Source organism: Ammodytes marinus, assembly GCF_949987685.1.
Source record: "Ammodytes marinus genome assembly, chromosome: 23".
Lineage (NCBI taxonomy): Eukaryota > Metazoa > Chordata > Actinopteri > Uranoscopiformes > Ammodytidae > Ammodytes > Ammodytes marinus.
In genome coordinates, this window is record NC_137227.1 from 15,786,938 (window position 1) to 15,902,681 (window position 115,744).

At 39.7% G+C, this 115,744-nt stretch overlaps 7 protein-coding genes and 6 long non-coding RNA genes across 14 annotated transcripts in view; 10 read left to right on the forward strand and 3 right to left on the reverse strand.

Moving 5' to 3' along the window:
- Positions 1-10,703: 10,703 nt before the first annotated feature.
- Positions 10,704-28,881, forward strand: btr12 (bloodthirsty-related gene family, member 12). The gene is made up of 16 exons (XM_080052499.1): positions 10,704-10,771; positions 13,090-13,595; positions 14,093-14,284; positions 14,680-14,775; positions 17,104-17,337; positions 19,093-19,240; positions 20,228-20,254; positions 20,903-21,464; positions 23,073-23,201; positions 24,341-25,123; positions 25,541-25,724; positions 26,298-26,393; positions 26,710-26,940; positions 27,339-27,486; positions 27,749-27,775; positions 27,878-28,881. The coding sequence occupies exons 1-16, from the start codon at positions 10,765-10,767 to the stop codon at positions 28,432-28,434; spliced, it is 3,927 nt and encodes a 1,308-aa protein (XP_079908625.1). The 5' UTR covers positions 10,704-10,764; the 3' UTR covers positions 28,435-28,881.
- Positions 28,882-29,363: 482 nt separating this feature from the next.
- LOC307269526 (uncharacterized protein) lies at positions 29,364-46,635 on the forward strand. Its single transcript, XM_080052500.1, has 18 exons — positions 29,364-29,474; positions 29,942-30,533; positions 30,902-30,997; positions 31,089-31,322; positions 31,725-31,872; positions 31,949-31,975; positions 32,063-32,613; positions 33,499-33,503; positions 40,218-40,515; positions 40,776-41,003; positions 41,778-41,852; positions 42,540-42,906; positions 43,156-43,733; positions 43,925-44,020; positions 44,561-44,794; positions 45,002-45,149; positions 45,346-45,372; positions 45,464-46,635. Exons 2-18 carry the CDS (start codon positions 29,952-29,954, stop codon positions 46,006-46,008), a joined length of 4,239 nt encoding a protein of 1,412 aa, XP_079908626.1. The 5' UTR covers positions 29,364-29,474; positions 29,942-29,951; the 3' UTR covers positions 46,009-46,635.
- On the forward strand, positions 33,466-38,300 carry LOC307269113 (E3 ubiquitin-protein ligase TRIM47-like). Its single transcript, XM_080051952.1, has 4 exons — positions 33,466-33,579; positions 35,007-35,660; positions 36,721-36,951; positions 37,064-38,300. The coding sequence occupies exons 2-4, from the start codon at positions 35,103-35,105 to the stop codon at positions 37,103-37,105; spliced, it is 831 nt and encodes a 276-aa protein (XP_079908078.1). The 5' UTR covers positions 33,466-33,579; positions 35,007-35,102; the 3' UTR covers positions 37,106-38,300.
- Positions 46,636-47,144: 509 nt separating the features above from the next.
- On the forward strand, positions 47,145-64,827 carry LOC307269527 (uncharacterized protein). Its single transcript, XM_080052501.1, has 23 exons — positions 47,145-47,254; positions 48,360-48,681; positions 49,305-49,885; positions 50,125-50,220; positions 51,237-51,470; positions 51,598-51,745; positions 52,281-52,307; positions 52,404-52,946; positions 53,809-53,885; positions 57,699-57,933; positions 58,364-58,449; positions 58,563-58,644; positions 58,729-58,814; positions 59,067-59,148; positions 59,248-59,327; positions 59,794-59,883; positions 60,486-60,617; positions 60,847-60,942; positions 61,037-61,140; positions 61,562-61,670; positions 61,786-61,930; positions 62,052-62,078; positions 62,817-64,827. Exons 2-23 carry the CDS (start codon positions 48,360-48,362, stop codon positions 63,368-63,370), a joined length of 3,936 nt encoding a protein of 1,311 aa, XP_079908627.1. The 5' UTR covers positions 47,145-47,254; the 3' UTR covers positions 63,371-64,827.
- Positions 64,828-66,381: 1,554 nt separating this feature from the next.
- Positions 66,382-68,701, forward strand: LOC307269568. Its single transcript, XR_013845504.1, has 3 exons — positions 66,382-66,490; positions 66,927-67,101; positions 67,305-68,701. It is a non-coding gene; the product is annotated as an uncharacterized lncRNA (long non-coding RNA).
- A 351-nt stretch (positions 68,702-69,052) lies between these two features.
- Positions 69,053-70,121, forward strand: LOC307269529. The gene is made up of 3 exons (XR_013845503.1): positions 69,053-69,141; positions 69,798-69,890; positions 70,030-70,121. It is a non-coding gene; the product is annotated as an uncharacterized lncRNA (long non-coding RNA).
- A 2,255-nt stretch (positions 70,122-72,376) lies between these two features.
- On the forward strand, positions 72,377-74,492 carry LOC307269132. The gene is made up of 4 exons (XR_013845484.1): positions 72,377-72,509; positions 72,817-72,909; positions 73,044-73,251; positions 73,530-74,492. It is a non-coding gene; the product is annotated as an uncharacterized lncRNA (long non-coding RNA).
- A 694-nt stretch (positions 74,493-75,186) lies between these two features.
- LOC307269134 lies at positions 75,187-77,284 on the forward strand. The gene is made up of 3 exons (XR_013845486.1): positions 75,187-75,329; positions 75,745-75,928; positions 76,575-77,284. It is a non-coding gene; the product is annotated as an uncharacterized lncRNA (long non-coding RNA).
- A 397-nt stretch (positions 77,285-77,681) lies between these two features.
- LOC307269290 lies at positions 77,682-79,767 on the forward strand. The gene is made up of 4 exons (XR_013845497.1): positions 77,682-77,827; positions 78,376-78,449; positions 78,559-78,742; positions 79,138-79,767. It is a non-coding gene; the product is annotated as an uncharacterized lncRNA (long non-coding RNA).
- A 313-nt stretch (positions 79,768-80,080) lies between these two features.
- Positions 80,081-82,893, forward strand: LOC307269133. The gene is made up of 4 exons (XR_013845485.1): positions 80,081-80,302; positions 80,900-81,002; positions 81,219-81,402; positions 81,991-82,893. It is a non-coding gene; the product is annotated as an uncharacterized lncRNA (long non-coding RNA).
- A 7,369-nt stretch (positions 82,894-90,262) lies between these two features.
- On the reverse strand, positions 90,263-91,495 carry LOC307269570 (complement C1q-like protein 2). Its single transcript, XM_080052551.1, has 3 exons — positions 91,315-91,495; positions 91,083-91,199; positions 90,263-90,673 (listed from the first exon to the last, which is right to left on the reverse strand). Exons 1-3 carry the CDS (start codon positions 91,406-91,408, stop codon positions 90,393-90,395), a joined length of 492 nt encoding a protein of 163 aa, XP_079908677.1. The 5' UTR covers positions 91,409-91,495; the 3' UTR covers positions 90,263-90,392.
- Positions 91,496-94,084: 2,589 nt separating this feature from the next.
- On the reverse strand, positions 94,085-102,379 carry ankrd46b (ankyrin repeat domain 46b). Its single transcript, XM_080051664.1, has 4 exons — positions 102,262-102,379; positions 99,247-99,589; positions 97,692-97,850; positions 94,085-96,769 (listed from the first exon to the last, which is right to left on the reverse strand). Exons 2-4 carry the CDS (start codon positions 99,555-99,557, stop codon positions 96,553-96,555), a joined length of 687 nt encoding a protein of 228 aa, XP_079907790.1. The 5' UTR covers positions 99,558-99,589; positions 102,262-102,379; the 3' UTR covers positions 94,085-96,552.
- Positions 102,380-106,383: 4,004 nt separating this feature from the next.
- Positions 106,384-115,744, reverse strand: part of col4a6 (collagen, type IV, alpha 6) — a 158,604-nt gene continuing 149,243 nt past the window's right edge. For both annotated transcript variants that reach the window (XM_080051972.1, XM_080051973.1), the window contains 12 exons: positions 115,656-115,744; positions 115,235-115,306; positions 114,956-115,075; positions 114,502-114,618; positions 113,817-113,978; positions 113,323-113,421; positions 112,629-112,775; positions 111,322-111,438; positions 110,634-110,825; positions 110,122-110,293; positions 107,664-107,778; positions 106,384-107,234 (listed from right to left, as the gene is read on the reverse strand). The exon at positions 115,656-115,744 is cut by the window's right edge and continues 19 nt beyond it. In XM_080051972.1, coding sequence (XP_079908098.1) covers positions 106,974-107,234; positions 107,664-107,778; positions 110,122-110,293; positions 110,634-110,825; positions 111,322-111,438; positions 112,629-112,775; positions 113,323-113,421; positions 113,817-113,978; positions 114,502-114,618; positions 114,956-115,075; positions 115,235-115,306; positions 115,656-115,744 — 1,663 coding nt within the window. In that variant the 3' untranslated portion in view covers positions 106,384-106,973. The remainder of the gene's footprint in view (positions 107,235-107,663; positions 107,779-110,121; positions 110,294-110,633; positions 110,826-111,321; positions 111,439-112,628; positions 112,776-113,322; positions 113,422-113,816; positions 113,979-114,501; positions 114,619-114,955; positions 115,076-115,234; positions 115,307-115,655) is intronic.

Here is a 115,744-nt window from a genome sequence, read left to right on the forward strand (position 1 = left end):
AATCATGCTCCTTGAGTGTGATTCAAGTAGCCTGCCTCCATCAGTGATTGAGTGTGTGTGTTTGGGTGTGGGGGGCTTCAGAGAAAATAAGCAATATAAATGTAGTCAGTTCTATTAAAGTCAACTCTGATCAAGCACTCATCATGCCGTTTTCTGGTTCGGTTCTCGTCTATCTTTCTTGCGATTGACGCGATAATTCAACATTCATGACTCAGGATCAGGAAATTTTGTATTGGATATAAAAACGGCTGTCAGACAGCTGCAGTGCAGGAAGACAAATGTTCATTGCACTTTAATCAAAGTGCATTGAATCAGTGCATGCATCCTTTTCCACCCTCTTCATTTCAAAGCTGTATTTGATTCAGTTACTAAGAGCCCTAACAACGTTTCCTAAAGTGCCATAGTTAAGTAAGTCTAATGTTATTTAAACCCATGCATGACCTTGGTGTAGGATTTTAACTTAACGAACACATTGTCCGATCAATGCAGTTTTTACTGATTGGGTGCAGTGATCCTAAAACTTACAGTGGTGTGTGCATCCATCAATCAATTCCTTATTGTAATTCCCTCCGCTTAAGAATCAATTTATCCTTTTTAGGATCAATGGCCGTTCTTGAAGATCACTTACACTTTTCTTCGATGTTCCAGCAAAAGATCGATACAGTTTCACTGAACCAAAGTCGATCGGGGGTTTTAAATTCACATTTGAGGGAAAATCCGAGTGAAACTGACAATGCATTATCGGACAATGCACATAGTGTATGGGCTATTTGAAAACATAGGAGGTCAGAGGTCACTCTGCATTGTTCATGGAGCTAAACAGAGTCTGACTGTCAAGGTCAAGGTCACTTTTATTTATATAGCACCTTATAAGAACCTAAATTCACCAAAGTGCTTTACATAAAATACATAAATTAAAATACAACAGCACACATTAAAAAACACTTACAGCAATGACACAAAACAATTCATTAAAACGTAAAAGCCTGTGAAAAAAGGTGAGTTTTAAGAGTGGACTTCAAAGTTTCCAGAGACTCAGATGAGCGAATATGGTGTGGTAAGCTGTTCCAAAGTTTCGGGGCAACCACGGAGAATGCACGTTGTAAGTGCTGTATGTAAGTGTAGATAAGGGTTAGGCGGTATCCAATTTCTTTATACTTTTTAACCTTTCCCAAATGATACCGAGGTACTGTATTACCATCTATAGTAAAACCTATTTCTACTTCACCTGTAGCCTATTTGTTATATTTTCTCGCCTAACTACATTTGACAAGTTTACATTGAACTAATCATGAAGAAGCTAACTTTGCAGAATACAAATTCTTACGGAAAACTACACTTGAACACATCCCAATGTAACTCGATACAAACTAAGTTCCAAACGAAGAAAACAACAGCATCACTGCAGTATACAAGTTGCAGTCTTATTTATAAGATGCGATACACAATGCGCAGGGGGACCAACTCGTACTTTTTAAATCATCTTCAAACTCATTGCAAGCATTAGTGGTGCTGCTGCTGGACACAGACACACACTCTTAAGGAAATTATTATAAACATGTGCACATTACACAGCATACTTTTTCATGATCGTCATTGAAGGACTATGCTATTTTTAAATACCCTGAGATAGGGTTTCACTGTATTACTGGCCAACCCATACGTTTTCTCAGTTTGGGGAGAATCTAAAGAAAACAGTGTTTCCAGTGTATTCCTCTGTGATGTTCTATTTCACCAAAACATCTTAAACAAAAGACCATCCTGCAGCTAAAAATAGTCATTGTTTTCAAACCGGTCCATAATTGAAAGATAGGATTTCTCATGTTTATTGAACCACATCATCCTTGAGCCTCAAAAAAATAAAAAAAATAAATGTCTTTGCGTGATCGCATGCCTATGAGACGTGCTGCCAGCCTGTTGTCTTCGGAGGGGCTTAACGTTTTATGACATCTGCGGAGAAGATTTCAAATTTGCACGGAGGATGACGAGGGATGGGATCAGATCAGACGGTATATCAGATTATGTCAGATCCCATCTAAATGGCAGAAGGAATGAGGTAATGTTGCTGTCAACTGCCGCCCTCTGCTCCTGGCCCTGTAAGCTGTTTAAATCAGAATATGCTTTTAAAAGGAAATTCCAACCAGTCTACCAGTCACATAAGCTTACATGTCTCAATTACATTTTGAAAAAAAAAAAAATCACAAACGAATCACCAAGCAGACAAAAGCCATGTGACACATGAAGGTTTTATATGATACGGGTGTCATACAGATGAAATAATTCACACACACCAACACACGCACACACACACACACACACACATACACACACACACACACACACACACACACACACACACACACACACACACACACACACACACACACACACACACAGAGTAGCAACAGGCAGAGCTGCATGTGAATGAAGCACTGCAGTGTTGCAGCATTTCATCTGCTGCATGTGTCTGTGTGGTGAAGATACACTGGAGGCAGAAGGTCACACATTGTATTTCATTTTTTAATTAAGAAAATAAATTGATTTTCAGTGGTTCTTCAACCCTTTTTCCTCTCCACACACATACAGATACAGATACAGCTGCATACTTTACTACTAGGCAGACAGACACTGCTGATGTGTGAGGATGTCGGTCTTTCCCCGGGAAAATCCTCTCCTGCACAAGTGGAGGTGGATTTCAACATTTAAAGAGGCAGTGAAAAACAAAAGTATAAGGGAGGGGGTAAATGTAAGTGTATCTATGCCTAGATGTGCAAAAAAACATCAAAGTGATGACTAACACCAACATCAACAGAAAGCAGGAGCTTAGCAAACGATTTGCATATTTGCTATGATATTGCCTTGGCTCCTTTTAAGTTGCATTGTCTGTGTTAAAAATAGATTGTTACTTCAAAAACATTAATTTTGGAAGTGTATAATATTTTTTCTACGGTCTGGAGGATGGAGAAGATTAAAATATATAGACTGCATCATGAGTACACGTGCAGTGTCTGACTGAACTGAATTCATTATAATTTCATGACATAGTGAATAAATAATAAGTGACTTTCATTTGGGGCGACCTAATAAGGCGCCTGGTTCTTCGCTCATTTATTCATGGTATTGTTGCTGAACGTAATTAGCATGGTAAGTCTCTGATAAACAAAGGGGCACCTGCACTGCTTCAGTGCCCATGAGCAAGGCAATCTGTATTGGTTCCAGAGCCATTGATCTCACTTCCTCTTAAAGGAATACTTCACCCATACGGATCCAGTGTTCTATCATTATAAAATAACTATTATAATATAATGAATGAGGTTTTTCTTCCCTCAGTCTTCCCTCAGTCTTCCCTTGGCCCAGCTGTCCTGTTAATCCTAACCCTTACTGTGATGTCACAAGAAGGAAACTGTAGGGTTAGACAGTGAGACCATAAAACACTCTTTCTGCCTTTTCTCAGGCTAAGATGATCCGATTACAATTATTTTTGCACATTTATACTAAATAGGATCTCCGAGTTCAATACACCTTCATATTCCTACCGGTGAAGTAGGCCTTTAAAGGTGCACTATGCCGTTTCAGTGGATGGGGATCTTTTTACATTTGCAGAGCCTGCGGTTAATTTAGGATATAAATCTTTACTCTACATGTCATTCTTAGTATTGAATAATTATATCATCATAAATTAGAAAACAATTATTTGGAGGAACCTGGAACCGAACGGGAGACAAGAATATGTTTGTAAACCAAAACTGTGGGCCCTGCTGCTGTAAACAACAACAACAACAGTGAAACAGTAACTTTTCAGGAAGCTTTCTAACTTCAAACAGTGTTCCAGGGATCACATTTCCCTGTGAGAAAAAGTTTTTTTATTCAGTTTATACCCTTAGAAAATGTTCACTTCTCTGACACACCCCAAGTTACATAGTGCACTTTTGAAAAGTCCAAATAGAATACCGTCAACTGGGACTGACATAGAGTCTGACAGTGTAATTAAAGCAATACGATTACTCCATTAAGGAATGCCTCATGTTCAGTTCCAATAGGCATCATTTCAGCTTTGGGCTTCTTTGCCCTCCACTTGCCCGGGGCGAAGCGAGGTTATCAGTAACATAGAGTGTGAGATTCTATCCTCACCGACTATCAATAACGCTCACTAACGCTACTGTATCCCCCTAAGGAGACGCAGATATCCTCTCTGAGAAACAGGAGAGCATCAGAAAGGAAGGTGGAAGATGACACACAAGAATTGTCTGTCTGGGTAGTGGACATTCAAGAATTCATGATTCAAAATACTTTATTTGTGACATGCCCATATAAGCCAATTCTCCAAGACATTCTACGTCGCTGTCTAAATGTTTCAATCCTTTTTGTCTCTTTATCAGCGTGTTGTGTGTTTGATGTATTTGCATTGTATTGTGTATGTGTTGTGGTTTTTGCTTTGCACTTGTTGTCGACTCGATATTGCAAATGAGGGTCCCCCCCTCTCAATTGATCTCTCTGGTATATATAAAGGTTAAATGAAGTGAAATCAATGAAGTATGTGCAGTGAAATCTTGGTGTGGCAGACTCTGATTACTGTGCTCAAAATAGAAAATGTACAATAGAATAAAAAATACAATATAAGTTTTTACAAAATATATATACACAAGCAAGGTGAAGGGTTAAAGTTACTGCAAGTATTTACATATACAAAAGTTGCTGAAATGATGACTAGTATAAATCGGTAAAAATAAATCTATATAAACAGGAATAAGATAGGTGATGACAGTGTTCAAGTTGTGTTGCACCATATGGCCAGGGTTAAAGTGTTAAGTTCGATCCCCCGTCTCCCCACACATGTCCAAGTGTCCCTGGGCAAAGAGACACTGAACCCTAAATTCCGATAGTTACCTTGCACCCTGCGTGGTAGCTGCTGCTATCGGTGTGTGAATGTGTGCTGCAGTTGTAAGTCGCTTTGGATAAAAGCGTCTGCTAAATGACATGTAGTGTACTGTTAAAGTGGGAGCGAGCTTACTGGTTTTTTTTCTTGTGTGTTTGAGAGGGAAAAGGAAGATGCATACTAGTGGAAAAGCAGCAGATCTGGAACCCTAAAGCTAGATTTTTTTTTCTTGAGAAAGAGCTGTGCTTATTGGCCAGGCAGGCTTCTCTCAGAGTTCTTCAAATTAGGAGATGAAAGAGGGGGAGATGGAGGTGCAACACGAGGGAGTTTAGAGTGAGAGAGGGTGTGTGTAGAAGAAACACAGCGCAGTGTAGCTTCAAGCAAAGACTCAGGTTGCAGGGAAGAAGAGGGATAACAGGAAGCAATAGAGAGAATAGAAAAGAGAGAGAGAGAGAGGGAGAGAGAGAGACAGCTAAGGAGAAGGGGTACAGCTTCTATTTATAACCCTGAAAGAGAACCTTTGGACTGGGTTATGGAAAAATGAAAACAGACAGACAAAGAACAAAGCGGGGGTAAAAAGAAAGAAAATATATTTTTTTGAAAAAAAGATGAAAAGATGGATGGATACAGTGAAGAGCTAGAGCAGCCACTAGACAGAAAGAGAGGAAGAGAAAGGGGGGAGGAAAGTGGGGGAGGAGGAAGAGGAGGGGGAGGAATACATTTACCTTGACTGACACTGCGACAGGGAGGGAGAGAGAGAGAGAGAGAGAGAAAAAGCAGAATCCCCCCACTCCAAGAAATTGTAGCTCCTCCATAACATCATGCGACACAGTCTCTGCAGTGGGTTTGCTGTAAGGGCTCTCCACTGAATATTATAGCATAATATACACACACAGATGCATTGCCCCCCTATTCAACTACACACACACACACACAAACACAAATACGCTGTCATTTATTCACAAGCTAATGCGGGTTAGAAAAATATCAGTTTTTACCGTTTGTAAAAATTATTCATTGTTGTTCAAAACACCCTTGAAAGCACAGAGCAAGACCACAATAGTAACAATAATTTGTCTTTTGGGGGCAAGCTTTCAAATATACAACTATACTATAACATGGAGGCACAGATGCATAAACCACGTGCAAACACACACACACACACACACACACACATACACAAATGCAGTAGTCAAATGACAGGCTTATGCAGGTTAAATAAAACATGAAAAAATAATGAATTGCTGTTCACACCTACAAACACACAGAACAAAAATAGTAATGCTTAGTCTTTTGGGACAAGCTTTCAGATATACAACTACACACCATATTCAACTATGTGTTTTCAACTATAGTTATTGCTATAAGACCATAGACGCCACAAGCACTGGCACTTTCTTTCAGTAGAGCCGGAAGGAAAATGAAGACATAAAAGGGTGATCAATAATTTGCAACAGATAAATTGGAGATGCCATATACACGGATAGCAGGAAGTAAAGGGTGGATCAATATCATCTCACAAAGCTTGACATGTGGCTCATTTTTAGAAGCGGACCCCCCTCTGTCTAATGCCTCATCGACATCAATGCTGTCGATACCCTGCGGCGCAAAATAAAATCAATTGTTCCTAGAGCTCGGTGGGTGGGTGGTGGCTATTTTCAGGGTCATAATTCAAAAGTTGTTGGAGCAGAAGTTGAAGAATAATTTGAAAAACAAATGTACATCAACAGCAGTATCTAAGCTTATGTTTATGACAACAGTTCTACAGTATTTCTGTATACAGCTCTGGAAAAAAATTAAGAGAACACTCTACATTACTTAATGGAAATGCTCTTAATGACAAAAAAAAATGTATTGGGATTTGGTAGAAATGTTGTCGGTAGTTTATATTATAAAACCAAAATGTTCATTCTACTCAAACATTTGCCTATAAATAGTAAAACGAGAGACACTGAATATTTGGAGTGGTCTCTTCATTTTTTTCCAGAGCTGTAGGTGCAGCATTGATTAAAAGCCAAGGATGCTTGTTGCTGGAATTACCTGAGAGTCATATCCTGTGCTATTGTTGTGTGCTCTCACAGGTTGCCATGGACGACAGCATGGTGGATACCGTATAGGGTAAAAATGCAGCACGAATGTAAAGTGTCTGTTGGCAGGAGGCTGGCGTTGCCTCGGTGACATGGCAGCACAAGGTCGCCCACTAGTGGTGGAAATAAAGGACTGCAGCTTCCGGCACATTGAATATTGCTGTCTGCATCAAACTGAACACTTTTATAGAAGGAAATATTTACAGGGAAATACCAAAAAGATGTTCATACTATGTAGTATGCCATTTAGTATGCCTTCCAAAGATTCTGGATGTCCCAAATACACTAAAGCCGCAATCGCAGTATGCTAAAGATACCCAATTGCCCTTACACATTGCATTTTGCAGTATAAAAACCAGAATGTATGTAGTATATTAGAAAGAAAAAAGTATATGATTTGTAACACAGGGATGATGTCACCATTTGTTGTTGCGATGCAGGTGCCACTTTAGAAAAAGTTGAATAGAGATTCAATAAATTTCCTCGCAACTTGTTTTCCAAATTAAATTTGTGCAATATTTTAGTTGATTACCACGTATCTTTAAGACTTATAAACAAACATTCTCATCCGCCTATGCTCTACTTTTTCGCTAATAAGCAAATGTCAGCATTGTAACATGCTAAAATAAAATGGTGATCATAGTAAATATCAATCATTTTTTATTGTGCTTTTATTCCGAGTTTAATTTTCGAACTTTTTTTTTATACAGAACAATATTATGATCCAAAATTCTAATGTAAATATAGTGTCTGAAACGGGTTAAAAGTGTAACACTGTCTGTAGCATTTAAACAGCAATAAGTCATTCCATGACCTCAATAGGGACACGTATGATTACCATAAACAAACACAGTGATAGTCGGGAAGGCTGACAGCCTCTGAACTTTACTTTGACATTGTATAAAATTGCCCAGAAGAGTGGAAAATCAATTGAACCGCTTTACAGCACAAAACAGCAGTTTTCTTGCAGAATAAGACGGGTTGAGAAATGACAGATGACAGAGAAATTAGACCTGTACCTTTTATCCTGTTCAGTGCAATGAGAACATGTTAAGCTGAGGATGAAAACATTATTCATTCTCATTTGGTTGTACATGAAATGTGGTCTGTATTAGAGTGGTCTAGTCTAACCTCTGGGTTACCACCAGCATTTAAAAGAAATGGGCCTGGCTAAATTAATTCATTTAAATGTAATGATTTGCTTACTGCTACAGTTAGCAAGCTTGTTACAGTTGGAGAGCTTGTTTCCATAATGAAATGATGACAATACAAAGAACAAAATGCCAAGAAATATAAAGAAGCCTAAACAGCTAGAAAGTAGTCACCATTTCACCACATATTTTTACAAAGACACACATGGATAATATGTCTGAGAGAAGGCCTTTAGGCTTTAAAATGTCGAGTCATGGCTATCTTTCATTATTTATTCATTATATTGGCATTACGTAACCCCACGAAAAAATGACATTGGTATAATTACTAGAACTTACATAAGATGTCCCCCGCTGACCTGACCTTCACATTATTTGGCACCATGTGTCCAGATGGGCAGCCAACCTGCTGAGTTACTTTACAGCTAATTAGAGAAACTGTGTGTGTGTGTGTGTGTGTGTGTGTGTGTGTGTGTGTGTGTGTGTGTGTGTGTGTGTGTGTGTGTGTGTGTGTGTGTGTGTGTGCGCATGTGTGTGTGTGTGTGTGTGTGTGCATTTGTACCACATTAAAAGAGACCAACGTTGTACGCATGCGTGCGCTTCAGGGAGCTGACTGCATTACAACACTATTATATGCAGCAAAAAGACAAAAAAGCAATGTCCCAACAACAATACTGAGCTCCTCATCCACAAATAATCATTCTAAAGATATGTACTCACTGGTCATAGAATAAAAATGTAATATTTCAAAGGTCACCATAATGTCTGTTATTGATAAGACACTGAAGTGTGTTACATGCTTGACTTTCAGGAGAGCACACAGAAAGACACAGGGGACAATTTCAGGTGCTAACGTCTTTGATGGATCTATTTATAAAAATATATTTCAGACTGTGTGTCATTGATAGTCTGAGAGGCGGAAGGTTGTTTGATGATAAACTGTGTTGTCAGTGAGGCTGATTTGAACACTACAGGTGATCTGATAAATGGAGCTATTTTTATTCATTTAACTGCTTTGAAGTTAATCATCAAGAGCATCATCATCAAGTTGGTGATTATGGTTCATTATCCCCCAACACCCCATAGTTTGTTTTGTTTGTCATTTGTAACGTTTCAATTGTTTTAATTTGAATATTATTCAAATCCTTCCTTAAAGCTATCGTGCTTAACTATATATATACACATGTATGTTGGTTACATTCAAGCCGTTGTTAAATGAGTTGATTAAGCCCTATCAGCTCCACACAACTTTCTCTGTATTCTCAGAATGGCCTTCATTACAAACTGGTGTCAACCCCCTGACACTGGCACAGGAACTCAAGAAAAATCCCAAGAAGCGCCCAAGAAATGTTTCAGTTGTTGATTCTAAGAAAAAAACCTTGACGTACAGCAGAAGGAATAAAATCCATGCTCAAGGCTAACCTAGATGCGCCGACAGTGTTGTCATAATTACTCAGAATTCTACATGGGGGGGCAACAGAAGTTACGCACTATTGCCTTTAATTGAAGTAAGTAACTTCCTCTTACGCCCTTATGTTACATGACATCAGGAGAATGACATCATCATTCATTGTCATTGACCTCAACACCACAGGGTCCTGCATGGCTTATTGTCTTTTCAGACGGGGAAAAGGTCAGACAGCTTGCGGAAAATTAAAAAAACTTCCAACCAGCCCAGCGAGGTTGACTTTTGGCAGGGGCTCCTGGGAGGTGGTCGAGGTGAAGGAGAAATCGACATGGCTGCAGCTAAGGGAGTGACTTCTATCACTTTGAAGAGGAGAGAACAGAGCACTCCCAAAGTATAGGGTCACACTGGGATGAAGGGCAGTGTGCTCTGTGTGCGCAGGCAAAAAAAAATCCATTCCCTTTAATGCTGTCTCATCCTCCCCGGAGAGTCTGTGGATTACGACAAGAGCTTTACAGTAATACAGAGGCCAATAGACTCACATCGTCACCTTCACAAAGTGCACAGTTTACAGACAGGCTTTATTGTAGAGATCGCACAATGAAAACCCCTGATCAACAGTCATCACTGTAAGCGAAGGTCAACAGTGCAGAAATCACAGTTATCAATATGGACGTACACAATCAAGTTGTTGCCTACTTTGTGATGGATAGATAGATAGATAGATAGATAGATAGATAGATAGATAGATAGATAGATAGATAGATAGATAGATAGATAGATAGATAGATAGATAGATAGATAGATAGATAGATAGATAGATAGATAGATAGATAGATAGATAGATAGATAGATAGATAGATAGATAGATAGATAGTTTAGCATAAGCTTTTTCAGCATGCACACGCATTCTCACCAGGAAATGCATTATCTAGTCAACATTCTTTTAGTAAAGTGTCCCAAAGTCCTTTTTAAATGGAGGGAAAACAGGGAACTTGATTTGGTTTTAGTTGTTGTTGTTTTTACATGGCTACACCACAGAGAGCCACAGAAATCTGGGTGTGCTAACAATAGAGAGGGGAGGGCCCATGTGTGTGTGTGTGGAGGTTTGGGTGTGTCACACAGGAGAATGGGAGGGGCCACTTTGAGTTTCAGGAAGAGCCCTGCACCTGTGTTCAGTGTGGGATTAACAGCTAACAGTGCATGAAGTGAAGGGCCACAAACTGCTACAAGTCAGAGGAAAACATGCAGAGTAAGTTCATTATCTGATTCAAGTTGTTATTAAATTGTTGTTTTGATGGTGATGTGTCTTATATTGACTGTAGGCCATGTCATGTTTAGTTGATCTTTTTTTTTCCTGTCTAGTTTTCTTGTCCAACTTGTACAATAGTTGAACAGTGACAAACAAAGTGGTGAAAGAGCAGACTTCTAATACAACATTTGAGAAAAACTGTTTTAGTGTCACATTTATGGAGAGCTGATATCTTTTAAAACATATTCTCATGTTATTTTGTCTGATTTAATGTCCTGGAATGATGCTACAACAATGGCTGACATGTTTAAATCCTGTCTCCTCAGTGGCCGTCAGCACATTTAATTGCCAATGAAACCCTCTTAAATAATACATTTCACATCAATACATTCAGATTCTGTAACCTCTGGTATGTTCGCATGAAGCCAGGCAATGTACAAAGTAGTTGTTTGTGCTATCTGTAGCAGTGTAAGTTTCCGATTGGGAGTCTTGTTTTCTTTAAAACCTGGCGCAGGTGGAAAGGCCTGAGTTTCTGCATTCCTCAGATAGTTTGTCACAGAGGCACTGGACTGAATGACGCTCTCAGATACACACTTCCTTGTTTGATAAAGCCCTGTGGTATACTGACTATTAGATAACATTCATGTGGCTGTTGCAAAGTTGTTTTCTCATCTTGTAGCTTTACTGCCTAAGCAATCGTAACTAAAAATTGTGTCACTTGAACTCCTTGTGCACTTCTTTTTCTTTGTTTATATGTCCTAAGAAAAATACTTTGAACACATTAAATCACCCACATATAAACAGCATAGTCCCATTATAAATGAACCAAGTCACATTTTGTAGGATTTTACAGCATGGTGTAAAACAACATCTATACACGTGTTCCCTTTATGACCGAACTTACGTGCCAAAAGAACAATACTTCTCCCTGTGCACACGCTGACCTTTGAGCCTGTAGTCAAGACTGAGGGCAACACAGACGTCACAAATACTCAGCCCATCACTATGTCTATGAGTGAGCAGTGTCATAAGGTTTACTCTGAATATTAGAACATACAGCCAGACTTATTGTCAGACGCAGAAAACAACACACACCCTATTAAGTCATGTTATGAGAATGAAAAGAATGTATAGTTGGTTCTAAGTATGCCAGTTGGTTCTAAGTATGCCAGTGCAACTACTGAACTGCTATCTGAATGGAATCCCTTGAATTCCCTATTGAAGCAGTTTCACAGTAATTCACACTTCAGTACAGTTCCTGTCTCAGGCTCGACTGGCATGTGACTGCATTAACTCATGCATGACATAAAGGTGTGAAAGACACCTTGGGTTGGCGAGACCTCAGAGACCAAACAAATCTGTCAGTCTTGATTTTAGTATTTCTAGAAATGGAGTCCTCTGTCTTTGTAGAAACTGTAATACTTAAAGGAATACTTCACCCACACGGAACCGGCCTTCTATCATTCTAAAATCGCTATTATAATCAAATTAATTAGGTTTTTTCTTCCCTCAGTCTTCCCTTGGCCCAGCTGTCCTGTTAATCCTAGATTTTACCATGTGTGATGTCACACATCTGGAGAAAGCTTGTTTTTAAAATCACTTTTTAGGCTTGGACTTTGTCTTTTATAAGTATTTGACTTCGACAAAATATAAATATTGACCGGCTTAGCGTCACACTTCTACAATACAGTAAAACTAAAAACATGTGCTACCATGTGAATGTGTATGATTGCTGTATGTTTGAGGTGGTGGTCGGAGGGGCCGATGGTGCGGAATGGCAGCCACGCTTCCGTCAGTCTGCCCCAGGGCAGCTGTGGCTACTATGGTAGTTTACCACCACCGGTATGACTGTGTGTGAACGAATTGAACCTGTAACCCTGTAAAGCGCTTTGAGTCAACAACAGCGAAATAAAGCGCTATATAAATCCAATCAATTATTAATTATTAATTATTATAAATTATTATTACCTGTATTTCATAGCTTTGGCCCTATTTATAGCATTGCTGCTAGCTACGGTGGGTCAGTCCTAGCCACTTAGTTTACATACCGGTTTACAGAGCCTAGGCTGTGTACTACTAACACAGGATTTTCTTTTCAACACACACACACACACACACACACACACACACACACACACACACACACACACACACACACAGTACGGACAGGCAGCATATTGTGAGGAGATATTTATCGGTTTTGACAACAAGCGTTCTCCAGAATCCCTATCTCCACCTTTTTAAAAATGTGAGCATCAAAACAACATCCTGCCTGTAATGTAATGTAATATAATATTTCAATCCTCTTGTCTTTCCAGGCATGACGAGCTCTCCGGGCGGCCGGGTCATCTCGGAGGAGCAGTTCTGCTGCTCCATCTGTCTGGAGGTGTTCGTGGAGCCCATCTCCACGCCGTGCGGCCACAGCTTCTGCAAGGCCTGTCTGCAGGGCTACTGGAACCACAGCAAGAAGTTCACCTGCCCCATGTGCAAGAAGAGCTACTCCAAGAGGCCCGAGATGAGCGTCAACAGGGTGCTGGCCGAAATCTCCACCCAGTTCGCGGGGCTGATGCAGGCTGGAGGTGGTGGGGGAGGGGGTGGAGGTGGGGGAGGGGCAGGGGCAGGGGGTTCCTTGCGAGCGTCCACCCTCAACCTGAGCTTAGATACGGCCCACGGGAGCCCACCTCGCGGGTCAGATAACGGGGAGTTTGCGCGGGCCGGAGAGGTGCCCTGTGACGCCTGCATCGGGAGGAAGGTGAAGGCACTCAAGTCCTGCCTCAGCTGTCCGGGGTCCTTCTGCGAGAACCACCTCAAGCATCACAAAAAGGTTTTTTTCTTTTTTTTTCCGTCAAAGATCGGTTTTATTTTTACGTGTCAGTCCCTTGATTAGTTCTTTTTTTTGTGATTGTATTATTTCTTCCTACTTTTTAATCATTATTCTGTCCTGGAACACAAATGTTAATCCCGTTCATTTACATTGGCCAAGCAAAAGAAAATACACTTGTTTTAGCTTGACAAAGTCATACATTTCATGTTCCCACCTCTTTATAAATATTATGTATTTCTGTATCTCTTTTTGTTGTGTCATTTTATTTTATGGTATGGACAACCCATCACTCATCACCACACATGTCATTGTCTCTCAGTTAAAATGGCCTGCTACTACCAGCCCCTTTGCAGATTTACTGAATGTAATCATGGTTAAGATTCTTGTTCACATCTTGTTGATATCTTCCACCATGGGGTGCTATCCAAACCACAGCCCTGAGTTCAATATTTGAACATTTTGCCCTTTCAAAGCTTTAAATGTTCCCCTCCACGCAGGTGAAGACCCTGATGTCCCATCGTCTGGTCGAGCCCACGTTTCACCTGGAGGAGAAGATCTGCAAGAAACACGATCGTCTGCTGGAGGTTTACTGTCGCACCGACCACACCTGCATCTGTACGGCCTGCGCCGAGGCCACGCACAAGTCACATGACATGGTCTCAGCCGACCACGAGTGGAAGAAGAAGATGGTGAGACACGTTTTGATCGATTGAGGCGCTTTTGCAGCAACTTTTAAAGCTATAGTGCGTAACTCTTTCATATCAATGAATGATGGTTACGTTCAAGTTATAGCCCGACGAGTTGACACAAAGTTGATCAAGCCCATCAGCTCTACAAAACTCTGTTACAGAAGTTACGTAATATAGCTTTAAACTGTAACCATCCTTTTTCCCACATATAGCAGGTGTTTTGAAATGTTGTGAGGAACAGGCTTTGATACTATATTTTGCCTTCAAAGCCGATGATGGAGGCCTCACTGAAAGTTGCGAGGACTTTTCGTGCAAGTTTTATGATGTAACGCTACGGCTATGTTGGTTTCAGTGAGCCACAATCGCAATGATGTTTTTCTTCTTCTTCTTTGCAGAGTAATCTGGGTAAGAAGAGGTCTGAGCTCAAACATCTGATCAAGGAGAGAGCAAAGAAACTGGAGGAGATCAAACAATCCATCAAGGTCATCAAGGTGAGTCGGCCGGGTGTATTTTTGATGATGTGTGCAGCTCCTGTTTGATCAAATCCACATAAATAAGTTCAAGGAAAAAAAAATTCAAAGAAGATTTTGGAATTTAAAATGTGTTGACAGGATAAACCCCCTGACATTTTCAAGAGTCAGTGCATAAAAACATACCACACATTGTGCACAAAACAATAACACAACCTGTGTGATGACATTCATTCATACTGTATAAAAGTGAACTTCTGGGCTCAAGATAATTAATTTAAAATAGAGGGGAAAAAGGCCAGGTTTCATTAACCATACAAATATAAAGATTTCTGGAGAGACTGGGGGAACAGAGTAGCAACACTAGAAAGAGCATCTCTATAAACACAATGTGGTATATGACTGTAAAAAATGAATATGAGCCAATGAATTTTTTTTACTGGCATTTAACAAGAGCGTCACACATATTACAATGATAGGTATGAAAGTGACATTTTGAAAATAAATCTACATTGTTACTGTAATAAGATTATATTAAATGGTATATTATTTGAATGATCTCATAACATTTTCGGTTGCCTCCATGTAGTTAACTAGCGTAGTATTGGTCTCTTAGTAGTGTTTGTTATTTTATATTGATGGTAAACCTGTCTTTGTGGATCCAGCCGTCTCTTGTACTGTACTACACGTTAAATATTTGCCCAGTTTGTCAAAAGGCTTTATTTGTTTTCTAAGCACCGCTAGTTTCCAAGCACGCAAACACCCAACCTAAACTCATTGTTTTGCTATGGCACTTGGGCAGGACACCACAGCTGTTGATGGCACGTCATCTCACTAACATATCACTCGCCGTGCCCCAGATTTACCTTTTTGTTTTGTCAGAGAATTGGCAAGGCATTAGGTTAGGACATTGCTGGTGTGATGTCTGTCTCATACCACTACGTGCTCTGTGATAATTTGTTTTTCTCTTGTGTGTGTGTATGTAGACTCAGACCACGGCCTGAGGCTGTCAAACCGGTGTGACCAGCCGAAACATTTGCCTGTAGTTTCCCACATCCTTGTAAAGTACCATGAATGACAACATGATGAATCACCCACACACTGTTGGTTCATGTCAATTGAAGCGTTGTAATCGTGTTGTGTAAAACGACCGAAACATGTAACATTGTTATCTAAAGTTTTTACAACTACTATGAGTGTTCAATTACCAGCGGATATCCATGTCTGTGTGTATTGTACAAACACACAACTGAAACATGTTGCAGTGTGCGGATGAGGGCTACTAATAGACTGATAGAGTAAGAGATAGACAATGATGCATCACTGAATTAGGGATTTTTAAAAAGAATCACAAACTGAATTGAGCCTATTGTACTTCATATTAATAAAAAAATAAAAAAACAATAACCTTTATATCCAGTTGAAATATAGACTTATTTGGCGTATTTGTTGAATAAAAGCATAACTGGAGATTAGAGAGTAACATTGAATCCAACACACAGAAAGTTTGAGTTGATGTTTGGTACTTTTATGGGACTTGGCAGGACGTAGGCGTTACCTGTTAGTCCGGTTTTACAAGCAGCATGACAAACACTTAGAGCCACACAAACAACTAGGGTTAAATAAGAGCTGGGATTACTGACAACTGCAACATTGCACTGGTTACTTTCTTGGACTCTAATTGTTTAATTTTAGGCACAGTGTGTAAAGATAGAAACGATTACAAACAAAACATTAAATATCAATACAGTACTTTACGTTGGACAGACGGTACATTACAATACATGAAAGTACATGACTGTACTATGTACTTAAGAACAGGAAACAAAAAACTAAAAAAGTGTCCACAGTGGTCGAGGGGAGATAGCACAGGCCCTGTGATATAACACATTGCACATAATAAAAGTAATTGGACTTGATAAAATAAATAAAACAAAATGACAGAAGGAAAATGCAGGCTCTTCTGATTTTAATGTGTAGTCTCCATGCCAAAGTTGAGGGGCTGAAATAACCCTTGATGACATCACAGGGATTCAAGGAAGTTTATTTAAAATGTTGTAAATACTGTTCCTCATTGCACATCTCCATTTAGTTTCTTTATTTATACCGTTTTGTTTTGCCTTACCGTTTACACTATTAAGAAATCTTACTTATCTAATTTGACCTAATTGTATCCTTTGTTCTTATTGCACCGTTGGTCAATTTCGTTTCCTCTATATGTCTGGTACATATTTTGAAATTGACAAATAAAGCTGACTTTGACTTTGATGACATCACTGTGACATCATCAGGGGTCATTCTCTCAGACCCATCGCTATATTAACGTTTCCCCCCCTCCCCCCCCCCCAGGCGGCCTCTCAGAAGGAGCTGGAGGACAGCTGGCAGGTGTTTGCGGAGCTGCAGCGGCTGGTGGAGCAGAGCCAGGCGGAGCTGGTGGAGCTGATCGCGGTGCGGCAGCGCGAGGCAGAGCGCCACGCCACGGAGCTGGCCCGCGGGCTGGAGAACGAACTGAGCGCCCTGAGGAGACGCAGCAGCGAACTGGAGGCCTACGCACACACCAGCGATAAAGTGATCTTTCTACAGGTACAGTGGAGTGGAGGGGGGGCGGGGGGCTTCCAGTGACGTTACACATACATACATTCTTCTCAAAGAGCTGTGAAATAATCCATTAAGTTGTTCTCAAAGGTGTTAGGTTTGCGACAAAAGGAAATGGTGCAAGATGTTTTTCAAATTTTCCAAAGAATGTAGGTTAATAGGCTCAACTTTTACCTTCTATTATGAAACTTTGCCAGTTGATTCCCTAAGTTAAAAGTAATAATTTTTTAGAAATATTTAAATAAATATGCAAATTAGGTATTATTGAGCTAATTATTTGTAAAACACATTTGATCAATAAAAAAACCTTAGAAAGTCTTAGAAAACACATCTTCGGCCTGTTTTGAAGGACAAAATGTATCATAAATCCGACAATTAACTATAAACAAACACTTCCTTAATAACTTTCAGAGTAATCTAAGAATGACCATGGAAAGTTTAAGACACGTAATGGAAGCAAAATAGCCAAAAATCCCAAAATAGACCAGTGCTTGAAAGAAAGATGTTTTCGCCTGCTGTGTTTCGCCCCGGACAATCAATAATTAAAATCAAAACCCCACTACAGTTGTAGAGCCAAACATGCATGCTGGCATCTGAAGTATTACTTCATTTTATTTTTTCCAGCGAGTGGCCTACATACACACACACACACACACACACACACACACACACACACACACACACACACACACACACACACACACACACACACACACACACTTAATATGTATTTAGGGCACGGCAAGGGAGCTAATTAGTTAAATGGCTGAGGCCTTAACAGATAGCAATGTAGTCTGCTTTTTTTATAGCAAGATCCACTGTACTGTTTATAATGTTACCAATCAGCCTGCAAACGTATGTCATTTTGTAAAGGTCTTTTTTCTATTGTCCTTTTTAATTCAAAATAATAACCAAACAGCCAATTAAATCCAGCGGTTTCCACAGCTGTAGTTGCTAGGAGGTTTGTGACACAACATCAAACAGATTGGTGAACAAAGCCAGCTGCTATGGAAGCCGCCCCCCCCTCGCCCCCCCTCGCCCCCCACCCCTCTGGTGCATTTACCCTAGAATGTTTATGTGGATAGAAATGTGGATATTATTTTCTCTCATGAAAGACATCTTTGAAGTAAAGATTATTTTCCAGAGATAGCGCAAGAGGAAGCTAAGGCAAATATTAGACACACACACACACACACACACACACACACACACACACACACACACACACACACACACACACACACACAGTGAGAATATGCAGACGAACACATTCACTGTTCTGTATCTGTAACTCATCGGGTAAAGTACTCAGTGCTGAGTCTTTTTTATTTTTTGCATTAGTAGACTAATCTGCACCATTTCAAGATTTTTTTTTCGCAACTTAAAGCTGTATAAATTAGACGGCACTTTTCCCCACAACTTGTTTGTAGCTACCCGTCAGTGTCAAAATTCAGCCTAGGCTCTGTAAACAGACATGTAGCTAGCTACGATAGGCCCTCTTTGTTTGCATACCCTTTTATTTACATACCATTTTAGAGTCTAGGCTATGAATTAATACTGGATATTTCTTCACGGCACACACAGTAAGGACAGGTAGTGGATCATGAGCAGATATTCACTAGATTTTGACAAAAAATGATTTTGACAACAAGCGTTCTCCAGAATAGCTGACTCCACCTTTAACTCCCCCGTGAGGCATCATTACATTCTAACCTTTCTACCTTGCTCTTCCGTTTCCTGTAGAACCTGTCGACTCTGTCCCCGCCCCCCGAGCCCACCGATTGGTCGGCTGTCAGCATCAACACCGACCTCTACCTGGGAACCATCCGCTGCTCCGTCAGCAACCTGGTGGACAAGCTGCAGGAGGAGCTGAAGAGGCTGTATGGGAAAGGTGAGGGCAACTCCATAAGACGCAGTCAACTGTGAAAGATACACTGACTTTTAAAACTGTGTTCAATTAGTGAAAAAAAACAGTACTTTATCTGTAACATATTGACAGGTTTCCATGACGAACTGACACATGCCCAATGATACAAGTTGAAAAAGGGCGTTAGTTATATGCACACCCTACCTACTGTGTTTGATTGACCGGCCTTGTATAATGCAGCCACTCTGAATAGTACCACACAAGTGTGTCTGCAAAAAGGTTGATTGAAACATTACATTTTTTAAGCAACATCACTAAAGTTAGTACACGTCATACCCTACCTATGTATAGTCGTTTTTGAAGGGCTATTGTACTGCATGGCATTGTGAGGTGTTCTTGTTATTTTGTCCATCCCCTGCATAAAAAAAACATTACACCGTTATTATTAATTATTTATTTTCTTGGAAATGAGAGAAAATAGCGTCATCCAAATGCTCATAGCGTTATGTAATACTTTGTGTTTTGTAAAAATAAGATTGAATAAGCTGCAGGAAATCAATGCAGAGTTACAGTACAATATATTCAGCAGCCACATCCGAACATCGAGATATGTAGGCCACTGTACGAGCACTTTTAAATAGAAACGTGACTCATCATTGCACCAAACGCCCCCCCACCACACACACACACACACACACACACACACACACACACACACACACACACACACACACACACACACAGAAACAAGCTGGTGGGACAGATGGAGATGGTGTTGATGCCACAGTTCATCCACTTAGAAAGCGATGGGGAGGCAAAGCAGCACGGAGCTGACTGACAGCAACACATGTTTGGAGCATTTACAGCTCTGGATTAGATCTTCATGTTTACCACCCACACGTGCCATCTGCCTTGACTTTGACACTGCAGCTGAATGACTTGCTGACTTAGCCTCTCTGTCTCTCTCTCTGTCTTTGTCTTTGTCTCTGTCTCTCTCTCTCTCTCTCTCAGAGCTCCGGAAGTTACAGAACTATTCAAGTGAGTATACGACTTTAAACTATCAGCTTTGTGATGAGAAGTTTTCCACATATGCTTTGTTTTCTGTGCGGGGAGTCAGTCATGACACATCGTAGGCCTAATGGAGATCCTAGAAGGGTTTTGACCATCTTCAGCAGTGCAACCAAATGTGCAAATGAGATTCAGTTCTCCAAATTGTCCGCTAGATGGCGCCACGTCTTCACAGCACAGACAAGATCAATCCAGGGCCATATGTAGCCAGTGTAGAATGCACTCTGTCAACCTCTATCTATAAAAAAAACATAATGGCCCCTTTGTTCATGGTGAAAGCCAACTATGAAAATAAATATTTCTTTACTATTGTATCAAGCACATGCTCATGAAATGGTAAGGTTCAGAAAATCCCTCCTTGATTTAGATTTAGAGTTGTATTGTCATTGCATATAAAACACAACAAAATAGTTTACAGCAGCACACCAACTAGCAGCATTTAAAAGTGCATCATAAATAGTCATCATAGAAATCAATCAGTCATAAAAACCTTCGACCAAAAATATATATGTGTATACAGTATATTGTATATATTAAATGAGTTAATTGTGACAGTATAAAAGCTGTCATCAATTGAAGAACTCTTGTCTTACTCTTCCCTGCTCTGCCCCCGTCCAGGCGAGGTGATCCTGGACCCGGCCACGGCCCAGAAGAGCCTGGTGGTGTCTGAGGACGGTCGTCAGGTGCGATACGAAGACCGCGCTAAGACCTCCTCCTCCTCCTCCTCCTCCCACAACAACACCAGCGAGGGTCCCAAGCGCTTCAGCCCGGCCCTGTTCGTGCTGGGCAGAGAGGGCCTGAGCTCCGGCCGACACTACTGGGAGGTGGACATGACCCGCAAGACCGCCTGGACCCTGGGCCTGGCAGCCACATCGGCCCGACGCAAAGGGGAGATCAAGCTGAGTCCGGAGGGAGGATACTGGTGCCTGTGGCTGAAGGCCGGGGAGGTGAAAGCTCTGGCCTCCACCCGTCTGACCCTCCACCTGCCCGCCCAGCCCTACAAGGTGGGCATCTTCCTGGATTACGAAGCGGGGCTGGTGTCCTTCTACGACGTGAAGGCCCGTGTGCATCTGTACACCTTCGCGGACACCTTCAGCGAGAGCCTCTACCCCATCTTCAGCCCCTGTCTGGTCCACGACGGAAAGAACTCTTCTCCTCTGGTGCTGACACCGGTTAAACACACCTGAGGTCGACAGCCAAACAGTCATGAAGGTGAAGATTAAGTCAACTGAGTTAAAATGTAATATATTGTATGTGTATAGATGTATATGTTAAAGGTGCAGTGCGTGATGATATCCAAATATTACCTAGGAAACCCATTAAACGCATATGGCCGTTAAGTTTGTCCATTCTGTGCTACTGTAGAAAAATGGCGGTGCAACATGGCGGCCTCTGTGGAGGGTGCCATGCACCTATGTATCTATGTAGATGGATACATATTTATTTTCAAGCAATTATACACAAATTAAAACATATATATATTATTTTTTATTTCTGCCAAGTCTGTTGTGAAAAATGCCAATAAATTCTACACACTGCACCTTTTTAAAGACAAAATAATGTTGGTGTAGACACTGTTTTTCCTCTTTAAATGGGTCCCTTTGTCCTTTATTTTATCATAAAATATCTAAATCTCTCTTCTCAATTACCTGACTGTATGACAGTTTACAAATTTCACAAAGGACTTTACCTCAAAGAACTCGGTCTAATGAAGTAAAAGCAAAGCAAAGTCATTTGCATATCAAAACTACAAACTACAAGACTTTCCCCGTACTTTGGACAGGTCATAATAAAATGAAGGCAAACATTGTGTCTGTTTGGGTCAGAGGAAATCACATATAATATATTGCAATGAATTCATCTTGTACGATAATTTTAAATTATTTTAGATAAACATATGAACAATATGTGAAGGACTTTAGATGATTATTCCAAGGACAAAGGTGACCTGTGGTTCTTACCTTTTTGCAGCCCTGGAGGCTTTACATAATGCAATGAAGTTAAATCGATGTTAATCTATTGTTTAGAGGTTTAGGTTTACCTGGGGGGAAAAAATATAGAGATTCTTGTTGTACAGTACTCTAAGACTATGTCACTGTTTACGATGAGCATTTATTTGAATTGTAATATGGAACCAGGATTGTGTAAAGGGCCATGAAACTATGATCTGTATTTTTGTATCAAGTTTTTCTTTTGTACCTTCTTTCTCAACCCTTTTCATTAAAGACGATCAGTCACAAAAAAATTAAAATTTGTTTTTAATTCATGAGGAGATATTCAATGATTTTGACAACAAGCGTTCTCCAAACCTGCTAACTCCACCTTTAAAAAAGGACCCTATAAGTGACGCTGATACGTAATGTTTTTGCAGACATTTTTAATGACATAGATTGCAATGTCAACAAAACTAGAATTATAGACAAACAAGTTAAAGAATGTCTTCTCCTCAGATCAAACCAAAGATATTTAGCTTTTGCAAAGTGTAAATTCCCGTAGTGTTACAAGGCTGCAGCACTGTAGCTTATTAGTGTTGTTGTCCCCCTCCTGTATTTGACCCAAACTGGACTGCTGCTGGATAGAGCCATTCCTCTTACAGCTCTGAGGGCCATGGCCAGTGAGTATAAATATGTATCTGGGCTAAAAAGAGCGGTAGAGGGTGAGGGAGGGGGGTATATTTTGGGTCTGAGGTCTATGTGTGTGTATTAGTGGTGGTGTTGGGGGGCCGTCGGAGTTTGGCGATGGTCACAGCCCGTCTCAGGTGTCAGTGTACAGAGGAGCCTTGAGGCAGCTGCTTTCTGGTGAGTGTCCCCATATCTTTACTTTTATTTTCTCCTCAACCGTTACTTGCGATTTTAATGTCCACACTGTCACATCTGCTGATCTGTGCAGCTGTAGGCCTCTCAGGGGAGTGTTGTTTGTGAGTTGTATTTTATTTATTTATTTATTTACATGTTTTATTACTACTTTTGAAGAGCTTTTTCCGGAGCTAATTACCTCATTTCTCCACTGTTGTGTACAGATTAAAATTTAAGTTAAACAAATGATTAAATCATAAACAATCGTGGTTACTTATAATAGTTTAGAGCGGGGACGCACTGCAAAACAAGGCCACCAGCTGCACTAATATTTATAGGCCTCTCGCACACACAGAGAGGTTGTGTTAAAAGGAAACTCACTTACTTGCAGTTTCACAGACACTTTGATTACCTTGCAAGCTGTGAAAGAGGCCTGATATATTTAGAGTAACGTTCAGCTAAGGACGAAAACGTCTCTAGAGTTATATATTCAAGTTTTGGCAACATTAAATCAATAGTAGTAACACACATTAGAAGCAGATATAAGCCTATTACAAATATATTGGTATGGCTGTATATGTACAGTATATGTTAGAAGGAAGAATTTGCAGTAAATGCCAAAAATGTGCTTGTTGTAACTTTAAGATAGTGTTGCCATTGCATAGGTTGTCCACCAGAGAGCAGCGACGTCAGATTTGTTTTTTTAAACTTTAAAGGTGCAGTGTTTAAAAGGATTTGGGATCTTTCAGAACAGACCTCGTAGAAATGGAATATCATTTTCGTATTCTTTTAGTGTTATTAGGGTATAATCGCTTGTAAATAAAAATTGTTAAAGCGTTTTATGAGGCTGTTGTCCACTGAAAATGCAGAATAAAAGCTGCTTCTCACCTCATCACTTGAAATTGTGGGAAGACTTGAGGCAGTGGTGGATGATGCCATCTTTAGTAACTAGCTTCTTGTCCTTGAAGGCCACCGTAGCTTCTATGAATTCTCCTATTTAAAATGTAGATGAGATATCATATGGATCGGCCTTCAAAACAATAAAACAACAACACTCTCCATAGGCTCATTTATTCAAAAAAGAAAATAATTAATTTAATCTTACGGTATGCAACTGAACCTTAGTTCCAAACCTTTGGCTATATTTCGTCACAATAAAGCCCTGGCATGGTTTGCATAATACATTTGCATGAAAAAAACCCTAACCCCATATAAAGTCACTCCATCCATCTAACTATAGCGACCTCACATATCTTATTAGGTTTGATGCCCCGTTCAGAGCGCGTATGATTGCGCTGAAAATGTCCCTGCCTCTCCGCCGTGTAGGAATGGCCTCCGCCGGTAACCTATCAGAGGAGCAGGTCCACTGCTCCATCTGCCTGGATGTCTTCACCAACCCTGTGTCCATCCCCTGTGGACACAACTTCTGCCAAAACTGCATCTTGGGATACTGGAAAACCAGTCCTATGTACCAGTGTCCTATGTGTAAGAAGACTTTCTACAAGAGGCCTGACCTTAGCATCAACACCGTCCTCAGGGAGATCGCAGAGCAGTTCAAGGAGATGAGGGTTAGAAGTGCGGAGCAGGAAGACGCCAAAGACAAAAAGTGGGTGATGGAGAGAAGGAAAAAGGAGGATGAGGAGAAGCTTTTGGAGAAAGATCAGAAGCAGCAACTTCTGGAAGAACTGAAGCAAAAGCAGCAAGCGGAGGAGAAGAGAAAGAAAGAGAAACCGGTGGAGAAGAAGCCACATCAAGAGGAGTTACCACCCCTGATCCCTCCCGTCTTTGCACCCAAAACTTCTCCTGCGCAGTCGCCCCAAGCAACAGCTCAAGAACTGCCACCGCTGCCCCAAACGTCACCCCCACCCTCACCCCACATCTCTACCCCTCCATCCCCTCAAACCTCCTCTATATTCCCCCCTCCGTCCTGGGAGGAGGTCCTCTGTGATGTGTGTCTGGGGGAAGGCCGGCCCAAAGCCGTCAAAGCCTGTCTGGTGTGTCTGACGTCCTACTGCGAGGAGCACCTCAAGTCTCACTCTGCAAGGTTCTTTTTTTTTCTTTTTAAATAAATATTTTAATAAATGTGTCAGTGGCAATATTGACCTAAATATCATAAATCAGACAATAAACACAAACTGGACATATGCTTCTTTGATAACCTTCAGAATTGTGCATAGAATGATTATGGAAAGTTTAGTTGACATACGTGATTTAGAAGTTGGGAGTTTTGGTTCAGGGCATTGAAGATAATGGATGTTGAGATTTAAGATGGTTGTTGAGGAGAAATATACAGACACAAACAGACAAGTAAAATAAACACCTTAATGTATATTTCCAACCGTTTATTCAAACAAGTATGAAAGAAGACATGGCATGGAAGTAAACTAGCCAAAAATCTCCAAATTGTGCAACGCTTGAAATAGAACAATGTTTTCGCCTGCCACCCCCACCTCAAATCCAGGTTCACCAAACACAAGCTGATGGAGCCCGTGGCCAACATGGAGGACCGGATGTGTGCCAAGCACCAGAGGCTCCTGGAGCTTTTCTGTAAGAAGGATCAGACCTGCGTGTGTGTTCTCTGCACCGAGACGGACCACAGGGCACACTACACCGTCCCCGTGGAGAGGGAATGCATGGAGAAAAAGGTGAGACGGAAATAATTTATGCTGTATACTGTATGTAACGCCATGTTGACGATAAAATGTCGAAATTTGAAAAGCGGTCCTCTCTCTCATTTGGCCTTCTGTCCAAATAAGCTGAGTGTCTTTCACACCTCAAAATGATGCTTCTTTAAGATCGATTTTGTCTCTTAAATTTTCCTTCCCAGACGTTGTGTAATGAAATGTTAAGATTCCACAATTGTACGGGGCCTGTGCCATGCAGTGATTCTTTAATCATTGTCGTTGAAGTAGGTTAGCTTACAAGCTGACTCTACAAGAATGAACCATAAATAAATCTAATTGACCTTTGGCTCAGTAGCTCCATGCAGCTTCTTGTAGATTTTTAATCTGGAAAATATTATTTATAGTTGCTGGGAGCAGCTGCACCACTCAGAAATGTTTGTGCATAATACGACTCAAGATCTGTCACCAAGATTTAAAAAAAAATTAAAAATCATGGTCAATGGCATATGTTTTTGTCTATGAAATAAGCATTGTGTTCGCCTGTCTTCAGCTTTGTTTGTGTGAAATGGTGTTGTGTTGTGTTGTGTTTTGCAGGCGCAGCTGAAGAGGACAGAAATAGACGTCCAGCACATGATCAAGGAAAGAGTGAAAAAGGTGGAGGAGATGAAACAAGCTGTGGAGCTGAACAAAGTGAGTTCTCCAGAGATTAGATACAGACTTGCTGGTACATTAAAGCTAGAGTGCGTAACTTCTGTCGCCCCCATCTACATGATGTAAGCCTTCTGTGATCACGCATGGATTTGAAACCTTCTGCTGTACGTCCAGGTTTTTTGATAGCAGTAGAATCAACAACTGATACATTTCTTGGGCTCTTCTTGAGCTCCTGTGCCAGTGCCGGTGGAGCGATACCAGTTTGTCATCATAATACCACCAGTAAAGGCATTTAAGCAAAGTTTATAAGTCGCCCAACAATCAGTAGATTAAGTATTTCGTCTTGTATTTTCAGGCCAGTGCAAAGCGAGAGGTGGAGGAAGGCATGACGGTCTTCTCAGAGCTGGTGCGCTCCATCCAGAAGGCCCAGGCCGAGCTGGTTTTGTCCATAGAGGAGAAGCAGAGGCAGACAGAGAGGTGGGCTGAAGACCTCATCGCTGCCCTGGAGCTGGAAATCACCGAGCTGAAGACCAGGAACACGGACCTGGAAAACGTGGCTCGGGCCGACCACATTCACTTCTTAAAGGCGAGGGAGCATGTTGTTTTTCGGCAACACTATGTAACTTAAAAAACTGTTTCAAATATCAAAAATTTTGGAATTTCAATGCATCCACGATTGATATTTCATGCGAGTGCTTTCCTAAGTAGATGGGTCTTAATTCATGCTTTTGCTTTTCATTGCAAAGACGAGATTTGCTTGTTGTTTTTTTGGCTTCTCTGCCACCATCTGGACAGACCTTTTACATTATGTATGCTGAGACAACAGTGCCCTATATCTGCTCTTAACTGTAATGCAATCCAAACATCATTTAAAATGCACTGTAGACTCCAGTGGAATCACTCAAGAATCAAGAAGACGAATACCCTAAAAATTTAAATCCTTATCTGTTTCTGAGTCATTTCCTGTGCTCTATCCTTCTGCAGAACTTCCCGGCCCTCAGCACTCCCCCCTCTGTTAAAGACTGGTCTGAGATCAATGTTCCCACTGACACGTGTATTGGAATGATAAGGAGATCCGTGTCCCAACTGGAGGCAACGTTAGCCGAGATGATCAGCAAACTGGCTGACAGTGGTAAGTTTTAACAGTCTTCTACATACATACAGTATATATACAGTGCATCTAATTGGTTTTAAATTGAGAGCATCACCAGAATGAGTGAGTACTTAATCAAGGCACTGCAGGCGAATAGGTTAAACATGTTAACTCATAGATATCATCATGAAACTTTGCCAGTTTATTTCTCACATTAAAACTATTATTTGTGTGTATTTAAAAAAATATATGTCTTGCCGCCATGTCTTGAAATGTGTTTCTTGTTGTTTGTTTTTCACAGAGATCAAAAAGATTCAGAAGTATACAGGTAAAAAAAAATCCTGCTTTTGGTTTTTTTATCCTTCCATCATCTCAAAACTCTCCAACAGAGCAATTCCTTCATCATGTCTTATGTATTTTTTTCCTACAGCGGACATCACCCTTGACCCGGACACAGCTAACCCGTGGCTGCAGCTTTCTCAGGACAGACATCAGGTGAGACACCTGGGTGCGTGGCAGGACCTCCCGGACCATGCCCAGCGCTTTGACACAGTGGTCATAGTCCTGGGCCGCGAGGGCTTCACCTCGGGTAGACACTACTGGGAGGTCCAGGTCGGGGACAAAGATGACTGGTACATGGGCGTGGCCAGGTCTACCGTCAACAGAAAGGGCAAGATCTCTGTCAGCACCACACAGGGCTACTGGGCTCTGGCCATGAAGAAAGGCCATGGGTACCGGGCGTCAACATCCCCGCCTGTACTGCTCCCCCTCGACCCCAAGCCCAAACGAGTGGGCGTGTACGTGGACTACGAGGAGGGACATGTGTCCTTTTACGACGTGAAGGCTCGGACTCATATCTACACATTCAAAGACACGTTCAAAGAGAAGATCCTGCCGTTTTTCTACCTGTACTGCTGCGACAAAGCCTCAGACACCATGGTGATTTGTCCAGTGAATGAGAAAAGCCTGATCAGGCAAAGCCAATGACAAGTTTGACAAAAGCACTGAAAGGGGAAGACTGACTACGTTGTTGTAGATGAACTGGTTCTGATTGAATCCGGTATTTGATATTTTATGTATATTTGTTACATATATAGTGTAGGTCAACAAATGTATTAATTGTACTCCTTATGCATTCATAGCCTCTTATGAAAGTTGCACAAAGCCTTAAAGGAATATTTTGACTGTCTGAGAAAATACCTTTATGGACACGGCCTTGCTAGCAAAGATCATAAGGACAGTACGCGCTGGTGTCGTAAAAACACTACAGATTTTGTCCAAAGGGGGCGCTAGAATCAGCAAAAACTGAAAGTTCCTCGAAGTCACTTTATAAAAGAAGATTGTTACCACTCTCAAGTCTGTAGGTGAGAACGATCGGCAATTCATCATTGCATTTGCATTGATTGCATGACTGTGTAGTTTTTAGATCTCTGATTTATTGATCGCATGTTAGTTTACAATGAAGTGTGACTGATGCTGCAAAGGTTGTATGCTGAGAATATAAGTGTGTTCTTGTTCCATTACAATAAATGTTCTCGAAAATGTTAAGACTTTCTGGTTTCATGGACTATCAGATAATACTGTTAAAGGCCTACTTCAGCAGTGGGAACATGAAGGTGTTTTGAACTCTGAGATCCTATGAAGTATAAATGTGCAAAAATTGAGATGTCACAACTGGGCAAACTGTAGGGTTAGACAGTGAGAGTCGTAAAACACTCTTTCTGCCTTTTGTCAGGCTAGGATGAACAGATTTCTAAAATTGTTTTACATTTATACTACATAGGATCTCAGAGTTCAATACACCTTCATATTCCCACTGGTGAAGTAGGCCTTTAAGTTTCATTTCAGTGGAATGGTGTGACTTGTCCACACCCACTGAAGCAAGTTGAGCTGCCTCAGCTTCCAGTACTTGTCTTGAGGTGTTGAGTGTTGAATTGTTTTTGGCGCTGTTATCACTGCGTACGGTCTTTCGTGTTCGAGAGAGAACGTTTAGGCCCCCGAATTCACTGAATAATTACGGAGAGTGAGTGAGTAATTTTTCATACTAATTTTGCTGTTTTTCTCCTGTGTGAGCTTTGAAAATACAGATTTGGAAGTGAAGTTATGCAGAACAAATATGAGCATGTTGACTCACATGACTGTGACTCACCGGGCGGGTCAGGATTCACATTGCATAAAAATAGACTTGATGCTTTTCTCTTTTAAAAAGGACTTGTTTTCCTTTTTAAACGTTAATGCTACTGATGAATACCAAAAGTTTTTATTAAAAAAAACATCCAAATGGATATTGGATTAGTTCATATGATAGATGAAAAGGAGTCACTTATTTAAATAGACTTGATTTAAGGGATCTATCAAACATTTGAGCTTCTTTTTCCTAGTTCTGTGGCTTTCCTAGTTCTATTAAGCACAAGGAAAAATCACGGCCTTCTGTCATCTTAAATACTAGATAAATACAGATATAAAAGCATATAAATCACATTGTCTCCCACAGACATTCCATCATGTCATCATCATGCAGTGTCTTTGCTTCATTGCCGGAGGATCATTTCCAGTGTTCCATCTGTCTGAATGTCTTCAGCGACCCGGTCACCACACCATGCGGACACAACTTCTGCAAAACCTGCCTGTGCGAGCGCTGGGACAAGAGCGACATGTGCCAATGTCCCACATGTAAAAAAAGATTCAACGTGAGGCCTGAGATCTCCACCAACGAGGTCATTGAGGAGATTTCAACCCAGATAAAGAAGAGGAAGGTCCAGGCACTTGAAAGCACCGATGCACCGTGGAGGGTGGCGTGTGACGTGTGCACAGACGTCAACCTCATGGCCTCGAAGTCGTGTCTGGTGTGTGTGACATCGTATTGTGAAGCCCACCTGGAGCCTCACCACAGAGTTCCCTCGCTGATGAGACACAAGCTGATTGACCCTGTGGAGAACCTGGAGGAGAAGATGTGTGAAAGGCACGGGAGGATCCTGGAGCTCTTCTGTAGGAAAGAACAGGTATGTATCTGTCTGCTGTGCAGCGAGGTGGACCACAAGGACCACGAGACAGTGTCAGTTGAAGAAGAAGGGGCTCAACAGAAAGTAAGAATTTAATTTCTTAAAGGAGAAGTTACATTTTTTTATTTTTAGCTTGGTTCATCACTCAGTGTTGAAGTGAAGGCGACAGAAACCATTCCTTTAACTGTGCATTTTTGAAGAAGAAAGCTAACGCTCCCATTGACAACCAGTATTTGAGCTAACGTACTTAGCAATGAGCGACCTTTGCCCATTTATTCTTAAAAAAATCAAACAAAGTTAAAGAAATGGTGTTTGTTGCGTCTTGAGCCTGAGAGTGATGCAGCAAGCTAAAACATATATTTTTTTAACTATTTATTTTAGAGTGAAATCAGTAAAATGAAGGACTGACTGGCTCACTCACTTTTGGGTTTTTGAAATTCTACATCTTCAAGGAAAAAATAGATTCTAAGAAAGCAAGGATAAAAATCATGGTTGAGGACAGAATGGAAAAAATAACGGAATTCACAGACTCTTCTGAAATGAGCAGAGTGAGTACTGGGGATTTATTACACATGGATTTTTAAACACTTTAATACAGATCTTTGCTGATGACATGATTTATTTATTTTTTATCATCAGGAAAAAGCAAATCAAGAGCTTGAAGACAGCGATAAACTCTTTAACACACTGATAAATTGTGTACATGAGACACACACTAAACTAAAGTCGAATATCCAGGAGAAGCTCCGAAAATCACAAGACAAGGACGAGGCGATGATCGCAGAGCTGCGGGGGGAGATCGCCCAACTGCAGAAGAATCACTCTGAGCTAGAGGAGCTATCGCAGAGTGACGACCACCTTCAAATACTGCAGGTTTTTTACAATGTTATGACGATATTTCTCTCAAAGTTTGCCCCCTTCTGCATTTTCCACTTTCTTCTAAGGTGGTTGAAGGATTAAGGACCCAACCGAAGTGAGGATCGTGAGGGCAGAATTTGAGTAAAATATGAGTTTCAATGCTAATGTTATACAAACTTCTTTTGGGCATAAAAACGTGTAATAGAAAAAGTGTTTGTTTTAATGAAAGTAATCAGCTGACAAAGTTGAATGATGATATATAAGTTGATTTTTTTTTTTACAATATTCATCTGCAGTGTCTCACCTTAAGGAAATGATTTGCTGTCTTGCCAAAAGTTTGATGAGAAGGTTGCTGTCTTTATGGTATAACAATATCAAACACAGCCTCATAATCATTATGCCTGTGAATCATTTCAGACTTTGAAGTTCCTGAGCACCATGTCAGGCCCCAAAGACTGGTCCAACATCAGGGTTTACTCAGACCTGTGTGTGCAGACGTTGAGGAGAGCCGTGTCTCATCTCGTCCAAACTTTCCAAGCAGAACTGAAAACTCTGACAGAAAAAGGTAAAAATATATTACCAGCGTAGAAAAATCTTATTTTTTCTTTTTCAACTAACTGGTCTGTTCCCACTTCTTACAGAACTGACCAGGATGAGACAATATAAAGGTAAGATCAGAAATCAATCAATTTATTGACTTTCTTGCGGAGTTACTAAAGAAAGATGAGAGCTTTCACTAATCTTCATTTTCTCAGAGTCAGTCGCCTTTGACCCAAACACTGCTGGTTCCGGCCTGATGGTGTCTGAATTTGGGAAACGTTTGAAGTTCTCCAAGACCGCAAGCAGCCCCTTGTTTGACTTGGACAGGTTCGACTGCCCCATGGTTTTAGGGAACAAGGGCTTCACCTCCGGCCGTCACTACTGGGAAGTCCAAGTGGGCCTGAGAAACGACTGGGACGTCGGCGTCGCCAAAGAAACGGTGACCAGAACGGGCAAGATCACACTGACGAAAGCAAATGGCTTCTTCGCCATAGGAAAGAGGGGTTTTGACTATGAAGTTCATAGGAAAGGCTACTCAGTCCTTCACCTGTGTCCCAGGCCGAGAAATGTCGGAGTGTATGTGGACTGTAGTGAAGGCAGGGTCTCGTTCTTTGATGTGGATAGGAAGATGCACATTCACTCATTTGCAGGAGAATGTTTCACCGAGAAGATGTTCCCGTATTTCTATCTGTACAGCCGGGCCAAGAAATCAGAGCCTTTGGTCATTGGCTCTATGGAATCACTCCGTTCTCTGCTTGCTTCCCTTGTTTCAGCTGAACAAAAGGGGATTTGAATAAAGGCTTTGTGCGGTCAAACATTTTGACCACACTCAGAGGAAGCCCTTTAAAACCAATCACATATCATTAGCATGCTAATGATGCCAGCTCAGAGAGTACAGAAAAACACTGTTTAATCCACTCCTTATACTGTAGTTCTTGTGTTTATTGTCTTGGAAAAACTAAAAGGGGATCATTTTCTTCTTCAAATGTGCACAGGGCCCCGAGTCTAAATGGCGCCCGTGGCCATAATAATAAAAAAAAAATGTGTTAAGTATTTAAAATGTTTTGACATATTGGAATGTACTGTATATTAGAATATGGGCTACTTATAATTCCATTGGGATCACTCAATGTAATGATGTATCAATAGGCTGCGGGGTAAGTCTATTGATAACCTATTGGTAACCTCATTTCCAGCGCGGTGAAAACAAATTCAGAACTTTTCCTACCTACCAACGTCACTTCCACACAGGTCGCGCTCGATAAAATCAATGCAAATGACTCTTTTTCAGGTGAAAGTTCAATCAATACGCTATATTGATTGATACTGATTTTGCAATGCTGTCCTGACGCTGCAAGTTGTTTTCCATTCGATTTAAGGTCAATAATGAAATTCACTATTAGAATAAAAGTGGAACAGAGTGTTAACATGTGTTGTATTATTACTATACTAAAACCTGTAGTCAGTGGTTTTGTTGCCCTAGTTTTTTTGGGAGCTGCTGCTGAAATATCACTTTCTTTATTTTCTTTTTTACATCCACGCCTGCTTATCCGGTGCATGTGGGTTTATAAGCATTCAGGAGGAAATGACCCAAGTCCAACAGGGCCGCCCTCTTTCCCAGCAGTGATAGGTGTGTCAATACCTATTACAGAGGAGGTACCAACAGATAACAGTGTAACACAACACTTTAAGAGCCTCAGGAAAGACAAGCTGGTATAGTTCCTTAAGAAAGGTAGGTGTTCTTAATATTTTCAATATTTAATGTCAGATTGTTTTGCCAAATGGAAGAGACAAGCTGTGTGCTTATCATTACATTTTAATTTTCTCATGTCTAAGTTGTGAATTGAGTGACCCAGTTTCACTTTTAGCCATTCAGGCTATTTGGAACTAACATGTCAAAACAGAAATCCACAACCAAAGATATGTTTTAACTGCAAATGCTTTTACTGTATATTCTAACTACAAATGTAGCTAATCAGGTGGGCAACCATGACTTAATCTTTTAATGGAATTACAGAGAATACTCCCTTCTGATTGGCCAGGGGATGTAAAATGTTTTGAATCATCACATGGTGCTGACGTAACGCCGTCACCACTCTGGCTAATACTCAGTTGTATTTTGTTACATTTGTTGAAGGAGATGTGTATGTACATGTTCAGTGCTAATGGAAAATCTGCAGTGAGTCATTTCCAGTAACTGTGGAAAAAAATATTTAGGTTGTGTAACTAAAAACTAAAGCAACACTAAATAAATTAAAAAGATTACGTTGTTTTCTATAGTTATTGGCTTCTTCAGGTTTTTTTCTTTGTATATAGTCTTCAATTCAGTGGAACATTTTGGCGCCAATATATGACCCTTGTAAAAAGTTACAACCTACTTGTGGTTGTGTCGATGTCAGCTAATTTGCGTTGTCATGTTTTAGACATCAGAAACACATGTTAAAAAAATGGCTGGGTGGGGTTGGTTTAACATTTTCCTCTTGTCTGTATAAATGTACTTTAATAGAGTTATTTGATGGCCTCTGGCGTTTTGGTTATGTTGATTCCCGTGGCTGCTGTGAGAACCTATAATCAAAAAACTCACTCGCACATAAACTTATGATTTACTATCTAACCAGTCATTGTCAATCCTTAAACCGCTTCTCTCTATCAAAGCCACAAACAGTTTATGCAGAGCAATTTCATAGACTTTGAGACAGGAGTCTATGAAGGAGTTATAAAGATTCAAAATTGATTTGAGATTGTCAACTCAGGTCAACTGCGCATCACTTTATTGGTTCCTTCTGGTCCCTTCTGCCACGACTATTAAACACTAGTACAAGTGACTTAGTTATTATAATTATAAATTAAATAAAAACGCATTTGATCTCTTATTATTGTTTACCTTTGCTATTTATTTACTTTATAATTGTAATGTATGTACACTACAATGAGACAATGCTGATCATATATTCACAGTCAATTAAGGTTGAGTGATATTCAATGCTACAATTCAATATATATCACAAAATGTATCAACATGACTTTACTTCTTTTTTTTTTACACTTTTTTTTGGAATTTTCAATACAAGACATACACTCAAAATGTGTACCCTTGTTATGCCCAAGAAGTACTGAAAGTCAAATGTGTGCTAATACAAGCCTTTTTTTCCCTTGCAGATACACTTTAACCAATAAGGAATGGGATACGTTGTCATCTGTGCGTGCTGACACCACACCCAAATCAGACCAGGGTTGTTCTCAGCTCACACACACATGGAAAGACAGATCAATTGTTTCGACCTAATGTCAGAGCCTCCTAAGTGCTGCATTTGTCTGGATGAGTTCACCAGCCCGGCTTCCCTCCCCTGTGGACACTGCTTCTGCCTGGGCTGCATAGGCGAATACTGGAGGATCAATGGAGCATGCCAGTGCCCCCTCTGCAAGGCCTTTTACCCCAGCAGGCCTCAGCTACAAACAAACCAAACTGTACTCGTTAATGCCACGGCTAAGGAATCAACTGTGCCTTTAAAAGCGGGAGAGGTTCCCTGTGATGTCTGCCCCGAAAAATGCAGAGCAGTGAAATCCTGCCTGGAGTGCATGGCCTCATATTGTGCAACTCATCTGGAGCCGCATTACAGGAACCAAGAGCTTGGGCGCCATCTCCTGATCAGTGTGGTGAAGAACCTGGATGAGTCCGTGTGTGGACTGCATGGAAAGGCCTTAAACAGGTTCTGCAGAAGTGACCAAACATTCATCTGTGACATGTGCACCGAGTCAGAGCACTGGGGCCATCACATTATAGCAGTCAACAAAGAAGCCGCAAAGAAGAAGGTAAGGACAAATAGAAGCACCACAACATGTTAAGTGTTGAATAGTGTCAGGCCAGCAACATATTCTGCAGACGTTCAGTTTGCTGACTCTTCTCCACTTTTGCTAAACTAGCTTAGTATTTCAGCTATACTAAACTACTGGCAAGCTACATTTAAAAAATACTGTAAAAAGTTAAAAAGTTAGGAAAACTAAAATTTTCAAAGCAACTGTCTAGATTTTTTTAACGGAAAACTGCCACTTTTGAGCCAATTAATTATCTTTTGTCGAGATCCTTTATATGTAATGAAAATGTATCTTTCATAATCATACAAACTTAAAAATGTTAGTTTAATAACCTAATCATTTCAAACAATAGCAGTTGTTCCAACTAATTATAACAAACAAAACCAAGTCAAAATGTTGATTCCAACTTTAAACAGTGTTAAAACTGTGAAAAATATCTGAACCAAAAATAATAAGTTGGCACAACTTTAACTTTTTGAATTCTTTGTATGGAACTCAAGACTTTAGTTAAACAAAAGTTATATTACATATGAATGATAAGCAGGCATTCTTCCTTAAAGGTTTTTAAAGATTTCACATACTAGCGCATCATATTTGACCATTTCAGTTAAATGAAACAGAAAACAAAACAGTGTGGAGGGAGAAGTTCAAAAGAAATCCTTTGAAAGTAAGCGACAATGTTCAACAAACGGATCATCTGGTCTTAATTCTGATGAAACAAGCAAAACCCACTGGCATGACATAAATCATTTGACAATCGTCCTTATTAAAAGAAAAACAGATGGCATCTTTGAAGAGGAAACATACACATTACATGAGAAACTTTCATGAATGATGAAAAAATAGGTCTGTTTTGCATTAGCAGGAATACAAGACCCGATTGACATTATTGATGGGGAAGCGGTTGAGAAGATTGCAACATTCTCCAGAGTTGAAATGTTGAATGAAATATACAACAATGCCATTGAGCATTGGCAGTATTGATGTCAATTACACTGTAGAGATTGCCCCATGCCACAGACGCCATTTTGCTGACGAAATATGTTTTTTTTCACAGTTCACACTAAAAAGGAGAAGGTCGAAACTTCAGCAAGCGATTCAAGAGAGACTGGTTAAAGTTGAGAAAATCCAGGTCTGTGCAGACGTGAGTGAGGACAATCAGAAAGAGGAGTGGGCGCAGAACAAGGAGCTCGTAGGACAACTGGAGGAAGAAATCTCCGAGCTGCGGAGGAGAAACACGCAGCTGGAGCAGCTGGAGCGGACTGAAGACGACCTCCGCTTCCTACAGGTCTGCATCACATTCAAAAGCTTAGATATTTTATCATTCCATTAAAACGCTTATTTTTCTCTTTGTGACTAAATACTGATCGTTAAATGTCGTCTTTCTCTTGTCTCTACAGAGATTTCTATACACTACCTCATCTCAACGATTGGAAAACTGAACACTTTGGTGATTTATACCTTCAAGAGCGATGGAACAAAGTTTATTTTTATATTTTCTTAAAGGTACAGTGTGTAATATAGAAGTTTTTTGATGTCATGTAACGCTCCCTCTCTACCCCTTCGGTTTGGATAATTTACCGAAGCTACGGTGGCCTCTAAGGACAAGATGCAAATATTTGACCAAAGATGGCATCATCCACCACTGCCTCAAGTCTTTCCACAATGTCAAGTGATGAGGTTGAAGATGTGGTTACGTAATGTACAGCAGCATATCTAGTTGGAAAAGAAAAGTTGGACCTCTTGGGAAATATGTTTATGCACTTCAAGACCTGCCACTCCCATATCAATCTGTCTTTATAGCACAAACCAAGATCAACAGTTAGCATGTTATATTTAGTTTGTTTGGTTTACCTGAAAGAAGTGTAAAATCAACTATTCTCCATTTTAATAGATGGTTATGATTTTTAACATTAATATTTTTTAAAGGATTTTTTGTACAGACTAAATGCACAAGGTGTAAACTGTTAATAAGGGAGTTTTATAGGTAGGCTTATAAAGGTGAAATATGTGACCTTTGAACCAAGTCCATGTGTGCGCTTAGATAAGATAACTGGCAGCTGGCATTACATTAAACAGACACCTACGACAGTGGTATTGATCATGTCATTACAATTCTGCCAGGGAGTTGAGAAACATATTTCCTTTAATGTCGAACCTTTGCTAGCTTTTAATGATTCATTTGAATGTATACCCATTTGAACTGTAAGTATTGTGTCGAACAATTGGATGTAATTAACTACGTGCAGCAAAAATATGAATGTACGGATATACAGATTTAAAGAGACCAGATAAATGTATGAAACTCAACTATATTTAATTGTATGAATGTAACTTATGCCTGTGTGGATCATTTTATTTTGACTTTAAGTAGAATGTGATCTTACATGCATCAGTATTTGTATATAGTAATGTTAACATGTTTGAGGCTTTTTTTTTCCTTTTATATGGACGAGTGAAGAACATATCAAGCCTCTAACACTGTTCTGATGCAAAAGAAATTCCATGTTTGTGTAAAAAATATATCGAGGGCTTGGAGCAAAAGGGGCGTAAGTGACATATTTGTCGAAAATTACTTTTTTATACAATTTTAAAGGTCTCGATAAGTTCTATCAAACACAAAATAAACTTAAATAATATTCCATAAATCAATTGTCTTTTGTTGTATGTTTGCCTTAAAAAAAAAATTATTATGAAAGCTAATGTTGAGCAAACTATGTAAACACAGCGCCTTGATGAGTGTCCCAGCAAAGTTTATTTTCAGACTAGTTCAATATTTGTGTGTGAACATGTTGCACATGCCTGTGTGGATAATGTATTTTTGAAGGATAATGTTAATGTTAGGATTATGAAATTTACACAAAACAACTTGCTCAACAGCAAACTATGTACACACAGCGCCTTGATGAGTGTCCCAGCAAAGTTCAATATTTGATGTGTGTAAACATATTGCACACGCCCTCCAGGAGACAAACAGCTGATTTGGTTGCTCATTTGCCTGCTGATGTGCCTCTCCCGTTGAGCAGAGCTTTTGGAACAGAAATGAAACCTAAGCGAGGGAGGGAGGAAGGCCCAGAGCCAGAGGAAGGACACACACACACACACACACCACCGGAAAGTGGAGTGAGAGAGAGACAGGTACCCGTGAGATAAGGAGCATTTCAGCAGCTGAACGGTAATAATTTATATGCACACATAAATATTTGATCATATTACTACCCTTTAATAGGTAAGTCAAAATTAAGTTTCTGTTTCCACCTGTTTTCCCCTCAGTTCGTCTCATTACTTTACATTGTAGGACATTTAGTTTTCTAATATGGCGAATTAAACTCTTGATGGATTGACTGCGGTGTTTTTACACAGGGTTTTGGTTATGGTGACTAAAGGTTTTGGTAGTGTGCATGGTTGTTTGTTACATCATTGATGTTTTTTTAATGTTTTGCTATTGGGATTTAACACAACACACACACACACACACACACACACACACACACACACACACACACACACATAACCTGAACTGACCCTTGGGCGTGTCACCAGTAAAACCTAAAGGCCAGGACACACCGGCCCGATAATCGCCGTCGTAGAGTCGGGAGGGGGCGGGGACACGAATCTGTTTGGTGTGTGCCGTGAAATCGGTCGTCGTAGATGTCGTCGGGTTTCTTTTGTCGGCGGGCAGTCTTTCAGTTGGAGCAATTTGATTTGTGGAGGGCTAGCGAATCAGTGAAGCCCGGAAGTGAGGCGGGTAGCACAAACAGCTAACAACAGTTAGCCATCGTATTAATGTGTTTGTTTCGTTCAGCGAGTACTCACATGCATCAACCCTTGTTGACTGCTCGACACCATGCTCGACACTCTCTGCTAAAAATGGTGCTCTTTATGGTCCATAAATATAAATCCGTATTTCTATCTATGTTTATGGTCTAGAGAGCCGTCCCATCATTTCCGGCTTCCGTATTTTTTCGGGCCACAATACAGATTAGCGCCACCTGCTGTTATGGAGACATTACGTCCCGTGCAAGCGCAGAGCGTACGGAAAGTCAGCAGTCGGTTTGGTGTGTTCTTTGCACTTTTTCGGCCGCGACGGGAAGACTGGAGCTCCCTGAATCGGCAGTCTCCATTTTCGGGTAGTCGGACTGGTGTGTCCTGGCCTTTAAACAGTGTTGATGTTTCCTTGTTTGTTCAGAAAAGCAATACGCTTTTTTAATCTTGGCTTTTTAAATCTGTCCGGTAAACACCTAAATAAGTAATGAGAAATAAGATAAGATAAGATAAGATAAGATAGTCTTTATTGTCACTGTACAGTCACCCGTACAACGAAATTGGGATTGCCAACTGAAGGTGCATTATTACACACAGAAAAAACAGACAAGCAATTTAAGATAAAAACAGTATAAAAACAACAAGACACATAAATAACACAAGAAACAAGACAAGGACAGGCATGTCATAATAAATAAATCTAAAAGGCAGAAAGCATATTGCACTTGTGTAAGTGAGGTAGCCTATGTGTATGTCTGTTTAATGTGTTTACGTTTTTTGAGTGTTCAGTGTCCTGATTGCCCAAGGGAAGAAGCTGTTTGCCAGTCTGTTGGTTCTGCTCTGCAGGCTCCTGTACCTCCTACCAGAGGGCAGTAGGCTGAGCAGGTGGTGGCTGGGATGGAGGTGGTCACGGATTATTTTCTTTGCTCTCGAGAGGCATCGAGAGCTGGCGATGTCATCTAAGGAGGGCAAAGGAGAGCCAATGGTCTTTTCAGCTGACCTTATCACCCTCTGCAGCCTTTTCCTGTCAGCCACTGTGCAGCCAGCATACCACACAGTGATGGAGAAGGCCAGCACACTCTCGATGGTTGAGCGGTAGAAAGTCACCAGCAGCTTCTCCTCCAGTCTGTTCCTCTTGAGTACCCTCAGAAAGTGGAGTCGTTGTTGGGCCTTCTTCACCACCGCTTTGGTGTTAGCTGACCAGGATATGTCCTCAGAGATGTGAGTTCCCAGGAACTTAAAGGTGGAGACTCTCTCCACGCAGTCACCGTTTATGTGGAGAGGAGCGGGGTCAGCTCTGTGTCTCCTGAAATCCATTATGACCTCCTTTGTTTTTGTGGTGTTAAGGGTCAGGTTGTTTGCAGCACACCACTCCACCAGCCGCTGCACCTCATCCCTGTAGGCCGACTCGTCTCCTCCGGTTATGAGCCCCACCACAGTCGTATCATCCGCAAATTTGACTATTGTGTTGGTGGGGTGGGTGGGAGTACAGTCATGTGTGTAGATGGCATACAGGAGTGGGCTCAGCACACAGCCTTGTGGAGAACCCGTACTGAGCATGAGGGTGGAGGAGCTGTGGGTGCCAATCTTAACAGACTGCGGTCGATTTGTTAGAAAATCTTTTATCCAGGCACAGGTGGCCGGGGGGAAGTCCAGGGCAGACAGCTTGCTCACAAGGATGTCCGGGATGATGGTGTTAAATGCCGCGCTGTAGTCGACAAAGAGCATCCTTACGTAGGTCCTTGGGTGTTCTAGGTGGCTGAGTGCTGTGTGGAGGGCTGTGGAGATGGCATCATCAGTAGATCTGTTTGCTTTATATGCAAATTGGAAGGGGTCAAAGGTTGCAGGGAGGCATTCTTTTATGTGATGAGTCATAAGCCTCTCAAAACATTTTGCAACCACTGGTGTTAGTGCAATGGGTCTATAGTCACTGAGGTTATTGATGGTTGAGTTTTTGGGAACAGGGATTATGGTAGCCGACTTGAGACATGGTGGGACGGTGGCACGTGTCAGGGACAGGTTGAAGATCTTGGTGAAGACCCCTGCCAGCTGATCAGCACATGCTTTGATTACTTCGCCAGGCACTCCATCAGGTCCGGTGGCTTTTCTTGTGTGCACTGACCTGAATACACGACTCACTTGATGTTCCTGGATAGTGAGTGTGTGTTGGCTTGTGGACAGAGGGGTCAGCATGTCTGTGTTGGGCCTTGTTGCCTCAAAGCGGGCAAAGAAATGATTTAATTCCTCTGCCAGCGAGGCGTCGGCACTGATGGTCACTGAGGGGCTGCTGTTGTAGTTTGTGATGTGTTTTAATCCCTGCCACACTTGACGTGGGTTGTTGTTTGTCAGATGGTCCTCAACCTTCCTTTTGTAAGCCTGCTTCGCACCTTTAATGCCTCTCCTCAGATCTGCTCTCGCCACGCTGTACAGGGCATTGTCCTTTGTTTTGAAGGCGGCGTTTCGGGCTCTCAGGAGTGACTGGACTTCACTTGTCATCCAGGGTTTACGGTTTGGATAGACTTTGATGTTTTTATCAACCGTCACATTGTCAGTGCAGTATTTGATGTATGACAATACGGTGTCAGTGAAGCCCTGTAGATCCTGTTGTTCAAGGATACTCCAATCTGTGTGAGCGAAGCAGTCCTGCAGTTGGGAGAGTGCACCCTCTGGCCAGGAGAGTGCACCCTTGAGTAGGAAGTAATCCATAGCTTTTACTCTCTGTCCTTCTGTCTATCCAGTTTAGAGACAAGTTTACTTTAGTGCAGAGATACAAAGGTTGAACAGTAAAAGTGATCACTGTAGCTATTGCCCATTACAGCAGGGTGATAGCCTGTGTGTCTAATCAGTTTGATATCCTCGTCAGCCTGCTAATAACTGCATATTATAAAGTATATACAGTAGCTAACTGAAGATTAAGCAGATCTGATAATGAATCTCTAACTGGCTATGATAAGTTTCATTCAATAAACCGGTTTTATGCTATTCTGAAATTAAATGGTTTTAATCAGATATAATGAAAACCTTTTAACAATCTCCATTTACGCCTCTGTCAGCGCAGCATTGACCCGCACACTTTTATTCACTGTTTTAAAACAAATCTGTCTTCTCTAGATGGACAATAAAAACCTTGACCAGGAACAACATGGTGGACAACGTGACAGAGAAGAAGATGAAGCTGGAGGAGACCAAGATGACTACACAGGAGGAGCAATGGCGTCCTTCCCGGGACATGCACAAGGAGACGACTCTGTAGAAGCACAAGCAGCCTTGAGAAAAAGAAGAGAAAAGGAAAAGGACATAGAAGGAGACCAGGATGTCTTCAGTAGTGGAGCACAGGCGTCCTTCGCGGGAGGAGCAGGACACAAAACAGCAGGAGCAATGTCAGCCCTTAAAGGAGGAGCCCAGGATGAAAACCTACGAGGAGCACAAGGAACCAATATGGGAGGAGCAAGGCCAAAGACCACAGGAGGAACTCGAGGTATTCCTGTGAGGCTGACATTAATCAGTTCCCTGACTCCATTATTCTTCTCTATACCTGTGATATTATTAAACTATGCTTCAGCATTTACCATTATGCTGTACTTCCCTTCACCCATGGCAACAATGGGTTAGGGTTAGGGACAAATATTAGTGAACAAAGCAGTTGAAAAGTTGAAAAGTGAACAACAATAACGTCAGATTTATTGCATTTTTAATTGAGTAACTTTACTGTGCTCTCTTTAAGCAGATATGGCCTCCACACACGCATCACCCAGAGAGACCGGCTCACTGGACAAGCAGCTAATATGTTCCATCTGCTTGGATCAATTTGTGGATCCTGTCACTACACCCTGTGGCCACTCATTTTGTAAGATATGTCTGATGAGCACCTTTCAGTACAATGAAATGGTGTGCCCCCTGTGCAAGAAGGATCTGATGAAAATCCCAGATGTAAACATCGTCATGAGAACCATTGTCGAACAGATGCAAAAAAACTCGGTGAGAGACAAGGATGGATACACTGGGGCGCTTGGCGAAGTGGGCTGTGACGTTTGCACAGAGAAAAAGCTGAAGGCTAAGAAGTCCTGCCTGGTGTGTCTTGCCTCGTATTGTTCAACCCATTTGGAGAATCATTCTTCAACGGAAAGGCTGAAGGGTCACAAGTTGGTGGAACCCGTGGAGAACTTGGACAAGAGAGCCTGTCTGCAACATGGCCGCCCCTTGGAGCTGTACAGCAGGGAGAAGAAGCAATGCATCTGTGTGCGCTGTTTGGAAGAAGGTCAGGGGGAGGTTGTTTCTACTGAAGATGAATGGAACAAGAAGAAGGTGAATCACCTTAAATTAAATATTGATAGTAGTGTGTATTTACGGGAACTGCATTGTGGAATTTTGTATGAATTGATTCCATTGCAAACACACCAAAAAGAGGTGCACAAATGGCAAGATCAGTTTCAATAAGGTTATAGATTTTAAGAATGGAAAGATGGAAGTTTGACTTTTCTTTTTGTTTACTACAGGCTCATCTTGACAACACCAAGGAAGACTTGCAAGAGAAAGTTGAGAAGAGAAAAATAAAGGTGGATGAGATTACTACATCTCTAAAGAGCTGCATGGTAAGCTTCAAGGATGATGATGGATTTCTTTTATATAGCACACTTTAGAATACAACGAAATCTCAATTTGAGTGTAGCTTGGGGTCCACTGGTCTGGGAGGCTCTGGCCTTGTCGTGGGGGGCCATGTGGAAGTAGCTTTTATGTTCCCGTTGGGTATTCTGCTGAAGGGTAGGGTGTGGGGCTGCTGACGTAGTATGAAGCCAGTTGAATGAGAGCGGGTATGCTCCCATGAGCTTGGTAAAAATGAAGCAGGTGTAGGGCTTGGAGAAAGTGGATTCAGGAGAGGGAGACAAACGTTACTGAGCATCAAATTACATGGATTAGAAAAACAATCAGATAAGGCTGTCATAGTCCAAACCAGCTGAGCAAGTTTCCAAACAGTACTGCAGTCAAAATGGAGCAACTGTCAAATGTATTATTCATGGTGTCGCACCCAAGTAATAATGCAATTTATTGGACTGTCCTTTAAAGTCACAGACCCACTGTGGAGTAGCAGTAATGGTAATATCAGAAAATGCCTGTTTTTCTACCATTTTTAGGACCAGTGGGAGAACGATTGGTGGGATATCGACGCAGTGTTTGTTGCTATTATCGCTGTTGTGGAGGCAGCGCAGGAGGCAGCTCTTCAGCCACTAAAGGACTGCAAGCAGATGATGGAGAAAGACGCAAAGGATCTCATCGAGGAGTTGGAATCAGAGATCGAGAGGCTTGAGAAAACCATCTCGGAGCTGGATGAAATATCTGTACTTGAGGATCATATCCTGTTCCTGCAGGTGAAATAAATCTTCTACCTTTACAGGGATTGACAATTTTTCGGCTGATGTATGTTCAATCCAGCTACTTCAAAGCTCTGTATTTCAAATGTGTATCTATTTACCTGTAAATTAATGGGGCATGTATGATTAGGTTTCCTTCCCTGCAGTGCATTTTCCTACCTGTTGGTTAATCTCCACTTCTTATGTCTTTTTCCTTTGCCTCAGAGTTATCCGTCTCTTCAAGATCTGGACAACATCAAAGACTGGTCAGGGGTAGAGCTCGACGCATCACTGTCTTTCGGCACTGTGAGAAAAACCACAACAACCCTGTTGGAACAAATTCAAAAGGAACTGGAGAAGCTAACCCCTACTGGTAAGACTTAAAGGTCACCTTAAAGCAAAATGCCCTTTTAAATTTTTTTCAAACACTATGATTTTTCTTCGCATATGACGTCATAAGGGGAGAAGCCATGCCATGTGCATGATATATCACCTTTAAATTATTTTGTTTAATGATCAAAGCCAAAATGTCGACTCAATTCATCTCAAATAATTTATTGTCTTCACAGAACTTCAGAGATTTCCAAAGTTTACAGGTACGTGATAAAAACTATTTCTTCCTGATGAAATCTTTAAAAAATATATACTTTTATGTTTTTATAATCAAGTACAACTTGTAATTCACAGTGGACGTAACGATGGATCCAAGTACCGCACACCGGCGCCTTGTTCTTTCTGATGACAGAAAGAAAGTGAGAGATGGAGGAAAGGACCAGGAAATAGATGATTCCACAGAGAGGTTTGACCTGTTTGCCAGCATCCTGGGGCTCAACAGCTTGACCTCTGGGAAGTTCTACTGGGAAGTGGAGGTCAGCAACAAGACGGGGTGGGGCCTGGGTGTTGCAAGACGCGACGCAAACCGCAAAGGGAAACTCAAGCTGAACCCAGACAACGGCTACTGGGTCACCGTGCATTATGAGGAAGAAGAGTACGCGGCCATGACGGAGCCACCAGTTCTTCTATCCATGAAACGGAAGCCAGACAAGGTTGGAGTGTTCGTGGATTACGAGGAAGGTCTTGTGTCCTTCTACGATGTGACGGCCAAATCTCACATCTACTCGTTTACCGAGTGTTCGTTCAAAGACGAGATCTTCCCATACTTCAGTCCACATACAAGACGGGATAAGACAAGTTCTTATCCTTTGATCATTTGTGCTGTGAAACAGCAGTGAGCAGGACATGAAGAGTATGAGTTGTTGTTCCCGTTTAGCAAGGAGAGGGTGTCAAATTTTATGAAAATTTAAAAGGTAAAACTAAACCCTTAATGAGAATTTAGTGGTTGGAATCTCTGGCCAGATTGCAGAGAAAATCATCCGGAACGTCAAGATCAGTTGTATGCGCTTGCATCATGTCTCTGTGTATGGTGTGTTTGGAGATAAATAAGGATTATTACATGGCACTGATAAATCCTGTGTTCTAATTGGTCAATCTCTGCATTCTGCGTTATACTGCTGTTGGGATGACTATGGCTGGTTAGCTGCACAATTTCTGACCAGGGCGTTCATTGTGTCTTTTATATCTACATAGGAGTGGCTCTCCCTATATGGAGGCCGCCATTTTGCCCTGCCTTGATTCTACAGTAGCACAGAATGGACAAACTAATGGCCATATGCATTTTTAAAGTCGTAGTAGGAAATGAACCTACTGGAAGACCAAGAGGAATTACAATAGAATAAATAACTAAACACATCTTCACCTCATCACTTGATATTGTGGAAGGACTTAATGCAGTGGTGCATAATGCCATCTTTAGTAACTAGCTTCTTGTCCTTTGAGGACACTGTAGCTTCTGCAACAATTCGAAAATGAGGGGTTACCAAGGGAGTTTGGCATTCTAGAACTTTCACCACTAGATGCCACTACATGTTCAGATATTACACACTGCACCTTTAATCCTGTATTTAAAACTCTGCCAGAAAGTAAATAAATGTATTTCCAAAAATGTAAAAACTTCTATAAAATAAAAGTGATGCTTTGTAAAGATTTAAATAAAATCCTGAAAATGTATTAAACTCAACTTTATTGAATGAACATAATTTATGCCTGTGTGGATAATGTATTTTTGAAGGATAATGTTAATGTTAGGATTATGAAATTTACACAAAACAACTTGCTCAACAGCAAACTATGTACACACAGCGCCTTGATGAGTGTCCCAGAAAAGTTCAATGTTTGATGTGTGTAAACATATTGCACACGCCCTCCAGGAGACAAACAGGTGATTTGGTTGCTCATTTGCCTGTCGATGTGCCTCTCCCGTTGAGGGAAGTGACTGGCAGAGCTTTTGGAACAGAAATGAAACCTAAGCGAGGGAGGGAGGAAGGCCCAGAGGAAGGACACACACACATACGCAGCTGGGGAGTGGAGTGAGAGAGAGACAGGCACCCGTGAGATAAGGAGCATTTCAGCAGCTGAACGGTAATCATTTCTATCCACACATACATATTTGATCATATTACTACCCTTTAATAGGTAAGTCAAAATTAAGTTTCTGTTTCCACCTGTTTTTCCTCAGTTAATCTTTTATTACTTTACAGTGTAGGACATTTAGTTTTGGCGAATTAAACTCTTGATGGATTGACTGCGGTGTTTTTACACAGGGTTTTGGTTATGGTGACTAATGGTTTTGGTTATGTGCATGGTTGTTTGTTACATCATTGATGTTTTTTTTTATCTTTTGCTATTGGGATTTAACACAACACACACACACACACACACACACACACACACACACACACACACACACACACACACACACACACACACACACACACACACACACACACACACACACACACACACACATAACCTGAACTGACCCTTGGGCGTGTCACTAGTAAAACCTAAAACAGTGTTGATGTTTCCTTGTTTGTTCAGAAAAGCAATACGCTTTTTTAATCTTGGCTTTTTAAATCTGTCCGGTAAACACCTAAATAAGTAATTAGACATGAAGTAATCCTTAGCTGTTACTCTCTGTCCTTCTGTCTATTCAGTTTAGAGGCAAGTTTACTTTAGTGCAGAGATACAAAGGTTAAACAGTAAAAGTGATCACTGTAGCTATTGCCCATTACAGCAGGGTGACAGCCTGTGTGTCTAATCAGTTTGATTTACTCGTCAGCCTGCTAATAACTGCACATTATAAAGTATACACAGTAGCTAACTGAAGATTTCAAGCAGAAATGTTAGTTTCCCTCTTCCAGATCTGATAAGGAATCTCTAACTGGCTATGATAAGTTAAAGTGACACATTACATTAACACCTTTCCTTCAATAAACCGGTTTTATGCAATTCTGAAATGAAATGGTTTTAATCAGATATAATGACATAGTATAGTAGATTTTATTTGACATGGACATGACAATGTCATTGGACGAACCAGATGCATTGTTTACAGTGTGTTAGCATAAATGCTAGTTTTCAACACCTGTCCAACCTTTTAACAATCTCCATTTACGCCTCTGGCAGCGCAGCATTGGCCCGCACACTTTTATTCACTGTTTTAAAACAAATCTGTCTTCTCTAGATGGACAATAAAAACCTTGACCAGGAACAACATGGTGGACAACGTGACAGAGAAGAAGATGAAGCTGGTGGAGACCAAGACGACTATACAGGAGGAGCAATGGCGTCCTTCCCGGGACACGCACAAGGAGACGACTCTGCAGTAGCACAAGCAGCAAAGGACATAGAAGGAGACCCTGATGTCTTCAGTGGTGGAGCACAGGCGTCCTTCGCGGGAGGAGCACAAGGACACAAAGCAGCAGGAGCCCAGGATGAAAACCTACGAGGAGCACAAGGAACCAATATGGGAGGAGCAAGGCCAAAGACCACAGGAGGAACTCGAGGTAGGCTTGTAGAATACCTAGTTGCTGCAGACTTGGTAAATTAAAGTGGCAAATCGTGATAGCAGACCACTAGTGATATCCAGATGGCTTTTGTTGATGCTAAAACTCAGAAGAGATACTTTTGAAGAAATACATAAATTAAACAAACATAAGCAGAATCAAATCTGGGAAAACCCCTATACTGAGCGACTTCATGATACCATTGGCAAATTAATGCATTCATTCCAGAACTTGGATGACTTCATCTACTGTATATATGGCTCAGCCCCCTAGGGTTTAGAATGTCAAAAGACGCCATGGTCGATCTTGTCAAACTTAAACTAGATATTCCTGTGGGGCTGACATTGGTCAGTTCCCTGACTCCATTATTCTTCTCTATACCTGTGATATTAAACTATGCTTCAGCATTTACCATTATCCTGTACTTCACTCACCTGTGTCAATAATGGCCGCAGTGTTCAACTAAAGTTCCTCAGTCTCAGAGCTTTATTTATTGATGATCATTCAGACAAATATTAATGAACAAAGCAGACATATCTGCAGTTGAAATGCCAAAAGTGAACAACAATAATGTCAGATATATTGCATTTCTAATAGAGTAACTTCACGGTCCTCTCTTTAAGCAGATATGGCGTCCGCACAAGCATCACCCAGAGAGACCGGCTCACTGGACAAGCAGCTAATATGCTCCATCTGCTTGGATCACTTTGTGGATCCTGTCACTACACCCTGTGGCCACTCGTTTTGTAAAAAATGTCTGCAACGCAACTTTAATCTAAATGACAAGGTGTGCCCCCTGTGCAAGAAGGATCAGGTGAAAACCCCAGATGTCAACATCGTCATGAGAACCATTGTCGAACAGATGCAAAAAAAATTGGTGAGAGACAAGGATGAATACAGTGGGGCGCCTGGCGAAGTGGCCTGCGACATTTGCACAGAGAAAAAGCTGAAGGCTAAGAAGTCCTGCCTGGTGTGTCTTGCCTCGTATTGCTTGACCCACATGGAGAATCATTTGTCAACGGAAAGGCTGAAGGGCCACAAGTTGGTGGAACCTGTAGGTGACTTGGACAAGAGAGCCTGTCTGCAACATGGACGCCCCTTGGAGCTGTACAGCAGGGAGAAGGAGCGATGCATCTGTGCGTGTTGTTTGAAGGAAGTTCAGGGGGAGGTTGTTTCTACTGAAGATGAATGGGAAAAGAAGAAGGTGAATCAACATGTAGAAGGCCCCATCAATTATTGATTTGAGGTTCAACAGTAGTGCATATATTTACTTTGATACAATGTGTAATTTTGGATATTTAACCCAGATTGAATTGCAAACACACCAAAAAGAGGTGCACAAATGGCTAGATCAGTTTGTGTGAAGTTGTCGACTTTGAGAATGGGGAGGACAATGGAATGTTTGAAGTTGGAAAATTGACTTTTTCTTTTTGTTCACTACAGACTCAGCTTAACAACAACAAGGAGAACTTACAAGAGAAAGTTGTCGAGAGAAGAATAAAGGTGGATGATATTACTTCATCTCTAAAGAGCTGCAAGGTAAGCTACAAGAATGATGATATACATTGTGTCATATAGCAAACTTTAGAATACAACAAATTCTCAAGTTGTTTCACACAAAACAGGGCAAATCCAGCAATGTGGTTAAAAATCTACAGCGTAGTTCGATCCAAAAGCAGAGGGGGAGGGGGGCATGAAGAGCTGGCCAGCGACGGACGGACGGACTGACGGACGGACAAACAGACAGACAGACAGACAGACAGACAGATTACTATTGCATATAAAACACCAACCAAATTTAGTTTGCAGCCTCACTCCTGTTGAATGCAGAATGAAGCCAGGTGAATGAGATGGGGTGTGCTGTCATGTATAGGGCTTGGTGAGAGTGGAGCAGTTGTCGGGTTGATTTGGGTGGAGTCAGTAAAGGGAAACAAACTTTACTGAGGCTCAATTTACATGGATTTAAAAAAACAATCTATGACAGAAACCAGTCTGTCATAGTCCAAACCGGCCGAGCGAGTTTCCAAACAGTATTACAGACAGTAGGAGTTAGAGTTATTGGGGGACGAGATCAGCAAATAAACCCAGCCAAATATTAACAGGATGTCCCCTGCTCAGCTCTACAGTATTGAATGCACTTTTTATTCAATTATTACAATCGCGCTTGCAGTTTTTAGCGTGATTAGGCAGGACATTTACGTGATAAGGGCATATACTTGTTTATATTTACTTGGTCAAGACCCACTAGTCCTGCTAAAAAATTATTTCATTTTATTTGATTGAAATCTAGTTGTAGTCTTGCAATATGAGATCCTCTGTCTTTGCAAACTCTCAGTCTATGACTCAAACTCAGATAACTAATGACTAGTTGTCTTCAGGTGTTAGTTGATTGTCTAAATGTCACATCTAAATGTGAGAGGGTGTCAGTCTTTAGTCTTTTCAAAGTCTTTTAAAAGTCCTCTGGTGTCTGGTAGGCATTAATGGACTGTCCCGCAGATGTTCAGACCCAATGGTGAAGCAGTAATGGACATGCCTGTTTTCCTCCCTTTTTCCAGGAACAGTTGGACAGTGAGTGGTGGGAAATCGATGGAGTGTTCTCAGCTTTGAGAGCTATCGTGGAGGCGGCACAGGCAGCAGCTCTTCAGCCACTAGAGGACCGCAGGCAGGTGATGGAGAAAGAGGCAAAAGATCTCATCGAGGATTTGGAATCCGAGATCAAGAGGCTTGAAAAAACCATCTCGGAGCTGGATGAGATATCTGTACTTGAGGATCATATCCTTTTCCTGCAGGTAGGAGGAAACGTAAACCTTTAAAGTAATGGATTATTTATGAGGCTGATGTATGTTCAGATGCGTTCTCCAGGACAGCGGATTCCACCTTTAATCTCCTCTTCCCTTGTCCTTTTCTCTGCCTCAGAGTTATCCGTCTCTTCAAGGCCCGGACAAAATCAAAGACTGGTCAGGGGTAGAGCTTGACACATCACTGTCTTTTGGCACTCTGAGAAAAACCACAACAACCCTGTCAGAACAAATTCAACAGAAATTGGAGGAGCTGACCTCCACTGGTAAGAATCGAAGGTCACCTATATTGCAAAAAGCACATTTTCATGGTTTTTCAATTTAAATATGGGTCCCCCGTGTCTAAAGACTCCCAAAGTATGAGAAAAAACAACCCTCTGACGTCATAAGGGGAGACAAATCATGGCCCTCTTCATTACCAACCTTACTACCTCCACCTGTGAAGAGATCACTCCTGATACCCCTGAAATTAACTGGCAGTTAGATTCACACCCGAAGTTAGATCCAGGGCCAATCAGAGCAGAGTGTACGTTTTAGAAGGCGGGGCTTAAGGAAACAGGCTCTAAAACTGAGCGTTTCAGAAAGAGGCTAAAAACGAGGAGATTCAGCAATGGGACTGTGAGATATACTAACTGTATCAAGGTCTTTTTGGACCCTACACTAGGAAAATAGTTTTAAGTAGAAACCCAAGTTACAATTATGACCCTGAAAGTGAGCATAAAATGTGACCTGTAAATTATGCTGGTAAATGATTAAAGACAAAATGTTGACTCAATCTAAAATAATGTATTTTTTCCACAGAACTTCAGAGAGTTCCAAAGTTTACAGGTGCGTGATAAACACTGTTTCTTCCTGGTAATATCTTTCAAACAAATAGACTTTTGTGTCCAGATCTTATAACCAAGTACAACCTGTAATTCACAGTGGACGTAACGATGGATCCAAGTACAGCACATCGCCGCCTTGTTCTTTCTGACGATGGAAAGAAAGTGAGAGATGGAGGAAAGGACCAGGAAATAGATGATTCCACAGAGAGGTTTGACCTGTTTGCCAGCATCCTGGGGATCAAGAGCTTTTCCTCTGGGAAGTTCTACTGGGAGGTAGAGGTCAGCGACAAGACGGGGTGGGACCTGGGTGTGGCAAGACGCGACGCAAACCGCAAAGGGAAACTCAAGCTGAACCCAGAAAATGGCTACTGGGTCGCCGTGCATTATGAAGAAGAAGAGTATGCGGCCATGACAGCGCCACCAGTTCGTCTAGCCGTGAAAGAGAAACCAGAGAAGGTTGGAGTGTTCGTGGATTATGAGGAAGGTCTTGTGTCCTTCTACGATGTGACGGCCAAATCTCACATCTACTCGTTTACCGGGTGTTGGTTCAAAGACGAGATCTTGCCATACTTAAGTCCACATACAATACGAAAGGATGAGAAAAACTCTGATCCTTTGATCATTTGTGCTGTGAAACATAGTGAGCAGGACATGAAGTGTGTGTGAGCGGTTGGTGAGCATAAGCTAGGAGAGGGTGTCAAATTGTATCAAAATTAAAATGTAAAAGTGAACTGCTAATGACAAGATTAGTGGTTCGAATCCCTGGTCAGATTGCTAAAAAATTTACCAAAATGCCCATCAAGATCAGTTGCATGCTCCTGCCTGTTATGACCCTTATAGATGGAGTGTTAAATGCCAAAGATGAATTACCCCATGCCAATCAATAAAGTAGTGTTCTATATTTTTGTATTTTGCTATATAAAGTACAATTTCTAGCGGGAAATTTGGATGTGGTGAAACAGCATTCATGTTTGCTGCTTCCCTATGATTTGAGTGAGTGTAGGGAGATTAATTTACCTTCCAAATTTAACATAATCGACTCCATAACATTTCTCTATTCCAATGAGTCCTCATACAATAGGGAATAATAATAAAAAAAAAATTACAAGGGTGGTATATTTCAAACTTAAACAGAAAAGTAACAATAAAAAACATCAATTAATCAATCAATCATTCAATGTAACTACATGCATATTTTTTTCTTTTTTTAAATCCTGAAAGTAGGCCTAGATACATCTGCAGCCATGTATGAGCTATTGCTTGCTCTGCCTGTCCCATGCGTTTACTCTATTTAAATGTTCTTATGTAAAAATAATAATAATCAAAATAAAAATACATCTTAATGTTAGTTGAACCAAGTTTGTGTTTTCTTTGTGAAATCATGCTTCAGATGTTATATTGCACAATAATGTGGTTGAGTCAAGGGAGGAGTGTTTTTTCCCTTATTTCTTTCCTTTTTCTCCAAAAATGAAAACTGAAAGCAGAACACGTTTTTCATTCAGCGGCCGTGTGTCAGGGAGAGATAGCATTTTGCGCGGGAGGGAGGCAGCAACAGGAGGACGCAGAGGAAGATAAGAAGGTAGGCAACAGATAAACACATTTACTTTAATATCTTCGTCTGGTTTTAATGATATTGAACTGCGGGTGGTAGAGCGCAAGCCTCGTGACACAATGGCTTCTATTAACTGCTTTTCATGCACATAGCTGTAGGCCTACATAACGGTAGGCTACATAACGTCATCATATAAAAAAGCTGTGAAAAGTTCCATGGATTTTTATTAATTAATTAATTAATTAATTTATTGTAGCTGTGCATTACAAATTACAAATATCGCCGAAGACTGATTGTTATGTTTAGGACTAGGTCATAAAATCCCTTGTCAGATTCACGCATTTACGATGGGACTGTGCACTGCCATCAGGGTTTTGAAGTGGGAAGTGAACCGCGCGACCATTTCAGACATATGTCAACAACTTACTATCAGCTTACAATCAGGGCACTCTGTTGAACATAATAGTGGTTATATACAGATAGTCGCCTTCATTTTGAAGATGACACTAATAATAATAATAATAACAATAATAATAATAATAATAATAATAATAATAATAATAATAATAATTATTATTATTATTATTATTATTATTATTATTATTATTATTATTATTATTATTATTATTATTAAAAGGGGATAAAGAGTCTATTGAATCCGTTATAAAATAGGCTATGTGTACATTAATATCGGCAAAAAGAAAGGCTGTGACATTTTTACAGTATTTTTGCAGATGCCACTACAGTTATTTAAGTATTGTTTTGTTTCATCTTATCTCTAGTGGATGTAAAACCTGACCCGACCATCACCGGAGCAGCCCCGGAGAGGTTTTAGCAGCGCACTCGGTCTAAACAAGTTGCATTCTGGGAAGTCATTCTAAAAGGCAGTTAGCGACAACAAAACTGTGGTGTTCGTCTTTGAAAGCAAATCAAGAAAAGGGTTGGGAGTGTTTATGGATACTACAAGGAAACTCTTGTGTCCTTTGTATGTCTTATTACTGGGTCTTGTTACTGGGTTCCTAACATTTTTTATAATGCAAAAAAAATATATATATTTGTAATGCTCGACCTGTTGCAGGCTCTAGTTGTACCCTGCATGATGTGTGAACTAATCTTTAATTTTGCTTTTCATGGCGTTGCGTAATGTAACGTTAAAGATGTATGCTGTAAGCTAGTGTGCGTTTCCATGGTCTGAAATGTTCTCCATGTTTCTGATTAAGATGTTCCTTTAATTCTTCACTAACCAACACACTGTTGCTCAATACACTTTTTAATAGCCCTAAATTAAAGACCTACTTCACCGGTGGGAATATGAAGGTGTATTGAATTCTGAGATCCTATTTAGTATAAATGTGCATACAAATTTTTAATTGGTTCATCCACATATCCTAGCCTGAGAAAAGGCAGAAAGAGTGTTTTATGGTCTCACTGTCTAATCCTACATTTTAGGCTAGGATTAACAGGACAGCTGGGCCAAGGGAAGACTGAGGGAAGAAAAACCTAATTCATTATATTATAAAATAGTGATTTTATAATGATAGAACGCCTGTTCCGTATGGGTGAAGTATTCCTTTAACCTCTCTGAACATAGTGCTCTTGAATGGAGCCCGAAAATGGTCCATTCCCCTAACCAAGGCCTAGCTGTGTGCCATTGTTCCTTATATTAGTATGGCTCTTGTCTCTTGCTGTGGCTGGTGTAGCTGAGTGTCAACCATGTGAGTAGCATTTTAATAGATAGACAAAATGCACTTCACTTGCATGTGAGTTAAAGCACTGGGATACAACATATTTTTAATCAGTTTCATCTAGTTTGCAGTGAGGGTTGATGTGAGGCCCTTGAGGTCAGTGTTATCACTCCTCGGTATAGTTTGCCTCTCAGCAGTTGGCCTCAGCTTTAGTCTGGTAGGTTTTGTTCTATAGTTTGGACCGCTATTTCAGATTAGATGGTGATTTTTAGACTTTATTTATACAATATTGTAGCTGACTGTAATAAAGAATATTTTCCCCTTAATTATCTTGTTTATTCATTTTGCACATTAATCCTTTTTAAACTCAGCAGTTCCACTTTATGCACATTTTGATTGTTTCCCATTTTTAAATAAAGATTTGATTCATTAATTTTAATTCTCCCGTCTCTGTCCGTTCAGTTAAACCAATCTGCTTGCCTTATCCGTATGGTTAATATTTATTCAACACAAAAGTACATCCCATATTATACTGTATTTCCAGGGGTGTAATTATAGTCTGATGGTCGCGTTGTCGGTTCTCCCCTCAAATCTCCCGCTATCGCTCTCTTTACACTTGTGTCATGGCTAGGTGTTGTTCTGTCATAAAATACAACTAAATTATTATGAGTATGCTTCTGACTTACTACACCCTCAGCAAACCAAGATACAGTTACAGACTTGTGAAAGTTCTATAAAGATATGACACCAGATATGGATTGATAAGGCTACACATACTAATGCCAACAAATGTGAATTTATCATTTCATAAAGACCCTGTTATCATATTAACTCCACCTACTGTACATACTGATATAGACATACACTACTATATACAGACTTGTGAAAGTTCTATAAAGATATGACACTAGATATGGATTGATAAGGCTACACATACATGCTTAATGCCAATAAATGTGAATTTATCATTTCATAAAGATAAAGACCCTGTTATCATATTAACTCTACTGTATCAGTAGCCCTACTGATATAAACATACACTATTTATAGATTTGGCTTTTATTTTTGGTAATTTTTATTTTTTGATTGATTTTTTGTTCGTGTTTTGTAATTGTTTGTTTTATTGTGTTGTGGGAAAAATAAAACAAAAATTATTTTATGCTTTTCTGGTATTTGTCATAATGTATGAAAACCACAAGAGTATCATGACGTTAAAACACACGTTAAAACATTGTAGAATTTAAATGAGTTTTGTTTTATAAGAAACCAAACTACAGGGTGCGTCGTGCCTAGGGCAAATAAAACACAAGAGGATTAATTAGGCTGAAACGAAAGTAAAAGTGTTCAGAGGGAAGAGAGAGCTGGAGAGACGGAAGATAAATGACAGACCACACGGAGGAGCGTCAAGGTTAGACAGCGCAAGGTAAGCTGCTCAACACCTGAATCTAACTTTTAAACTTTAAAGGTCTTTGTTGTGTCTGCTGTGCTAGAATTATGATGACTTGACATGATCATACACGGTAGACTTTCAGTGATTTATGTTCCTGTTCGTTAAAGAAAAAAATATCGAATGTAGCGTGTCATTGAAAAAGGAAATGTAGTAAAAAAAAAAAAAAAATTCAAAGTTTGTGCCTTTTGAGGATATCATTTTGAAGTTTTGTTTTAGCTGAGTTTTGAGTGTAAGAGTGATTAAATATGAGTTTAGGCCTACTTAACGTGCATTTACGTTTAGTAAACTAAAATAACAAAGAAAAGCCTTTTGTGCTTTTTGAAAAGTGCCATTTCAGAAGTTTTATAAGTTAACAGTATGAGTGACATCGTAAAGAAATTAAATAAATAAAATGAGACTGTGCCTGATAGTAAGAGACGCACAAAGCAAATATGCAAATAGGCTATTCTTTAACTGCAGCTTTCAGGGCGTGTAGTTCATCCTCTAAAGGGAATACAGTTGTGTGTGTGTGTGTGTGTGTGTGTGTGTGTGTGTGTGTGTGTGTGTGTGTGTGTGTGTGTGTGTGTGTGTGTGTGTGTGTGTGTAAATATACTTCTTTTCAATAGGCTTCCACTATTGGCACAATAACAATTGTTTTTCTCAACACTTTACATAACAGAAAATATTTTCAAAAGTCAAAAGTTTCTTATTTTTTCTATCCATCAGATACTCAACACACCAGACATGAGCCTCCAGGTGTGTCACTGCTGTGGCTGGTCCAAAGTCACGACCTACCAGGGCCTGAGAACACACCAGGGGAAGAAAGGATGCACACCAAAGGGATTGTCTATCCCTCAGAGTGACCAATACATATTTAACAGTCCTGCATTGACCTTCATTCAATCTTCAATCAGAGTACAAGAGCCCTTTCCGGACATCTTTCACCCAGCCATCAAGTCTGGTGAGTGGTCCACAACTGATATTTTTTTGTTTATCTGGGGCCTTTAGACACACAATCTAATATATGTATCTCTGCTTTCTCTAATGCACCTGCTGCAAACAGCCAAATACAAGAAAATGAAGTGGCATTAAAACAATGCAATGTAATGTAATGCATTAAAACAAGCGCATGGTGCTCTGCAAAAGGCAATAGGCCTAACTGTTGTTCAAACAGCAATAAGTGCATTTAAGGATCCCTGGAAGGCAATTTAGTCATTATACAATCCTCGTATCAGAGTTCAACTCCATATAACTACACAGTACAATGACCCACTGATTTGTTTGCACCATTTCCCCCCTCTCCTTACTGAATATAACAAGGCGGGCTTTTTGCACCTTCCAAGACGGCCTTTACTTTAACATTGGGGGCGGACATTTTTTCTTATTTTCAGAGGGTGATTGGAACATTTCGAGATCTGTTTGGGAATCTCCTCAAATAGACAGCGGACGGATTAACAACACTCCAGTGAGGACGGAGGTATGGTCAAGCAAAGAATGAGAGATTATATCTGCTAAACACAATCACTGAATTAAAGAGTGTTGTCAGGCGGAACCCTAAATATCTTATTTTGTCACCTCTCTCTCTGACAGAATGTGCACGTGTCTCAGAACTTCACCGCTCCACCATTCACAGCAGCCACGGAAACCGCAGTTCTGGAGATGCTCAAATCAGGTTCGCCTTTCTATAGTGTATTAATTACTAAAACAAAGCAGCTTTTACAGAGTGTTAATGGTTACATATATTTTTTTCACCTAGTAATGGAAAATCAACAGCATTCTCTGCAAACGGTCACAAACCCAGACAGAACACACAGAGCACTTGATTTCCCCGGCGGCGCACAGGTACAGCACACTCCTGACTTGAATCTCTTCGGGCAGAGGCTTCTTGTAGCATTTTTACTTTTCTTCTACAATCAAAATTAGTTGTCGAAGGACTAAATAGAGAAACGTTTCATATTACCTGTTGATAGCCATTTTACATAATGGTTTAATATGAACTCCAGAGGATGTCTTTGTATTGTGTATTTGTAAAAACAGGTTCAAAGTGGTTGGGGAAAAAGCTAATAATCTCATCTTCCACTCTTTCTCCGACAGCCTTTCTCCCTGTCGCCGTGGTCACAGACTCAAGCTCAACCTGCAGCCCCAGAGGTCACAGTCCAGGACACAAACACATCATGTGAGTGATGTGTTTGAATTAAATGTAATTCATTCATGAGAGGAAAAGAACAGTAATAACAGATTTAAGTTTGACTGTGACCATCTTCTTTCTCTGCAGGGTTTCAAACTCCACCGCGCCCCCACGAAACCGCCACAAACACTCGCAGAGCTCTTGATTTCTCCTCCGGTGCTCATCAGGTACAGGACTGTTTCCACTATTTAAGATGTCCCATCAATCACTTCTTAAAGATGGAGTCATTGGAGAACGCTTGTTGTCTACAATGACTTTTTTGTCGAAATCTGTGAAAATGGGCATGTAGCTATAGCTACTGTGGGACCCCTTTGTTTACATACCAGTTTACAGAGCCTAGGCTGTGTATTAAAACCAGGTCATGTTTAGCACAAACACCGTATGGACAGGTAGTGGATAGTGAGGAGATATTGACTGATTTTGAGAAGAAGTGAGTGTTCTCCAGAATTGTTGACGCCATCTTTAAATTCAATCATCCAGATAATTAAATTTTTACCTGTGATAATTCTGTTTTGTTACCTTGAACCACTTTTAAAAATCTATCTCAGACTGAACAGTTCTGCTCTATATAAATAATGTCCATTAGTATATTACCTTTTGGCCTTGCTTGTACTGAGTGCTTTGTTCCTGTAGGTGGGGCCACTGGTCTGGGATATACCAACAACAACATCTCAGCAAACAGCTGTCCAACCACAGGACAAAGAGACAGAGAAACTACAACAGGTACTACACTTACAATGATACAGACATTTAGTTTTTATTTAAAACTATGTTGATCAATGAATGTAACGTCAGTCTTTAAGCGTCTTTGAGTGACCTCCAAAAAAGCGCTATATAAATCCTATCAATTAATAATTTATTATTATTATTAATGGTTGATGGAGAAGATGTCAGACTGACATAGCTCAAATGTTATTGGATAGATAGATAGATAGATAGATAGATAGATAGATAGATAGATAGATAGATAGATAGATAGATAGATAGATAGATAGATAGATAGATAGATAGATAGATAGATAGATAGATAGATAGATAGATAGATAGATAGATAGCCATGTAATTTGGTACAGACATTCCTGGTCCCCCAAAGAAGGAATAATCCTGACTTTGTAAGTAATGCCGCCATGGGGTCAAATATTTCATTTTAACCTGTTGGATATAATTGTATAGAATTATCTTTTTGTAACAATGCACCATTTTCAAATGTTCCTTCATGAAAAGATCCTTCTATGACTGAAAAGTTCTACTGTAGCCAATATGAATGAGCTCCATGATTATAGTAGCATTTGGCCCAGCTTGCACTGAGTGCTTTCATCCTGTAGGTGGAGCAACTGGTCTGGGATCCATCAACAACTACAGCTCAGCAAACAGCTGTCCAACCACAGGAGACAGAGACGGAGAGAGAGAGGGAGAAAGAGAGGGAGAAAGAGAGGGAGGCTCAAAAACTTCAAAAGGTACTAAAAGTGCCATTGATACAGAGTATTCCTTTGTCCAAAACTAGCAATGTGGCTGTATGGATGCAATGGTCTAATCTATGTGATGGATAGTGCAAAACTGTTCTCGTTACCCAATGCTGTGTCCTTTTGGCAGTTTGGTGATCCTCTGAATGTTTTGATTATATATGGTGCATTGTGATAAATGTAGCCTTTCTGTGTTTATAAGTACATTTTGTCTTCATTCAAGGCCAGGCATGACATGATACGGGCGGATCTAAAGCAGAAGGTTCAGATGAGAGAACAAAAGATGGCAGAAGTCACATCATCTGTAATAGCCTGCAAGGTAACATGCAGCAGATTTTTTTAAATTAAATTTTTGTTCAATTCTGGTTTAATTTTTATTTCTTTACCATCTTGTCCATTCTTTTCCTTCTCAGGGCAGCTTGGATACAGAATGGCTGGAGATCAACTGTGTGTTCTCAAAGGTGATGAGAGTTGTTGAGGAAACTCGGCAGAAAGCCCTTCACCCTCTGGAGGAGAGGTCGGTCAATGTGTCACTCAGCAGCGATAACAGCGCTTTTTCTTTTTTCTGCTTTTTTCTAATTATATTTCCTCCCTCCATTTGCAATAGTAAGTCTCGATGCTAGCCTGTAATTATTTTATATTATAATTTTTTATTATAATTTAATAAAAGTGACCTGGTGAGTTTTCCTTGTAAGCCCCCCAACAGGTTTCTGACCTCCCCATCACACAATCTTCTCTCTTTCCATGTAAAATATATGATCTGTTTTATGGTGTATTATTTTGTATATGAGTGAATCAATAAATAAAAAATAATAATAAATCAAAACCTACATTGCCACAGTTAGAGTTCATCAATGCTAAGAATGCACTGTATGCAGATACAGTACTGAACTTATGGATTAGTACTACCTACTGAATACTGTATGTGATTTTTGCAGGCGACTCATAGTAAAGAAAGAAGGACAAGATTTGGTCGAGAAACTACAAAAGGAAATTGACAAACTCAGAAAGGCCATTGATGAGTTGGACAAGAACCCTGACCTGCAGGTGAGGTTACTGCATATCACAAAAAAATATATATATAGTATTAGCATTGCAAGTTAGAGATACCATCAACAAATTAACGTGATTTCATACTGATATTTCTCTATCGCACACACAGATTTCCTCTGTGAGGGGCCTGGATGTATCATGTGATTGGAAAAATGTTGCCGTTGACGGTTCAACCTCCTTCAGTACGCTGAGAACTAGAACATCAAACATGATGGAACAAATTCACTGGGAACTGGAAAAACTCTCTCCTGTTGGTGAGTGCTCCTTAAGTTTGTCAGGATTACTGTACTTGTAAAATTTGTAAATTTGTAAACTTGTAAAGATCTGTATTTAATTCATAGTCACTTGCTTTAAAATAATTTATCTTTCCCATAGAACTCAAGAGGATCCCCACATTTGCAGGTGTGTGACTCAAATGTGTTAATGAAAAATATTTTATATTCACTATTTGTTTTTATTTATTCTTTAAAATCATATGAGTTTCTTGTCTTGTATTGTGATCCAGAACTGAACTTTTTTTTACTAATTTCTGTTCTGATTGTGGTATTTTGTGTAAGATCACTGCTGTAAGAACTGACCTCAGATATTTATTGTTCCAGAATCTATTGATGCTAAAACAAAAAATCTGCATAGCTTGTTTATTTTATTCTACTTTATTGGACAGACAGTAACATAGACCAAAATAGATCACAGCGCTTACACACAAATCAATACTTCCATTGTTAACTCAATGAACACATTGTTAAGGTAAAGGTACATTTAAGCTAAACTGAAAACAGGTTCAGGCTCTAATGCGCAAGGGAGCCCTACAAATACTCCTGCTCCTCTCTGCATTGGTGAATTTTATTTGCTAGAGGATTTCGGCCTATGTTCTTTAAGGGCACCATCACCTGTTGAGCGCACCTTAGGTTTTATACCACTTTAAAGTGTGTGTGTGTGTGTGTGTGTGTGTGTGTGTGTGTGTGTGTGTGTGTGTGTGTGTGTGTGTGTGTGTGTGTGTGTGTGTGTGTGTGTGTGTGTGTGCGTGTGTGTGTGTGTGTGTGTGTGTGTCTGTGTGTGTGTCTGCGTGTGTCTGCGTATGTCTGCGTGCATTAACCATATGACGTGAATCATGATTCTATTTCCATTATAACACCACAGTGGATGTCAAACTGGACCCAACCACTGCCCACCGCTGCCTGGTTCTCTCTCCCGATGGGAAGAAGGTGACAGACGGAGGGAAGGAGCAGAGAGTCTCCGAGGCTCCGGAGAGGTTTGACGTGTTCGGCAGCATCCTGGGGCTCAACAGCTTCTCCTCTGGGAAGTTCTACTGGGAGGTGGAGGTCAGCAACAAGACGGGGTGGGACCTGGGTGTGGCAAGACGCAACGCAAACCGCAAAGGGAAACTCACGCTGAACCCAGAAAATGGCTACTGGGTCGCCGTGCATTATGAAGAAGATAAATACGCGGCCCTGACAACGCCACCCGTCAGCCTCTCACTCACAGGGAAGCCCCAGAAGGTTGGAGTGTTCGTGGATTATGAGGAAGGTCTCGTGTCCTTCTACGATGTGACGGCAGAGTCTCACATCTACTCGTTTACCGGGTGTTTGTTCAGGAATGAGATTGTCCCGTATTTCAGTCCACATCTAAAAGGAAATGAGAAAAACTCTAGTCCTCTGATTATCTCCACTGTGGTGAAGCAGCAGCAGCAGTAGTTGTTGAAGGCTTCATGAAGTGCATGTGTTAAGGCTGCTGCATACTCCACGAGCAGAAAGAACACACTTCTCGGTGACAGAGCTGCGAGAAGAAAATTACATCATTTTCTTCTCGCAGCTCTTGTTCAGCTGTTCTTGCAGCTTGTTCTCGACACATTGCCCGGGCCGAACTTTATTCTCGCAGCTTGTCCGAGAACTATTGTGTGATTGGTCAGTCTGAAGTCAACGAGGAAAATCCATGGACATACTGTATAAAGAAAAATCAGCTGGCGCTGCTATGGTAACAGCGTGTGACGTGTGCCGCGGTGAGGAGTTCGGCACTTGAGGTCTCATGAAGTATGAAATGTCCGGACCAGAAAGAACTTAGTTCTTGTTCTCGCAGCTACGTCACCGAGAAGTTTGTTCTTTGTTCTCGTGGAGTGTGTAGCAGCCTTCACTGTTGCATTGAAGGTTAGAATGGGCTGTGATTGTGGGTGCACCATAAGATTTTGCTTGTGTTGTTTAATGACAAACACCAAAGAGTTTACATTTTTTCTTCTTCTTCTGGCCTGGTCATCTGAGGTGTTTGGAGTTTTTTAACCTTTCCAAGTTCAGACATTATTAAAAAAAAAATCTGAAACAGGATATTATCAGTTTTAGTTTTATGTAGGATACAATTTCAGTTGAAGAGATTGGTCGCATTTTGCAAACTCTATCTGGGTCAAAATGCATGTAGTCTGTCCACCTTCGGCAAATGTAGTCTGAGACATGTATAGGCCTAAAATATCATTACATTCCTAAAATCGATTCTTAATATATTTACCTTAGTTTGCTATAATGGTATTTATATATACATTTAATTTTACATCAGCATTTGGTAGGACACATTCTTTCTCTGTCATTACCATTGCTTAACGTAATCTTTCATATCTCCATGTCCGTCTGTTTCACCACTGTCTGGCATTGTAATCGTGTGGTTCCTGTTTTTACTGATATGAAGTGACTTTGTTGCGTCTACCGTGGTCTGTGTGAGTCAATCTCAATATGCAGATTCACTGGTATTACGATATGTTTCCATGGTATGAAGGGAGAATACATGAGCATAATGTCATATTGGGAATATTTACTATGTTTTTATTAATTCTTCCCTTTTATAGTTTTGGTAAAAAAAAATATAATAAAAGATTAAATTATGTTTATGTTTGACATTGTATTTGTTGTACCTCTTTGTTGGCCATATCACAAAAGATTTACAGATGACGCCATAGCCCACAAACTCCACACTACCCTTGCCCACTTATTCACCAGGAGATGGACTTACAAAGGACTGCTGTCAATTGACTATAGCTCAACGCTTAATAGTTGGTGGACTGGTGGTAGGCCTGATCTCAAACAATGATGGGATTGCCTAACTGGATGGCATACTAATTCAAGGGAGTAGGTTTGATTTGGACATTGGTGGGGTCCGTGGGATATGAAAGTGCTTCCTAAAGTTGATAGGTTTTTTTTGTATTCGCAATGATAATTGAAAAAAAAATCAATAAATCGGCTTAATTAACATGTTTATAATGCATATCTGAATATCTATCTCCTTCTCTATCCTCTCCTCCAGTCACTCCTTCTCTATCCTCTCCTCCAGTCTCTCCTCCTCTATCTCCTCCAGTCTCTCCACTGCCTGTCACCTGACAGAAGTATGTTGATGCATGACATATGAACAGATATATTAGGGTACATACATGGGTAGACAAAATGTTCACACAATTATTATGTTTTATTCCCCCAAAATATATATGTATAAAATCACATGAGCATCTGCAATGTGCTTGTTGTTACTGTAAATGAGAGGGAAACCTTGAAGGAAAATAAAGGTTATTAAATTTAATTAATGTTTATTTATCCCCCAAAAAATGTTTAAACCATTGCTCCCTTTCCACACAAATAAAACGTGAAAATAATGGTAGGCCTATACCTTAAAATGCGGATCTCTTTGGCATTATAGCCTTAGCCTATGCTGACTAATAATCAATATCAGTATTGTTATGGCTCTAAAATATATAACCTTTTAATTAACTTACACGTTGACTTCTAAAGAAGTCTCTTATGTCCAGTTTTCGTTTCTTCGACATCCTACACACACACGCACACACGCACGCACAGCGCGCGCGCACACGCACAAGCATAAAACACACACAAATAAGTGTTACTGCAAATGACATCACTGATATTAAAATCCGTCTCGCTGACGTGACCGAAGGCAGAACTTACACTCGCAGATGCAGATATTAGCTATGCACTGAGGCGTCCTGTTGCTCCTCCTGTCTGGGACTAGCAAGTTGCCGGTAGCTTTTTTTTTTTAACAAGCAGATGGAGTGACAGCGGGGACGGCCAATCAGGTTGAATATAGGTTTGCGGGAAACCGCTACAGCCAATCAAAGCGCGATAGTTGTTTAGAGGCGGGACTTCTAGCAGAGACTGATTTTTAACCCTTTGTGTACTATAATTATTGCCTAACAATACGGACAGCGAGTGTATTATATAGGGACTACACAGTAGAGGCTGGATTTTGGTAGGGTCGGGACCCTACCGTCCCTATATAATCCTACGCCCTTGTACTAATTATGTAGTAGGCTACTCTGTGTACTTACAAGGAACTTTGCTTATTTCTTACCGATTCTCACCCACAGTGACTTGGTCCTTTTGGGTTTTGTCCTGTGCAGTGGTGGAGGAAGTAGGCTACTCGAACATTTTACTTAAGTAAAAGTAAAACCAAACAGACAAAAATGTACTCTAGTGAAAGTAAGTCCCCACTCGCTATTGATTAATTTAAATATATATACTGTATATAGAAGAATGAGTTACTCATTACTGTACTTGAAGTCCAGTAATGAAGTACTTGTACTCTATTACATTCCACCATTGGTTCTGCGTCAGGTCTCACCCACAGTGACTTGGTGACTATTGGTGTTGTCCTGTGTCCCACCCACAGTGACTTGTGAGTCTGTTCTTGGTCAAATTTGATTGGTTGTGATCAAATGTTCAAGAGAGAGTATAAAAATAAAGGATTATGTTGGGACTTTCTATCCGAGACTTGAGCATCAATCTACTTCGAAGCCCTCCAGACTAACAGAGCAACAGAGAGAGGTAAGAACATAATCTCTATATTGGTCATATAATTTATAATTGTTTTAACCTACTTAAGATAAGAATAACTCCATTGTATTGTTTGTGTCTGTCCGTCTGTAGTGCGTAGGGGACTCTGGGCATGGCGTGTGGAGTGTGAGGACACAGTCCGATTAAAATTGACAAAAAAAAAACGTCAATAAATCAATAGGCCTACATTGTTAAATTCTAAGTAAAAAAATTTAGAGAAACATTTTGAAATGCATCTACAAATGTCAATTTTTAACTTTTTCAAAAATACCATCCATAAATAATTATTTGAGGATGCCAACTGCATAGATACTTCACTTAGCTCCGTAGTTAGATGACATGGATCCACAAAGTCTGTATATAAATAACTCAAACAAGATGAACATGCTCAAAAACCTAATAGAAAAAATGTCTTCTCTTATTCTAGTCAAGATGAATGCAGTTCTCCTGATCACCTTCACTCTTGCCCTCGTTCATGGGTACAATCCGTACAATGCTGGGCCTTGTAAGGAAAACGCTGACACCAACCATGCAAACAACAATTTTGCTCATAAACACATCCTTCGGGGGCCTGTTCCCGAAAGTAGAGTCCAATGGCGAAGGTGAGTTGAAATAGCCCCCAATTAAATAGAGATAATGTGTTACAGCGATGCATACATTGACATCTTTGTCACTGTTTTTAATATCACACTACCGCTTTATTAACATGTATCCAAAGTGTCATAACACTTACAGTGTATACTGGTAATGTTGCAGTTTATTAATGTCTATAACTTTTCATTGAAACACTGATTGCATTACTCAGCTACCTGAACCAGAACGGACTTTGCAACAGACAACAGCAGACCTTCATCCAGCAGACGGATAAGAACCTTGTAGAGCGGATCTGCAATGGTGATGGCAAGCACATGCCTCATCGTAACAAACGTAACTTGTGCATAAGTAATGAAACATTTTGGGTATATGAGGTCAGAGTAAGTAGCCGCAGAAACAGGTGTCGCAGAATTGATAAAGTAGTAAGAAAACAAAGACATGTGATCGTGGCTTGTGATCTAATTGACAACCAATGCCGTCCGGTCCAATTTGAAGGCTTGGGCCGATCAGCAAATTACAGAGGACAAACCTGCCGCCCTTAGTGCGCTTAAGTATTTAGACTAGTCCAAGTTTTCAGAGGTTTAGTTTTCCAGTTTTGTGGCTGATTATTGTAGTGACATCTGGTCACCTCTGTCAAACTGAACAAAGCCTTTTTTGCATGCATACAATTTTTTGTATCTTGATATTGTACTTCAACATACCATATTATTGGTCAATGCAAAATGTTACTTCTGTAGACCAATCACTTGACAGTTTTTACAGTATATTCAGTGCTAATGACATGTTCTGTGGTTCTGCAAATATCTGTCTAATCAACTGCCTTTTCTGTATGAGTTCTTACAGTATATATGAAAAAAATATATATTATTCTCTTTTTACTAGCTGATTTATACTCTGTAACATCTGAGCCTGGTGCTCCCACAACACTGTGACATGCCCATGATTAAGGTTTGGGTTGATAGATGTCGACTTTCTTTCAGTTTTGTCTCTTTTATATTAAACATATTTTATGCTGTGCCTGATATTTGCATGTTAAGCTTTTTTGTTCTATATACACATTGTTACAAATAACGTTTTATTGATCCTTTTATTGGTTGTCTATACTGAACTGTTAAAAATCCCTTTCCACAATGATTCCAAATTCATGCCTTTGTTCTCTCTCTGTGATCCACATATATTCAAAACAATCTTTTTCTCATTTATAGCCTGTAAATGTATCAACATATTGTTTCTTTGTTGTCAAATGACATTCCTTAAGTTGGCATTTATAAATATGTTTAATTTAATCATTGACTACATGCAGATAGAAAATTACTCACAAACCTGAACGCAACCAAACACCCAAAAAAGAGAAATTAAAAAGTTCTGCAAGTTCAGCCATTTGTTCAGCATCTTATTTTTGCCCAAATGAAATTGTATTCTTGTTATTTGCTTAAATCGTTCTTTTATTTGTTTTACTTTTAATTTTCCTTAAAAATATTCTGGTGTCATTTTGTGTAAAGTAGTTTGTGATTCACGTTACTGATGATAATTGATGTCAAACCACGCAAGACCACATTGTACACATATAATACATGTGTCTATATTTCCATGTCTTCCCATTGATTATGCTGGTAAAATAAAATAGAAACTAACAAACTAACATTACATTTGCTGTTGTTACTGACCATCAACATCACACACCACTGAATGCTACTTTTCTTCTAAGAAGTTTCAGCAACAGCTTTACAGGCTTCAGTTCACACACATACAGCATCTCACCACAAAAGCCACTTCCTCATTCACAGACATAGGCATTGGTTTGAATACGTGCCCCTTACCCTGCACTCATTAACTGGTAAAGACCATAGACATATAGAGTAAAATAATAGTTTTCAGCACTTTGATTGGCTGTTTAGGTCTTTCCTATGTTAACGTGATTGGTTGGGATCAATGGTTTGGAGGTTTAAGAAGAGAGACATATTTTTGGACTTCTAGTAAAGACATAAGCATCAGTTGCTATCGATCCTCTCCAGACGGACAACAATAACAGAACAACAGCTGATCAGGTGAGAAAACAACCTCATCACTGACAAATAATGTGTTTTATCCAGTTGTCTTTTATATGACATTACTTAGTTTAGTAATGTACATTTAAGTTTATTTGTAGATCACCTAGAGTAAGTAGATAAGATGTCACAAAGTGCTTCACAGTTTGTGTGAGTGTGTGTGTGTGTGTGTGTGTGTGTGTGTGTGTGTGTGTGTGTGTGTGTGTGTGTGTGTGTGTGTGTGTGAGTGTGTGTGTGTGTGTGTGTGATTAAGCCTATTTCTGGACTAAATTGTACTTCCAATCAAAATTCAATTTAGTCCAGGACTTAATAGATGTCTGTGATGACAGTAGTAGTAGTGTAGTAATGCAATCAGAGATATGCACTAAACTCTGCATTTTTTTTGGCATTTTCAAGCTTTCTTTCAGATAGTACAGAGTTGAAATGGGGAGACAGAGAGAGAGGGAGGATGACCTGCAGTAAAGGTCACAAAGTGCTTCACAATAAAAGAATATAGTTAAATGTTAAATAGAGACTCAATATAAAAATCCTGTTTGTGCATGTATTTTGGGCCTGTGTGTATATGTGTGTTTGTATCTGTGTGTGTGTGTGTCTGTCTGTCTGTCCGTGTGGGCTGGTATTACTCATGTTGTGTGGACATTTTTCTGTTTACACAGTGATATTGTGGGGACGTACGCATACAACAATGCATACAACAAATTTGCCCGTAAAAACATCCTTGACAGAAATTCTCCGAACGCTTGAAAAAAGTGAGTAGAAAGTTTAAATCACTTCAAAAATCCTGGTTGTCTGTGTGTGTGTGTGTGTGTGTGTGTGTTTACCATAAGAGGGCCTTTATCTCTTACTTTTTTAAATTTACATGCTGAAAAATTTCTTCTCTATGTCCAGACAAGAAGAAAGTCTGTATCGTGATCACCGTCATCCTCGCTCTTGCCGTCATCCTCGCTATTGCCCTCGCTAAGCGGAAGCAGAATGTGCCTCGGCCTATCAATAAGACGCCTTGTAAGGAGAACAACAACAACAATGCATACAAGACATTTGTAGAAAGACACATCCTTAAGGTGCCTGTTCCCAGAGATATACAAGAATGGCAAAGGTGAGTTGACATAGCCCTCAATAAGATAGAGATTATGCATTACAGCGATGCATACTTTGACCACATTTTTTTTTCCTACTGTGTCAGTTGAGTGTTCAAGATTTCAAATACATTCATGACAGTGAAATGGAGAAAGTTGCTCAATGTTTTTAATAACGCACTACCGCTTTACTAACGTGTTTCCTGTAACAACTGTTCACGGGGGACGGAAAGCAGTCCAGCCACAAAGCCCTGTCAGATGTCAGTGAACACAGACAACGATTTTGACAACAAACACATCCTTGAAAAGAAGTTTGACAGAAATTCTACGCGCGATTGGAAAAGGTGAATAGAAAGCTTAAATTACTTCCTTTTGATAGAGCCAGTAATTGCCTCTTATTATTTTGATTTATTTTTAGCAGTCAATAATGTATATTTAAGTAGTTTTAAGTGTGTTATGACTTTTTATCAATTCTAATTGTAGGTATGTGACCATGGTTCTCCAAATGTTTGGAAAAGGCCTGTGCAAACAATTTACAAAAGATTACATTTCTGGGGTTCAAAAAACTTAGATTATGTTCTGTTATAATCTCAGCTACCGCTGCCTAATCCTACATTATATCAGTGTTTGTTGTTTGTTTGTTTTTACTTTGGATGAAACCTTGGTTTCCTAAATAAATGAACTGCCATCTGAGTGTTCTGGTAGTTACACTGTTCTAATTAAGAAGAGGCCACGCTCAAAGTCTCATTTTTAACTGAACAGAACATTATAGGTAACTAAAGTTTCACAATGTTGGGAAAAATCCACACAATTCACTAAACTCGTTCTAGTTTGTTCATTAAAGAACAAAACAATAAAATGAAAGCCACATCAACCCTGCATGATTTAGTCCATTTGAATCTGACTCTGGTTTGTTTTTTGCTAAAAGTCAACCTGTAGGTTTGAAAACGTTTTGAGTAGCAGGTACATGTAACATCATGACAGCAAAAAGTAGTTGAACTCAAACAGTGTCTATACTAATGCAGTTTAACATTGATCTCATTTCAAAGATACCTGACGGAAAAACAACTCTGGGGCAGAGCTGCTGTGCAGTCCTTCATCGAAGAAAAGAGAGTAGATGTCCAGAGGATATGTGGTAGGGATGGCCGGCTTGTGAAAGATAACCAGTGCATCAGCAAAAACGAAATGAAGGTATACGATGTAGAGATCAAGGTTATCGTTAACCCTCGCGTTGGCCATGTGATTGTAGCATGTGATAAGGTAAAAAAAAAAAATATTAACAAATGCCTCCCTGTCCATTATGTGACATATGGAGGCCAAAAGCCAGGCAAAAAAGCCTGCAAGTAACCTCCAGACTAACCCAAACATTTGGAGAGTTAATGTGCAGTTGATTCCAGCTGTCAGGCTAAATAATCCCTGACACCATGAAGCTGCTTATGAAAAATAAAAAGCTGCAAATTCTCTCTGTTCATCTTTGATTCTGCTTCTGCTAAAACTGTTCTTTAAATGAGTAGAATGAGATGATATGAAGAGTCATTTTCCCAAATTAAATTCTGCTTTATTAAATATATGTTCTACTGTGACAAAGGGGTTACAATGTTAGCTTATTTTCAACTTCTACAAAAATGTACACAAACTAAACAGTTTTGTTTTCAGCTACTCTTAAGTTTAAAATGAAAGTAACTTGACCAGATTTTATAAGTCTTCAAATCGTATCCCATTATGTCCTTAGCATCTCATTTTTGATGAAACAGTATCATAGTTCTGCTTGTTTTGCATTGCATACTTCAAAATACATGTATTAAACCTGCTTCAATAAACATTTTAAATCCACTGTAGACTCAAATGACTCAATGTGAACTGTACACGATACACTTGTGGTAATGCAATCAGAGAATATGCACTAAACTCTACATCTTTAAAGAGTTTTCAGCCATTTTGAGATAGACATTGGCTTTGGTTTTGCAGCACATTTTGGCATCGTGATCAAAAATAAATAAATCTATCAACATAACACACCACTGATTGGAATGAAACTGTTCTTGAATGAGGTTACAACAACGTTCACCACAAAAAGGCATTTCCTCGTTCACAGAACTAGGCGTTGGTGTTTAAAACATTCCCATTACACTCGGCTGTTCATATCTTTGTTTAAAAGTGATTGGTTGGGATCAATGGTTAAGAGGTTCAAGAAGAGAGAGAAATATTTTTGGAGTTCTAGTAAAGACTTGAGCATCAGTTGCTATCGATCCTCTCCAGACGGACAACAATAACAGAACAACAGCTGATCAGGTGAGAAAACATCCTCATCACTGACAAATAATATGTGTTTTATTATATTATTAGGATCCAGTTTTTATATGACTTACTATATGTCAGTTGGTTGGTTTAGTAATGAACATTTAAGTGTATTTGTAGATCACCTACAGTAAGTCATGCAAGTCAGATGTCACAAAGTACTTCACAATAAAATAATAAAGTTAGATGTTAAATAAAGACAACATGTAAAAATCCAAATCGTTTGTGTGTGTGTGTGTGTCTGTCTGTCTGTGTGTGTTGGTACTTCTCATGTTGTGGGGACATTTTTCTGTTTACACAGTGATATTGTGGGGACGTACGCATACAACAATGCATACAACACATTTGTTCGTAAACACATCCTTTACAGAAATTCTCCGAACGCTTGGAAAAAGTGAGTAGAAAGTTTAAAATCACTTCAAAAATCCTGTTTGTTTTTATGTGTGTGTGTGTGTGTGTAGGGGGGGCCTTTATCCTTTACTTTTTTTTAATTTACATGCTGAACATTAATTTCTTCTCTATGTCTAGACAAGTGGAAAGTCTGTATCATCATCACCGTCATCCTCGCTTTTGCCGTCATCCTCGCTATTGCCCTCGCTAAGCGGAAGCAGAATGAGCCTTGGCCTCACAATGATGAGCCTTGTCAGACTAACAACAACACCAATGCATACACTACATTTGCTAATAGACACATCCTTCAGGGGAATGTTCCTGCAGATATACAACAATGGCAAAAGTAAGTTGAAATAGCCCTCAATTACATAGAGGTAATGCATTATAGCGATGCATACTTTGACCACATTTTTTGATTATTTTTTTCTACTGTGCCAGTTCAGTGTTCAAGATTTCATATACATTAATAACAGTGCAAAAGAGAAAGTTGCTCAATGTTTTTAATGTCGCACTACCGCTTTATTAATATGTTTCCAAAGTCTCATAACACTTATATACTGGTAGTGTTGCACTTTATTAATGTCTATAATTTTTAATTGAAACACTGATCTCATTACTCAGCTACCTGAGAAACCATGGTCTTTGCAACAGAACACGGCAGACCTTCTTCGAGCAGGGGGATGCTCGAGATGTAGAGCTGATCTGCGATGGTAATAGCGAGCGCATGCCCGAGCGCACGCCTTCTGGTAGGCCTAACCCAGGTAACTTGTGCATCAGTAATGCAACTATGCTGGTACATGAGGTCAGAGTCACAGATACGACAACGTGCACAATTGATAATCCAGAGACACACCGAAGATATGTGATCGTGGCTTGTGATAGAATAGTTGGAGTCAACCTATGCCGTCCGGTCCATTTTCAAGGGAGCGAAGACCAATTGCCAAACGGCAGAAGAGGAACCTGCCGCCCGGCCCCTTAGTGCGCTTAAGTGTTTAAACTAGTCCAAGTTTATAGAGGTTTAGTGGATGTAAGATTCCAGTTGTGAAGCTGATTATTGGCGTGACTTCTAGTAACCTCTGTCAAACTGAACAAAGCCTTTTTTGCATCTTGATATTGTACTTCAACATACCATATTATTTGTCAATGCAAAATGTTACTTCTGTAAAGAGCAGTAGACCCATCACTTGACGGGGTTCTTACAGTATGTACAGTGCTAATGACATTTGCTGTGGTTCTGCCAATATCTGTCTAATCTACTGCACAATGTATAAAACGAGTTCATATATTTGAAAAAAAATTATATTTTTTCTCTTTTTTACTAGCTGATTTATACTCTGTAACATCTTTGAGCCTGGTGGTCCCACAACACTGTGACATGCCCATGATTAAAGTTTGGGTTGATAGATGTCGACTTTCTTTCCGTTTTGTCTCTTTTATATTAAACATATTTTCAGCTGCGCCTGATATTCACATGTTAAGATTTTTTTATTCTATATACACATTGTTAAAAATAACGCATTATTGATAATTTTATTGGTTGTCTATATTGAACTGTTAAAAATCCTTTTCCATGATGATTCCAAATTCATGCCTTTGTTCTCTCTGTGTTATCCAAATATAATAAGATTAATATTTTTCTCATTTTTATATATACATTTAAAGCAAGTAACTGTTTTAAGATAGTGTTTTATGTTGTCAAATACAATTCCTGAAGTTGGCATACATCTCCTCAGCATCACATTTTTGATAAAACTGTATTGCAGTTAGATAGATATAAACCTTTAATGCCCCAAGGGGAATTTAACACCAACAGGATTGCGTATCTTAAACAGAAAAAACAAACAAACAAACATTCAGAGCTCCCGCATGCGTGTCAGCCGCTGAGCAGCGCCACCGTTCTGCTTGTTCTGTCTTGCATACTTCAAAATAAATGTCTTAAACCTGCTTCAATAACCATTTCAAATCCACTCTAGACTCAAATGACTCAATGTGAACCGTACACGATGACACTTGTAATAATGCAATTAGACAATATGCACTAAACTCTGCATCGTTAAAGAGTTTTAAGCCATTTTTAGATATACAGTATATTGACTTTCGTTCTCCAGCACATTTTGGCATCTTGATCCAAAAAATAAATAAATCACGTAACACACACTGATGGAATGCAACTTTTCTTGAATGAGGTTTCAGCAACGTTAACCACAAAAAGGCATTTCCTCGTTCACGGAAATAGGCGTTGGTGTTTACCCCTTAGCCCATTACACTTGGCTGTTCATATCTTTGCTTTATTCAAGTGGTTGGGATCAATGGTTTGGAGGTTTAATAAGTGATATTTTTGGACTTCTAGTAAAGACTTGAGCATCAGTTGCTATCGATCCTCTCCAGACGGACAACAATAACAGAACAACAGCTGATCAGGTGAGAAAACAACCAATTCACTGACAAATAATATGTGTTTTTATTACATAAATACAATCCAGTTTTTGTCTTTTATATGATTTACTATATGTCAGTTGGTTAGTTTAGTAATGTACATTTAAGTTAATTTGTAGATCAGATGTCACAAAGTGCTCCGCAATAAAATCATGAAGTTAGATGTTGAATAGAGAATAAATATAAAAATCCACCAGTTTGAGCGAGTGTGTATATTGGGCCTCTGTGTGTGTGTGTGTGTGTGTGTGTGTGTGTGTGTGTGTGTGTGTGTGTGTGTGTGTGTGTGTGTGTGTGTGTGTGTGTGTGTGTGTGTGTGTGTGTGTGTGTGTTCACCATAAGGGGGCCTTTATCTCTTACTTTACTTTGTGTTGAAAAACTCTCATTCCTTCTCTGACTCTAGACGAGATGAAACAATATCTTTGGATCGCCATCATCCTCGCTCTTGCCCTCGTTTATTGGAAGCGGAATGTGCCTCACAATGATGAGCCTTGTAAGAATAAATCTGACATCAATGCGTACGACAGATTTGCAGGTAAACACATCCTTCAGGAGTCTGTTCCCACAACTGAAGAAGAATGGCAAAGGTGAGTTGAAGTCGCCCTCAATAAGATAGAGATAATGCATTACAGAGATGGATACTTTGACTGCATTTTTTGATTTTCTTTTTTTACTGTGTCAGTTGTTGTGTTGCTCAATGTTTATAATATCGCACTACCGCTTTATTAACATGTTTCCAAAGTCTCATAAGACTTATATACTGGTGGTGTTGCAGTTGATTAATGCCTATTACTTTTCATTGATCTCATTGATAATAATAATAATAATAATAATAATAATAATAATAATAATAATAATAATAATAATAATAATAATAATAATAATAATAATAATAATAATAATAATAATAATAATAATAAGTACAATCATTTTTAAATCAATCCTAAATGCTACAGGGAGCCAGTGAAGTGAGGCTAAAACTGGAGTAATGTGATCTCTCAACCTGCTTTTTGTTAAAGCTCTTTGGTAAACCAGTGAGAAGTGCATTGCAGTAATCCAGAAATTAAAATACGAACGCAAGCATACATTTTTTTGCATCTTCCATGGAAAGGTAAGGTCCGACTCTAGCAATGTTTCTCCGGTGAAAAAAGGCAATCTTTGTAGTATTGTTGATATGTGATTTAAAATCCTACTTTGAATCAATAATGACCAAATTTTTTTTACTATACTCAGGTACCTGAGAGATAACGGACTGTGCGACAGCGCACGGCAAACCTTCTTCAAGCAGACGGATGAGGACAATGTAAAGCTGATCTGCAATTACCATGGCAAGCGCACCAGTGGTAACTTGTGCATCAGTAATGCAAAGATGTGGGTATATGAGGTCACAGTCACTGATACGAAGAAGTGCACAATCAATAATCTGTTAACTACCCTAGTACATGTGATCGTGGCTTGTGATGAAATTGGCAATGGCTGCTTTCCCGTCCATTTTGAAGGGAGCAGCAACAGTGGTCCAACCAAAGGAGCTGAAATCTGCCGTCCTCTGTCAAGCTCAGCTTAATTGCATTCGTAAAATCATATAAAATGTGGTATTTTGATATTGTACTTGAGCTGCTTTATGCTCTTTCTGTAACATCTTTGAGCCTGGTCAGACAACACTGTGAGACGAGCATGGTTAAAGTTTGGGTTGATGGATGGCGACTTTCTTTCAGTTTTGGCACTCTTATATTAAACATATTTTCACCTGTGCCTGATATTTACATGTTCAGCTAGAGCTCTTTTATTTGATAAACACATTGTTACAAATAACGGTTTATTGATCCATTAATTTGTTGTCTCTATTGAACTGTTAAAAATAATTTTTGCACTTGAGTCCAATTCATGCTATAGTTTTCTCTGTATAATCCACTTGTATTCAAACTGATCTTCCCCACATTAAAAGCCTGTAACTGTTATTGAAGTATGCAATATTTTGCAATGCGTACTTCAAAATAAATAAATAAATGTCTTAAACCTGCACAAACATCTCAAAATTATTGTAGACTCAAATGACTCAATGTGAACTGTATATGATGACACTTGTAGTAATGCAATCAGAGAATATGCACTAAACTCTACATCTTTAAAAGGTTTTCAGCCGCTTTGAGATAGACATTGGCTTTGGTTTTGCAGCACATTTTGGCATCGTGATCCAAAAAATAAATAAAGCTATCAACACCACTGATGGAATGCAACTTTTCTTGAATGAGGTTACAACAACGTTCACCACAAAAAGGCATTTCCTTGTTCACAGAACTAGGCGTTGGTGTTAAAAACATTCCCATTACACTCGGCTGTTCATATCTTTGTTTAAAAGTGATTGGTTGGGATCAATGGTTTGGAGGTTTAAGAAGTGATATTTTTGGAGTTCCAGTAAAGACTTATCATCAGTTGCTATCGATCCTCTCCAGACGAACAACAATAACAGAACAACAGCTGATCAGGTGAGAAAACAACCAATTCACTGACAATATGTGTTTTATTATATTATTACAATACAGTTTTTGTATTTTATATGACTCACTATATTTCAGTTGGATAGCTTTGTAATGTACATTTCTGTTTATTTATAGATGTTAAATCGAGACTAAATATAAACATCCTTTGTGTGTGTGTGTGTGTGTGGGCTGGTATTACTCATGTTTTGTGGAAATGTTTCTGTTTAAACACTGATATTCGGGTGAAGACTTGCTTTAAGGTGAGGGTACACTTAGGTTAATGTTAGGTTTAGGGTTAGGAAAGTAGTGGTTATTGTTAGGGCAAGTCTCCAGGAAATTAATGTAAGTCTATGTTATGTCCCCAGAAGTGATTAAGACACAACCTGCGTGTGTGTGTGTGTGTGTGTGTGTGTGTGTGTGTGTGTGTGTGTGTGTGAGTGTGTCTGTCTCTCTGTCTGAATAAAATAACGTTAGGGTACATAAAGACAGTCGACACAATAAATAACAGAGTCTCCTCCCCCTTCTTCCGTGTCCTGTCTGATCAAACGTCTCAGGGCCCGACTCACAAACACTATCTCTGGTTACTATCTGCTGCCACGAGGAAGAAGCATGAGTTCTCCACAAACGAGTGGGTTTGTGTGTAAATGTAACACAAACACATTTGAAACAAAAATTATCTTATCTCATGCTATTTGTATTAACATGCTGAAAAACTCTCATTCCTTCTCTATGTCTAGACCAGATGAAAGTCTTTCTCGTGATCACCGTCACGGTCGCTCTTGTCCTCGTTTATTGGAAGCAGAATGTGCCTCACAATAATCGTCCTTGTATGAATAACGATGACAGCAATGCATACAAAACATTTGCTCGTAAACACATCCTTCAGGGGGATGCTCCCACAACTAATGAAGGATGGCAAAGGTGAGTTGAAGTCGCCCTCAATGAGATGGAGATAATGCGTTACAGCAATGCATACTTTGACCGCATTTTTTGATTTTATTTTTGTACTGTGTCAGTTGAGTGTTAGAGATTTTCAAATTAATTCATGACAGTGAAATAGTTGCTCGATGTTTTTTAAAGAATACAATGATACAATTAAAGCCACATCAATCCTGCACTATTAAGTACAGTTAAATCTGACTGGTTCATTTTTCGCTCAAGTCAACCAATAAGTAAAAACAACTGGACTGCATTGAACAATTTGTAGGTTTGAAAACATTATTAGTAGCAGGTACATATAACATCATGACAGATAAAAGTAGTTGAACAAAAACAGTGTCTATACTATGCAGTTAAACATTGATCTCATTTCACAGATACCTGAAGAAAAGAAACCTCTGGGGCAGAACTGATCAGTCCTTCATCGAAGCTCCAGAACAAGATGTCCAGAGGATCTGTCGTGGAGATGGCCAGCAAGTGAAAGATAACTTGTGCATCAGCACCAAAAAAATGACGGTACACCATGTAAGGCTAAAGATCAGTATAGAGAGTGTTACCCCTAGAAGTCACCCTGTGATTGTAGCCTGTGATACTGTAAAAGAAACTAACAGATGCCTCCCTGTCCATTATGAGAAAGACGATAAAGATACACCGACCAATGTCCCCTGCAGTTGATTCCATCTGTCAGGCTAAATACTCCCTGACACCATGAAGCTGCTTATGAAAATAAAAAGCCGCAAATTCTCTCTGTTCATCTTTGATTCTGCTTCTGCTCCAACACTTTTTTATATGAGTTGATGTGATGATGTGTACTAAATAATAATATTTTTTTCCAAATTCAATTCTCCTGGGGATAATAAAGAGAATAAATATATGTTCATAAGTTTACGTTGTTAGCTTATTTTCCTTAGCATCACATCTTTCATGTAACTGTATTGTAGTTCTGCTTGTTTTGCATTGCATACTTCCAATTAAACGTCTTAAACGTGCTTCAATAAACATTTTAAATCCACTGTAGACTCAAATGACTCAAATGTGAACTGTACGCGATACACTTGTAGTAATGCAATCAGAGAATATGCACTAAACTGTGCATCATTAAAGAGTTTTCAGCCATTTTGAGATATACATTACATTGGCTTTGGTTCTCCAGCACATTTTGGCATTGTGATCCAAAAAATAATTAAAGCTATCAATGTAACACACCACTGATTGGAATGTAACTTTACCTGAATGAGGTGTCAGCAACGTGCACCTCAAAAAGGCACTCCCTCATTCACATACTGTTAATAGGCGTAGGTATGAATACTACCCATTAACCTGCACTCATTAACTGGAAGTCATACTAGACATATATAGTAAGAGGAGAATTTTCAGTACTTCGATTGGCTGTTCATGTTATTTATTTAAAGTGATTGGTTGGATCAATGGTTAGAAGGTTTAAGAAGAGAGACAAATGTTTGGACTTCTAGTAAAGACTTATCATCAGTTGCTATCGATCCTCTCCAGACGGACAACAATAACAGAACAACAGCTGATCAGGTGAGAAAACATCCTCATCACTGACAAATAATATGTGTTTTATTATATTATTACAATCCAGTTTTTGTCTTTTATATGACTTACTATATGTCAGTTGGTTGGTTTAATGTTAAATAGAGACTAAATATAAAAATCCTGTGTGTGTGTGTGTGTTGGTATTACTAATGTTTCGGGGACATTTTTCTGTTTAGACATTGATATTGTGGGGACGTACCTTCCTTTTGGGGACAAAATGGAAGACCCCATGACATAATATTGTTATTTTTAGGGTGAAGACTTTCTTTAAGGTGAGGGTACACTTAGGTTAAGGTTAGAGTTGGGGTTAGGCAAGTTAGGCCTAGGTTAGGCTTAAATGAATGTCAGTCTATGTAATGTCCCCAGAAGTGATTAAGATACAACCTGTGTGTGTGTGTGTGTGTGTGTGTGTGTGTGTGTGTGTGTGTGTGTGTGTGTGTGTGTGTGTGTGTGTGTGTGTGTGTGTGTGTGTGTGTGTATGCACGTGCGTGCGTGTGTGTGCGTGTGTGTATATATATATAGAATAAATTAACATTAGGTTGCATAAAGACAGTCAACACATTAAATAACATTTCATTTCAGGATTCTACAGTCTCCTCCCCCTTCTTCCGTGTCCTGACTGATCAAACCTCTCGGAGCTCGACTCACAAACACTGAGGAAGAAGCATGAGTCCTCCACAAACAGGTGTGTGTGTGTGTGTGTGTGTGTGTGTAGTGTGTGTGTGTGTGCGTGCGCCTGCGTGCATTCATGCGTCTGTGTGTGTGTGTGTGTGTGTGTGTGTATATATAAAAGTAACACTACCACATTTGAAACAAAAATGAATTTCCCATTAGGGGGCCTTTATCTCATGCTATTTTTTATTAACATGCTGAAAAACTCTGCTTCCTTCTCTTTGTCTAGACCAGATGAAAGTCTTTCTCGTGATCATCATCGCTCTTGTTCACGTTTATTGGAAGTCGAATGTCCCTCCCAATGATCAGCCTTGTGTGAAGATCTCTGACAACAATGCATACGACACATTTGCTAAAAGACACATCATCCGGAAACCGGAGAATGTTCCCACAACTAAAAAAGGATGGAAAAGGTGAGTTGAAGTCGCCCTCAATAAGATAGATATTATGCATTACAGCGATGCATACTTTGACCACCACTCTACTGCGTCAGTTGAGTGTTCAATATTTCAAATACATTCATGACAGTGAAATGGAGAAAGTTGCTCAATGTTTTTAACATCGCACTACTGCTTTAATAACATGTTTCCTGTAACCACTGTTCAGGCGGGGGCTGAAAGCCGTGGAGCCAAAAAGCCCTGTCAGTTGAATGTGAGGACAGATAATGATTTTGTCAACAAACACATCCTTGATGAGAAGTTTGAAAAATCCACACAATTAACCAAACTCATGCTAGTTTGTTCATTAAAGAACAAAACGATAAAGATATGATGATAAAATGAAAGCCACATCAACCCTGCACTGTTTAGTCCAGTTGAATCTGACTCTGGTTTGTTTTTCGCTCAAGTCAACCGAACTAATACTAACTGGACCGCATTGAACAATCTGTAGGTTTGAAAACTTTATTATTAGCAGTTTCATATAACATCATGACAGCTAAAAGTAGTTGAACTCAAACAGTGTCTATACTAATGCAGTTTAACATTCATCTCATTTCACAGGTTCCTGAAGGAAAATGGCCTCTGGGATAGAACTTATGTGCAGTCCTTCATCTATGCTCCTGAACAAGATATCCAGAGGATCTGTGGTATAGCTGGCCGGCTTCTGAGAGACAACTTGTGCATCAGTGTCGAAAAAATGATGGTATACGATGTAAGCAACAATGCAGCGAGTATTAAACGACGCAATGGCTATGTGATTGTAGGCTGTGATAACGTAAATAACATACGCCTCCCTGTCCATTATGAGAGATACCGAAAAGAAAAACCGACCAATATACCCTGCCAGTGAGCTCCAAACTAACCCACATATTTGGAGAGTCAATTTTCAGTTGATTCCAGCTGTCAGGCGAAATACTCCCTGACACCATGAAGCTGCTTATGAAAAATAAAAAGCCATCTTTGATTCTGCTTCTGCTCCAACTAGTTTTTGATGAGATGATGTGAACTAAATTAAAATTCATTTTCCCAAATTAAAATCTGTTGTATTAAATATATGTTCTACTGTAACATAAGTTAACGCTGTTAGCTTATTTACATCTTCCACAAAAAATGTACGCTTACCAAACAGTTTGTTTTCAGCTAGTTTTAAGTTTAAACTGAAAGTAACTTGACCACATTTTATACTTCCATTTGTATTCCAATTTTTTGCACAATTTCTTTTTTTTTATGTAATGTAATGTGTAATACGAAACAGTTAGTGGCTCTTTAATATTAAATATATTTTGCACTATAACTGATATTTACATGCTCAGCAAGATTTTTTTTTCTTATACACATTGTTACAAATAATGGTTTATTGATCCTTTTATTGATTGTCAATATCGAACCGTTAAATAACTATTTTTCCCCTTGAATCCAATTCATGCTATAGTTTCTTTGTATAATCCACTTCTATTCAAACTGATCTTCACAGCATTTATAGCCTGTAACTGTATTAAAACATTGTTTTTATGTTGTCATAAAGCGCATTATTTTTGTCTTTGTGTAAGACAGAGAAAAATGTGAAACTAGCAGAGGAACACGGTGTAGAGCATCTACCAAAGATTGAAACAAAACAGAGTTGAATTGAAATGTTATTTAATAATCAGACAATGCAAAACAGAGAAGACAATGAACATATATTTAGATGCAAAGCCGCATTATTTTCACTTCCATTTGGGCACAAGAGCATGACGTGGTGCTGATATTTGCTTATCGAAACATGAGTGAGCAGACTGCGTCAAGATTGGGCAAAGTGAATAATGTTCCAGTTGAAGTAAGTTAAAGGAATGGGAATGAGACGGCCCTCACTTCCCCAAAGTTGGACATTTAAAGACAAGCGTACACACAATTGATGAGTTTCATTGATTTATAACAACACATTTTGGAAATACTCATGGAACAAGATTTTAGGGTGAAGACATGAATAACTCAATGAAACAGTCACTGAAAAGACTGTCACATTTTCAGACTATTTATTCAATAAACAATAGTCTTCTGTTTCATCAGATTAGAAAATACAATTAGTAATAGACATATTTATGTATTGATCCTTCTCAGATCATCTGAGAATGATCAATACATGAATACTGTGTATAACATCTCACATTTGAGAGACCAAGGAACCACTAAACGTTGTGTGGTAGTTGCCTCCCCACACATGTGTATTTGCATGCAGGATCACATACACATGGTCTCCTCGCTGTAGCTGTAGGAACACGGCATTGCCTCCGTTATCAGATCCATCAGAGTTTGATGGGTGATCACCGGTTACGGCTATCAGCTGGTTGTTTTTGTAAAGGTGCAGCCCTGCCCAATTCGCTCCTCCAGCGTGATAGAAGAAGCTAAAGTAATAAACACCTGCAACAGGTGCCACGAAGATACCTGTGAAAACAACAGGGTATTATCAGAAAAACCTTTGAATTGGTTTTGACTGATACTGTGTAGGTCTTATGGTATCAACAATTTTACAGTAATCACTAAAAATCTCTTAAAATATAATGACTTTTCAGCAACTTTAACTCGACAAAAATGTTTGCCGGTCTAATACTAAGACTGAATCTGAAAATGCCACCAAAATGCACCAGTGCTACACATACACACAACAACGCAAACTCTCGTCATAATTTAAATTTTTTTGCTTATTATTCTCAGTGATTGAATAATTTTACCCTTTGTCCATAAATATAAGTTTCAATAATATTCATGTAAAAGTAAGGATGTAGTTGACTGTTTACCTGTGAATTGATTGTAGGCCTCACCGATGTTTGTAAGCACTCTTCTGTAGATCAAAGTTCGGTCGGTGTTGAAGGGTCCAATGTCGTTAGCTCCTCCTCCTGTTGCTGCACTGAATATCACCTGGGTCCTTGCTGTGTGAAAAAAATAGGGATCACATTCATTATATTATATAAGTATTTTCTGAGTCCCCACTAACGACTAAAGCATTGGTTGTTTCTAGGTCATACTGATAAACACCTCCAGCAACTATAATTTATGACTTCTCTGTCAGAAGAAACACTCTATCACTACTTTGATCTTTTGTTGTTCGTTCTGAGGACAACATGCCAAATTGATTCATTAATAAAGTTCTTAAATGTAACTTGCCTTTGTTCCTGAGTTCCAGAATCTCGGTTTCACTGTTTGTTACCCTGGTTTCACTGACCGATAGCCTGGTTTCACTGTCTGCCAGCCTGGTTTTCACAGCTCCTAGTTCGTCTCTTAGAGCATACACCTCTCTCATGAGATCGATAGGATTTGACTGTGTTTCTATACCATTACCATCATCCTGGGCCCAAGTTATGCCACAGAACAGCAATACAAACCAAACAATGGCAAAATTCATCTTCAAAAGTGTATTCAAGTATCTCAAACCATGTTGCCTCTTTCTGCTTTTATGTTGTTTAACGATGACCTGTTAATTTTTAACAACTAATTTCACACGTGGTTTTATTATCTTATTACAAAGGACTTCTGTTATCTGTTTCAGGTCAGTTCATTGAAGGAGCAATAAGGAAATAATGCGTTTACTTGCACAACAACTGTATTAGAGTTTTCTCGATTGCTATGGCACATTTTCAATTCACATTTGTTTCTAACCACTCATATCAAATGACAAATACAGCACATATATTGTTTGCTAAGTGAAACCACCTTCTCAAAAGGTATGAATCAGTTTTAATTTCTAATTTCATTAATCAGAGCATCTTATGAACCCATGTTACCAGGCAGGGGTCCCTCTTCAAATAAGATATCCAAAATCATTTACCATCAAGATTTATATGAAGGCCGTCACCTTATTCTTACTTACATTGCCTTCATTTTCCGCTTGTAGCCAGCTGAGGCAGTGCAGGTCCCCTCTTGGCGAAAGTTGAGAAAAATTGAGGGTTTTATAATTTTATTTTCATTATGTAAAGCATGACCAACACGGGAACTTAAAAATGTCCACTGTTGGCTTGGCGGTCCCATGTTCGTGAATGTGTTACGATTCTGTAGTCCACTGTAAGATGGGTATGCAGGTGCACATACAAATGGACACAAGGATTACTTTTGTACACCAGAATGGTAAAGGATTATCCCCGACCGCTGCAGGTCTACAGATTCCTCTGTCTCTTTCAGTTCATTATTTTTGTCTTTGTGTACGAGACAGAATATGTGAAAATAGCAGATGAACACTGTAGAGCATCTAGAAGAGATTGAAATGCATTTCACAGGATGTAGAAGAGAAACAACAGAGTTGAATTTAAAAGTTATTTAATGTTCAAGCAAAGCAAAAGAGAGAAGCCTATGAACATATTTTTAGATGCAATTTGTTCACTTCCAATCTGTTACAAGAGCATGATGTGGTACAGACCTTTCCTTAAAGAAGAATGGGACTGTGTCAACATTGGACAAATTGAATAATGTTGTTGACTTGGCATAATTCATCTTTGAGAGTTGATTCAGGTTGCTCCAACACTGTTGTCTCTGTCTGCTTTTATGTCGTTTAATGATGACCTGTTCATTTTTAACAACTAATTTCACACGTGGTTTTATTATCTTATAACAAAGGACGTCTGTTATCTGTTTCAGGTCAGGTCAGTGAAGGAACAATAAGGAAATAATACACTTACTGGCACACATATTTTATTACAGTTTTTCTCGATTGCTTTGCCACAACAGACTTTTTCAAAACAGAGAACACACAGCCCTTAACAGAAGATGAATGACAAAAACATCCCATATTGTTTGCAAAATGACACCGGCTTCTTAAAACTTGTCACACTCCAATCAACTATCTTCAGACTTCACATTGTATCTGCTTTTCAATCATTTTGTAATCAAATGGAAAATGATGTTAGAAGCATGAAGAACTTAATGAAACAATGAATGATGAATACTAATCACATTTTCAGACAACAGATTTCTGTTTCATCATATTAGAAAATACAGTTGTAATAGACATATGTACGTATGTATTGATCTCAGAATAAGGTAATTTATATAGCTTAAGAAATCTCACATTTGAGAGACCAAGGAACCACTGAAAGTTGTGTGGTAGTTGCCACCATACACATGTGTATGTGCATGCTGGATCACATACACATGGTCTCCTCGCTGTAGCTGTAGGAACACTGCATTGCCTCCATTATCACCTTCGTCAGACTCTGACTTGTGATCCTGGAATATGGCTATCTGCTGGTGGTTTTTGTTAAGTGACAGTCTTGACGGTTGTTGTCCTCCAGCATGACTGAAGAAGTTAAAGTAATACACACCTGTGACAGGTGCCACAAAGATACCTGTGGAAACAACGGGGTATTATCAGAAAAACCTTTGAATGAGAAGGTGGGGCCAAAGTTTCGACTGGTACGGTTTAAGCTTAAGCAGTTGACATTAATGGAGGAAATTAAAAATTGTTGTCTGAAGAGATTGTGAACTAGCCTGGAAATCCAGACCCACATCTAGAACGATATAGGGTCTGGCCACGATCAATAGACCTTCCCAAATAAATGGGCGGCTCCTACACCTGTGTTTCATATACCACTGCACGCAATTGGATAGCACTACAAGTTGTAGTGCTATCCAATTGCGTGCAGTGGTTAATACATCACCTTGTCACCATTGGTTGTAGACTACAACCAATCAGAGCATTAAGCCCCGTTCATTAAGCGAACAGCAGGTTAACTGATAAATTAAACTTTTGCCGTGGTCGGTCGGCAGCAGAACATTCTTCTTTCTTGCTAATGAAAGATTTGAGTGCCGTCTTCCAAATCGTTAAGTGTCGAAGCCACCTTTGTTGTTTATCATCAGTGCTTTGACGGCGCTGCACTATATTATGAAACATCTGATTCGACCTAAAACTGCAGGTCTTTATTGTGGAAGTTATCAATAATCAATTTATTCGTTTTAGATTATAATTCTAGTTTGTGTAAAATAATAATAGTATATTGTATTTATATAGCGCTTTTATATGAACTTAAGGTAAAGGGCCACACCCATGTTTAACAACCCATTGGCCTTGTCCTGTTACTCCTTAGAACATAAGAAACTTTCTGGCGGTAAGTATGACACAAAACTCATAACTCCTGCACATACTATGAACCTTCAAGTCTCAACAGTGTTTTAGAATGGTATTCATTACTTATGTACCTAAATTAATACCTAGGGGGCAAAGTGATTTTTTGGACATGGGCTGTTGTAAAAGGTTGTTCACTAGAAATGATATCTAGGACCTTCAAGGATCACAACCTGGGTAGACAACCTGGTCAACTACCTGCTGGAAAGCTACAGAGGGCCAAAATAGAAAATCGTAAACACGGTTTAATGCAAGGGTAAAATTTAAATTTTTTAACTTATGGATATCATCATGAAACTTTGCCAGTTGATTACTGACATTAAAACAATGATTTTTTTGTATTGAAGTTTTTTTCAAAAATGTTTGAATATAGCTATATACAAATTTAGCATATTTCACAAATTATGCACACATTTGCATATCTTTAAAAACCAAAAATCTAGATATTAGCCAAAGCAAGAGTTGAAATCTTTATTGCATTTTGACTTTATAGAAGTGTGTTAAGTTTCTACATACCAAACTTCCTCTGTGAGAAATGGTGTGACAATTCTGGTTTGATAGTGTATAAATAAATGTGATTTGATAGTTTTTTTCATTACTCTGACCCAGAAATCTCAACTTCTAAATCACTTACATCAACTAAACTTTCCATAATCATTCTTAGCACTATTCTGTAGGTTATTAAAGAAGGATTTTGATTCTGATTTATGAGACATTTTCTTCTTCAAAACATTCCGTAATGCATTTTTAAGACCTGTACATAGTATTTTTTGATTTATAAAATTAAAAAAGGCTGTGTAAAAAATCCTTCTTTAATAACATTCAGAACGGTGCTAAGAATGATTATGGAAAGTTTAGTTGATGTAAGTGATTTAGAAGTTGAGATTTTTGGGCCAGAGTAATGAAAAAAACTATCAAATCATGTCAATCTAACCACTATCAAACCAGAAATATCACACCATTTCTCACAGAGGAAGTTTGTTATGTAGAAACTTAACACACTTATATGATGTCAAAATGCAATAAAGATTTTAACTCTGGCTTTATCCAATATCTAGGTTTTTGGTTTTTAAAGATGTGCAAATTTGTGCATAATTTGTGAAAGATGCCAAATTTGCATATATATTCAAACATTTCTGAAGAAAACTTCAATACAAAAAATCATTGTTTTAATGCCAGTAATCAACTGGCAAAGTTTCATGATGATATCTATAAGTTGAAAAAAAAAGTTTTACCCTCGCATTAAACCATGGTTCCGATTTTCTATTTCGGCCCGCTGCAGGCAGGTTCCAGCAGGTAGTTGACCAGGTTGTGATCCTTGAAGGTCCTAGCTACCATTTCTGGTGAACAACCTTTTACAACAGCCCATGTCTGTTTTCCAAAAAAAGAGGGTGTACACACCCACCCACAGAAACACACACACACATACTTTTATAATCATTATTTTCATAAGTATCAGTAATACTTAAAGAAAGCATGTAATTGACATTGCCTGTGAGTATTACCTGTGAATTGATTGTAGGCCCCGCCAATGTTTGTAATCACTGTTCTGTAGATCAAAGTTTTGTTGGTGTTGTAGGGTCCAATGTGATATCTACCTCCTAGTGCTGCACTGAATATCACCTTGGTTCTCTCTGTGTGAAACAAAACATTCCAATCACATTCATTTGTAAAGTAGTTACAAAGCCCACATAAGAAAATGCAACCTTGTGACTTGTCTCATTTTCCTTTATTTATTCTCGAAAGATCAATTGAGGGTTACCCTCTTTTACAATGACGTCGAGTCTGTCGGGAGACCCACTACTATCACTACTCTGATCCTTTGTTGTTAGTTTGGAGGACTACTTTGTTTCAATTCAATGATGAACCTCAAATATTCCATCACAAAACACTAAATACTTCCTTCTATCATAAATAAAGTTCTTAAATGTAACTTGCCTTTGTTCCTGAGTTTCAGAATCTCAGTTTCACTGTCCGCCAGCCTGGTTTCACTGTCCGTTAGCCTGGTTTCACTGTCCGATAGCCTGGTTTCACTGTCCGCCAGCCTTGTTTCACTGTTAATCAGCCTGGTTTCCACAGCTCCTAGTTTGTCTCTTAGGACAACAACCTCTCTCAGGAGATCATACATGTCAGGATGTGTTTCAGTAGCATTACCATCATCCTGGGCCCAAGTCAAGCCACAGAACAGCAATACAAACCAAACAATGGCAACATTCATCTTCGCAAGTTGATTCAAGTCTCTCCAACCTTGCTGCCTCTGGCTGCTTTTATGTTGTTTAACGATGACCTGATCATTTTTAACAACTCATTTCACACGTGGTTTTATCATCTTATTACAAAGGACGTCTGTTATCTGTTTCAGGTCAGGTCAGTAAAGGAACAATAAGGAAACAATACACTTACTGGCACACAGATTTTATTACAGTTTTTCTCGATTGCTTTGGAGAAAAAAAAATCCATAGAAAAATTTAAATAAAGGTGAAACATCAGTATTATCATTCAAGCTTTATATATTTTTTTGCATGATTTAATAAAAACATCAACATTTATTTTTCAATCTCTTTCGACAAGCTGGTTACATTTCAGAAAAAAAATGACAAGTATACTTTATTTATTGTTATGAAGTGAACTTTATTCAGATATCAACCTGATGAAATCAAGCAATACAGTTTACAGTGAGGGCTCATTTTCAGTTGAATTACAATTTACAACACCTCACTTTGAGCAAATTTTAAGCTGGTCCTATCCCCTAACCCTAACCAACGCTGCCTTGAAGGCTCTGTTGAGGGGCACAACACACCAAACACCACATTTTAAAGTTATTGATTCTTTATCTAAACAAAGGTATTAATTTGAGTAAAGGCATCCGTCCTTACATTTGACCAACCAATGACCCGCTGAATGTGGTGTGGTAGTTGGAGCCGTACACGTGGGAGTTCGCCCCCATGCGCACATTGACTCTGTTCCCCTGCCCCAGCTGTAGGAACACAGCGTTTCCTCCGTTGTGAGACGATTCATGGACGGCCGGGTGGTCCTGTATCTGGACCACGCGCGTGCCGTTCAGGCAAAGGAAAAGCTCCGTCCCAGGTCTGCCTCCAGCGTGACTGAAGATGGTGAAGTAATAAACGCCTGCGACCGGTGCGGTGAAGACACCTGTCACATCAAGTCAAAGCCGAAATTTATTTATATAGGACATTTAAAAAACAACAATAGTTGACCCAAATTGCTGTACAAAAATACAAGAGAAAACAACAAATAGGCCTAAGATACACAACAACAACAAAATAAATCACAAATAAAATCAATTTGTGTTAAAGGCAGGTCTCAGACTCAGGGGAAGACTGTTCCAAAAGATCCCATCACATTAGTTGAGGTTTCTTTTTTGTTTTGTTTTAAACAATTAAAAAGTGAGTCATGAGTGAATGTGCTCTGATAGCATCTTATTAATTGCACATTAGCTGCATTGATTGATGAGAAGTTTTATTTATAAATGTTATGTGGCTGGATTTTTTTAAGCCATTGTGTAAAACAAATTGATAACCAAATTAAACAATGCCCTTACCTGTTGATCCACTGTAGGCATTTCCAATATTTGTAATCACCCTTTGGTAGACGAGGTCTGTCTCACTGCCGTATGGCCCAATAGCTCCCCTCGGTCCGGCCTCTGCACTGAACGCCACTGTTTTAGAGCAAAAAAATATTGTCATCGTTTTTGTATACACACCTTCACACATTGCTTTGTTTAACAATTGTTTCATTCAACTCTTCAAATGTATCAGATAGTCTCTCTCTACCATTTTTCCTCAGTTCAGCGATCTGCTTTTCGCTGTCATTCAGCCGGGTTTCCAAAGCGGCCACTTTCGCTTTCATGGCCTCGAACTCGCACATGTTGGAAAAGCAGATTGTCCCGAGCCTAAAGTCAGACTGCACTACACAAATCCAACAGGCAAATGACAAGTTGATTCTAGGTGGCTCGGTTTCTTCAGCACTGAGTCGTCCTATTTCCCCTTGTTGCTTTTTATATGATTCGATGAGCGATGATGACCTGTTAACTTTTTGACACGTAGGCCTACACAAAGCATGTTGAAATAATTAGTGGGTGAGTTGTGCAGGCACCGCAGTGACCAGTTCCGCAGGCAAACGTTTCACTTCGTGTAAGAAAAAAACTGAAACCTGCGGCCAAAGAGGAACTAAATGTGCTGTCTCTATCTGTTTAAAAGTGCCCCCCCCCCCAACCAAAAAAAAAACAAACATGGTCTTCACAGCTTCTCATCCACATAATGCTGACCACTGACAGAGGTAGGGGGGTAGAAAGAGGGGCCGACCAGTAACCATAAGGTCGCTGGTTCGATCCCCGGCACCAGACAGGAGGGTGTTAGTTGTAAAACCATAGTGGCTGGTATTACATCTACATTCAAGATTCAAAGTGTTAATTGTCATGTGCACAATAAGAAACATGTTCTCAGTTATACAATCAAATTCTTCCTTTGTTTTCCACAGACTGAATGCCAAGGATGGAACATGAGAATATTATAATATTGCCCACCATCTCTACCATTGTGTCCTTGAGCAAGACACTTAACCCCAAAACTGCTACAGGGGCGCTGTACTATGGCAAAGTGTATTAACTTGAGAGGGGATATGCGGAAAGACAAATTTCAATGTCACTATTGACTAATAAAGTAACTTAAAGGCCTACTTCACCGGTTGGAATATGAAGGTGTATTGAACTCGGAGATCCATATGAAGTATAAATGTGCAAATAAAATTTAAATCGGATCATCCTAGCCTGAGAAAAGGCAGAAAGAGTGTTTTATGGTCTCACTGTCTAACCCTACATTTCTCTTTCTGTGATGTCACAGAAAGAGAAATGATCCAATTTGATTTTTTTTTGCACATTTATACTTCATAGGATCTCCGAGTTCAATACACCTTCATATTCCAACCGGTGAAGTAGGCCTTTAACTTAACGTAGTCATGCGCCTTCCTGGAAATGCACCACATATTACTATTTCTCATACTTTTTATTCCACAAAGAAGCAATGTAAAAGGGCACAATGGAGCTGTTTTCTGCACCTTAAAAATCCCTTGTGTCCTTTGACATTGCTTCTCGTTTCCCCTGAAAGACTTTTCAACGCTGCAGCCAAAAGGTCACAAATGGTTCGACTTCTTCATTTCACTGCGTCTTTCTTTCACTTTCTATCTGTGTATGTGACAAAAAAAGAACCTCTAACCTTAAAATGTGCAATGTTTGAGAAACTCTGCCTGTGTCACTTTCGACCTTGTGCTTGAGAATATTTCGCAAGGCTCCTCTTTTTTCTTTTTGTTTCCATTTGTGACACACGACTGAGGAAGTTTTTGTACTAAGTTTACGCTTTCAGACAAACTTGTACCTCGTGTAATCAACTTTGTTACATTGTTTCATCAAATTAACTATGAACAATCATTAAAACTTTATATGTTTAACGGTTAACGTTCCAATACCAATACTTCCGTACTATTTAGTATGCCGGGAAAAGATTTAGGATGTCCCAATACATGCATGGCAATTTGCTGTATGCCAAAAAAATACCTGGATGCCCATAGATCCAATTGTATTTTGCAGTATGGAAAACAGCAGTGGCGTGCACAGACATTCTCGGGGGCATGTACTCAGAGCAAAATAAGGGTTCTTCTGTGCAGCATAACAACAAGGCATAAGGCTACTTTTTCTGCAGGCAATTGGGAATCTCTGAGCCAAATAACACAATATATCTTTTGATGGATGACCAAATGATTTTAAGGTTAATTGTACATAGACACAACCCCGTTGTCTAATGACTTGTAATAACAAGACACACATAACAGTTTTTAACACAGGAATTTGGGAAACTGGGCCGGGGACCCTGGACCTACTAGGGGGGTCCAGGGGAATGCTTCCCCGGAAGAAAAATTTGAACCTTTTAAAGTAAAATTCATCAATCTGGTGCACTTTGAGAAGAAAACTGAGGCTAAATCAATGGTGTCCTATGTGAGCTATTTAGTTCTATTTTATGGAATCATTTGGAGACACAGAATTACCAAAAGCAGTCGTCGTCTTCATTTTTTTTTTACTGGCTCAATTTAGGCCCCTCATCTTCGTAGCCCTGAACAATGTTATTTAATAAATAACAAACATATACTGCACTAATAATAGTGGCACTTCCCAAAGGCAGAATTTAAGTCCTGTGGTGATGAGCTTGTGCAGGTGGAATTTCCTGTAAAGTAACTTGCAGTACTAGCCTGGTGCTACCAGACCATCGTACTTCATTGAAGTGAAATGAAAATTGAGCAGAAGTAGGTAGGCGGGCGGAGCCAGGCTATTGCAGCACCTGACTGTGACCTAAACACCCTGCCTATATGGCCTGTTTGAAGTGGAATTAAAAATATCTTTTCACCTTAAAAAAAAGTAATTTTCGTGATGTGTGATTATGTTTTTAGATCCTATGGCCTAGGCCTAATACTATGAAAATAAAAGCCTGCCTTATATTCATCTTAACCACATTATCTGTGTATTTGCAATGATCACACGGGTAGTCGCTAGAATCATCCATACAGACACGTGACTTTATTTATATTCCACATTCAATTAGGATCAACTTCAAATATGTTATTGAACACAGAAAAATCAGCGGTGAAAAGAAAACCTCAACAACAAATAAAATCTACATGGTTTACAAAGGAGGTTAAGGTAAAGTGAATATACAACAAAACAACAGTATAGTCATTAAAGGTTCAGTAAGCGGAATGGTCAGTTTTGCTAAATTCCTGTCACTGACTGCAGTTAGCCGTCCCCTCGCTCGTCCCTACGTCCCCACATTAATGCACTGCGGTCTTCAAGCAGCGAGTTATCTAGCATCATCTCAGATAAGTAAGTGTGCTAAAACATGATAAAAACCATCAAAACAGACATTGGGAAGGATTTGTACCTGCTCCGCCATTGTAGGCACATAAACATTCACCGATCTGTCGCTCTGCGCGTGCACCGGCAGTGAGATGGGTGCCAGTTTGTAGCGTTCTCTCTTCTGATTGGATATTATTTTCGGGATCCCAGAAAAGTTTATTTGCCGATTACATGCAGAGCGGGTGACTGAGAGATCGGCTTTATGAAACGTGCACACTATGTAAGTGATCACTGTATGAATAAAGAGCGATTTAACACTTAAATTAACAAAAAAAATAAATGACTTACTTCACCTTTAATCTGCTGCCATGATCGCACAGTTTACGCGCTCTGATGCGTTCAACATCAGGGTAGATTCAAATGTAACAAAGACGCACGGCGGGAATGTCTTAATATTTTGTTGTCAAGTTTCCTCTGTTAAAAGGTTAAACATTCAAGGTGCTTTTCTAGATCTGCAGGTGAGCAGATAACTATGAGGGTTTATGAACTATGAGGGCGCACTCACACTTATCCCGGTTGACAACACTCGATTGCTAATTTTTTAAAATGTCGGTTGTGTCACAACAGTGTCATAAATTGACATCTGGATCTCGGTTTATGCACATGCGCTAGCCGGCTCCTTACTATCCGCACGGTGCCAAAGAACACCTCACACACTCACGACTTTAGGGTTCAAACAGACTACTTGCGCACGGTACAATGATGGCCAAGTGTGAGTGCACTCCCCCCCCCCCCCTCCTATTCCAAAACCAGGTAGTTTCCATCAGGTGAATACATGAGAAAGGGTGCATCATCGTTTGAACAAAGCATACAGTATGCCGGAACTTGAATACAGAACATAATTGATAAATAACAATAAGAAAATAAGAAAATACAAAAGCATTGGCAATGTACAGCTTGTAACAGAGAAGACAGTATGAAAGAAAAGGAAATACAAGGGGAAAATGCCACCGTTATAACTGCATTGAAATAAACAAGAGCGCCATCATTTCTCAGTACTTTCAGAGCTGTGCCGGTCTCATTTTTAAGGGGAATATGTTGCACTTAGTACGAGTTAATACATCAGAAGAGGACACTACTTTTGTCCTACTGTTAATTTCATAAACGTCAAGCTTGCACGATTATTTTAAAGTATTATTTGAGGCGAGAAACTGCAGGCGAAAACATTGTTTATCAAGCACTGAGACATTTTGAGATTTTTGTGTATTTAGCTTCCATAACATGTCTTCTTTCATACTAGTAAAAATGAAAGGGCTACAATGTACATTCGGTTGTTTATTTGACAAAATCTTGTCTGTTTGCATCTGTCTGTATATTTCTCCTATACAACCAGCTTTAACGGACATTATCTCATTAGCTTCTAAAGCACTTACATCAACTAAACTTTCCATCACCTGCAGTTTCTCACCTTAAATTGAGAAAGTGACTCTTCTCTTTTTGATCACGGCTTTTCAGAAATACATAATTTATTTTTAAACTAACAGACAATATCACGTTTCATAATTTTTTTGTGAGATCTTGACGCAAATAAACAAAAAAAGGTTATTTTGTTTTCCGGTATAAACATAAGCCAAAATAGCAGACTTTGTATATTGGACCAACTCATGCTATTTTTTCTTATGGAATTTTTCTCATTTTAAAAGGGGATATGTTGCCCTTAGTTAAAAAATCATAATGTATGTCTAACAACAAAATATGACGTTTCATAATTTTTTCATGAGAACTGTGTTGCAAATAAACAAACATTTTTTTGTTGTTGTTCGTATAAACATAAGCTCTCATTTTTAAAGGGGAATATGTTGCCTTTAGAAATAATTTTTTTTTAGTGAGATCTTCGCCGCAAAAAAAATAATAATTAGTTTTTCTGTTTGTTTTCGGTATAAACACAAGCCAAAATAGCAGACTTTGTATATTGAAATTGAACTAACTCATAATATTTTTTTCTTATATAGCTGTGGTCTCATTTTAAAAGGGGATATGTTGCCCTTAGAAATACTGAATACAATAAACAAAAAAAAATTAAAATGTTGTTTGATTTCATGTATACACTGCCCCAAAATAGCAGACTTTGAGAATTGAACTCATGCTATTGTTCCTTCTTAACCATTCTTTAGTGCACTAGCTCCAGTTGGCTGGTGGAGAAAGGCAGCACCCCGCTGACGTAGTACGCGATGCCCAGGGACAGGAGGGCGATCACCACTAGCAGCAGCAACACTCTCCAGAAGCCAAGATCCTCCACAAACTCCTGCCACGTGGTCCTGAAGCTGGACAGCACGCCCTCACTGCTCTGAAGGTTTGGGTTCAGCAGGGAGTGGCTCTCCATCGCACTGGGACAGACAGAGACAGGCAAAGACACAGACACAGAAGAAAGAGATAAAAGTTACACATGATATGCAGATCAGCTTTTCATCCATTGGGTTTCTTTACTGTGGTTTTCCGTGTAAATTCTAACCCCCACCCTTAACACGCACACACACACAGACACACACACACACACACACACACACACACACAGAGGAAAAGAGATTACCGTTACACATGACATTAGGGGTGTGTACATGTGTAACTGGTTAGTAAGTCATAACCGTTTAAAAGGGTTTTGAAAATGACTTCAATGAAATTACACAAACTATTTGGAGAAGATAAAAGCAAATCTGCAGAATCTGTCTGTTCCGCTGAGTGTGTGTGTGTGTGTGTGTGTGTGTGTGTGTGTGTGTGTGTGTGTGAGCGCCAGCATGGCAGACACACAACAAACACAGATGCATGCACAGTCACAGCCATTGTCACGGCACAGAGCTGAAAGATAAACTGAATATGGACGTAACCCCAGGGACATGGGAACTATATTCTTAGGGGGGTGCTGTAAATGGGAAGAGGTTCAGTAATCCAACACAGAAGTAGGCCTACTGGTTATTATGAGCAATTGGACATAAGACTTTCATTTATAATAAATTAGAATTACAAAGTATCCTTATACAAAGGCCTATAGATAAAAATAAAACAACCAGCCGTACCCCCACACCCCCACTTCCAACGGCCATGCGTAACCCGGTTGACGTGAACAACGCTCGTAAGTAGGTGCAATAGAACCCTGTAGTAAAAAGCGATGAAGCTATACTCCTGCATAAACGTGGACTTGTAGAAAGCCATAATGGCAGGCGAACAAACGTGTGTGTGTGTGTGTGTGTGTGTGTGTGTGTGTGTGTGTGTGTGTGTGTGTGTGTGTGTGAGATGCAATGACACTCTTACCTCTCGCTGTCAGCCATCTGCATGGTCTCCAGCTTGGAGTGAGTTCCTCTGTTGAAGCCTTTGACCTCCTGCTCCTCTAGACCCTCCAGCAGACGGATCGCGTCCTTGTTCACACCGCGACGCTTCGCCAGAACCAGCGGAGTGGAGCCATTGTGGTTACTGGTACAACACAACAGACAGACACACACACACACACACACACGATTAAACAAAGGACTAACATTTAAAAAAGGTGGTGTCAGCAATCTGGAGAACGCTTGTGGTAAAAATCTTCTTTGTCTGAGAAACAGCCCAACTGAACTGAACTATTGTATGTCATGGTCATACTACTAGAAAATAAAACATATTCAGATTGCACAATAACACTGACTGCTTCCTTCCAGTATATCAGATCATTGAAATACAATGACCTCTAAAGACCCAGAGTGTTGTAATGTGGAAGGTATTGCAGATATCAGTGCTGCTGAGTTGTGTCATTCATTCTATGAACACAGTAAGTGTTTGCTCAGTGTAAACACACGTCTCTCTGTGTGTCATAACTAATGAAGTGAGGGCTGTTCTGAGACACTGCGATGATTTTAGAAGTGAAAGGAAAGAAAGGATTGCCACACAGGAATTTAATCTCTCTCTCTCTCTCTCTCTCTCTCTCTCTCTCTCTCTCTCTCTCTCTCTCTCTCTCTCTCTCTCTCTCTCTCTCTCTCTCTCTCTCTCTCTCTCTCTCTCTCTCTCTCTCTCTCTCTCTCTCTCTCTCTCTCGGTAAGCAGATCATGAGGAGAGATTCAATGATTTTCACAACAAACCTGAATGCACAGTGTTAATACACAGCCTAGGCTCTGTAAACTGGAATGTCAAATGAAAGGGGGCCCACCAACATGGTCTTTTACAGAGCCTAGGCTGTGTTTAAACAACAAACTTTCTCCAGAATCACCTCTACCATAAAACAGTACTTTAGGAAGCTGAAAATTGGTACAAAGGTATGATTTTGAAAACCCTTAGAAAATACATTTCCACCACATGGATTCCTTAGGACTTTTAGTATGTTATTAATTACATATTCATGAGTCAAAAACCGTTGCAATTTTTGAGAGGCCCACCCATATTTTCTCACAAAATGCCTGGATTAATTCAAACTTAAACCTGCAGTGTGTAGAATTTGGGGTTTTATTTCCTAGCAGATTTTGTAGAAAGTAATTATAATATCCATAAGTACATTTAATTTAGTGCATAATAGCTGAATTTTTTTTTTATTATTATTATTTTTTCCCTTAGAAAGGGTCTCATATATGTCCATATTTCTGCATATTTTGGACCAAGGCCTAGTGCCGCCATCTTGAAAGTGTCATAGTTGGAATGTCATCAGGTGCATTGTTTAAAATTTAGAATTGTTCTTGTCCTTGAAGGCCACTGTAGCTTCTGTTATTATTCGAAAGGGTTGGGGTTACCCAGGAAGTGTTGCATTCTAGAACTTTGTATAACTTTCTTGATGATGTCATATTACACACTGCACCTTTAAACCCAACACACATCATTTTAACATGCCATTCCGTTCTCTTACCAGATGTCTATCTTGAGTCCGTTGGAGACCAGGAACTGAATGGTGTCTACGTGTCCACACAGGTGCAGCGCGGTGTTGCCTTGGTAATCGGTGGCGAGCAGGTCGGCGCCAAACTTGTGCAGCAGGCGGCATATGTCCACGTTGCCCCGGGCGGCGGCTAGGTGCAGCCCCGTGCGCCCGCGGCTGTCTCGTATGTTTGGGTCACAGCCCGTCTCCAGCAGCCTCTTGGCCAGAGGCAGGTCCCCGTCGATACACGCCTGCAGCAGCGGCACCGTGGTCTGGGACGAGTCCGTGATGAAGACATAGGACATGTCCGAGTGGGTGTCAGAAAATTCCAGCTTACCTGTGTGTTCCAAAGAGGAGTAAATGGTTAGGGTACATCGCAAATAATCTCAATATAAAGGTGCACTATGCAGTTTCATGGTAGAGCGATTTGTTTAGATTTACAGAGCCTGCAGTAAGTTTACAAAATACTAAAATATTCCCTCTACATGTAACAAGTGATGTGACCAAGTGTCTCCAAATGATTCCTAAAATTAGAACTAGACCGGTCTGACAGGACACACCCCTCTATATTAGATTTCAGTGTTTATTCTATTTTATATCAATATTCGTGTTGACATCCATGTGTTTTTCTACAATAGCTTTCCTGTCATGTGTTTCATAGTCTCATAATAATTCCAGAAAGTAGTTCTAGGCAGGACATATATGACACAGTTGTTTACAGAGCACAACATCATCAGATGTAGCCTCTCAAAGGGCCCCAGACTGATGCATTTAACCATAAAAGGTACATTAAACATTTTCTTCCTGAGGGGAATGTTCCCAAACCCCCCAGAAGGTGTTGTCCCCCTCTACAGTCAATTTGAAAGCATAATAACCCTATGCCGTATTCTTAAGCGGAATGTCAGACGAGGTTCATTCCAAATGGGGATAAGTTCAGGTCAATTTTTTTCTACCAAAAATGTGGTACGTGCGCATACCATCATCAGCTCTGGCCACTTTTACAAACCTTCAAAGGGAAAAACACTGCGACCACTAATAAGGGTGAATGGTCACGTGGCGCCATCTAGCGGTCGTCTAGTAGATCCTATTCTTGTATATACTATACATCACTGTGTCTCGTGTTGTGTGAATTACAATAATGTATTTTAGTATAACCACTAACCAGGCAATACATCTGAGAATGACTCCTTTGGTCCAGACTCCAGTGTAATATTTATTATTACTTAAAAAGAATTCCTTGAAATGTTGAATATGTTTTTTTTTTCAATTTGGTGTGCCATTTTGTTTTATTCCATGTTGTTCAAAATACACAACTTAAAAGCCAGAAATAGTAATAATTTCTTGTTCAAATATCTCAAATGTATCCGATACGGTCTCAAATTAAGCAATAGCACACGAGAGGGAGCATGTTGTCGCTCTATATCAGCACTGCTGTGATTCGGTCGTAGGTACGAGGCCGCAGGCCGAGTGCCGAAGAGAAACACAGCAGTGCTGATATAGAGCGACAACATGCGACCTCGAGTGTGCTATTGCTTTTATACAGCAGTTTTACAACTGAAATTCACAAGTTAACTTTAAAATGTTATCTTTAATCATTTAAGAATGTATTTGCTTCCGCCAACACAAATAGTTCGACAACAGCAATCAGAGCGGAGCGCGTTGCTAAGCAACAACTTTACGCGAGTGAGCTCGTCTTGCTTTGTTTACTCTGGTCACATTAACCACGGCGGCCCGATGTCCCGTAAAAATCACCAAAGAAACGGAACGGCGGATCTTAATCTAGTTGGTAATAAAGTCCGCTGCCCAATCCAAACCCCCACGCTTCATTTCCCAGAGTTTACGAGTGTATTTCGGCCCGGGGGAAGTAACGTTATACAATGAGGTGGGCAAGCTAGGCTAGGCTAATATGCTGCGCTCGTATTATTCAGCAGCCTGAGTTTATCTCCACACACTATTGCTGTCTTCAGTAACGTGAGTGTGAGTGACTACCGCACACTGTCTCTGTCTGTGTGTCTGTGTGTGGCAGCGATGCCCTCTCACAGGGGAGAGACTCGCCACAGTCAACCTGAGTCACACACACACAGATAACACACAAGTGAAGCTCCGGCTCATCAGTGAGCCGCGGAGTGATTTTGACAGTTGGTCTACAGTTTGGTGAACAGTCAGAGTGATGTTGTTGGCTAATATCAGCACTCCTTCAGAACGCTCAGAAGGTCTCTCGTCCAATCAAATCACTCGCTCAGAACCAACTGCTGTATAATTGACCATATCTGATAATTTGTTATTTTACAAAAAAATCTACAAATATTTTTGAGTTTCTAAATCGCATCACCAGAAAAAATGGTTGCTATAATCCTACGTAGCATGTCTTTTTGCATGTCATTTTAATAGCTTTAAATGCCTCATTTTAAAGTTATTAAGTCATAAAATGCTTTTCTTAAATAGTCTTTTTAAGAATATTGAGAAATCATGAAGTAAAATAAAGTATTTGGCAGATCTCCAGATTATCCACACTTGCACACCAAACGTGGAAAAAATGCCACTGGTACCTGTATAGCCTATGTTACAATAAACATCACTTAATGTACTGGTTAGCGCCTGGACACACAAAGGGTAACATTACTCACATTCGATGCAAACTCTGCATAAGCTCCATAACATCTTATTTAGCTAAAGAGCGACTTACAAAAGCATTTCATCTAATCTTCCCTTTTTTAGGCCTATCACTGCAGCTAACGTTATACTGTTAAACATCGCATTTCGCTATTGCTTCATAGCTGCACCGTAGCAATACGAATCTTTATTATTCCATCTTTATTACCCATTAACTGTCATTTCATAATATGTAACTTTTGGATGGACAGATTGTACAAGCAGAATGGAACGTTAGCAGTTATCTTAGCATGAAAGCTAACACACACATATATAATTTAACTATTGCACAATCATTCACATGACCTTAACTAGTATTGTAGAGGGTTTTTAAGCTGTCGGGTGTTCTGTATTTACCTGTTTATATGTCCCAACCCAAGGAGAAATGTTATAGTTCGCTTTTCTTCGAGCTAGCGTTGCTAACAGCGCTAGCAGTGTTGTTGTTGTTATGCGACGGTTCTTCTTCAGGTTTTTCTATTCAGGCGGATAATAAGCGTTTGGCGCCCCCCAGTGTCGTAGTGAGTATGGTGCGGTTTATATACATTCTATGGTAGCCTACAGTTTCACGTTTTATTTTTTATTTGTCAAATGGAGGTTAGTAGGAACAGTACAATACACTGAAATGTACCGGTCTCTTCAGCATTATACAAATTAAAATATTAACTAAAATAGAACATGTTTTTTTATAGAATACGCATTTTACCTGTATTACAATCTGACTTGAACTCATTCTGCTGAACTGTGTTGGTGGTAATTGTTTTGTGATTTCATTGCATATGCTTTGTTGACTTGTTTGTATGATTTTATTATTATTATTACCAGCTTTGAGGTGTGAATGCTGATGCTGAAAAGTTGATGCTAGACCAGACAGCTAGAGGATCAATATATACAGCTCTTGAAAAAATTAAGAGACCAGTCTGGATTTTTCTTCAATCTTTATCTCTACATTACTTAATGGTAATGCTCTTAATGACAATTTTTTGGGGGGGAATTTGGTAGAAATGTTGTCAGTAGTTTATAGAATAAAACCAAAATGTTCATTCTACTCAAACGTATGCCTATAAATAGTAAAACGAGAGACACTGAACATTTGGAGTGGTCTCTTATTTTTTTTCAGAGCTGTATGTATATGAATGGGATTGAAAAGTTGAACGATGTTGAAATTTTACAAAAAATCGAATGAAGCTAAAAACATGTATTTACATTTTCCAACTTTTATTGTGAAAAGTGGAATAAAGTTGAGCTATTTTAAGTGTAATTGAAAAGTAGAATAATTCTCATAATACACACGCTGAATCCCAATCAATAAAATGTTGTATTAGGGTTATCACTTGACAATTATTAAATAAAACTACTTTTTATATTGGATTTTAGTGCTAGTTTTATTTTCATTTCAGTTTTTTTTTCAAGTCTCAGGCATCATGTAAAAACCAAATTAAAGAACAGCTATACCATGAAAAATACTCAGACACCATTTTGTGTTGTTTACAGACAGACAGACAGACAGACAGACACACACACACACACACACACACACACACACACACACACACACACACACACACACACACACACACACACACACACACACACACACACACACAATACCATGAAATTACTGAGACACTACTTCTTGTTGTATAAAATAACTAGCATTTGAAACACTCGGTTAGTTTACAGACTTTATTTCAAAGTGTGTGAGCACAGAAATACACTTTACAGTAACAGACATGTTATTACCATTTTTATTCTTTTTGTGTTACGGATCCTCTTTGAGGAAAAATGCATTTTCTTTTCCGTCTCTCCAGGCACTTACAGTATGTCTTACTGTATAAAACATTCCACTCTCTCTTGGTATTTAAACGTGGGCTTATAAAACCAAACAGACAATTAAAAAAAAAATAAAATGGTTCTAGCGTCATTTAAATCATCAGTGGTGAATATATTTTCCATATTTGAAAAAAAAAAAAAAAAACAAGACCCCTATGGCAATTTTTTATATTTTTTTATATCTCATAATATTTAATGTACACATAATTTTCTTCCCATTCCCTCCCATCTCAGTAAATACAAACCAGGGGATAGTGATAGTATTGATGACTTAATAGTAATTACAAAGTAGATTACAAGACAACAACAACAACGGTTGACGGAGAAAAAATGAAATAAAATAATCAAAGTACATTGTGACATAGTAGTAAAATCAGGGAAGAGAGACTCAGAGGTCATAGTGGTTACAAGTCGCCCAGTAGCTTTTCTCTGTCCACGGATAACACTATAAAACAATCAGCCATTTTTTATTAATACACACTTTTATTTTTACATTTCAAACCAAACCCAATGTTACATTTTTGGTCCTAGATTTCTTTGCGTATTTCTGCAACTGAATCGAAAGCTAAAATCTACTTCGCAAACAAAGTAAATGTAAAAAAAATTATCAATTGTGATCTTCCTAATCGTTCATATATTTGTCATAAATATGACTGCACAGTTGACATTTTAATTGACAATCATTTTTCAGTTTTTCAGTTACCGCAATGAGTTTTTGCACCATATTGTAATAAGTTGTTAATTATTGGTCAAGATTTTTAAAAAATCCTTAAAATTGTAACAATTGGAGGCGTTATTGCATTAATAAGATTTAAGTTTGATTTATTGGCTATACAGTATCACACTTCCATGGCACTTAGCCTTACTATTCTAACCAGCCATTTATGTAACAGCTTACTACATAATGGGCAAAAAGCCTCTCTCATTATTTGTCAGAAACTGTTTAACGTAATCGGCAAGTTGCTACATAATCGGCTTTTATAACGTTAAAAATTATAAAATGATTATGTTTTTGGCAGTTACATGAGCAACTTTGTCCTCTTTTATCTTTATCCGAGGACAGAGAAAATAAACACAGACTGGAGAAAAATAAATTGGAAATAAACTAAAAAGAGCGAAGACATCATTATAGAATTGTTTTGCTCCGACATAATTCCCTTTTGGGGGAAATACAGTAAGCACTATGTACAGCAGTAATAAACAAGAGCGTGTGTTGAGTTGAGTTGAATTGAGTTTGAAATATAAATGAAAAGTTTACCGGGATTTGAAAAAAACAAACAAAAAAAAACACTGTTTTGGTCACAACATAAGGAAGAGAGACTGTGTAGATGTGGTGGAAATACGCCCCTTAAAAAGGTGCTCCGAGGAACTTTCAGTTTGTGTTCATTCTTGCACCCCCTTTGGACAAACGCGGTAGTGCTTTTACTATGCCAGCTGTTGTTCCTGGGTGAGCATATATACCCATGACAACGGCATTAAGAAAAACTATATGAAAATAGTATTCTTTGCACTGATGGTCTCGTTTGCTGGTACATGTCATTTATGATCATCACAGGAAAAATGAGACAGTTTCAGAAATATGTAAAAGCCTCATAGCACCTTTAAAATTTGACTTTTTCGTTGTGTTGACCCACATGAGCTCACATCAGTGCAATATATACAGTATATATCTATATATATGAATGGGTGGCCTCATTTAGGTTCCATTACTAGAGTTAGCAGTATGCAGAGGTTTTTGGTTTTAGCATGGTTAGCCTTTATTTATTTATTTATTTATTGCATGCAGTTTTATGAAATATATATTTGTAAATTTTGCCTTTCAAGTCCACTGCCAGGGTTTTGTAGCACCTTATAGTAAAGTCATATTGCGAAGAATTACTGGTCACAGGAATATGCTACATGGATAAAATGCACTGTATTGTTAAATGGCAGCACCGGTTTTGTTTTTGCACATTAACTAAAAAAAAAAAAAAAAAAAAGAATTATAGTGTTGTAAGCTTACTTTAAAGTTTGGCTAAATGTTCTTAACTTCAGGTCCACGTACTAGCTTCACTGGCAAATGGACTTTGTTCATAAAAAGTTCCCATTTCGTCAAACTTACTTCCATCTTATATTACGCATTAAGCAAGATTTCCTTTCAGAAAACATTGCTGGAAGCTAAGAAAATAACCTGTAACTTACATAAGATAATATGTATATGGCATTCTATTGTCGGTAAAATTATCGCTAGAAGCAGTGACTGTCGGACATATAATGAACAAACATGGGAATTATAAAAAGGATATTTTAAAAAAAAAATCGGTTTCTTTTCTGCGCTAAAAAGTCGCCTTTGGTCCAATTGTATCTTTAATCATTTTACCTTAAAGGCGTTTTGTATACATTTTGAGGTGGCACTCTCCGAGGTATCCGAGAATGGTTCTGCCCCCCCCTGCCCCTCCCCCAAAAAAAGTGATATTGAGAAAAAAAAATGACAAAATTAAAAAACACACAGATACACATATAACACAATAGCACCATTTGTCAGTGATAATCGAAGAGAAGAGCGAACAAACTCTGAGCCCTTCTCTGGCCATTCACCCCCCCCCCCCCTCCTCCCTCCAAACTCATCTTTTTCTTTTCTTTTTGTTATTTAAAGCTATAGCACGTAACTTTTTCGTATGAATGAATGGTCGGTCACATTCAAGTCATTCGCCAAATGAGTTGACACAAAGTTGATCAAGCCTATCAGCTCCACAAAACTCTCTCTGTATTTCTCAGTATGGCAGCGTTTACAAACTGGTGTCCCCCCCCCCCCCAATGACACTGTTGCAGGAGCTCAGAAAAATCCCAAGAAATGTTTCAGTTGTTTATTCTACTGCTAAGAAAAATCCTGGACCATGTAGATGCACCGACAGTGTTGTTGTAATTACTCAGAATTCCTCATTTGGGGGGGGGGGGGGGGGTTAATGACATAAGTTACGCACTACAGCTTTAACAAGGCATTCATTCCTAAAGTGGATCGAAAAACTAAAAAAAAAAAAAAAACGTAGGCCGACTTTGTTGTTGTTGTATTATGACACCGTCAGTTGATCGTCGGCGTGGAGACAGGGGGGTGGGGAGGGGGCGGGGGGGTTGCTCATTTTCATTTTCAGTCAGTCACATGTTCTTGTTTGTATAGATTTCTTTATAGATCATCTCCAATAACTCTTTATTTCTTTCTTCCTATCCATCCCTCCATCCATCCCTCCATCCGTTTCCTACTACAAGAGCTTGCTGCAGACCTGGCAGCGGCTGACTTTGGTGCGTTCCGATCCCCCCTTGAGTGTCTCCATGCCGGGGGAGAAGGCAAACTGCTCGCGGGGGTCCACGGTGGTCAGCCAGAAGCTGTATTTGTTGGCGAAGAAATGGCACGTGCCCTTTGCGCCGTTGCATTCGATGAATGGAGTCGCACGGAAATCTTCCAAACAGGAACCGGGCGAAACCAGCGACTGACCGCCGCCCTCTGCGCCTGCCGCTGTGTGCTGCAAGAAATAGACGTTTAAAACAGTGTGAGTTTTTTTTTAGATTTTGTCTTAAAGGTACAGTGTGTAATATAGGAGTGTTTAAGAGTCATCTAGTGGTGAGATTTTAGGTTGAAATGCTCCGCTTATATTCCATTTCTACCAATGCCAATACATTCTACACATACAGCTCTAGAAAAAAATTAAGAGACCAGTCTGGATAATTCTTAAATCTTCATCTCTACATTACTTAATGGAAATGGTTGTAATGACAATATTTTTGAGGGGAATTTGGTTGAAATGTTTTTAGTAGTTTGTAGAAGAAATTCTAAATGTTGATTTTACTCAAACGTATGCCTATAAATAGCAAAACGAGAGACACACACCAGTCTGTTAAATGCTATAACTGTATATTATGATAAACTGGGTCATGTCTAGTGTTTATGTTACCATGAGGAAGGAGTATCCTATCCAGAGGCTCCTCCAGCCAGGGGGGCAGGTGGGCATGCTCATGTCCTGACTGTGGACCGCTACGGCCTGGGACGGGGCCTCGCACACTGAACACCTGGAGGAGGGTGGGGGGGGGGGGGTTCAGTTAATATACAAGCACAGGCAGAGAGAGAGAGACAGACAGGCAGGTAGGCAGACAGATCTATCTATCTATCTATCTATCTATCTATCTATCTATCTATCTATCTATCTATCTATCTATCTATCTATCTATCTATCTATCTATCTATCTATCTATCTATCTATCTATCTATCTATCTATCTATCTATCTACCTATCTATCTATCTATCTATCTATCTATCTATCTATCTATCTATCTATCTATCTATCTATCTATCTATCTATCTATCTATCTATCTATCTATCTATTTTTTTTAACCTTTATTTATACAGGTATATCCCATTGAGACCGAAGACTCTTTTGCAAGGGAGACCTGTTTTCCTTTCCCACGTTACCATTCACACACACATTCATACACCGATAGCAGCAGCTGACTATGGACATTCACATCTATCTATCTATCTATCTATCTATCTATCTATCTATCTATCTATCTATCTATCTATCTATCTATCTATCTATCTATCTATCTATCTATCTATCTATCTATCTATCTATCTATCTATCTATCTATCTATCTATCTATCTATCTATCTATCTATCTATCTACAGTCAAGTGCGAAAGTTTGTGAACCCCTTGAACATTTTGGAATTTTATTTATTTTTACCATTATTAATTCATTTTTATCAATGCCAGTATTTTTTATATGAAATAACAGATGTTTGTTTATCAATTCAACATTTTTCTTTCCCAGAAATAAATTGTTAAAACAGATAAAACAAATTATTTGACAACTGTTGTATGATCAAAAGTTTGTGAACCCTAAACTGCATTGCTTAAATGGAGCAGGTAAACACAATCAGATGGGCCAAATTGAGTCATGAAATGGACCAATGTAGTGAGAGATCTTTAGGGAAGAAATTGGGCGGCACTAGATACAACAGAGATAAAACCAGGTCAGTTTAGGCTCACCAAAGTGAACCCATACTGGTCAGACATGCTAAAAGGGAAACAAATCTCTGAGGATCTCAGGAATAGAGTTGTGATGCTGCACATTTGTCTGGGGACAGCTATAAATTATTTAAAAAAAAGTTTGAGCTCCATCGGTCCACCGTGAGGCAAATCATCTGCAAATGGAGAGCTTTAAGAGTGACTGAACATCTGCCTAGAAGTGGACTTCCTTCAAAAATATCCACAAGCGTCACAAGATAAGTGATTTTTCAGTTAAAAGCCAACCCAAACATTACATCTAGTGATTTGCAGACCTCTCTTGCAGCATCTGGGACAGATGTGCATGGTTCCACAATAAGAAGAAAACTCAGTCAAAATGGCTTTCATCGGAGGGTTGCTAAAGAAGCCTCTGCTCTCAAAAAAGAACAAAACTGCTTGTCACAACTTTGCCTAAGAGCACTTTGAGATACCTGAAGTCTTATTCTGTGGACAGATTAGTCCAAAATTGAACTGTTTGGTCATAACCAAAACTGCCATGTTTGGGAAAAAATGCAATTCTGCCTACCACCTAGAGAACCTTCTCCCAAGTGAATAATGGTGGTTTCAAATTGTCTGCAAATCTCCAGATGTAATGTTTGGGTTGGCTTTTACCTGAAAAATCACTTTTCTTGTGGCGTTTGAGGATATTTTTGAAGGAAGTCCACTTCTAGGCAGATGTTAAGTCACTCTTAAAGCTCTCCATTTGTAGATGATTTGCCTCACGGTGGACCGATTGGGCTCAAATTTTTTTTTTATGAATTTATAACTGTCCCCAGACAAATGTGCAACATCAAAACTCTATTCCTGAGATTTGTTTCCCTTTTAGCATGTCTGACCTGTATGGGTTCACTTTGGTGAGCCTAAACTGACCTGGTTTTATCTCTGTTTTATCTAGTGCCACCCAATTTCTTTCCTAAAGATCTCTCATTACATTGGTCTATTTCATCAACCAATTTGGCCCACCTGATTGTGTCAACCTGCTCGATTTAAGCAATGCAGCTCAGGGTTCACAAACTTTTGCACATACAACATTCGTCAAATAATTTGTTTTATCTGTTTTAACAATTGATTTCTGGAAAAGAAAAATGTTGAATTCATAAACAAACATCTGTTATTTCATATAAAAAATACTGGTATTGATAAAAGTGAATTAATAATGGTAAAAATAAATAAAATTCCAAAATGTTCAAGGGGTTCACAAACTTTCGCACTTGACTGTATCTATCTATCTATCTATCCATCCATCCATCCATCCATCCATCCATCCATCCATCCATCCATCCATCCATCCATCCATCCATCCATCCATCCATCCATCCATCCATCCGTGTGTTTTGTTCTGTACCTGCTGATGTACTGTTGGATCTGTTGATCGGCGACGGGCATCATAGGGATGGATGCGGCGGTGGCGAGCCAATAGGATTTGTCGTTGCGGCTGGCGTAGTAACACACCTCGTTAGGGTTACAGTACAGGAAGGGGATGGTGCTGAACCGAGGGAGGCAGGACCCGGGCTGACCTGGTGGGGGGAAAGAGAGAGAGGGGAGGGGGTTAGAAATACACTTAGTACAGCTGTTCTTTGTGTGTAATATAATCATATGTACAGTCGAAACCGAAATGATTCATACCCCTGGCAAATTTTATTATTAACATTTGAACCAAAAATTAGCATGTCCAAAATTAAGCCTTTGTTACAGTGTCTGTGTGTGTGTATCCGTGTTACATTGTTTGTGTGTGTGTGTGTGTGTGTGTGTGTGTGTGTGTGTGTGTATCCGTGAAACATTGTGTGTGTGTGTGTGTGTGTGTGTGTGTGTGTGTGTGTGTGTGTGTGTGTGTGTGTTTAGTCAATAGTTCCATACCGAGGTCTTGGTTGTGAGCCTTCTCCTGTCCCTCCACGTACAGCAGACTGTACCCGTCCCAGAGCTTGGCCATGCCCTGTGGACACATGGGCACCTGGGCGTCCTGACTGTGTTTCACCAGAGTAAAGCCGATGCCTGAGCTACGGCCCACCCCGCCCGGTGTGCCCTGCCTGCCCTGTTTACCGGGGATACCTGGTGGGGTCAGGGTGGGGACATTATTAGAGTAATACGTTTTATTTGTAAAGCACTTTTCTATGTCAAAACAGACAGACAGACAGACGCACGCGCACACACACACACAGAGACACTGATACCTTGTTCTCCAGTGCATCACAAACACAAACACAAACACTCACTCACTCACACACACACACACTCACTCACTCACTCACTCACTCACTCACTCACTCACTCACTCACTCACTCACTCACTCACTCACTCACTCACTCACTCACTCACTCACTCACTCACTCACTCACTCACTCACTCACTCACTCACTCACTCACTCACTCACTCACTCACTCACTCACACACACACACACACACACACACACACACACACACACACACACACACACACACACACACACACACACACACACACACACACACACACACACACACACACACACACACACACACACACACACACACACACACACACACACACACACACACACACACACCTTGTTCTCCAGTGGGACCGGGGAAACCGGGGGGTCCGGCGTCACCGATAGGACCAGGGATCCCACCAGCTCCAGTCCGGCCCAGTTTACCCACAGGGCCCGGGCGACCCTTAGGACCTGCAACACAAATGTAATCAAACTTTTAATTTCATTTAATTTGATTTTATTGTCATATTTCCGTTTCAAATATGTGTGCATATGTCTCGTACAATAAGAAACTGCTTAACTGTGTTTATATTTTCCGAGTCATATTTTCATTTGAAGCCTAATGTAAATAGGGAGATGATACTTATAAACACACACACACACATACACACACACACACACAAAAAACCTGCAGCAGAAATGTAATCAAACTTTTAATTTGATGTCTGTTCGAGTTAGGGTTCATATTCACTCTTTCATATTATTCATAGACGTACACATACAGTAGGCACATGGGAAACCTGTGTATTTTCATTATATATATTATCTTTTTTAACGTATTTTTATTTATTTATATTTTATTTTTTTATTAACATAGTAGCTCTGGAGCAGTTTGGGGTTAAGGGTCTTGCTCAAGGACACAATGGTAGAGATGGAATGCACCGTCTGATGTAATAGCAGCCACCACTACTTTTACTACTAACACCCTCCTGTCCGGTGCCGGGGATCCAACCAGAGACCTCGTGGTTACTGGGAGGAGGAACCAGAGACCTCATGGTTACTGGGAGGAACCAGAGACCTCATGGTTACTGGGAGGAGGAACCAGAGACCTCATGGTTACTGGGAGGAGGAACCAGAGACCTCATGGTTACTGGGAGGAGGAACCAGAGACCTCGTGGTTACTGGGAGGAACCAGAGACCTCATGGTTACTGGGAGGAGGAACCAGAGACCTCATGGTTACTGGGAGGAGGAACCAGAGACCTCATGGTTACTGGGAGGAGGAACCAGAGACCTCATGGTTACTGGGAGGAACCAGAGACCTCATGGTTACTGGGAGGAGGAACCAGAGACCTCATGGTTACTGGGAGGAGGAACCAGAGACCTCATGGTTACTGGGAGGAGGAACCAGAGACCTCATGGTTACTGGGAGGAGGAACCAGAGACCTCATGGTTACTGGGAGGAGGAACCAGAGACCTCATGGTTACTGGGAGGAGGAACCAGAGACCTCATGGTTACTGGGAGGAGGAACCAGAGACCTCATGGTTACTGGTCGGCCCCTCTCTACTCTAGGCCATCCTACCACCCCTATGTCCAAACTAGTTCAATGGTTAAAAAAATACACAAACAACATTAACAACACCAGACTGTTTCCCTGCTCACCTGGGCCTGCTGGTCTCCCGGGCTGGCCTGGTTCTCCGGGGGTCCCGGGCAGTCCGCTCTGACCGGGGAACCCTGGGTCTCCGTAGCGCTGTCCTGTTGGCACGGGCGGCGGAGAGATACCGGGCAGACCCTTACGACCGGGACGTCCTACAAGGCAAGGCAAAGGAAAAGGAAAAGGCTCATTCAAAAGCCAACTTAAAAACTCACCTCTTCAAGAAAGCATATTGAAAAGATATCAGTTAAACCTTTTCCCACTTTTAATATATATGGAGTAAAAAACATGATTAACATTTCATACAACATTGCCCATGTGTAAAATGGAAGGGTATTCATGTAATGAGTATTGACAATCACCTAATAAAGCTACTATACTGTAGATTTTTTTTTTTTTTTTTCAATAACATTATACAATCGCTATTATAATATAATGAATGAGGTTTTTCTTCCCTCAGTTTTCCCTTGGCCCAGCTGTCTTGTTCATCCTAACCCTACATTTAACCATGTGTAATGTCAAACATGGGAAAATGTAGGGTTAGACAGAGAGACCATAAAACACTCTTTCTGCCTTTTCTCAGGCTAGGATGAACCGATTTCTAAAATGTTTGCACATTTATACTACATAGGATCTCAGAGTTCAATACACCTTCATATTTCCACCGGTGAAGTAGGTCTTTAAGTCTTTAAGTCCGCCTACCTTGTATTCCTTTGGGTCCTTTGCCGCCATAGTAACCAGAGTCACCAGGGAAACCTTTCAGACCAGGACCTCCGCTGTAGCCAGAGGCACCGGTCTCTCCTGAAAAAGCAAAAAAAATTAAACGTTTTACTTTAGTTAAAGGTGCTACGAGTTACTTTCAGGTTTGGTCGATTCAAGCGGCACCTTTGGACAAAAGCGGTAGTGTTTTTACTACGCCAGCTGTTGTTCTTGGGTGAGCGTACCCATGACAAAGGCATTAAGAAAAACTATATAAAAAAAGCATTCTTTGAGTTTGCACTGATGGTCTCCTTTGCTGTAACATGTAATTTATGATCATCAGAGGAAAAATTTGATTGTTTCAGAAATATTTAAAAGTTCCTCGTAGCACCTTTAAAGTGACTATGGTGAACACACACACACACACACACACACACACACACACACACACAGTAAGTAACAGTTTAAAGCCTTAAGTACATGGAGCTTCAATTCACCTTTGTACCCAGGACTTCCAGGGAGTCCGCTGGCTCCGGGGCCGCCCGAGTCTCCCTTCCTGCCGGGAGAACCAGGGAACCCAGGCAGCCCGGAGTCTCCTCTATCCCCCTGAGCAGTGCCCGGGCCTGGGGGGCCGGGAGGGCCGGTGGGGCCCTGGAACCCTGGTGGAGAGAGAGAGAGACAGAGAGGAGAGGAAATTAGACAGAGCAAAGGAACTGAAAATAAAGTAAGGACACAGAAAGGGTTGTCCCCAACTCGGACATTTTTTAGTGCTGTCTATTCAAAATCAAGAGAGAAGAGACAGGAAAGGAATCAGAAAGATTTTTGTGCTTTTAATTTTGTTCTGTATTTTGTATATGTTTCTTTGATATTTTTTTGATACGTATGAAATACATTTAATAAAAATGTTTTTAAAGAAAGGACACTGAAAGGGTTGTCCATGACATCAACGAAAAAAGTGCAAGTAAAAAATTAGACCCTTTTCGATTTGTAGACTGGGGGGTTATATTGTTGTTTCCAAGGGGACCTAGCTTTTACTACTGACCTGGAATGATTAGGTTATCCTGTTTGATTATAAAGCAGGACTATTATATTATGTAACTGCCCTGATAATAATAATAATAATAAAAAATAGATAATCACAGAATTTCCGCCCTGGAAAATGTATTGATGAAATGCATTTACCATACTCTCCATCGAGTCCAGGCAGGCCGGGGTCTCCGGAAGGACCCAGAATATTAGAACCGACTGTCTGACCGGGAGGACCGGGAAGACCGGGGAACCCTGGAAGTCCTGGACCACCTGAACAACAGGACAAAACAGCAACAGTTCTTATATGGATATCATGATATTGTTTTGAATGTATTGTTTTTTTTAACATTTATTTAGCAGCAGTTATTATTTGGATATCACAGTATTATTTAAAAAAAAAAAAATTATTTAAGTTATGTAAACAGGTAAATCCCATTGAGACCGGAGACTCTTTTTCACGGGAGACCTGTTCCCATTCCCACGTTACCATTCACACACACACACATTCACACACCGATAGCAGGCTGACTATCGGGACAAACAGAGCAGTTGTTATTTGGATATCACAATATTATTTTTAAATAAAGTATTTAAGAGTCTATCCCACCTGATGCTCCTCTCTCTCCCTTGGGTCCGTTGTATCCGGGACCGCCTGGATAGGACACGCCCCTCTCTCCCTTCAGCCCGGGAATACCATTGGAACCCGGGCGACCACCCCCACTCGCACCTGGACACAAAGAAAAGAAAAACATTTAACAGTTTAGCTTCAAAATCTGACTGTGTGAGTTTGAGGAACTCAACATCATGTTGGCTGATCACAGGCTGCCTAAAAAGCCTAAAAAGCCTAAAAAGCCTAATAAGTTGGTTAAAATAACGAGTTCCTTGCCTGGTGTTCCTGGGAGGCCTTTAGGTCCAGCGAGCCCGTTAAGTCCATCCAATCCAGGTGATCCGGGTAGACCTGTAAAAGTACATCAGAGTGGATTGCTTGAATAAAAAAAAAATGACAAGTATCGTATAAGTTAAAGAAGAGGGGAAAGAACAAGAGAACAAGAGAAAACATTTGAAGATTTCTTTTAGAAACGTATTCGTTTTTTTCATTCAAATATTTTTTTTTCATTTTTGTCTCGGACAATTTTCTTGTCAAATGACCCATGGAGACCGCTAATGCCAATTGTCACACTTCTATCATCAACTGAAAGATTGTAGCACTTATCTGCTCCACTATAAGTTAAAGAAGAGGGGAAAGAACAAGAGAACAAGAGATAACAGGGGAAAGAAAAGAGAGAGAGAGAGAGTGTTGCTCTGACCCTTGGCCCCGGGACCTCCGGGTCCGGCGGGCAGACCAGGCTGTCCGTCTTCCCCTCTCCTGCCTGGGAAGCCGGGAAGACCTTTGGGT

What these genes read in the sequence shown, in the direction of transcription:
- ankrd46b (XM_080051664.1), bottom strand. Translation starts at nt 99,557, where the DNA reads ATGTCCTATGTCTTCATCACGGACTCGTCCCAGACCACGGTGCCGCTG. An exon ending in GGACTCAAGATAGACATCTG is followed by an intron (nt 97,851 to 99,246) that starts GTAAGAGAACGG and finishes GTGTTGTACCAG; the next exon opens with TAACCACAATGGCTCCACTC. An exon ending in CAGATGGCTGACAGCGAGAG is followed by an intron (nt 96,770 to 97,691) that starts GTAAGAGTGTCA and finishes TGTCTGTCCCAG; the next exon opens with TGCGATGGAGAGCCACTCCC.
- LOC307269113 (XM_080051952.1), top strand. Translation starts at nt 35,103, where the DNA reads ATGGAAAGACAGATCAATTGTTTCGACCTAATGTCAGAGCCTCCTAAG. An exon ending in AAGAAGCCGCAAAGAAGAAG is followed by an intron (nt 35,661 to 36,720) that starts GTAAGGACAAAT and finishes TTTTTTTCACAG; the next exon opens with TTCACACTAAAAAGGAGAAG. An exon ending in ACGACCTCCGCTTCCTACAG is followed by an intron (nt 36,952 to 37,063) that starts GTCTGCATCACA and finishes TTGTCTCTACAG; the next exon opens with AGATTTCTATACACTACCTC.
- LOC307269570 (XM_080052551.1), bottom strand. Translation starts at nt 91,408, where the DNA reads ATGTGCGAGTTCGAGGCCATGAAAGCGAAAGTGGCCGCTTTGGAAACC. An exon ending in CGCTGAACTGAGGAAAAATG is followed by an intron (nt 91,200 to 91,314) that starts GTAGAGAGAGAC and finishes GCTCTAAAACAG; the next exon opens with TGGCGTTCAGTGCAGAGGCC. An exon ending in TGCCTACAGTGGATCAACAG is followed by an intron (nt 90,674 to 91,082) that starts GTAAGGGCATTG and finishes TTGATGTGACAG; the next exon opens with GTGTCTTCACCGCACCGGTC.
- LOC307269527 (XM_080052501.1), top strand. Translation starts at nt 48,360, where the DNA reads ATGGACAATAAAAACCTTGACCAGGAACAACATGGTGGACAACGTGAC. An exon ending in ATGAATGGGAAAAGAAGAAG is followed by an intron (nt 49,886 to 50,124) that starts GTGAATCAACAT and finishes TGTTCACTACAG; the next exon opens with ACTCAGCTTAACAACAACAA. An exon ending in ACAAGAACCCTGACCTGCAG is followed by an intron (nt 61,671 to 61,785) that starts GTGAGGTTACTG and finishes TCGCACACACAG; the next exon opens with ATTTCCTCTGTGAGGGGCCT.
- LOC307269526 (XM_080052500.1), top strand. Translation starts at nt 29,952, where the DNA reads ATGTCATCATCATGCAGTGTCTTTGCTTCATTGCCGGAGGATCATTTC. An exon ending in CATCTCTAAAGAGCTGCATG is followed by an intron (nt 44,021 to 44,560) that starts GTAAGCTTCAAG and finishes TACCATTTTTAG; the next exon opens with GACCAGTGGGAGAACGATTG. An exon ending in GGAGAAGCTAACCCCTACTG is followed by an intron (nt 45,150 to 45,345) that starts GTAAGACTTAAA and finishes TTGTCTTCACAG; the next exon opens with AACTTCAGAGATTTCCAAAG.
- btr12 (XM_080052499.1), top strand. An exon ending in ACGAGTGGAAGAAGAAGATG is followed by an intron (nt 14,285 to 14,679) that starts GTGAGACACGTT and finishes TCTTCTTTGCAG; the next exon opens with AGTAATCTGGGTAAGAAGAG. An exon ending in GAAGTTACAGAACTATTCAA is followed by an intron (nt 20,255 to 20,902) that starts GTGAGTATACGA and finishes GCCCCCGTCCAG; the next exon opens with GCGAGGTGATCCTGGACCCG.